Source organism: Podarcis liolepis (genome assembly GCF_965112155.1).
Source record: "Podarcis liolepis genome assembly, chromosome: 3".
NCBI lineage: Eukaryota > Metazoa > Chordata > Lepidosauria > Squamata > Lacertidae > Podarcis > Podarcis liolepis.
The window spans coordinates 56,946,414-57,090,592 of NC_139557.1; the positions used below are offsets into that span (position 1 = coordinate 56,946,414).

Genomic DNA, 144,179 nt, shown 5'->3' on the forward strand with positions numbered 1-144,179 from the left:
TACTGACCTGCCAGATGACTGTGGGAAACCGACAAGCAGGACCTGAATGAAAACAGTGTGGCGATGGAGCTTAATACAAATGCAACTGTCAGAGCCCTTTTGGTTTTGGGTGCTAAATACTAGTAAGTGCTACTGCTACAAATGCTTTTCATTCTGGACCAAAATATCCATTTGTGACATTGCTTTCTTTAAAAAGGTTTTCCTTGGCTCAAGTGTTTGCTGCAGCATGAAGTTAGATTGCAGTTATTACTCCCCATGGCGCTACTGCATCAGAAACTACAGGAGCACACAGCTGAAATATATAGGACGTCGAAGGTGGGTGTCTGATATTATCTGCCTGTTCAGCCCTTCAATCCAAGTAGCAATGACTGCCAAAATGAGAAATGATGGCAAAGATTTTCTCTGTGTTGAAATAAGTGCGTGCGCGCGCGCGCACACACACACACACACACACACACACACACACATATCAACAAACAGAAAGTCTTTTATATCATTTTTCATTTCAGCAGTCATTGCTATTTGCTACACATATAAACAATCCTTATGTTCTTGCACCGCAATTTACGATTTAGCTCAAAAAAGTAAGAGTGCTTGCTTTAGTGGAAATTACAATGCTTGCAATTTGTGCCCTCTAGTTCTCTTCCTGTTATTTTACAGACACTGTACTTGGAGCAGGCTATTCATATCAGAATAGAAGCTGTCAACATGAATATTTATACATTAGAAACAGAGATTGGGGGAGAGAGAAAAGGTTCTTTTCAGATACATAGCTAGATGGACTCGGAAAGGCCACAGTATCTTCTTCTATTCCCAGACTTTCTATTATAAATTATGCTTTTAAAAAGCCACTACAGTGGATGTTCGGGTTGCGAACGTGATCCATGTGGGAGGCACATTCACAACCCGCAGCGCTGCGTCTGCGCACGTCGCGATTTGGTGCTTCTGCCCGTGCGTTAAGTGCGAGCGCCGAAACCTGGAAGTAACCCGTTCCGGTACTTCCGGGTTTGGAGTGGTGCGCAACCCGAAAACACACAACCTGAAGCGTCTGTAACCCGAGGTATGACTGTATTTGTATTTATATTTAGCAACATGTTATACTTTATTTATTTCTTTGGAGGGGGTTGACATTAGCTTATACTGAACAATCTGTGCTGCATTATCTGATCAGCTTAAACATCCAAAGAGAGCATTCCTCAGCTGCATTTTATAAAAGGTAGGCTCTCATTTTCATCTTGAAATTTTTGAAATGCATACTGGATAAAACAGTTCAATTTCCTCCTGTAACTTTACAAGCTTGGCTGTGTGTACTCAGCAATGGATAAAATCCAAATTTGTCAGAGTATGTTCCAAAAACATCTGGCTTTTGAGACCCACATAGTAAGTACCCTTACTATGTAAGACCCACAAGTAAGTACAAGATAAAATATTATGCATGCTTTGCATTATTCATTTTGCTTGTCAGACTATGCTGGACCCTATAGCCCCAACCCCCCTCCCCCGCCCAAGTATTGAACCCCAATAAGGTTTAGTAAGGCCCACCCTGGCACCTGCAATTTCAGCTGGCACTACCCACAGTTTTGTTACAAAGCCCATCTTTGCAGCTCAAAGGGGCAACAAATTGCCCGTTAAAACATGAAAAAGAGCACCATTGGCTTTAGCCCGCTGTGTGTCCTTCTCTGTTCAAAAAGGAGCACAGCATGAATAAAACATGGTGGAATGTGACAACTGGAAATGGATGAGGCTTCTGCCTCTCATTTTCTGTCTTTCTCCTCCTGTACCCAATGAAGTCATCTTGCATCTCTCACTAGGACTGTGCCATTGCATAATTTACTTCGGCCTTGTGGCAATAATTCTTTTGAAAAAAAGTGAACCTGTTCTTGGGCACACCATTTTTAACTTGGAATAAATAAGTGAAAATGGAGCAGGTGAGGATTTCCAACTCCAGCACCCATCAGACTGCATTTGGCAATATAATACTTGTAGCTTTCCTATCATGTATGTATCTTGGGGGGGTGCCTTTAGAGATTTTGTTAAACTTATATTTGCATTAGTTGTTGCAAAATATATGACCAACAAACTCTAGAATTGGGATTCCGACTCAAACCAAATCAGGCAGTTACTTTGGATGGAATAAGGATGTGATGAATTGGCTTTGAACCCAATTTTGTGGTTGGTGTACACTCCTAATATAAACACCAAACTATACCCAAGGCTATAGCTTGATAAGCAAAGCAAGTTAACAATGATACAATTATTTCTCCCAAGACCTTATTTGTTGCCTTTTTATGAAGTTGCACCATAAAGCGTAAGTATATGACGACAAGCACATAAACTGCCCTAATAACTTGGAGGGCCACAGTATAGGCCTTACTAATAAACATATATACAGGTGACTCCCCATTTATGCGGGGGTTATGTTCCCAACCCCCCCATATGCGAAATCACCTAAAATGGGATGTTGCCTGTATCAGCTCAGCTGATGCATGGGTAAGAGCCTCCCTATTCATCAGCTGTGGGAGAACCAAACTGTTCCTCTACTCATGTGCACATTACTCCACTTCTGGTCCACATCATCTGCGTCAGAGATGCATTGTTCCTCTAGCTCGCACATGCAAGCAGAGGGTCAGCTCTGCTCTCTCACAGCTGACAGGTGGGGAAGCAGCTGTTTCCGTGCTACCCTGAAAATCAGCTGTTAGGCAGGAAGGACTCATGCTCACAAGGAGATCCTCCCCAGAGCCTTAAGAGGACATCCTATTCAGGCTCTGGGAAGGGTCTCCTTACAAGCCAGGGCGCCTCTCCAGGGTGTCCCCCATTTCCAGAATCCACTTCTGAGATCCTGGCACCACGTGTGTTTGTGGTCACATGTAAACAGAGCACGTGCAGATGGGGAGTTGTCTGTACTCCAAAAGAAATCACTGAGTTTAAATTCAGCATGCCAGCCAAAACTGTTCACCATTACACAGGAATGTACATTTCAGAATTTTGTGATCATGTCTGGGTAAAATTCAGTCAAATTTAAGCACTTTTAAAGTCCCAGTGATTTCAGTTTTTTGATGTTTAACTTGTTAATTAATACACATACCTAATTTGTGTGCACCATATAAGATGCTCACAAACATGTAATACATTGGAGAAGCCTGCAGATAGTTTAACTCCAGATCAACTAGAAATATTATTAGCAATGCTCATACACACAACCTCAAAACTGACCCTCTCGCTTTCCATTTTGGCATAACAGAGAAGTCACAAAAACACAATAAATACTGCATATTATCATAACAGGAAGTTTAATTTATTCAGCTCATCAAAACGTCAAGGTTTTAGTGTACATTGTTAAAAAAACAACTACAATTCTACTGCAGACTAAGATACTCAGAATGGAGAATCTTCAAGGATGTTCTGTTTCCTGACCTTCAAAGGTCAATCTTGCTACATTCAAGGAAGTAGCTCTGCCTTTATTTATCAATATTAAGTAAGGCTGGGTTTTCAGAATGGGGATTCATATTACTGTATTTTATTGGCAAACTTGTATGCAATTTAAAAATTTAAGGTAGATGTTGAAGAGAAGCAAAGTTTAATAGTATGGAAATCACTCCAAGAAAATATAAGCAGGACATTTAAGTAATTCAAGGGCAGGTTCTGAAGCCAAGTGTAAACAAGGCTATGGTGCATGGCTAGAAAAACACATTATTTTTCAGATGAACCAATTTAGAGGATGTCTTGTGAAAGCGGAAAGCTGAAAAGCCTTATTATTGATTTGGCAGTATGTACATTTAGAATGAATGCATTTTTATAGAGAAGTATATAAAACAAATAATCAGTGTCCTTTTAAGAACGTAACTAAAATTTGAAATGAGAGGCTCATTTGCTTGATCTATGTGTTCTGCACTCTAATGTTCTTCATGTCTCTTAGCAGCACTGGTCTGTAGGTTAGAGCCAAGTTTTCCATGTATTTGAAATAATCACTCACTTGAAATCCATGAAGTGCTTCTTCCTGCACATTGCACAAAAGCAAAGTATTAGCCAGGGGGAAAATGATGGATATTAACATTTGAGGCTTTCCCAAGAGGCAACTTGTTTTATTTTTTCATCCCATTTAGAAATTTGTTCTGTTTCCATTGTAATACACAGATACTGCATTATGACAAAAGTGAAAAATAGACACATCCGTTTCTATACAATGGTGTCTAATGACATATTTACTAACGGAATTAATAAAGCAAAATGAGGATTTCAAACTTTACATATTTCTTAGCTGTATCAGTATACATAATTTGAAGTATAAAATAAGCTACAATTTATCAGTAGCCCTAGTTAAAATAAATTACTGTTTAATGTAAATGAGAAGTGTTATTTCATGCTGCTCCAAACTTCCCAATTTGCTTCAACCTGGTCCTACCGCCGCCACACAGCAAGAAAAGCAGCTATGACACTGGTCTCATCGTTCCTTTGTCTCCAAATAAAGAACAAATGGAAGCCAATGTTTGTTCTTAGTTTACTGCTTATAGTTTGGAAATAAACAAGCCACAAGCCTGATGCAGACAAGGTAACCTGAGATTTGTTTCCTCAGCACAGGAGTAGCATGCTGCTCTATCACACTGAACCATCATTTATTTTAACTATGGTTTACTGTGACGTGCATACTTGGCCAACTAACATTGCCTTGTCCCATACCCTTTGTTTGCAGTTGCATGCCATGTCCTATTTTGTTTCTGACAAATTAAACCAACCATCTTGTTAGAAGGTTAGCACTAGCTGCATTATGAACAGTACATTTTGAATGTCTTTTAAAATAAGATAATTGGGAATTAACCCAAGGACAGACAAGTTTAATTATTATTATTTTAAATTTCTATACAGGGCAGTTTATGATAGAAAAACACAAACATGAATAACATAGTAACAAATAAAAACAATAACACCCCACAACAGAGTTTAAAAGGGCATAGATGGTTTAAGGCCTGGGTGAAGAGGAATGCCTTTGCACTGATTTGCTATTGAGGGATAAGGAACTGCAGACTTTTGTTCCCCCAGCTCCTACCACAATGCTGGCAAGAGCTGGAGAAGGATATTTTCCAAAGCTATCCACTGTTAAAGTAATCTTAGGGACAAGGTAAAACTTTGCAAGGTGCAGAGCATCGATGAAGTCGGTTGTGAATTCCTCTACAAAACAACAGCAAGTGTTGCAGATGTTAATATTTGCATCTCATTTGCAGCAACTGTAGCATTAATGGCTAGTAAACACTGGGGAGAATAAGTAAGTTTTTAGTATACACTGAAATCAATGCTTTGTCAGTGCTTCCCTTAACCTAGAGGCAAGTTTAGTTGTTACTTTGAGTGCTGTGTAAACCACATGGAAAGACAAGATGAGGATTTTACTGCCTTTCCACATTAAGGTTTTGATGGGGGAAAAGTAATTCAGATACTGTTTTGTTTGTCAATAATTGTGTGCATACCTGTCTGATGGTTACTAGATGCTTCAAATCATCTATCTAAAATTGCATATTATATATTATGTCACTGTGCAAAAAAAGTGAAACACTTGGTTGGAGTATTATGGGCCACCAGAAACCTCACATACTGTAATGGAGGATAGTGGTTTTGTTAGAGAATCTGCCACTTTTATCCATATATATTATTATAAAGTAATTACATGACAAAGAGCAGCTGGCTCTTCTTGAAAGTCAGCATCAGAAAAATTGGGATAAGAAAATGCCCACATAGACTTTTGAGGTGTGGGTGGGTAGGAGAGAAGGAGGAAAAGAAGAGGTGACCTGACGGGCCCACAATCCTAGCTACAACTGCCACTTTTATCCATATATATTATTATAAAGTAATTACATGACAAAGAGCAGCTGGCTCTTCTTGAAAGTCAGCATCAGAAAAATTGGGATAAGAAAATGCCCACATAGACTTTTGAGGTGTGGGTGGGTAGGAGAGAAGGAGGAAAAGAAGAGGTGACCTGACGGGCCCACAATCCTAGCTACAACTAAATACTGACTTTTAGTATCAATGGGATGAGTAATTAGAAATTATTTGCTTTATGAAGCAGTTAATAAGGCTTTTATTGGAGAGATTTGCAGTCAATTGTCTCAGCCTACTAGCAAGGGAAATCCATGTGCAGAAAAAACCTACCACGTAATAACCAACATGGATGCAGATATTCGTCTGTATTACAATGCACACCTGAGCTCCATTAAACTGGCTTGTGCATTTGATGTAAATAGGTTTGTACATTCCTATATGTAGCCACAAACTGTTGCACACAGCTTCAAGTAGACAGGGTCCTCTTAATTAGAGTTTCCATTTTAATGATGCACTGCTTTGTGTACTTAGTACTGTGTTTCCTTCAAACAATGTATTGTATTCTAAGGGTGTAATTTACAACCAATTAAGTCCAGAGTATTCTAGTTAAAATTAAACTGGAATCAGATATGGTGGATTTCTTTTCCAAAATCTGCCAAGTCAAGCCTAGTTATTAAAGTCTAGTTAGGACAATTTGACAGAGAGTGTAAATTAAAATCGTTTTCTTTCCTCAAAAAACATTTATTTTTCTCTTTTATAAAAATACAGCAAACCCCATGATTCCTTATAAAATGTGTTCAGCACACTTTTAATGAGAGTTTCATAATTTTTGACCTATTATTTGGCCTCTGTATCTTAAGAACTATTTAATCATGATGGCCTGTCATCAGATGTTAAGATGAATTTTATTACGAGGAAGAATAGCTCTGGTGTGTTGTCTCCTGCTATATAATGAGGACTACAGATCTGTCATGCTATTTTAAAATGAATGTCAAAGATTTTAAATTAAAAGTATATTTTGGGAATCACATTATACAAAATGGCTGTTATAGACAGGCAGCAGCTAATGGCATGTTTAAACAATTAACTTGATATTTCTTATTTTAAAAGTATTATCCAGTCTAGAACGATATATTCAGCTTTGATTCTAAAATTATGTATATCAAACAGGGTTTATTAAATTTAATATATATAATGCCTGAAGCAACTCTTTTCATACAGAGAATTCTACTTTGGAGTTTTCGTTTGTGCATTCTTAGAAAAGGTAAAGACAGATATGAAACTTAAATAGAAAAGCAGCTTTCAGAAAATATTAACTCATTTAACTTTATCTTTAAAATTTATATCCCTACCTCTTTGCCCAAAGACTTAGGGGCAGGGGACAACAATAAATACATAATTAATGTTAAAACAAAACAATAATAGTAGAATAAAAACAGTCTCCCTAGGTGTCAGTCTACATTTAAAGAAGGTCTTTAGCTGAGTCCTAAACCTGAACGACGTCAGCACCTGCCCAATGTCTGGCAGAAGTGCTTTCCGCAATTGGGGTGCTACTACTGAGAAGGCCCTCAGATGGGTTATAAAGTCCCAAACTATTCTCAATGATGGAACCATCAGAAAGCTCTCCCTAACAGATTTCAACTCACAGGCAGGTTGAAATGGGGAGAGGCAATAGGGATAAGGAAAAATATATATTCTGACCACCTAAATTAGTTACCAGAACATGCAAAGCACTGACATAGTTACCTTCTCAATGACCATTCATTCAGCTTTGAATTAACTCAGGTTTGCCAAAATGCTCATTTCTAGTTCTGAAATTCTTCACTGAGTTTTCTGAGTTAATACAGCCGCTACACTTATGAGGAGACAGGACTGTCATGGATACTTTAGCTGAGATTTGTGCATTGCAGGGGGTTAGATTAAATGACCCCTGTGGGCCCTTCCAACTCTACAATCCTGGTTCTAATAAAAGGCAGCTACTGTTTCTGCAGAGTAATGTAAAGCTTAGAAATAAACAAATCTATAGGTTAAAAATGTTAAGAACAGCCCTGCTGGATCAGATAAACAAATCAATCTAGTCCAGCATTCTGTTCCAACAGGGTACAGCCAAATCTCCCTGGAAATATCACAAGCAAAGTATTTTGCTCAAAGTCCATCAAGGATATGGCATTCTGTAAAAGAGAATGACATATCAAGATCAGGCTCATCACCAATTCCCAGTGAACAAACAAGGAAGAATCTATTTCATATACATTTGGCATATGCATTTGTTTTCTTTAAAGGATTACAGAAAGGATATTTTCCTTTGTCACTAAGTAAAGCTACGAAGAAAACAGACTGAAAACAAACACATATTCAAAGAATAATTTGTTAAGTTTTTCTAAAAAATTGACATCAAATCTTCAACACTGTTCTATTATTCTAAGTCATGAAGATAAAGAAGAAATTACTTTAAGAAAAACTTGGAGATCCTGAGTCTGCGTATGCTGAAGAATTTCTTGCTGTAGATGCTTGAATACAGATATACACATATAAATCTGATAATCTGGGCCAAGAAAAATACAAATGGCAATGTAATGGCAGATCTCGCTCCAGTCCAAGTAATTCCAGAAACACTGAGTCAACCATTGTTGACAGATCTAGGAAAAAAACAATAATCCAATTCATCACTTCCAACAGCAACTGTTCCACATAATGCATCCAGCTCTATATACTCCATTCTGAGGTCCCTTGCAATTGTCAGCTACCGTAATTTACAACAGAAATCCACCCCCACTCCCCGCTCTTAGTCATGGGGGGGGGGTAGCACACCCTGTTTTGCCACTGGAAGTGAAATGTTTTTCCCTGGAGGTTCCCAGAGCTCACTGAAAACCTGAATCACTGCCACTAGTAAGGGCTTGTCTGGGAAGGCAGCACTTCCGTTTGTAAAAGCAACTAAAGCTCTAGACCACGTCCCCTATGCTAGGGGGAGGCATCTTTTCTCAAAGAATTTGAACTAAAAAGGAATGAGAGAGGTGTGTCATATCATCATCTCCCAATTAGTCATTTGCACTGCATCTTCTTTCTGGCAATCATGGGCATAAACAAGTTTCCACCTTAGTGTAGCATCATTAAAAACCTGGAAGAAGAACTGCTACATGAAAGAGTTTTCTAGTGAAGAATGTCACAAACAGTAGTACTTTGGTTTTGTTTAATGTGTTTGTATTTAGCAGAAGAGGAGCTCTCCAACTTTTTAATAAATCTGACATTCTGTTATTAAACTGATTATGAAAAACAAAATTAGAATAACTGTTCTTTTTGTTGATCTCTACCACGACAATTTCATTTAGCTGTGAACTTATGAATCTTGTGTTAATCAGCCTGTAAATATTTACAAAAGTAAATCAGGCAAAAGTACTAATTTGATTGCAAAAGATAAGATTTAAAACAGATTTTAGCTTGCTTCATTTGTAATCTAACAGTGACAATGGACTGGAACCAGACTTTTTCTTTTTGTGGACAGCTTTTAATCCAACAGAGAAAACCATTTTTTGTTGAGTCCCCCCTACACTCTATGACTCCAGAAAAACTTACCTAGAGGATTAAGGATCCCTTGGAAGGTAGCACTGGGGATTTTGAGGAATGGAAAAATCACTCCTCCTCTTTCATGGGAGTGTCCTGAGCAGAATTCTGCTTACGGAATCCAGCAGGAGCAAACTCTGAATCTATCCCAATTACTGTTTAGGCAGCAAAATTACTTTTGCTCTTTTCACTTAAAATTATGGTGTAAGAGCTGGCATCTAATACACTGCCCAATTCTATGTATTTTCATTCAGAGGCAAGTCTCATTGTTATTCCTAAGCATTCAAATACTTTCAGCCTTATTGTAGAAACTGTACAATAAATAGTACATATCAGCAAAACAAACTGTTTTTTATTGCAGTAGCAATAATTCATTTTTTTGGTCTCACCTGTATAACTTGATTTCAAGTATGGTTATGAAGAACTACCAGACAAAAGCAATTCAATTTCAAAAAGCTCTCTCTTTCTACAATTCCCAGCTGACTATTCATTAGCAGTAAATATAATTTATAGTTAACTCTGCCCACTGCTGTGCATTTAAGGGTCTGACAAAGCTATTCTTTTTACCACTATGCTTTTTAAGAGAAAAAGAAAAATCTTCCTTCCTGTGAATTTCTTTTCAGAGTTGCTTCAACATGAAATGATTTAGTGGAAGTCCTACCCAGCTGGAATCTTGTCTTAATTTCCCTGTAAGCCTCATTTAACTTAATGAGACTTACTTCTGAGTAAACACCTAAGGGGCTGCACCATAGAAGAGGAAAGTGCTTTGGCTCCAGTTTTGCAGTCTCCTTTTCACTGACAGTCAAGGCAACCATTTTTTAAAAAAACAAATTGGAATATTTTTTATTACCTGTGATGACGTAAAACCAGACATATGGAACGCAGAAAAGACTAGGGGTAACTCAGCCTTCAGCAACATCTCAACATAATGTGCACTGCAAAAATAGATTGGATGGATCCCAGACGCTGCTGTGTCAACGGGCAGGTGAATCTGGTCAATGAAGCAACAATACCCCAAAGGATCCTTATTATACAGCTTTTCAAAGGTCTCCCTTCAAAAAAGATGTCACCTTCCCTCTGCCCATTCATTATCCACATGCAGAATAGAACAGTGATCGCTTTTCCTAATTTATGTCTAGCTGTAGAAAGTTTATTTGCTCCCAACACAACTAGAAAAAAAAATACGGCAAAGTAGCCAGTAACATTTACCATTGCTTTGGGAGCAATGGGAAGAAAGGACTACCTGCTTCCCCCTTCCCTCCACAGTCCCCTGATAATCTGGTCCTGAAGGCTGCCCCCCCCCCCGGGAATATGGGACATAAGTGATGGGAGCTGCAGATGGATGGTGGATCTGGCAAAAACTGCATGTCCCTCTTAAATGAATGGAGAAGCGCCTTAGGATCCAAGTCACAGTCCTTGCCAGGGCCAGACATTTGGCTGTCTTCAAGCAGCTGCATTGCACATTCCAAAATGTGTGTTTCAGAATCCCTTGGAGTGTTGTCGAAGGTGTTGCAGCACACCTCTAATGCTGGACTGCTTCACAGAAACCAAGAGCTGCACACTAGCAAGAGCTGTGGCTCTTCAAGGAATCCTGGCATGCACAGAATTCCTTGGTGCCTAATAGAAGCATTTCGGTTCCAAGTGGACTGCTTGGGGTCTTTCTGCTGACCTACCTTTTGCAAGGAGAGGTTTACTATCTCTAAAAAGTAGTGTACAGGAAAGCCTGTTCTTGCCAGAAACTCCATGAATCGAATGACAGCCTGCTTGCCTTAAACTGCATTTATGACATTTAACCGCTAATTTGAGTGCTTTGTTACCAGTGTTAACAATATGATTTGGCTTGTGGCTTCCCTACTAGATGTGAACCATTGCTTTGACCTCTAATGGCCTTAGAAACAAACGGGCATCAACTGTGCAAGCGTCGAGGAAGTTCCAGAATATGATTTGGAATTGTCACATGTCCATAATGTTCATGAGTAGCACTTCTTGATCATGCCCTACACTATTTCTTAAACTCTTTTTCAAATCTTATAGTAGAGTATCTGAAGAAGTGTGCATGCACACGAAAGCTCATACCAAGAACTAACTTAGTTGGTCTTTAAGGTGCTACTGGAAGGAATTTTTTTATTTCAAATCTTAGTCACTCTTGTCATATGGCTTTATTATTTTGGGGTGCTGACATGTCTCAAGTGGGGAGCCACACTTGCCCTGTTTGCTCAGTTTTCTAGTATGTGGAAGTTTATGTTACTAGGAGAGTAAAAAATTAAACATACAAGTTTTCATTTAATTCTGTGATTATTTATGTTAAAGGAAACTTGTATAAATATCTGAGATGCTAAAATAGTGAGGCTCTGACTAGCAGTGACAATGCAAGCTGGCTTACTTTTTCCCCCTTATCCAAAATTGCTACTTTGTATCATTTAATGATTTTATAATAAAACGAAAGCTACTAATCTAAAGCATGAGGTTGCACATAGCAATAATAATAAAAAGGCCATTCAATAGTTCTATCTGCCTACATACAGAATTTAACACTACTAATAAAGTGAATTTTATGGCTCACTTTAAAATTCAATAACACCACCACTGCTATCTGTCTACCTGTTTTTTTCCCTGGTTCCAGACAACCATTTGAGCAGATGTCAAATCCATATTTTTCTGAGAGAAATTTTGCAGGGCAAACATTTGGTTAAAAAAACCTTTAAGTAACTGCATTGTGTTCTGTTTATAAACAACTTTGGAAATATTAAATTTCATTTAAAATGTTCAGAGCAATCTTGTCAAGATGAAACCTTTTTTGAAGTCTTACAGAACTGTGCAGCCGTGGTATCCAAAGGAATGCTGACACAAGAAGACGGGAAAACTGGTGGAGAAAATTTAATGTTTTTTCCCTGTCTCCCATCATTATTAGAAATACAGAAGATGCAAACCAATCAAAGCCGACGTATCCTCCCTGCAAACCACCTGTAGGAAAACGTTCAGGAAATCCAAGGGTTTGTTGTTAAATGCAGAAAAACCCTGCCATCGAAAACACATCTATTAGTAGACCATTATTAGAAAAGGATCAGGCCTAGATACCAAATCCAGAGACTTAAGGGTATTCACATGCATCATGTACAAAGTACACCCCTTTCACTGCAATTGTGAATGCAAATCTATAACTGTGGGATGTCTGTGGATCTGCTTTCTAAACTGGAGTAAGTGGGGAAACCACTGTAGATTTTTAAAAAACTCTGGGCAGAAATAGAAACTTAGATGGGAGAGCATCTGCTCTGGAAAATATGCCTGTTGAGAAAGGAAAATGTTATGAAGTTCCTGCCTATATGGCACAAATCTTTGTGCCATCTTAAATAATTCAAGAAGGCATCTTAAAAATTATTTTGACAGTTATACCAACAAAAGACTTGGTGATGTTTATATTATGAGAAAGGATACGCAACGTTGTCCTCAGAACTGCCTGTTGTCGTTTCAAAAAAATTTCACAGTGCATTATTACATGGCATAGATCATCTTCGGCATTCTCTCTCAGCAGGTTCAAATGTTTACCATAGCTAAACCAAAAAAAAAAAAAAGGTTAACTTAACTAGAAGCTATACACATTTTCATTTACTTATTTCATTACGGAAAAGAGCACACCAGACATTAATGTGAGTGATTTGTAGCCAATTGGCAGAAGCCTTAATCCACATCATATTTATAGGCAATCTATACTGGGCAAACATGTCTGCAGCTGTTTCTTTCTTTTAAACCTTGCTACTTTATTTAAGATGCATAACATTACACATAAAATAATAATCTGAATACAGAGAGCTCATGGAAGGGCTTGATACAAACCCAACAATATTTGTGACTCCTTCTTCAAACAGCTGAACTCCATCACCACCACCCATGGCACATCATAAACTGCATTTGAAAGTCCCTCATTCCCAGATTAAACAGTTTTCCATGTGGCTTAGATGGCTGGTCTTCAAAAGAAAGCACTCTAAAGGCCCCTTGGGTTCGTGGTACTAGTTTAACGGTTCTTTGAATCCTGGCCTGACCTCTCTCTCCAAATAAAGCACAGTCTGCCACTTAAATGAGACCGCTGGTTAATTTCTGCGTGAAATGTATGATATAATGGATTAAGGCACTGATTTGACAAAATTATGCTCTTTCTGTTAAGGATGCTGCAACTGCATGCAAAAAATGATGTAGTTACTCAGATATTGCTGTTCCACTAATGTAAACAAATAATCCCAAACCTTCCTTATGCCCAGCTCCAACCAAAGTTGTTGGTGGTTTTGCTGGGGACGTAGGAGCTGGGTGTGAAGCCTCAAGCTAGGTACAGGAAAGTACAAAAAAGTATATTAAATACACATTAGATTACATGTTCCCAACCACAACTGGCGCCGTTACAGCAAGACCAGGATGCATAAAAGGAACGTAACGTGCAACATAAAAATGAGTAAAACAGAATTTTTGAACCTGTACCTGGTACTTTCCATGACTATCTATCTGCATCTGCTTGCAAATCTTATTTGCCTTTTTAAAATTGTGTGAGTGTCTTCTCATCAAGGCAAGGTAGCAAATAGAACAGAAATAATGGCACAACAGTATTGTACAAGCATTTGCACATTTAAAATGTTAAAACAAATGGGCTGCCCTACAACTATAATATGTGCCAGCCTAGTGAAAGCATAGGTGTGGCGTGTATTTATATTTTTATATAAAAAATATAGAGCAAGAATGGCTAACCTTTCTGGGCCTGAGGGCTGCAGTTAACCTTGAACAACCCCCTGAAAGCTGCATACCAGCAGTGCATGTGATCAAAAGTGTGTGTAGCCATCTCACTCCCTTGCACATGCACACACATGCATATCCATTGATACTAGACATTTTTAGTATAAAAACTTATTAAATTCTTCCACAAAGCATTCTGCTTTGCTTCAGGCTTCCATTTGCACCCCACTGTTCACAGCTTAAGTCAGCTTTAAAATGCACATTATGTTGATTTAGATTATTATTCATTCTAGGAAGATCAAATAAAGCATATACAATGGAAATATGTTGATAGTTTAAATAAATGAATGAAACATTAGTGGTTCAAGAGCAAGGAAGAAGATTACTAGGTCTCAGTTGAATTAATATGGAATTATTAAAGCATCTGTTAATAGTATTTTGGTAAAATACTATTCAGAGCTTGGTTACTCATAGTAGAACAGCTTACTACAAAAATAATAGTATGTATTATAAAGATGTTTTTAAAATATCTGATACTCCTGTTACTGTACTTCCTATGAGGAATGGCTTGAGGGAAGCAGTGGCTTCCTGTTACCTTACCATGTAAAATTCACACTGTTGTTCATGACTTTAAAAGCCCTAAAGGGCAGAGGCCTGGCTGATTTAATGAATCAAGGTGACCACAGATTCAAAGAACTGTTGTGTTGGAAGGGAACATGAGGGTCATCTAGTCCAATTCCCTGCAATGCAGGAATATTTTGCCCAATGTGGAGCTCAAACCCACGATCTTGAGATTAATAGTCTCATGCTCTACCGAATGAGCTACTCTCACTCCTAAAGCATGGTGTGAACTTATTTATGTCCTGCCCTTCGTCACAACTTATCTTAGGGTGAATTACAAAAAAGTTACAATATGATAAAGCACTAAAATACTGTTAAAATCATCAAAGTAAACCCATATGGTTGCCTATACCTACTCTCTGTAACTGTGTGACTACACAGAGATATTTAGAAAGCATGATGGAAGAGAAAGCAATTCAGCTGGCGCTGAAAATGAATGGCATCAGCTCAGTCTTGGAGAGAGGGACATTCCTTAACTGATGGAACCAGCGCTGAGAAGCCTCTAATTACATTTTTGGTGGTACTGTCAGAAGGACCAACCTAGCTCATTTCAAAGGCTTGGCAGGACAATATAGAGCAGGGTAGGGCCACCCACCTGTCAATCACCTAATGTCATAAAGACGTCACAAGGGTCTTGCAAAGTTCCTAAGCTTATATTGTAAAATAACCAAGAATGTTCTTCTATTTCACTATTGCTCCTACTGTGACCAACAGGGACCTTTAGATAGACCTTCTCAGTAGAAGTCATACAATTATAAAATTCTCACTCCTGAGATGTCTGCTAGTCAGAACCTAATCATCTAGAAGCACTCTCTAGTTTGGGGAGGCCTTTGGTGCACCGGGTTAATTCAAATTGTTAACTGGTTTCAAGACAAAACAAAACATGATTTTTGTATTCAGTTAGGGGGTTTATTTTATCATAGTAGTAATCAAGCACTTTTCTTTTTGTGTAATCTGGTTATATATTTTTTAACCTGCACTAGGCCTCCGGGGTAGAGCAAATAACCAACCTCAAATAAATTACATTCAATGTGTCTGAACACCATTATTAATCCCTTCAGTGGAACAAAAAAGAATAAAAGCAAATTCCTAGTTTTGAAGGACAAGCTAAATGACCTTTATCAAATCTATTCTGAAAACAACAATTATGGTAATTATGTTGAAATATACAATTCAAACTTACTTAAAGGAATGAAAAACATACAAACCATACCAGGAATTATATACTGGTAAGAACATCAGTATTCATTATAAATCTCAGCTATGAAGTCACTGGGGTGACTTAGGCGATCCTTTAACTCTTCACCTCAGCCTGCCCTCCTTTTCAATGGCAATAATGGAATATTTATTTCTTTAAAAATGACTGACAACTTTTCAGGATAAAAAAATGACAAGGTTGTTTACAGATAAATATAGTACAATAAAACATAAAGCAAACGATCTAGAGTTCAGTAAAGCTGGTACTAAGGATTAGAGTCCAGGAACGCCCATATCAAATGAAAAGTTTTTACCAACAGCAGAACATCTGCGCTGTAGGTTCCTGTCATATCTGTAAGGGGCGGTCATTCCAGTGTGGGACACTGGTCTATTTTATACAGGTCGTCTTGTGAGGATTACCAAGAAAATATGAGATAACCGCATTGCACAATATTCACTCTCTGTCCAGTTTACAGCAGGTGCATGGCTTCTGAGCAGGATCCCCAGAGGGGAACTGGATGCAGCCCAAAGAGAAAATGCAAAGCCATCATTTATACAGCACAACTGATCAGTCGGCATAAAAAGGTAAAAATAAAGAAAAAAGGCTAATGAATCCATTCTAAGACGGGTACTACTTAGACCTGAAAGCTTGTTATTGGCACACACAAAAAGAACCAAGTATGCAAACCTCTGGAGTATTCCATTTGCATTGGGGCACTAATTTTAGTACATCTTTGATAATGAGTATTATTTTGTTTTGATAACATGAAAGTATCCTTATACAGAAACTTAACTTGGTCTCGTGTTGTTTCAGCACATTATAGCCTCATCTACCGTATTTCTAAGATGCTTCATGGAGAACACCCAAAGGCAGACAAAGCTGGCTGAGAGGTCACTTAAAGTGATGTAGGTGCTGTTCTGCTGGTGGGGAGAGAAGCCTGCCAGCAAACCAGCCCTTATACTGCTGCAGGTCACCCACAGAAAGCTCCAGACATAGATGTTCTGCTGCCACTGAGGGGTTGCCCAGTGTTTCATGGGCAATGGAGGATCTGATGTACTTCAATCAATCCATTTTTTTGTTTGTTACAATTTCAGATCAGCCACTAGAATATAGTCCAACACATATAATTTTACAGAGATTATAAATTTGGGATTACCAGTACTACCAAAAGCTAGGGTATGTTTGTGTGTTGCCATCCATTCATAATCACACTAGAATGAGTTTTCTGGGTGCTAGTGTGGTTGGTAGAGAGATGTAATCATCTGGTTCCTGGTAATGCAAGCTGATGTGCATAATTTTGCCACATTGATGAGTCTGGTGTAGTTAATTCCCTTCTGTTGACTTCAATGAGGGGTGTGGGGAGAAAATAGTAGAAACAAGTCTATGGACCCCCCACAATGGATGCAGTGAGCCAAGAGGGATTGGGAAGTAGCAATAGCTCTACTGTAGGATCAGTGAGAGGGGGAAGAGCTTGCTTGGCCATTGATTCATGGAACATTACAATATTTTGGTGCTGTACCTGGTCTGGAAGGTGCTGGTAGCAGTGAGAGAAACTGTGTGCAGTTCTGTGGTTCCAAGCCATTCACGTTACAATAATGATTTTCACCATAAAATTGTTCAATTTAAATGTTGTATTATGTCGAATGGATGGTTTCAATAGCATTCAAGTCATAACAAATTAAAAATGAACATTTTATAAATACCTAAGTGAAATGTTTTGACGTAATGTACCTGATTGTCATTTTAATGCCAAGCTGCTGTACAGGTGAAAGAGTTTTGATCTCCACATTTGCATCAGCTGCAAAGAAAAGAAAAAGTCACATAAAAATAAGTTCAGGTAGGTAGCAGTGTTGGTCTGACGCAGTCAAAATAAATAAATGAAAATTAAAATTGTCCAGTAGCACCTTAGAGACCAACTAAGTTTGTTCTGGGTATAAGCTTTCGTGTGGTGTCTGAAGAAGTGTGCATGCACACAAAAGCTTATACCCAGAACAAACTTAGGTGGTCCCTAAGGTGCTACTGGACATTTTTTTTAAAAAAAAAATTATAAAAATAAGTGTTTAACCATTTCAATCTGAATTTCTAAGAACTGTTTAAAAGATGAAGTCTTTTAATAAATACAATCCATAATACAGTGAATTTAGTGAAAGCAATAAATAATAGTTATTATAGTTACAATAAGACAACATTTTGGACTATCTATGGCCTTACTTTTAACAACTGAACTCTACAAGCTTCCATTTTATGACAGATATAAATAACTGTCAGCTTATGGTTCATCACCCCTTACAACTTCATAAAACTGTCAAAGTGGCACCTTGCCTAAATACTGTCTGTAGTACTTCTGCACAATCCTATGGGTGTTGCGATGGAGTTCCAGGAACCATAGGATTTTGCAGATGAATCTCGCCTTCTCCGTGGGCTCTGAAGAAGCTTCATCCAGGTTGCTATGAAAAGATCCATAGCTACTACTTCCCCACAGAGAAGAGGGCAAAAGGGAGCATTTTGCGGGTGGATTTAAGTGGTGTCTTTGGATCTGCTTGAATTCAAAGCCCTTTCACTCTGAAACCGTCGGGAAAGAATGCCGACCCTTTGGCTGGTGTCCTTCTTTTCCCTATTCAAATTCTTGGGGGGGGGGGAACTAAAAGCCAATAGGAGGAGAGAGAAAATGGGGAACAACACCATCACACCACCTTCTGTCCTGAAAGTGCATTCCCAGAGGGCTTTGGATTTTGTGATTTGTCTTCTATAACTACTAACCACTCCCAACACTGTTGCTCTGTCTAAGCACTTATCCCGCAGACAGAACTTGACATCAAGTGCTCTTCTCCAATATTTGACTCAACTCAGCCTTTTGCCAAGTATGGGTAGCATCCAGTAAAAACAATAGCCTAATTCACTATAATCAAAATGAACGAACAGATTATCCTGTTTCACAGTCTCTTATATATATATGTATCTATTCATGACATAAATTAATGTGCAAAATTGTGGCTGGGTTGTCATTATAGCTATGTTTTCCTATTCAGAAGATATTTGTATCAACTCTTTCAGTGCAGATTTTAAAATGGCTTGCAGAACTCTTCACAATTGAAGTACACTTAATATTAACCAATGAGTGAAGCATTGGCCTGGTGCGGTAGTTCTTAGATTTTTCCAGGCTAACAATGTTTTCATCTGCTGTTTATAAAAAAAGTGGGCCTACAAGTCTTTCTTTGTACTTTATTTAATACATTAGGAGCTCAAAATCTCTACAGGGAAGGGGAGGAGGCACGAAAGCTGCAATTGTAATGATGCACAAAATGTACCTTGTTTATTCCAAGATACATTATTTAATTTCCCCCAAAATCAATGTGAAACCCATTTTATTAAAAATGTCTTGAAATAATGTGGCTTTCAGAACAAAAGCATCAAAGGATCAATTTTCTCAATAAGAAAACCATTTTCCCCTTAACAAAAGGCAGAATATCTCTGAACTGTCAATCAGACAAAGAGGTGAAACTGCTATAGTTGTTAAGCAGAATGAATAAAATATGCTATGGCAGCAGCTCCCAAGATGCCAAATTCAGGGAAAAGATTTAAGTACACCTCACAGTTCAAAGAGAAATAAAAATTGCACAGAACATGTGTAATTCATTTTTTAAAGAAATCAAACATTCAATTGGATGTATCACAATTCATATTTAATTTCAATATATGGTGACTGTCAGAATTCCAGATACAGTCATGCTGAGAACTTGTGCTGAAGTAGTTTAACAATATTGACCATTTTTGTTTTTCAAAACACATCCTTAATTCAGAATTCACCGGCTTCTAAGAAGAATAAGGCAGCCTCCCCACCACCATACACCATTTTAAAAATCAGATCTATTGTGTGCAGTTCTTAGGTTTTCTATCAAATTTAGATTCTAAAATAACAATTTAATAGTCTATTAAACAATACCAAAAATCGTTTCTACTAGTTGGATGCCATTAACATTGATAATTACAAGTGTTGGTGTCAATTTTCCCAAAAGGAATGTGACTTCCTCTTCTTAGTGTTAACAGGATGCTATTCTTGACATCCAAGAAGCACAACTTCTTTTTGCATACAATATTAATTGCATTAATCCATAACAAATTCACTATCTTTATAGGGGTTCTTCCAACTCCCAGACTTCCCCCCACTCCTCTCCCCGGTTTCCAATAATTATCTCTTCTCTTTTCTGTGACTAAATACTTTTATCTAATCTATTAAGTCTGCCTTTTCAATACCCTTTATCAAATTATATTACAAGTGCTAATCCAAGCCTGCTAACGTTTTTAAATGTTTGCAATGCTCCTTCATATATTCTATAAAGTTAATCCATTCATTTCTAATTTTTTTTTTTGTCCTCTTGGTGTCTAATCTTCCCATTCCCATTCAATTTCGTCATTTTGGCATAATCCATCCAGCTCTCTTTTTGCATAGAAGGAAGCTGCTTGAGCAACTGCTTCTCTTCCACCTCCATACTGTAGGTACTGAAATAAGAATGACCTGGACAGGCAATGGGTCTCTCTCCCTGAAGCCACTTGGACCCAGAGGCTGTAACCAATCACCCTAATGTACTAGCAGAAGCTAACTTAAGGATTCCTACCAGTGCAATGGGACCTTTCCCCTTCTCATCCCCGTGTTCTCTCCCCCCCCCCCCATATGCTCCAGAGGATTGAGAGAAATCCCAAAACAGTGCATGGTGGAAGTAGAGAGGAGACCTTAACTGCAAGAGTGAGAATACGCAGAACCTATGTTTATCCCATCTTTATGTTTACCCCATCAAGAGGAATCTGGATGGCTCTCATGCTGGCTTACAGAGTATGATAGAAAAAATAAAAAATAAAATCCAACATAAAACTAAAACTCAAAAGAAATATGGTAACAGTGGCTGAAAACAGCAGCTAGAACACAATTCAGTTTAGAAGTTAAATGCCTTTCATAAAGGTCAAGAAAACTAAAAAAAGATAACAATGAATAATCTTCTTTCCTAGAACACAAAATTCCAATCTCTTACAAATCTACACATAATAAAATAATTCTTTGCACTTGCATCCTTAGATACCATCTAGCAGATGAGCAATCCTGTCCTCATGCTAAATTACTACTGGTAAGAATAAAGCAATTTCAAAACATAAAGGTCAATTTTTAAAAGTGCAATCCATGTTCCAGGATTTTCAGCTTTTATTGCTACCTTGAAAGGAGATGCAAAATAATGTGTATGATCTGTCCTAATTCTAATTACATGAGACGTGTTCAGCTCGAAATATATACAGCTACTTATTTCTAAAATGACATTACATTCGCCAGAATTTTAAAGACTCTCTTCAGCTGGAATTGTTTCTCTATTAACAAAGTACTCCTCAGAGTTTTGAAGGGGAAAAAAAATAAAATGTGAGCAGCAGAAGTGCAGTCTTAGTTTTATAGAGCTCAGTAACCCCATGTAATCAAATGGCAAGCATGAAAATAAAAAACCCGTGGAAGACAACAAAGTAAGAAATGTTCTTTTAATAGCCAAATCCCAAATGGGACATGCAGCCCAATTTGTAATGTTTGCTATGCTCTCCAATTAAAAAAGAAGCTTTGTCCACTTTCACTTCATTGCCAAACTATGGGCAAGAACTACATGGAAGGGAGGGATGAGAGGAGATATTTTCCAGAAAAAAGGTCAAAGGTTGCTTTTAATACACACACACACACACACACGAGTGAGGTTATAATGTTTAGTCTTATCTCAGGACAATCTAGCCAAGTAGGGTCAACCATTAATGATGGGCAGGAAATGATTTTCATTGTCCCACTTTTAGAGATCCTTTAATAAGAAATAAGATTTCAAACCTATGCCTGAAAGACATGCCCAACATGTCTGACTATTACTCCATACCAAAACTAATATTTAAAAAACCCAATCCAGAGACATTTAGGATGCCTGTGAGACGGATCCTAAAGTGAGTTTTGTCTTCACCATGCTAATTTTCTGCAGAAAAATATTAAATCTTGCAGAGGGGCCCAAAAAGCACAGCCCAAAAATAGGTTTGCCACTCCAAATGTTATCTTATGAGTAGACTTAAATCTGGGGTTTCACAAATGTAGCTGGAAAATGGCGAGTCTGCTACCTTAGCATCTTAATTTATAGCAGATGATCTGATGCGAACATTGCTGTCAGGACTAGCAAGTACTCCAGTACCACCTCTAGGGCCAGCAGGCTGCCATATGGCGATGGAAAAGAGAAACAAAGAGGAAAGATTTTAAAAATATCTAGTGTCAGTTTTGTTGTGGTAGTTTGAGCTCAGGAGTGATATTTAAAGTTATATATAGCTATATGCATGGATCATATTCATAAGTCATCCATATATTATATGAAAGACAGAGGCTGGATTTCCAGAAGTCTTTTTTCATAGAAGCTTTAACTTTAAGCGCATCTTCCACATAAGCCAACAGACAGGCAATATAGAGTTAAGTGTTGCTATTGTTTATTATAATTTTTTTAAGCCCTGCAACTGTATAAATGTCAATATATTAGCTTATTATTCTCCCTCATCTTTAAAACGCTAACCGAAACTAATTTGATTTTTCCAGATTTGCAAATTTTGTAATGGATTGAAATCCTGAGGGATTTCACAACAGCTGGATGAATTGTGTTATTCTAATTTCAACTACCCAAGGGTTTAGAAAGCTGCTGTAGTTTAAGATAATCAATTTCTCATTTCCAGAAACATGATAACACTGAATATCAATGCATTGTCCTGAAACTACTTTCATATAACACATTGATTCTATTCATTAAAAAGCCAGGCTAAACTATTGTTATACTCCCTGTTGATCAAAGCCTAACCAAGGTGTGTGTGTGTGTGTGTGTGTGTGTGTGTGTGTGTGTGTAGAGGGGCTGCACTAAGTAGTCTGCTGGCTTATTAAAACTCAAATCCATCTGCTCCCTTTACAAATAATTTGGGATACCAAACAACCTTACACCAGATTTCTTATGCTTGATGATTCTCTGTGGTTAATTCCAGTATATGATTCAAGGGCTCAATACAGAGGAGAAGACAAACAGGGAGCCATAGTGTAACAAAAGTGTCAAAGGAATATGTTGAAAAAACAAAATTATATTTAATTTTTAAAACATTTTAATTTCCATTGATAGGTGGAATAAAATGCACTACAGAAGCACCTAATTAAAAAAATCATGTTCCAGCTACTCTTGAACCATAATGAGATGTAAATAGCTATGTGGTATTTCAGAGGGATCCTCCTTATTTTAGTGAAATCGTGTGTGCTTTATGTCAGATTTATGCCTATTGGAAAGGTATAAGAAAACGATTTTTTTTCAAAAATGAGGTGACAGGGTCAAAGTGACTCTGCAAAAGCCAGCTAATGTACCCCAGACACAGAGTGCAAGCGTACAGACCAAAGATCACACACAAAGTCAATGGCTAGGGGAAATACGGCCACAATTTTTTATTGATAATGGAGATTGTTGTGGCATGGCAGCAAGGATCTTGGTATTGGGTGGCCTGACTTCTGCCTGATGTTGTCAGGAATTAGGGAATGGCCCACCTCACTGTGGGTCATCCCAGTGGTTGCTCACCCACATGGCTGCAAAGAGGCCAGCCTCAGTCCCCAGAGCTACAGCCAAGGCCTTAGGGCAGCCCCACCAAGGAACCCTTATGTCTATGAATTCTGTCCTTTGTCCCTCTGCCACCAACTGTATGCTGTGACAAATACTCACTTTACAATAAAATAGTAAACTCAATATTCTACAACCTATGCATGTTGCTATGAGAAAGGTGACAACCTCATCACTACGTCATAAAATGCCAAGATCTGCCATCCTCCTATTATAATGTATTAATTAGAATTATAGACTGCTTTTCTTTTTCAGTCAAAACTGAAGGTCAGCTGGGTCAAACCAGATCAAGAGAAAGGAGCCTGCTATTTCTACCTATTCCACTCAGGGCCACTGAGAGAGGCTCAGAAGCCAGAACTGTGGCAGTTACCTTTCAGTTGACCATTGCAAGCCAGATAAAACAGCATGAGAGAAGAAAATTACCTTCACATTCTCTGCTGGTGAAGTAACATTCTGATGGCGTTTCAGAAAGATGCAAGACAAACATTTCCATTAATTCTGCCAAATCTGAAATAAAACCAAAATGATTAATGCATCAATGCCACAAAATTCCCTTTAAAAAAGAAATCATGTCATGTTTTGTGATTTGCGTGTGCACAATTTTGTAACAATATATATATTTAAAAATGCCACAAAGTAAAATGCAGAACTATATCAACCAATTTCTTTGTTTCCCTTATACCCTGCCTTTCCTCCACAGAACCAAAGGTGGCATATGTAGTTTGCTCCACTCCATTTTATCCTCTCGATCACCCTGCGGGAGAGGATAGGCTGAAAGACAGTGAGTGGCTCAAGGGCACCCAGTGAGCTTTATGGCTGAGTGTGGACTGAATCTTAGTCCCTCTGATATAGGCCAATACTCTGACCACAGCACAACAGTGAGTAGAAAATGAACCAAAATGAAAGCCTACAGGCAGCTAACAGTGCACTCTACTACATATGCAGTTAGAAGAAAGTCTCACTGGGTTCAAAGAAGCTTACCCCCAGGTAAGTGCGTTACAAGATTGCAGCCTAAAGCTGTCTATACGACCGCATGTTTATTCACAAAAGCATGGCAAAAATAATTCAAAACAGGCATTCTGTTTTTGTATTCATAACAACATTCCTGGTTTAAATTAAAATTTTAATGGCTTCTCTGACAATCTATTCAGTGTAAACTGAAAGGGAATCGTTTGTTATCCTTGGATCCTCTGAGGATTACTTCGGAATTTGTTAGACAGTTTCAACATAAAGAAAATTAGCTGTAATTAGATTGCACTGCCTACATTCTTCTATACAGAGGTTCTGAGGAGGGAAGTTTGGCCTTAATCTTGCAGTAAAGGTCAATGCACTTTAAGAGTTTCTGTCCTCCTTTGTGCAAAAGGCGTTCCAACACAGCTACCTGCTTCCTTTTGCATCTCAGCAGGAAACTTTCCAAGCTCTCCATGGAAGTCTTTTGCACTTGTCTTACTCATTTAAATGAGTAAGAAAGCCCTAAAAGGGAGAAGAGTTCTATGTTCTATGCACACAGCATATTTGAGTACGATTGTTTTTCATTCTTTCATGGATAGTTCCCAAAGTGATCTTTGCAAACACAGCTTTGCCTAAAGCAAGCTTTCACCAACATCTGAGTTCACTGATGTTGACGAGCTTATAAAGTTGTCATTGACCCCCCCAACCCAAATTCTTAGGGATGTAAATGAAATGACATCCAGAAATATCAATGTATAATCAACCTTTTAAACCACCAATCACCATTACTAGGAATCATAAAATGGGGAAAAAAATAAGGAATACTGTCACATTGTAAAATCATCTACAGTGGTGCCCCGCAAGACGAATGCCTCGCAAGACGGAAAACCCGCTAGACGAAAGGGTTTTCCGTTTTTGAGCTGCTTCGCAAGACGATTTTCCCTATGGGCTTGCTTTGCAAGACGAAAACATCTTGCAAGTGTTCCGATTTTTTTTCGCTCCCCCCCCTTTTTCTAAGCTGCTAAGCCACTAATAGCCTTTTAGCCACTAATCCGCTAATCCTTTAATAGCCGCTAAGACTTTAATAGCCGCTAAACCGCTAATAGCGCTAATCCGCTAAGCGGGTTGCTTCGCAAGACGAAAAAACCGCTAGACGAAGAGACTCATGGAACGGATTAATTTCGTCTTGCGAGGCACCACTGTATTAAATACAGAGGCTCCTCACTGGCAAGGGAGATGCATTCTGTACATATTAATGTTCTTTATTCCTGAGGCTCGTTGCATTTCCACACTGTCCCTTGTGGCAATCTTTTCCACCCCTAGGCTGTTTCTGACCTACTTTGGAATTCTAGATCTTTTATTCAGCCCCTGCACATTCACATCAATATCAACCACTTTGGGAAACCATTGCCTAAATAATGTATAATTCTGATGTAGTAATTCATTTGGAGTAACTCTCTCAGGGATTCTTAGAGGAATGTTTAGGATATACTGCTATGGATACATGACGTCTCCAGGCACTGCAGTTGTCTGCAAGGGATTCCGGTCTGGCGGAGTTGATGTTGTCAGGCTTCATGTCACATTTGCAGACATCTTTGGAACACAGAGTTGGTCTACCAATGGGCCTGGTGCTGGAAGCCAGCTCCCCACAGAGCAGAGGAAAAATAACCGTGGGAGGAGTGAAGAGAGAAAAAACGCCATGGTGCATCTGCTGCAGCACAACTGGATGCCTTCATCTGCCCCAGATGCAACAAAACATGTCTCTCCCACATCCGTCTCTACAGCCACAGCAAGCGCTACAACCCAGCAACAGTTTGACTTCACCTCAATTGTCGCTTGAGACAGGCATATTCCAACCAATTTGGGACATTTTGTTGTTGTTTAATCATTTAGTCGTGTCCGATTCTTCGTGACCCCATGGACCAGAGCATGCTGGTAGCTTCGAGAACACTATCCAACCATCTCGTCATCTGTTGTCCCCGTCTCCTTGTGCCCTCCATCTTTTCCAACATCAGGGTCTTCTCTTCTCATGAGGTGGCCAAAGTATTGGAGGCTCAGCTTCACGAACTGTCCTTCCAGTGAGCACTCAGGGCTGATTTCCTTAAGAATGGATAGGTTTGATCTTCTTGCAGCCTATGGGACTCTCAAGAGTCTCCTCCAGCACCATAATTTAGGACATAGCAACATATAATACAAACTGGTTTAAATGGCATGTCTTCCCCTTTGACAGTCCTCAATCATACCTCACTATAAAGAATCATCAATATAACGTAGCAAGGATAAGCAGTTTCCCTTTAAAAATAATTATACTTACTGGTTCCACTCATAACAGTAGGTTTGTTTTCCATGATTTCACAAAACTGTCTTTGAATATTTTCAATCAATTCCAGCGGTTTCTCTGGATTATTTAAAGCACATGCAAGCTTGCTAGCATCGCCATCTAAAACGAAGATGAAAATATTGCTATGAAAACTATGGTTTTACTTTTGCCTAAATGACCACAGCAATCAGTGAAGAACTTAGTAAGTCTGCCTCAAACCAATAAAGCTCCTATACAAGGCAATACAAAAAGATGTTCACAGGTCATAAGAGGACTGGACTGTGAAGGTGAGTTGCTTGGCTCAAACAGCAGATGGGGGCTGGGAGGCACTCCTCTCCCACCTGGCTGCTCTGCCTATTTAAACTTCATGCAGTATTAGAATTACTAAATATTACCATAGTAACAGCATTTTCCTGAAATTAAAAGTCCTGCTTTTTACAAACAGGTGCTTAGAAATGGCTCTTTATGAGCCTCCAAGAAGCTTTCAGTGAATTTCTTAATTGTAAATATCAAAGTGATCAAGATAATTTCTCCCTGCTATCATCCTCTACCAAGTTCTTGTTTGTGCAATATCGTACCTGTTTCTAGGCTTTAAAATTGCCTAAATTCATTTTAAGTATACACAATAAAACATTTCTGTAGTCAGACTTTAGAAACTTTGGTTCTTTAAGATACTTATTATTCCTGCTTCATTTCAGCATTTTAGTATCCTAGTTAATATTCAACTTCCTAAATGAAATCATCACTTGCAAATGCCGTTAGCCTTTTTTTATTAAATAGAAAATATTTGCTTTCTGTTTCTTTCACCGCATAAAATGCATTTTAAAATAGTGTTTGGACTTTAATAATTTATACTTAAATTGTTTTCCCATCACTGAAATTCATTTGACCAACCCAGAGTATTTCACAAAGCTGTTTGACTAGTACAATTCTTCCAATCTATTCCATATGCACATTCAAATGCCAAGTAATTACACCAAAAGGCTTCATTTCTCAAAGGCCCTCACTGGCACAAGCCTAATTTAGTTCTTCATCTAATGTTCACTTCATGTAGCCAGGCACAGGGAAAAAGAAGCTTCTTACGCAGATTAGATAGTTGGTGATGATGAAACTCCTCTGGCCCTTTCTCCCTGTAAGATCATGACTTGTTCCCACTGCCAAGGAGGAATAGGTATTCATTTCCTACTTTCAACACCTTTTGTTTATATCTATTTGTAAGTGTAAGGTATTCTATATGTCTTATCATGCTTCTCAGGATCCCACTTTTTGACTCTACATGATTGCCTTTTCCTTTTATGAGAATGAAAGGTGGCAATAATGTAGAAGACTGGAAACTACTTAACAAGAATAACTTAGAAAACTTAAGACTGTGTCTGTTAGGAGAAAGATTCAATTCAGGGCCACACCAAGAAACGTGGCTGCTTAAGCAAAGTATAGGATTATAATCTACTGTCACCTGAGGCAGTTGCCTCATATTGACAGCCCTGATTCAACCCCAGGCAGAAAGTACTAGAGTAGGGAAAGGTTTTCTAGAACAAAACTGAGTTTCCTTTATAGGTATCGGGTGGGAGGGGAAAACTACCGTATTTTTCGCCCCATAGGACGCACCGGCCCATAGGACGCATCAAGTTTTTTGGGGGGGAAATAAAGAAAAAAAATTTTATTTCCCCCCCAGGCGCTTGTGGGGCAGGCAGCGGGGAGAAGCGCTCTTCTCCCCATCTCCCACCTTCAGATCAGGTCCGGGGACAGCCTGGAGACGCGCTGCGCCTCCCTGCTGTCCCCGGAGTGGTGGGGCAGGCAGCGGGGAGAAGCGCTCTTCTCCCCGCCGTCAGCCTCCAAACCACTTCGGGAGACAGCGGGATGGCGGCGTTCCGCCTCCCTCTGTCCCCCGACCTTGTGGGGCTGGCGCTGGGGCTCTCCTGAAGCCTGGAGAGCGAGAGGGGTCGGTGCGCACCAACCCCTCTCGCTCTCCAGGCTTCAGTGAAAGCCTGCATTCGCCCCATAGGACGCACCCACATTTCCCCTTCATTTTTGGAGGGGAAAAAGTGCGTCCTATAGGGCGAAAAATACGGTAATTTGTTCCCATATTCTGTTTTCCCTCGGTTTGATTTTCATACGTAAAGGAATTGAGTCCCAGTATCTGGTTGATTTTATTATAAAAACCCTGCTGTGTTTGTATTAAATTCAAGGAACAAGTGTAGTCATCCTGTGTTCAATTTAACACTTGGTAATATACATGTATATTAACAAAAACGTTAAGCCTAATGGATAATGTGTGCATCTTTGAATTGAAAGGGAAAAGCACAGTAGACACAGATAAACCATGCAATCCCGGCAGGTTTTGAATGCGTAAGACTCTTCTTTGGGGAATAAATGCTGCCTATGGGACATGGGGTACATTCGGTAAAATTCCTTGATTTGTAGAGTTAAGCTCCACGAAGATTTTTATTTTATCCTCTAAAGAGCCTTAAGTGTTTGAAATGCATGCAGTTATTGTACTGTTTGCCTGGACATAAATATCTGCACCTACTGTGTTCTCTCTTTCACAAGGGATTTTGCTTGGAGCTACCCTCTCTGTGACAACACCTTATGATTCAAATGTGAATAAATACAGATCCACATTGCATCTCAATGATAAAATACAAACCAAGCAATGCAAACAGAAAACCAAGAGATACAAATAAGAAAAAAACTATCACAAAGGAATATGGTAAACTCCAGCTGCCATACAGATATGTTCATCTCATATTCTTTACCCTCGTGAGCCTTTCAAAAAGGTTCCTCAAAACAAAACAAGATTTATGCACAGACTAAGACATAACCATAAATTAATCTAAAATACATATTTGTGCTTTTTACATACATCACTCCAGTAAACTAACATATTATACCTTGCCTTGTGTCAGTTTTTCTTGGAAATTCAGCAAGATAGCATGTTGGTAAAGGATATGACGAAAACATGGGCCAAGGATATGGATCATCACCCTAAGGGAGAACCACCAATAATAAAGTGATGTTATAACTTACTGATGGTTTGTCTATTTCATTCTGTCGTTTGAAGACTCTGCACTCTGTACTTACAGGTAATCTTCAGATATTTCATGCATTACCTACATATAAAACACAGTGCACTTGACACTGTACTTTAATGCTATCAGTGTAATGAGTCAGGATGATTACACAGAACAACTCTTTTAAGCCCACTCAAAGGGCAGTAGCCGCAGTTAGTCAGCAGAGGTTCAATGGAAGAATCAGCTCTAAATAAATGGTAGAAATAATAAATAAATCTCAGTCTGCAGCACTTATCTCCAGAGAGGCTAAATGTGAAGAAAACTGAAAAGCCCGTTTACAACCTTATGCAATATTCTTGGAGGCAAGATCCGTTCCGTTGGTCCACCAACATGATTTATTCTAACAAGAATATGGTTTCTCTCTACTGATAGGCCATCAATTATAAAGTCTCTGCAACAAAACAAAATTGAATTGCATGTGGAAATTGCCATGAGTCTCATGATTCTCAAGAGCTAGATTACTGAGAAAGTATTTCAAGCCCGGTTGTTAGCATGGACACTGAATTGCAGTTTTGAACAAGGTAACAAAATCCTGGCACTGGATTCAGGGGAATTCAGAGGTAGAAGGGAATGCACTATGTGTGCTTTGCTTAGTCTTTTCTGACCAGAATATAATACAAACTGCTCTTTTTATGGCATTCAGTATTTATTTATGGTGCACTGACCAGCCCTAATGGTTTTTGAGGTAATATATCAGCACTTCCCAAGATCAAATTACAACACAGAAGCCAAAAATGGGTTGTGGTTAACGAATAGTTACTTCAAAGGAGTAGCAAGCTTACAAATTATTCCCATCCTTGCGAGGTCAATAAAGGTTGTGAATACATCAGGGATGTTCATTCTGCCTCATGTTGGTTGTACCCCTTCATGCATGCTTCCTAGTGGCTGTATGCAGCCAAGTAGTAAAGAACGATATGCAGTCATCAGGCAAAACTTCCAAGAACAGTTCAAGTGGCACAACAATGAGGACAATAAACACAACCCATTTTCATGCTTTCAATACCATAATTTTTGTACCTCCAACAAATGAAAAAAGAGAGTCTCATGCCAAATTCCTTAACTCAATGAAGCCATACATTAATTTTATTATTATTATTATTATTATTATTATTATTATTAGCAGATCTGCCTCCTCCACTGATATTTTTCTTTTGGAGGGTAAGGCTATGGGTTTATGTGAAAAGCTCCAAGTAAAGATTACACAGAACTATAGAGTGGGGTGATACATTTTTTAAATGAATATTCCTTACCTAGAAGTTTCAGAAATGTAGATGGTATTTTCTCTTTGGGCATCTAAGAGCACTTCTGATACCTTATACTGAGATTCTAAAAGTAGAAGTGTATCTAGATCACAGCAGAGCACATTTAATAACCTGCAGGATGTAATATTTTGAAATATCAGAACATTACAAGTTATGGGAAATGCAGAGCAGCACTACACAAGTTTAAATATTTTGGAGTTGAGTGAGTTCTTTTTTTAAAAAAAGAAAAACTGCTGTAATACAAAGCAGAATTAGGAACCTGGGACACAGCATATGGTTTGCATGTAGAATACCACTGACCTATCCTAGAACACCATTTGAAACAACACTGTTATCTACAGTCAAGGTATTTCTATTATATTCTTGCATGTGCACACTGCCTTTTTATTGCTTCTTGTTGAATACTGCTAAACTGACTGTCAATTTCTTATTGCCAGTTTTGTTCCAGGGAGAAGGGGCTTTAATTACCAGTGCTTCCTTTTATTTTTTTCTTCTATTTTTTATACAACAACGTTTTACTATACAAAGCTCCTTTCTGCAATAGTAACAGAAACTGATAGGGAACAATGTAGAAAGGCTTTCTAGAAACAATTTACAGTCATACCTCAGCTTACATGTCCCTCTGGTTACGTAAACTTTGGGATACGTAAGCAGCAAACCCGGAGGTATATTTCTGGGTTTTTGCCAGGCGCACATGTGCAGAAGCGGTCCCTCCGGTTGCGGAAACCTCGGGATCCAACCGGAGCTCCAGAACGGATCCTGTCTGCAACCAGAGGTACCACTGTACAGGCTATACATCAGTGAGCCCACTGCTACACAAAACAGAAAGAAGCAAAACAAAAACCTGAAACTAGGAAGCTTGTATCTAAAAGTACAGGAGTGCTGAATACCCTTTGGGATGTCCACACCAGACAGGCTGTGTCCTCCAGTTGTGTTTTAATTTATATACCAAAAAAATCAGCAGAAATTTTGCCAGAAAAGGGAGCGCACAAAGTAAGGAAGTAACAACATCTCAACAATGCCACCCATTTTCTCTGAAAAAAAGGGAATGAAGCAAGGATGGCAACAATGCAAGCAAGCTAGCATGGAAACCACCTTTGGTCCCTTTATGAAAGAAAATTGCCTTCCCAGTGTTGTGATCCTATACCCATTTACATGGGAGTAGGCGATATGACTTAGTCCTAAGTAGACATGTGCAAAATTGCACTGAATTTTACATGGCTGGTTTGTCCAAATTTATCTCATCCATGCAGTGTAGCCCAGATGTTTCATTTCATGAACAGGTGGAAGAAGAGCCAAATATAATATTGCAGTGGACCCAGCCTTCTTTCTCATTCGGCTGCTGAAAAACAAAGCTACTAGAGGCAATGTAGTAATAACTATTTTTAGTTTCAAAAGCCTATTCATTTGCTTGAATGTTTTATTCATAAAATTATTCTCCATAATCTTCAGGACAAGCATTCATTCGTTAGTATATTTCAAGAAGTGATACAGAGAGATTAATAAAATCAATACTGAGACATTTAATGCTTTCATAAAGATTTATAGGACAAAAGAGAAGCATTCATATTTTCATTACTGATGATCATGTCATTCTAAAACATTTTTAGTATGAAAAGATTATTATGAATTACTTATGAGTAATCAGTGTGGGGAGAAACATTATGATGCATTCAGAAAATCAGTGTGATATCAAAATAATTTTTCATACACAAATGCCCTTTTCTGCATGGCATGTCTTTGACAGTTTAATTTGAATATTACTAGCAAACAAAGGAAACAAAAGCACCCATTGATATTAAAACTAGAATATTTTAACCCACTAATCCAGACCATTTTCCATCCAAGTTACCCACACTAAATGCCTTTGCATTAATTATACTGCACTTTCATGAGGTCGTAACAGATGCACATCTTTTATATAACTTGTGAAACTGGTCACCACTTTATCCCTTGGTCTAGGACTAAAAGCCCTGATTGCTCTTTTGTGCTCATAGCCAATGTTCCCTAGTTGTTTCAAAAGGTATGGAAAACGTGACACTATTCTTTAGCCCTCTGTTCTGCATCTGATATCAGTAATGGCGGTTTCATATTGCAAATCTAATGCAGTTCAAAGGAACTATTTCCATTTACTGTACTTGTTCTGCTAGCCATGCTATTTTAGGTCTTTCCATTTTTTCCCTGTTAACTTCTGTTAATCTTGCTTTTCAAGATTTCAAGTGTTGCTTGAAATTTAAAAACAAATGCAAATTGATGTGCGTATGTACAGATTGTGACATGAATGTTTTATTTAATTATTTGTTTCCTGTACCTGCAGTCAGGTTTTAATACCACTGGAAACAGACCAGATGTGAATATATAACAAAACAGGGATTCCCACCCCCTCATTAATATATGACATGTTAATTTATCCTCCTCCATTGACAATACTCAGATTCTGTAGAACACGGTACATTCGTTTAAAAGATACAGTTCCCTAAAACTATTGTTAAAGATTGTTTACACAACATAATTACAATTCCAGTAGCGAAACTGGAGGAAAATACAATCTGTTTTGTTTTCCAAAACAAAAATTAGAATGACTGCAATACCCTGTATAATTTGCAGTAAATGTTTTTTTTAAAAAAACCTATAGGTAATACACTGATTGAAAATTAACTAAGTTTTGGCTGACAGAAGCATATTCCCAAGCAAAGTTTGTGTGCAAACTAGACAGGGACTACAGCAGCAGGCTCACCTTCCTATCAAACCAGCTTCCCAATTTGGATCAGGGATTCTGTGAGAAAGAACTGGTCTACAAAGACAAATTATATGATAATGCTATAAGTAGTTTGGACCTCAGTCTTCTCAAAATCTAAGAGGAAGTGGTTGTGGTTTGTGAGCCTGATTCTACCCACCCCCCTGTTCTGGATCTGCAAAGAAAGGCGAGTACAGAGCTGCTTCCCTGTGCTTCTCCTGAGAGCATGAGCAACTATGAAACATCTAATACAGGAAATGAACCAAAATAACGTTATTAAAAACTAGAGTTGACAGGTACTAAGATTACTGGAAGAGAATAAAGGTTTTAATCCAGATAATGTATCTTCAAAGTAGAGAATCCAATTTAAACTCTTGATGCACTAATGGAAAATCTTGTGGCACTTCAGGTACAAATAAAAAGCTAAAATTAACCTGAGGCTTCTCATTATATGTTCAGAAAGAAGGACAGGCACATAACCTAATGACAACTGCTTGCACATATTTTCTTGAGAACACGATGAGCTAGTTTCTTTAGGGGAAAGCTACACATTCTCCTGAGTGTTAATTAACTGCAGCTAGGGAGCTTGGGAAACTGCTGCCTTTTAAGCCAAGATCCATTGGGAACTTCATTTCTCAGATTCCCCAGCATACAGGCCTCCCCAACAGACAATGATAAGTTTAGGAGAAAGGGAAGCAAGCAGTGAAGGCTTTCCCCTGGGAAAATTGTTTCTGAGAATTGTTTAAGAAAACTCAAAAGGGTGCCTGCCTTTCACCAGACTTGAGGGATATCAATGTTTTGCAATATCCATCTGATGACTTGGTTGTGGACCACTGAGATTAAGACCATAAGGAATTCTTTCACTTGTATTAATGTGAAACCTATTAAAAAATCCTACTGCAAAAAAAAGAAAAACAAACCACAGGACTGTAAATACTCTCTAATAAGATATAGCAACATTCACTTCCTATTTGAGACAGTTTTATTGTGATAAATATGTTAGAGCAGCTAGACTAGGGACACAGAATCTTTAGCCCTCCAGAAGCTGCTGAACTCCAAATCCCAGCAACCCCAGTCAATATAGCCAATAGTCAGGGATTATAGGACCAGAAGTCCAACAACAGCTGACCATCATTGCAGTGGCCTACTGTCTCTGTTTTTGTGGTGGTTTTATTGCAATTTCATTATGCTTTAAATTGTTTTAAACCCTTTTTGTAAGCTATGATGTTGACAGATGAGGTATAAATTTTAGAACGCAAATTGCAATAATCTATGATAAATGCTTCAGCATATAGTATTGTTCCACTGCTTTAGCATAGTAAATTTCATTGCTATAATGTAGAGAGATGTTAGAACTGACACTGGATTTGGCAGTCTCTTTCCTATAATTATTTTACATAAAATAATTGTGTTAGCATTGTTTTAGACATGGGTTGAGATATGGTGGGAAACAGCTCTAATATGTGGATCTGGCCCTCCAATGAGTCCTCCTCCCTCTGACACGTTGCTGCGTTAGATGTAAACTCACAACTGTCAAACAAGCTCTACCGAAGCTGATCTACTTCAGCAAAGGAAATTTGTCAGGAACAGGGAACAGGGTCTGCCACATACTAACAACACCTTCCAATCTGAGGCAGAAGAAATACAGAGATATTGGGGACAGACGGAGGACCAGAATAGCACAGCACATGGCACCAGTCTAAAATTACAGCAGCTAGGAATCACACTTTCACTTCACACAGAAGTGAAAGAAATTGACCTACAGAAAGTGGTAAAAGCAAGTGAACTGAGCAGGAATAAACTTCTTCATTCTGTGCTAGGAAAAGATAGTAACTCCTGAAGCATCCTTCTGCTGATCAACTTGTTAACATATATAAAGCCCTGAACAACTTGGGACCAGGTTATCTGAAAGATTGCCTGGTCCAATATATTATTATTATTTTATTATTATTATTATTATTATTATTATTATTATTATTATTATTATTATTATTATTATTATTATTATTATTATATCATCATCATCATCATCATCATTATCATCATTGCTATTGTTGTTGTCATTTATTACGCAGCTGGTGTCTGTGAGCCCCCAAAAGGGCCTTTGGTCCACTGGAAACCCCCACTAACTGAAAAGGAGGAGGAACCCATTTTTGCCTATTCCCTCTTCTCCATGCCACATTTCACATTGCTCTGGAGGGGCCCCCAACCCTCTGAAGCCAGTTTTCAGGGTGTGTGCTGGAAGCTGCAATGGAAGGGTGAATAGGGTTGCCATATGTCTGGGAATTCCTGGGCATGTCCTCTTTTCACGGTCCTACTTGCCCTTCCCTTTGCCATACATGAAGCACGCAATCATCAGTTGCTTCAGATGTGAAAACTTCTCTTCCACTAACCTGTAAGACTGGACCCTGTTTTACATGTTTAAATCTTCAGGAATTTTTTTTCTCACTGTTATGCTTTTTTATATTGCTGTTTTACTGGTTTAGGTTGTGCTTTTTGGTTTAATAATCTACTCTTTGTTTGTTACACTATACACTGCTTAGAGATTTTTGTAACGTTAAATGCCGTATTTTTCGCTCTATAGGGCGCACCGGCCCATAGGGTGCACCTACTTTTGGGGGGGGAAATAAAGGGGTGGAAAATATTCCCCCCCCCCCAGCCCAAAGAGCAAAGAAGGCAAGACAGCCAGCGGGATCCATCCCGCTGGCTGTCTTGGCTTCCTCTTTAGCCACGCACAACCTCTCCAGCCGGGAGAGGCTGTGCGCGGCTTCGTTTTTAGCCGCGGGGCTGAGGCGAGGGGAGCCCGAGCTTCCCCCGACCCCAGCCCCCAGAACAGGTCCGGGAGTGGCAGCAAGCGCTGCGAATAACTGCCCGAAGCCCGGGAACTCCCGCCGCGCTCCGAAGGCTTGCGGATAGCTTCCTGAAGCCTGGAGAGCGAGAGGGGTCAGTGCGCACCGACCCCTCTCGTTCTCCAGGCTTCAGCGAAAGCCTGCATTCGCTCCATGGGACGCACACACATTTCCCCTTCATTTTTGGAGGGGGAAAAGTGCGTCCTATAGAGCGAAAAATACGGTAGTATATAAATGCTTTTTAAATAAAATAAAATAAGTAACAGAAAGGTTGTGCTCATCAAACCAGGCACAGGAAACCCCTGACATTCAAAGATCCAAGACTGTATACAGCCAATTAGCTACAAAACATCAGTCAAAACCACTGCAGCTCTTGATTAAAATTTCAGCATCCTATTTCTTTCCTCATCCAACAAGAGACAGCAAGGAGTAACGGTTTAAGTGCCTAAGTTCTTTCTATTGTGTCAGCACAGCAAAAATTGTAGACTGCATCCCAAGAAGCTAAGGGTTCCAACCCCCAAAGCAACCTATGATAAACAATATAATGGGGGGGGGGAACACACCAAAGATTTGCGTTGAGAGGATTTTCTCTAAGCCTCATATGAACTTGGGTACAATACAAGTTGTCTAGGGGAAATACTTCCTTTGTGCATAGTCTAATTTCCCTGACTGTATGTTGGTCTTCATTGCCATACAGCACTCAACCTGTATATTTCACTCACAGATACCTCTACCCTCATATAGGCCAGATTCATAAGCATTTTACCAAGTCAGCACTGCAGAACAGAAGAAACTAGCTGATTATTTTACCTTAAGTGAATCAGAAAATTTAGTATCTTACCTCAGGCCAAAGATATGAGACTGCTCATAATTGAACAATGAATGAATTTTAGCTTCTGTGTTCACAATTATAAGCCTGTCAACGATATCCTGAAATATAAGCATCAATTTTATTAATATGTGACGAGCACTTTGAGCAGACAACATTATTACTCAACCATTTTCATTAAGCCACATTTTTAAAGTATATGGACAAGTATATGATTTGGTTGTTACATTTCCTCACAAATAGCTCTTAAACTGGCAAGAAGCAATTCAGCAAACTGTTCTTGTGTTTAAAAAGTAAGTATTTTCCCCATTTCATTCCAGTCAGTTTCTCTGACTCAAGTGAAAACAGAATCATAAAAATAGTCATTATCAGATACTCTACATGCATTTAATACCCAGTGCATTTATTTTTAAAATCTATGTGTACATCTGGGGAAAACACAGTGAATAAGTATAGAATAGCATTCCTATAAAGGAAAACTGTTCCTAATTGGAAGTTTACTTCCTTAAACAAGTAAATTTATACAACCTTGCTAATGTGAGAGTGTAAGTAATCCGCCAAGAATAGAGATTTGGCAACATCTTTTGATTTGCTCTTACATCCAAAGTACTTTGACACCTCAAACAGCTAACCAACTCCGTCTACACTGAGCAAAAACACTTTTGCCCAGCTGTAGCAGCCAAGAGTAAGGTTTCTAGTTTCTTTCCCAAAACCTCAGAATAAATGTGAATAGCCGAAGGGGATTTGACACTATACTCTTTATTTCAAGTCAGATCATTGGTCCATATAGCTCAGTACTGTCTGCACTGACTAGCAGCAGCTCTCCCGGTTTCAAGCAGGAGTCCTTCCCAGCCCCACATGGAGATACCAGGAATTGAACATGGGGCCTTCCATATGGAAAGCAGATGCAACTGAGCAACAACCCTTCCTTAAATGAGAGGCATAGTGTGCTTGCCATAGTAGCAGGGGAGATCATAGACATTGTGCTACCTGAGACAAAAGACAAGATAGCATATTACATGGTGAGACTGGCAGTAGAATTTTATTTCAACATGATGACAGAGTAATGCCCTTCACTGCACCAGAGAGTAGCAGGCTAGGTTCTGGGCACAGAGCAGGGTTACAAAGCACACATAGCTGTATCTACTTCCTCCCTTACCATCTATGGAGAGCAGGGCAGGTGACTGGCTTTTCACCAGTTAGATTTGTACAGTACATGATTTTTGGTTGTTAAATGTTTATAGTGTTCAGCTGAAGTAAGAATTGAGTGGATGTAGTGGTATAATGTATGCAAAGAAAGTGTGATGGCTGAATGAGCAGTATCCAAGTATGGTTCTTGAATTCCTGATTTGTATTATTCATTATAAGGATACTTTTCTGCAATATTGGTGTGTGTGTGTGCGCGTGTGTGCATTTTAAAGATAATATTGCAATTCTGTTGCATTCTCTTGCTGTATTTTGCTGTTGTATTACATTGATGTATTTTGATGGATTCTTGTTTTGTATAAGATTTGCTTTTGTTTATTATTTTACATTGTTTAGATATTTGTTATGTTACTTAAAACAAATCAGCTATAGTCACATAGAACTGATCTAGTCCTACTACAGAGGGATAGAAGGATAAACTGTCATGAAACAACCCAATGCAACTGGATCAACCAAGATAACTTATCACCAAGATAAGTGTTCCGGTCTAAAGGAAGAGCAACAGAATGAAGAAATCCAAAAAGAACCATTTACACCAAGGTCATCAACAGTGATGGCAACACAAGCAGACATCTGGTTGACCACACAGCCCACAGATGCATCACTGGAAGTGGGAAGAGCCATCCCCAAGATTCAGGAACTGCCCTCAAAAAAGAAAGGTCACAGGTACCTTTATGGTTAAATTACAGTCAGGGATGGCATAAAGCACAGCAACACCAAACACAGTAATGTCTCTACCCTGGATCTCCCAAGTGGGCCATGGGTAAAAGACCAAGAAAAGGAAAATCACATTCCAGTTCAGGGAACTTCAACCTTTTTGAGGCAGTGGTGCATATGCAATTTTGAGGAAGGGCTTGAATGCCAGTCACTAAATGGCTGCCACAAGGGCATGGCATAACACAAAAATGGTTGCCATGTCTAAAAGAGCAGGAAAGTATTCAACCCTTCCTTATCAATGAAGAAAAGGCATGTGCATCAGTCACCACCACACTCAACTCACAAAGGAAAGCTCTTTGCACCTCTCCTCTGCTCAGAGTAGGAGGCTGGGTGTCCAATCCTGGCATCCAATGAAACGTGGGCATGTCTGAGGGGGCATGAGGAAAGGCCGAACCAATGCAAACACAACCGGAACAGGATGAGCAAAGCGTGTCTCGTGCATCGTGGATTTTTGAAGAAATCTTACTGAACCCTTTCTCAAGAACCATAAGAGGTGCTGCTAGGCAGGCTGGCACAGACAGGTGCCAAAATTGTGGCTCTTGTTCTACTTTGACATTGGTTATAATTAAATATATCTATATTTCTTTAGCTATGCAAAAGATTTTTATACATCTACAGATTTTATATGATATAAAGAATAATTTTATTATAATCAAATCCATTGCTTACACTTGAAAGAAGAGATTTGTCTTTAGACAAGAGAAAGCAGCATCTGCAGATTATTATTTAAGTATTACATTTTCCTATGACTGTAGGAAAAATAGATTCACACTGAGGACACTGTGCATATACTGCCCTCATGCTGCATGCAAGAAAGAAATGCTGAAAATGTACTCAGAACCTAAGCAGCAATAGAACACCAAACCCATATGAAGCTTCTTATTTTTATTGAACAGATTTGTAAACCACTCATCATATGTTTGTCAAAAGGAGATACAAAATTATAAAGTTAAAGCAATAAGAAAACATTAAATCCATTTGCAAAAAGAGCTTGTTTCAATCAGAGCAATATAACCATTCAAAAGAGCTTTTCAAAAAGGATTGAAAGCCAAGCTACTTACTATAATATCTGTAGGAACTTCACGGAGAGAATATTCTGGTTTATTAGGTATCGCTTGATCACCTATCAGTTCGTAAACAGCAGGGTAGGATAACAAGTTTATCAGAGCTAGAAAAGACTAAAGCAGGAAATGGTGACACAGTAAACAAAATGATTACTGGCATTTCATTCAAGCAGGCGTTCTAAATGAATTCTGATTTTATAGTTTTAACACATTTTTAGTCTTATTGTATCAAGTCTTCTGTACACTGCTTAGTGGCTACTGTCACTGAGTTATACAAATTGTCAAAATAAATAAATAAATCTAAAGCCTGTTACAAAAGCCGTTAGTATTACTTTGGTTTTCACAAATATGATATATAAAGAGTGACCTTTTATTGGACCAACTCCTATCAGTGTGGGTGTTTTCAAGCTGTAGCGCTGAACAGAATGGAAAGGTAAGTTTGCATCCCAGGCAGAGCAGGGCTATTTAAAGGTAATTAAAGACATTTGCAGAGCGCCTACTGTGGAAAAGAAGGCGGAAAGGAAATCTAATGCAAACAGCTGGAATGAACGCCCACTGCAAATCACAGACATTAAAGCAATACCAGTTGGCTTAGCCTTTATAGGAGCAGGGGTGGGAAAATGGCAGATCAAGCAAGGTTGAATCCAGGTATAAGGAAACAAATAGCATTGAGGGCTGCCACAAATCCAAACACTGCTGCCTTTATCTAGAATCTCCTTCAGTGAAGCCCAGACTACATTTGCACTTTAAACCTGGAGGGCAGACCAAGGTAATACAAGTCTAACTACAGGGACACTACCTTCCAGTACAGTATCTCCTTGTACTGACAAGAGTTAGGATAGCACAGCCGTTATTTTCCAATTAGACCGTTGCAGCAGGCTGGATAATCCCCTGCTTTAGGATAGGCATGGCCATTCATAGACTAGGCTGCTGAGAGCAAATAGGATGAGCTCTATGTATAGCAGTTTCTCCCTCAGCCTGAATAATGTATATTTAAAATATACATGGCTATGCTCAACCGGTAAGATCACTGAAGAGTGATATTGCTGCATTACACAGAGATAGAAAAAAAGATTGTACAATAAAATACAGGCAGTCTAGGGTGCTTCCCAAAGGAACAGCAACTACATTATGAAGTAGGAACAGTCACTTAGTTTTTATTTCTCAAGATACGCTAGTTTAAATTCTACCAAAGAATTATGTTGTGGTGATTATTTGCAAGAAGTGTGGATTGTGACTTTTATATGGGTACTGTTTTATTCTGGATAATTGTCTTTATTTGTAGTTGTTAGTAATTATGTTCTGTATTATGGCCTCTGGCCGAGATAATAAAACTGATTGATTGAAACATATTCACTGAATTCTGATGCGATTATACGTAACTCTTCTCAAACTGATTTTGCTCCTCTTCTTTAAGCTACTAAACTTCCAAAATATTAACACTAAACAAAGTTAGCACTTCTTTTTCTTTTTGAATTGTGGAGTCAGTCTCTATCCTTATTAGCAAGTTTATCAAGAACACATCCTCAATAAAAAACATATCAGAGCATGGTACGGCAATCTCATGCTATTCTTTTATTGTTTCCCCAATACTCTACCTTAGCATAATACATAATTTACAACCTGAAAGCTACAAGCAACTTAAGGAATATCCCAAGGAAAACATTCTGCTTCAGATAAAAACTATATTCACATATTAATGTGCAAAAGAAAATTCAAACCACCTTCTGACAGCTCCGATCAATGGGATCAACTGGTGTTGATCTGGGATGAGTTACTCGGACATCATCTCTTCCACACTCTAGAACACCCCACAATTCGGTAACAAGTGCTTTTATAAATCCTAAGAAGAAAGTATTTTATTCACAAGGACTCTGTCATATTTTATAGCAGAGGTCCTAGCAAACGTTATTAGACAGGAACCACACTGAGAACACTTTCCATAAGGGTTAAGCTGATAATGCTACCGCAGCTCTTCACAAATGAAACTATCCTCTTTCATAACATGCACAATTTCTAATACGATCTCTTAATCTGTACTGTTTCACATCATAATAGGAACAGTTGGTGCAGCCACCTCCACATTTCAGGTGGGGGCTCTGTTTGGTTCCACATGGACTTTGCTCTGGAACACTCAGGGCCTCAGTGGGTGGAATTCCATGTAGCACTGGGGTGTGCACATGGGAAACAAGGCCTGCTCATGCAATGGGACTTTCCCACCTCTCCAACCCCAAAGCCCTCTAAACCTGTTCTGAGGGTTTCCCCAATCCTCCAGGGCAGGTTTAGGAAGCCCCGTTGAAGCCTTAATCCCACATACACAGCAATTTAGTTGAATCCCACATCATGATCTGACATTACATGACCAAGCATGGCAGCATCTTTGGGCTTGCATGCTCCTCTCCCTCCTTCCCTTGTGAAAAATCATGGCTTCTGGAAAACCATGGATTGCCTTTTATCCAGACTAGCAAAGGAGGGAGGCATCTGCAAAGTGGAGGATGGAGAAGAAACAGATTTTCAAATATATAATGCAAAACCATGGTTTGGCATTCTGTCTGAACTGTCCCATACAGAAACATAAAGACAGGATGATAGAATAAAATAAATTATTTGCTCTGATGCTTGCTGACAAAAGTCAAAGCTATAGACACAATTCTAACCATGTCAATAGGAGTTAAGTCCTACTGAATTCAATGGTGCTTGCTCTCCGGGAATTGGGATTAGGATTGCAGCCTTAATTACCAAGATTTATTCATGATAATCTATACAAAAAGTTACCTGAACTCTGTAGAGCTACAGCACCTGCAGCTGTTGCAGCTACTTGCGATACAATTGCTCCATAGCCAAACTTTTCAAATCCACAGACCTAGCACAAACAAATTATAACAAACCATAAATTTCAAGGGCTCAAACACCTTAGATATACAGGAGGATCATGGCTTATACAAGATAAGAATAATGGTGCTTTTTATATATTGTTTGTTTTGGAACAAACAATTAATTCCATAATCAAATGTATCATTAACTAGCATTACCTAATTAACATTCTGATGCTATTATACCGCTTTAACAGAGAAAGGTTATGGCATAGGCAATAAAGACTGCTCAGGCAAACTAAGCGATGAAAATATTGTTTTGTGTGTGTGTGTGTGTGAGTGAGTGATTATACCTACTTGGAGGTTTTTTGTGAACCTGTTGAACATGAAAGTCACACACTCGTTTACTGTTCCTGTATTCTGCAGCAGCAAAAGCCCTTTAGGTGTAGCTGCAAAATTTAGCAAGTCATCCAACAACGTCTCTTCCAGTACAATACTGGAAAAAAGCAAACAGATAAAAACTAAATTAAAGTACCCACAAACCAACCACCACCACCACCAAGTAAGCTCTCTTCCCATGAATAAAGGGATTCTTTTAGTAATGATTTGCATAAAAGGCTCATTTGTTATAGCAAAGACATAGACTGGTCTACCAGTATATAATTTCTGTTAGGAAAAAAAATGTTTCCATTCAATATTGCTTACACTACTCAATTTACCATCTGGGTGCAATTAATCCATTTAGGAAAGCAGCTGTATATCTGTGCTTGTTCTACCTACGCGACAGCTGTCTCCCCCTGAAGGTCTAAAGCCCTTCTCTTGGATCTAATAGGTTTGTCTGTTAACTCTTCTGACACATTTCCCTCCAACAATTATACCCTTTCACCATATACAAAAAAGGCTGAGAGCAAAGCAAGGGTTTAACTCTATTACTCTTTTGATTATTTGCTTAAGTTTCTTCTACCTGACAAAGAGAGAAACAAAATAGGTAGTAAGGCAGCAAAGCATAATGGTGATAATGCCAACTCAGTGAATTGTACATACAAGCAAACTCTTCCCGCAGCAGGCAAGGATCCACAAGTTGCACCTATTGTTACTGACCATAGGATGGTGCTAGCTGTGCTCATGGTACCCAATCCCTAGTTCTTAAGTTGCTTTCCATGTCATATATATGCATGCTTACCTACTGAGAGTTCAACAGAATTTACTCCTAAGCATGCATATAATTGTATTCTAAGGTCCAGTGCCAATGTAATGTGAACCTGCTACAAACTCAGGTCTGCAAATTTGGCAGCCTGAAGAATACCAACTCCCTTCCCACCCCCTTGCTTTCCTTTGTTTGCCTTAATTACATTTTAATATCATTTATTGCTACATTCAGATGATCAAATCTTGAGTAACCTGCAGGCAGGCCCTTTGCTCCCCCTTCATGTGAACATAGAAGCAAGCTAGGAAACAATACTCAACCATAACTTCCATTACTTTCCCATTACTTTCAATAATTAATGGATTCCAAATGAGCCAAAACCTAAAGCTTACTTACACTTGCTTTTCAGAACCTGGCATCTTTAGAAGCCACTAACCAAACTTCCTGATTCTGATGTAAAATGAAGCTCTGTTTAACTACAGCTTCTCAGCTTGTTCATTTACTTCTGCAAAGGAGCAACATGTGGATACATGAAGCTTGTGAACATCTTCACTCGTTAAGCTGTGGTTCGATTATCTGAACGTGGCCAGTTACATAAAATGCATACCTCGTCCTTCAGTATTACAAATCATGTAAAACAATTAAACACAAAAATCACATACAAGGCAACAGAAAGAACGGAACAGTAAAATCATAGAAGTCATATGCCTAACCTGAAATTGTGGGGGTACATTGAGAAGGGCACCTGAAGATGATCCTGGCGTACAAAAAATCTGTGGGAGAAGGCAGTCCTAATATTACACCTGCTCCAACACTAACCCTAGTTAATGCTAACCAGGTTCCTTCTTAATACAGTTTTTAGCAAATCTATGTGATATTCTGGTAAGTCTAGCTAACACTACCCATGATTAGCATTTGTACAGATGTAACAGAAAAATGTTATTAAGGGTGACAAGGAGAGAGAAACAGGTGAGATCGGTGTTGGAGTGGAATGCAGCATGAGAATGCCTGTTCCCAAGGCTGGTTTTTAGTAGGCTAACCATAGTTTGCAGCAAACAAGCATTGCACCAGCAAGGGATCTACTATTAACCCAAACTTTGTTCACTACTCTGAAAGGACTGGAAAGAAGAAAACACTAGAGCAACAGAATCATCCAATAAGAAGAGAACATACAGAGACCCGTCTAGGAATACCCATCTCTAAAACTGAATTATTCACTGGGGGAAAACTCTTATAGAAACTGAAATCTGAACTATAGAGTATCTCTAATATTGATATAGGTATCCAAAAGCTACCTATATTCAGTGAGACACACACACATTTTGAGGCTACTAATGTACCACAAATTTCTTATATATTAGTACAGTCATGGGGAAAAGAATGTGACCCTCTTTGAATTCTGTGGTTTTACATATGAAGACATAACAACAACCATCTGTTCCTTAAAGGTAAAGGGATCCCTGACCATTAGGTCCATTCGCGGACGACTCCGGGGTTGCAGTTCTCATCTCGCTTCATTGGCCGAGGGAGCCAGCGTACAGCTTCCGGGACATGTGGCCAGCATGACTAAGCTGCTTCTGGGGAACCAGAGCAGCGCACAGAAACACCATTTACCTTCCCGCTGGAGCAGTACCTATTTATCTACTTGTACTTTGATGTTCTTTCGAACTGCTAGGTTGGCAGGAGCCGGGACCAAGCAACGGGAGCTCACCCCGTCAAGGGGGTTTGAACCGCCAACCTTCTCATCGGCAAGCCCTCGACTCTGTGGTTTAACCCACAGAGCCACCCACGTTCCTGTTCCCAATCATCTGTTCCTTAGCAGGTCTTAAATTAGGTAAATACAACCTCAGAGGAACAATAACACATGACATATTACACCATGCCAAGATTTATTTAATCAGAAATAACGCCAAAATAGAGAAAATGTGTGAAAAACTAAGTACACCATTACTGCATCCATAGGAATTAAGAGGCCAAGTAGCAGACAGGTGCTGCTAATCAAATGTGCTTGCTTAATTGATCATCAGTAAGTGTGCCCACCTCTATAAAAGCCAAAGTTTTAGCAGCTTTCTGGTCTGGAGCATTCAGGTGTGTTTTAACACAATGCCAAGGAGGAAATATGGCACAGTGCTCTTAGAGAAGCAAGTGCTTAGAGAAGAAGTGTTGCTGCCCATGAAACTGGGAAGGGTTCTAAGGCCATCTCCAACCAATTTTAAGTCCATCATTCTACAGTGAGAAAGATTATTCAAAAGTGGAAAACATAACATTCAAGACAGGTGCAATCTTCTCAGGAGTAGATGTCTTAGTAAATTCACCCCAAGATCAGACCTTGTAGTGCTCAAATTGCAAAAACCCCAAGAATTACATCTCAGGCCCTACAGGCCTCAGCTAGCATGTTAAATGTTAAAGTTCATGACAGTACAATTAGACAAAGACGAAACAAGTATGGTTTGCTGGGAAGGGTTGCCAGGAAAAAGTCTCTTCCCTCTAAAAAGAACATGGCAGAACAGATTAGTTCAGTTGCATCTTAACAAACCACAAGATTTCAGGAACAATGTCCTTTGGACAGACAAGAGCAAAGTGGAGGTGTTTTGCCATAATGCACAGCGCCATGTTTAGCAAAAACCAAACACAGCACAAGCACCTCACACCAACTGTCAAGCACGATATTGGAAGGGTGATGATTTGGGCTTAATTTGCAGCTACAGGACTTGGGAAACTTGTGGCTATTGAGTCAACTATGAACTCCTCTGTATACTAAAGTATTCTACAGTCAAATGTGAGGCCATCTGCCTGACAGCTGAAGCTTGGTTGAAATTGGGTCATGCAACAGACAAGCATTCCAAGCGCACCAGCAAATGTAGTAGTTGTAGAATGGCTGAAAAAGAATAGAATCAATGGCCCAGTCAAAGTCCAGACCTCAATACAATTGAAATGCTGTGCGGGACCTTAAGAGAGCTGTGCATCAACAAATGCCAGCAAGCCTCAATGAACTGAAGCAACGTTGTAGAGAAGAGTGGGCCAAAATTCCTCCACAACGATGCGAGAGACTGATTAAGTCGTACAGAAAATGATTACTTCAAGTTATCGCTGCTAAAGGTGGTTCTATGAACAACTGAATCATAAGGTGTACTTAGTTTTTCACACATAGCTTTTCCATTTTCGTTTTATTTCTGTTAAATAAATCATGACACAGTGTCATATGCCATTTGCTATTGTTCATCTGAGGTTGTATTTACATAATTTTAAGTCCTGCTAAGGAAAAGATGATTGTTATTATGTCTTCATATGTAAAGCCACAGAATTCAAAGAGGGTCACTTTCTTTTTCCCATGACTGTATGTTTTAGGCATGTTAGGTATTAAATTGTCACATGAAAGCTGATATATCAATTACATTTTAATCAAAACTTTAAAAATATCGCTTCAAAAGCTATTAAACGTGCTTTTATATTATACAGTGCTTACTTTTTAAAAATGTATTTATATGCTGCTAGATTTTTCTTCTATGGAATTATCATTGTAAGCAACATATTTTTAAAAATAAAGTGATTGCTGTCTTATAGTCTGACAGTAAAATAACTCACTTCATTTTATAAATAGTCAGTGGATGCTGACATTACAAAAAAGAAAAATGCCTGTTGAAAATGATTTAAACCAATCGTAATTAATATATACCCATAAACTGTGATATCTTCATTGCCTTGGCCAATACATCTTGCATGGAAAAATGACAGCTTATAAAAGCTAAACAAAATTTATAGCCTGTTTCAATTTGCATGTTACATGTCATCATTATGAAAAAATAATATGCCAGATTCCCATTTCTAGGAATATAGACTTGGGGAACTGATGATTGAAAATAAAAAGTATGAAGCACTGTATTGACTCATGAAATTCACAAGTTCTGAAAATGCAGAAACCACATAAATAATAATCTCTATAATAGTAACATTCAGCGGTGAAAGATGATAGCTACACACACCCAAAGAAGAGGAAAGATGTTCATATTCAGGAGAACTACATGCTATGCAGAAGTAGAAAAAGGGGGGGCTAAAAGTGGACATATTTGCACCCCAACCACTGAAACTGCATCTCATGTACCATATGCCTGCCTCACCCAGGTCCTTTTCCAAGTGAGGCTTGCACAACAGATGTCAAAAAGCCACTGTGAAGATTCCTTTCTGAATGTGTTAAGAATCGAAAACAAAGGAGCAAGAAAAGCAACAATAACATTAGTAAACAAAATGGGGATGGGGACAGATGAAAAAGAGGAAGCAGATGTAGCTGACAGGAAGAGTAAGACTGAAAATACAGAGGGCTGATGAAGGCAGAAGTGACAACATACTGGACAGCTGAAAAGCAAATGAGAGGGGAGGGATGGAAATCATAGCAGAAAAAAGGGGAAACTGCAGGACAAGTGACAGAGGAAACAGAAATCAAAGAGGAGAAATGGGAGAAACAATAGGGAGTGAGGAAGACAGAGCAAGCAAAGCGAAAGGAAAGCAAGAGGCTGTGTGAGCCACTAAACTGTATTTTATATTCCCATGCAGAACTTTGCTGTTGCCTCTGCCTGGTAACAGCAATACAGCTTTATCAGAAAGATTTCCCGTTTTTAAATGTTACCTAATCCCCACGTTGCAGTTTTGAGGACTTTTCTCATGTATCTCTGAGCAGGTAACCCAAACTAGTACTTACAAGCTCTGTGATTCTTGACTTGCTGACGATACACAATCTGCCCCCGCAACAGGCGTTGGAATTCTCTCCGAAAGCAAGCTAGTCTGTCAGAAATGAAAAGCAAATCACATAAATTTACTGTTAGCAACAGTAGCAAATCTAAATTATGATCGCTAACAACATAGTACGATAAGGATATTTGATTAAGCATCAGAGACATCTTAAGGGGAGACATATCTGCAAATTGTCGGAGGGCCTGTCTCCGAGTGCCTACCACCATTTCGGATCCCAGCAGTGACAGTACTGCAGTTATCAGTCAACACTGCTTGGCCATTGTTGGTGGGGGTGCTGCAATGGGTGTGGTAATGACAATGCTGTTTCTACTGTCTGATAAACCCACTTGTGTGCAGGGGTGATGGTGGGTGCCTAATTTCCCAGACCATTATAGTGCCACCGCCAGATATGCCTGTTAAAGAAACCTGCCCGCTACCTGCTTCCAAGTGGGCTTTACCCAATTGCAGCAACACTGCAATGCACCAGAGAGCCAAATGGATGCTTGGATCCTTCATCACTTACATTAATAACCTAATAATAAATCCTGATACCACCAGATAAACTAGCTTGCAAATGTGCAAGGTGAGAAGCAACAGCTGCTGCAGCAGCAACCACCCGTGTGATAGTGGGGTGCTGGGCACTGACCAACTTATGGGCATCACGAAGTTACATGGTGAATGTTTCTAATGTAACTCTTGGAACCAAAAGCAATGCATGCAAGAAATGCAGCACTGGACTTTTCATGACTAATGAAGATTAACAAACAGATCTACTTGTCAACGTTAAAAAATATTTCAAGCTCCCAACATCTATTCAAGCCTATTTCACATATAATATAAATTAGAATGTACACATCTGTATACTATACTAGCAATATTTTCCAAAGCCTGAGAGGACAAGACTTGCCTATTTTTTAACTACAGCGGTACCTCGGGTTAAGAACTTAATTCGTTCTGGAGGTCCGTTCTTAACCTGAAACTGTTCTTTACCTGAGGTACCACTTTAGCTAATGGGGCCTCCCGCTGCCGCTGCACGATTTCTGTTCTCATCCTGAAGCAAAGTTCTTAACCCGAGGTAGTATTTCTGGGTTAGCGGAGTCTGTAACCTGAAGTGTATGTAACCTGAAGTGTCTGTAACACGAGGTACCACTGTACACATGCACACTGTTGGGATCCAAGAGAAATTGCTACTCCCCCTCACTCTTTGCTACGCTTGTTACAAAGAGGGGAAAACTAATAATCATCTTTGGGATATTATAATGTTAAGGTTCCACTTCCATGATAAAATCTGTACTACATTACATTTTCAGCATAAAAAGTACCCTTTGGGAACAGATGCACACACAAGCAAACATAAACATCCTTTGCATAACTTCTATACATATACTTTGTATAAACAAGGATAGGACTACCTTTTTCCAAGCCTCAGAAATAGATCCATGTAAATGGTAAGGTAGCAACACCTCTAAGCCTTCGCAAGTACTATACATCTGGTGGCATACAAAGATGAAAGCACCTTTGAGCACTGGCAACATCTCAGACCCAGAAAGAACAGAAATGTCTTCATCAAGAAGCTTCTTTGTAAACTGAACGATAGTATGTGCACCCCTAAGGCTACAAAGAATGAAACATTTCAAAAAACAATGTTTTATTGATTCAGCAGAATTATGATGAAATAAAGCTTTTCAGTTAGTAATTGAAATGTTAATCCTTCTTCTGCTTATACAATATGCTGAGACTTGGCCTAAAGAAAGACTTACTGCCTATCATCTTCCCATGTAAGATGGGAACAAACATGAGCAAAACAAAGTAGGAAGGCTTCTCTCTCCCTTCCACAGAGATCACCTATAAAACTCTTTATTCTTAGTGAAGCTACACATCCACCATGTTTTTGAGCAGCGTGACTTGGCATGACTGTTTCTTAACAAATAAGCAACAGCAAGACCCAATCCATATTAAAACCATATTGTTGGAAGATGCTGTATAACTCTCTACACCACCACCTTCCCACCCAATTCATTTGGATTGTGGCCATCATGCAGATTATGCATTAAACTGCTTTGCCATAGCTGCTCTTTGTTAAGAAAGTGATACAGTGGTGCCTCGCAAGACGAAATTAATTCGTTCCGCAAGTCTCTTCGTCTTGCGATTTTTTTCGTCTTGCGATGCACGGTTTCCCATAGGAATGCATTGAAAATCAATTAATGCGTTCCTAGGGAAACCGCCTTCAGACCAGGTCCAGGGACAGTCTGTCCCCGGACCTCTTCTGAAGGCTGGGGGGGGAGGGATAAGGGATTTTCTTCCCACCCCCAGCATTTTTAAAAACCCCGGGACAGCGGAGGACTTCTCCGCTGTCCGGGCAATCTTAAAATGCTGGCGGGTGGCATTTTAAAATTGCCCCGGGACAGCGGAGGACTTCTCCGCTGTCCGGGGCGATTTAAAAGCCCCTGGGAAGGCAGGCAGGGGGGACAAAGACTTTTGCCCCCCGCCAGCCTTCAGAAGGTGTTCCCGCCCCCCGCCCCGCTTCGGAGCACCGGGAGAAGCGATCTCCCCGCAGCCCCTTGCTTCAAAAGAGGTCCGGGGGCAGCGGGAAGCGCTTCCCGCTGTCCCCGGACCTGGGGCTGCGGGGAGAAGATCGCTTCTCCCCGCCGCCCCTTGCTTCAAAAGAGAAGACCCGCTGTCCCCGGGGCAAGGTTCGTTTTGTGAAGCAAGCCCATAGGGAAATTCGTCTTGCGAGGCAACTCGAAAACGAAAAAAACCTTTCGTTTTGCGAGTTTTTCGTCTCGCGAGGCGTTCGTCTTGCGGGGTACCACTGTATTGCATTTGCAAGTTTTTCCTTTTTCCTTTTTCTTTTTAAGAACTCCATTAGTTTTACATATGATTTATATCAACCCACAGGACGTAATCAATGATACCAGGTGCTAAATAGGTATGATCTCAACTATTTAGAAATGTTTGTGTTCATTTCTAAGACAGAGCAACCTGGCTCAGGGAAGGTGTATGAAGGCATTTATACTGCTGTGAAAATGGTGATGTATTCTGAGAAGCACACAATTTTCATATCTCCACTTTTCCCAGGATAGCAGAAACACATCTTCAATTTAATTGGGAATATGTTCCTTTTACTATTTCCTCCTACATGCCACCTTCTCCAGAATGTTCTGGAGATGGAAACATTCCACTTTGATTGTTGATTAACCACAGTTTATGATACATCCAAATCATAAACTGTAGTTAAGTCTTAGCTACTGCTGCAACAAGCCAATTAATCCAAGGTTTGCCACTGAATTCAGTAAACAGTAAACATTAGTTAATTCTACATTTGTCTGGGTTCAGACACAATGTTTAATTGTGGTTAGTTTAAAACAGAAATGAAACCTTCTCTCGTATGGAGAGAAGGTAGGTGAGAGTACACAAGCCTGAGGTTTGTTGACATAACAAGAAATCATAGTTTATCATTACAACCAAATGCAGTAATACTTTAAGCCAAGAAACAAAAGCATGACTAATGAGAAATAACATGAAAATTACAGTGTACGGACCATTCGGGTATTGCATGCAGACTGTTTTTTTATACCAGTGTGGGAGCTATCTCCTTAGGTACATTTGCATAAACAACAAAACATGCAAGCTGTTCATTTTATAATTCAAATCATGGAAGCTTCTCTCAAGACTTATATACAACTAATTAGATATGAGAGACAAGAACTTATTTCACAACACTGTTTTTGTTCTTTTAAAACACATTCTCTTACCTACCACCCTCCATGGCAGAGGGCTTCTCTCCTCCATAGAGAAGGAGTGAAAGACCATCGTCTGCAGCAGCAATCCTTGCCAAAATATCAGCTATATGTATTAGAGTTGTTTCAGGAGAATTTAGATGCACCTGCACAAACATTTAAAAACTCTGAAGATTAATGTTTTATAGAGACTTTTGTGTAACTAAAGGCAAATTAATGTAACAAGACTGAGGAATTCTTACATTATAATCCATCTTATGTCAATGGAGCTTTGATTTTATTTTTTTTAACAATGCAGTTGTAAATGATACTGCTGATTTGTATTTAGCTAAAAGTAGCTGTGAGGATAAATCTAAATGTTAACTGACAAACAAGAACAGAAGAATCCAAAGTCCTTTCAAAATGAATTAACATTTATTTCAAATATAAAATAGAAACAGATGGGGCTAACTTCCAAAATAGACTAGCATGCCAATTCCACATTCCTTCTCTTACTGAAACAAGGATGGAAACCTATGACTCTCCAGATGTCAATAGACTATAATTCTCAACATACCTTATGATGGAAGTTGGAATCCAACAACTGGAGGGTTATAGGTTAGCTGCCCTTGACTTACATGAAATGCAGCTTTCTTCATAATCTTCCCTGTCTCCTTTCCCCACAAATCCCAAGCTCCATTTTTAACTTTGGCTCTTGTAATTCATTACAGCTTAGCCCAGTCACCAATATGTTTTATTTCACTGTGGTGTGCACAGCTGTATTGAAACAGATACATAGACACAATGTCCCCAATGCAATTCTCACTATTTTGCAATGCACATCTCCATTCACTAGTTATATGCAAGTCCACATTGTGCCTGACAATTAAATGGATCACAGCCATTACATTTTTCTACATTAAGTTTTATTCATGTTTATTTGAAGGAAATACAACCAACCTCTGTTCCATTCAGTAAATAATGTATTGGCTGAAGAAGTGCTTCTATCACTGTATTAGTATATAGACATTCAGTTGCACATTCTTTTCTCTCACAAAGAATTCCGAGCACATCAGTAATAAGGCCTGCTGGAGAATAATTGCCTGACAAATAAAAAGAGACTTGTTTCAAAATAGTAAAGAACAACAGAGTGAGCAACACAATCAGATAAAGGAAAAGAAACAAGCAGTATTTCTTCCCTCTTGCCAAGCCCACCACTTCAAATACCCATCAGATGTGAAGAGTCACTCAGTTTTCACTTTAAATATGAAGTCATGGTGTCTATAGACACAGAAATGATTAAGAAATATGGAAGTGAACAAACCTTTATTCACAAAGAAGAAAATTAAAGAATAACAGAGCAAATATAAAGGGCAATGTTACCTGAATGCACTGTAAGAGTCTTTGGACAATTTGGGGCGCAATAGATAAGACGAGTAAACATTACGACAAGGTCTGTCAAGGTCATCAAATCTACAAAAATGAGAATGGGGAAAATAACTTCATGTTACTTATAATTTAATTAGGAACAACAAACAAATACCTGAATACAAATTTAAGCTAAATTGCTGTAGCTTTTCTTCCATTTCCAACTGTTTCACAGACAGAAACCATTTAATTTAATTTATTACTAGTAGAGCTATTCCAGCAATGTCAAATAAACTGTTGGGTTCATGTTTTCCCTCCTGGAAAATAATGTAATCAAACTTTTTTTGTAACAGCCACAGGCCAAGGAGGACAGATGGAAGAATATTTAGATAATTGTGTAAGATGATAATGTGTACTTCTTCATAGCCATAAACCAACCTGCCTCGGAAAAACCATAAGTCAGCACTGCATGAATAAGTACAAGCGAGCCCCAGGCGCTTGTCCTCACCCTCCTCTTCCAATACAACAGCAGGAGGTGGAAAATAGACAATTGCGGGTTAAACGACCTAGAGTTTTGTTGCATCCCACCTAGGGAAACTGATTAATTTAAACTATGCCATGTTTGGAGAATCATAAACTGTGATTCAATGCTGTCTAATTGCAACTAACTATAGTTTAAACTAACTATAGTTTAAGGGACGCGGGTGGCGCTGTGGGTAAAACCTCAGTGCCTAGGACTTGCCGATCATATGGTCGGCGGTTCGAATCCCCGCGGCGGGGTGAGCTCCCGTCTTTCGGTCCCAGCTCCTGCCCACCTAGCAGTTCGAAAGCACCCCTAAGTGCAAGTAGATAAATAGGTACCGCTTTATAGTGGGAAGGTAAACGGCATTTCCCTGTGCTGGGCTGGTGCCGGCTCGCCAGAGCAGCTTCGTCACGCTGGCCACGTGACCTGGAAGTGTCTCTGGACAGCGCTGGCCCCCGGCCTCTTAAGCGAGATGAGCACGCAACCCCAGAGTAGGACACGACTAGCCCGTATGGGCAGGGGTACCTTTACCTACAGTTTAAACTAACCAGAGTTCCAGTTCCATTGATGTCAGTTCTATTACTGAGCCATGATAACTACCGCAAAGGAAGCAAGGTATTCCAATGAAATACAATTCTGTCTCACGTGCCTGTCATTGTCTCCAGCAAAGAACTCAAAAGCAGTATTCTAATTTCCCCATTTTTCCACAGGTACACGCAATAGATGTGTCCATACAAATTTGTGAACTGGCATACTAGCAGATCTGGTAACTTCCCTTCACTCCCAAGGTTTGGACATAACAATAAACACCAGTTATTTGAAAACAGAAAACACATGCTTCCTTGAATCCTCCTCAGGAAAGATGGGTTGAAGGAAAGAGAATAAAAGTGCAGGAACCGGAGGTTGTTTACACTGCACTATGCACATGGTATAGTTTAGCATTATGTCCAAATCGAGTCACTATGTTAGTTTTGATAAACATCTCAGCTTTACCACTGTTACAGAAAACAACAAAGTTTTGTTATAAATAGGTTTTAAAAAATCCAGATAAAAATAGTGAGACAGGAATTTATGTGTGATTCTTCTATATAGAGCAGCATGGGATAATCCACCAGGCACTCCAATAACTTGTCCTGCTTACGTAATTTACGCCACATAATTTACACCCTGTTGTACAATCTCTTTTGGATACCTATAAGCCCTCTCCCACAAACAACAGAACCAAAGCTGAAAAAGCATTAGAAAAATCGCCCTAACAGAACACACTGTCATGTTTCTATGCTTCTATGTTCTTTAACACGCACTTACCTTTTCTGTTTTTCAGCTGAATAGGAAACAGTCTTCTGCCTTGTTTATATATCAACAATCTTCCTAAGAGGCTCAGGGAATGAACAAAATATATATACTGCAATTCTTTTCCAGTGTAAAAATTCTTCTGTTTATTACCTTGAAAGACAAGACAGTTCATGTCAATAAACCTGTGCTGCCTCTTGCTTCGTTCTTGTATACTAGAGTCCAAGCAATCACTGCTATCATGGGCAATAATGTATTTATAAAGAAAACTGCCAAGATCACAAAAAATGCAACCACCAATAAAAATTGGATTTGCCATTTCTAGGTGGGAGGGAAGTCTCACACAGTTGAAATGTTATTTAGAAATTCTGAGATAGAACATATTCTGAACATTTGTCATAAAAAGCACTACTGGAACACTGCTACATATATTATTAAAATGTAAGCAAAAAAGAAGACTTCAAATAAATATATATTATTCAGAATATGGAAAAATTACTTACCATTATGCAATGTGGAGGAAGAATTAAACCTGCCTGTTTTATCAACCACTGATTCACAAGTTTCAAGATAGGAAACACACTGCTCAACAGATGCAATAATCTGACGAATAAAACGACAAGGTATATCAAAATTCACAGGAAATGCCTATTGCACAATTCCCTCAATTAATGAAGATTCACTTCACTCACATCATTAGCAAATTTGCATTTGACCCTTTTCATATTAATTTTGAGTTGGTAGAAGTATATACAGGCAGTAGTGTAAATTATAAAGTCTCTGCAGAACATTATATTTAGAATGTGAAACTGAACTTCCTAAATGGCCATATTGATAAACAAAAATCAATTAAGGAGTATGTAATATCTTAAGATATGTCTTGGTTCAGTTGTAATTGATATGTACTTTGTTCCTTGTATTGATGAGAAAGGATATTGACTGATGAAAAAACAGACTTACCAAAGATTTGTATTTTTTTTCAAGTAGCCTTAGAACCACTGTTCTGCTATAATATGCATGCTAAAATGACAAAACAGACATACGTTACACTTAAAGCACTGAGTAAAAAAATCAAAATGATTCAATTATTTTTCAACTGATTACAAGATCAAAATTGCACAATAAGTTCTGAAATTAGTCCATGTTAATATATATCGGGTTGGAGACAGGTGTGTAGAGAAGCAAATAAGTGCTTTGTATTTACTGGAAAACGTAGTTCAAATTGTCTGTAAACCTACAGCACTATTTTAATTTCATTTTGACTACTGCCTGTTGACACCAAGGACAATTCTACCCATACTCTACAGAGGAGGTGGATGTTGCTGGATTTCAGTTCTCATTAGCCCCAGCCAGCACGGCCAATGGTCAGGGGTAGTGGAAGTTTCAGTCCAACATATGGAGAGCCCCCAGTTCACCATCCACACTCTACAGCATGGGTAGGCAAACTAAGGCCCGGGAGCCAGAGCCGGCCCAATCACCTTCTAAATCCGGCCTGCGGACAGTCTGGGTATCAGCGTGTTTTTACATGAGTAGAATGTGTCCTTTTATTTAAGATGCATCTCTGGGTTATTTGGGGGGCCTGCCTGGTGTTTTTACATGAGCAGAATGTGTGCTTTTATTTAAAATGTATCTCTGGGTTATTTGTGTGGCATAGGAATTTGTTGTTGTTTCCCCCCAAAATATAGTCCGGCCCCCCACAAGGTCTGAGGAACAGTGGACCTGCCCCTTGCTGAAAAAGTTTGATGACCCTTGCTCTACAGCCTTCTAAAACAAGGGGACGTTCTACATGTGTAATAGATTAAGTCATCTGTTTCTTAAGCACAGTCCAGACATCATGCCTCCAAGATGCATTTCCATTGTAGGGATCATGCAATTAATTTGCTTACGGTGGGATTTAGTGTTACATCCATCATGTGCTAGCAGAGTGCTATAGTATTCCTGCAGTGCGAGTTTTTTGGGGGTTTTTAAAATACAAGTAGTCCTCCTCCTGCCATGTTCTTAACTTGGTTTGGTTTAGTTTGAAATGTTACTGTGGGTTGCATTCTATCCTGGTGAGCCCATATCATTCCCAATAAGCCAGACGAAGGAGAAACCTGCAACCTTCCGTGCAATTCCTCAGAAATTGCAACTTATCTCATCTATTGCATTACACTGACACATTCAATATCAACCTCTTGAAGAAAAGGACTAAGAGGATTGTTAGCTCAAGGCATTATCAACAAAGCAATAACCTTGAAGGACTAACAGAAGAAGCTGCAATCAGCAAAATACATACATTTGCTTACCATCCATTTTTTAAACCAAACAGCCTTGAGATCGACTAGAGCCAAGAAGTACACAGGATCCAAAGAAACAGGGTGGCCTGACTCACGCTTTGCTGACAGAAGTGACAGGGTACTCTCCATTATTTCTTCCATGTACCTAAATATGTTATAAAGAACGAGCTGTTAAATAAAATCCCAATGTTCATACTGATGCCCTTTGTATTTAGACTCTCCATCATTCAAAAAAGGAATTTGAAAAGGGAAAGAAATCAGATGCATTTTAGTATTTTCTACTTTACTGTGAATATGATTTTTTAAAGTCAAGAAATTGTATGTACCATTTTTTTTTGTATACACCAAAAGAAAGTCACCTTCAAAAGGAGATTAAGAAAGTTACAATGAGCAATATTGTGAGTATGTTTACTGGGGTACTGTGAATACATTTTTGAGTTAAACTGCAATAATAATTTAGAGTATGCAGAACACCATTCTCCATGCTTAAATATTGTGAAGACTAGCTGAAAGGGAAAAGTGATTGTGATCCTAAATCACCAAACAGGAAACAGAAGTGTCACCTGTAGAATCCAAATCAGGAAACCAGTAACTGGCATAGATAGATTAAGTAGCACAAAGAGAATAGTTGGTTTGGGGAGTTTTAAGTCAAGGAACTTTGTCCTCATAGACACAGATTGACTTATGACAGCAAGCAATGGAACCAAGAAACTTCACTATCGAAAGACAGATGAGTAGCAGTAGTAATTTCATGTTTCATAAATCACTGATTTTAGCAATTTAGCACAAAGAAATTGCAACAGGCAAATGAAAACTAAGGAAACAATTTGATAATTGTGACATACTTTTCTGGATGACGAATCCAAAAAGATGGTACTTCCCTCTGGTACTCATTTAGCAGACGTATCTATGAATAGAAGAAAAACAGCTTGTTTGCTTTTTTTAAAGACTGGATGGGGAAAATAACTAAATTTGAAAAAGAAATAAGGGAAAACTGATTTGTACCTTTTTAAGTAAACGGATTATATCTGGGTTGCTTATATCAATACCTATTGATATGGTAGGAACATAACTATCTTCAGAAAGGAAGTACATCTCTAAATACTTTGCTGTAAAGAGATAAATAATTGCCAAATAATTTAAGAGGCAAATTTTAAAAATGGTTGCTGGCTACAGAAAGCAAGTAACATTTCTCCATTTGACTTAATGAACTTACCCAAACTTGTATACAGTTCCCTTGTCATATTTAGTGGAGAGGAAGAAAATGTCTTGGCATAGAATTTTAAAACTTTGTCCTGAAACAGTAAAAATGAAAGCTAGTTCATAAAATCTAAACAGAATTTCAATGTTCTGCATCAGCAGCAATGTTATAAAGAATATCTGACTTGTTAATTTATTTCATTTCATTTTTTACCCAGCATTCTTCGAAGGCGTTTCGAACTGTTGTCTTTCTGCCTCACAACAACCCTGTGAGGTAGTTTATGCTGAGAGACGATCAGTAGCCCAAAATTACCTAGTGAACTTCATGAGTGAATGGTGATTTAAATCTGGGTCTCTATAGTCCTAACCTGATACTAACCACTATACCACACTGGCTTCTGTAGCTCTAACATACATCAGATGCACCTATAGACTTTTCATTCTAAATAGAGTATTGTGCAAAAGCTGAAAATTGTTATAATAACATAACTCCCTATATTGACAGCTGAAGCACTTGGGCCTATATATAAACACACAAACAACAGGCTATACAGTGGTACCTCTGGATACGAACGGAATCTGTTCCGTAGCCCCATTCGCATCCTAAGCAAATGCAACCTGCATCCTGAAGCAAATGCAACCTGCATGTCTGCGGGTCACGATTTGTCGCTTTGACCTTCTGCGCATGCGCGAGCGGCGAAACCCGGAAGTAATGCGTTCTGTTACTGTGGAGTGCAACCCAAAGGCGCTCAACCTGAAGCAATTTCAACCCAAGGTATGACTGTATACACAAAACACGTACAGAGGCCATGCCAAAATGTACCTACGGGACCTCTCCCTCAATATCTGGAGTTACCTTGATGGGAGAACACACCACCACTGTATCAAACAATAAGACAGCTTATTGATATATTACTATATTGGAAGGCAGAAGGTTTGCTATAGTCCTGCAGGCTTTCTATTTCAGTGTTTACCTGAAGGAGCAGCTCCACCCCCATCGTTCTGCCTGGACACTGAGGTCCAGCGCCGAGGGCCTTCTGGCGGTTCCCTCACTGCAAGAAGCAAAGTTAAGGGAACCAGGCAGAGGGCCTTCTTGGTAGTGACACCTACCCTGTGGAACACCCTCCCGTCAGATGTCAAAGAAATAAACAACTATCTAACGTTTAGAAGACATCTTAAGGCAGCCCTGTATAGGGAAGTTTTTAATGACTGATGTCTTAATGTATTTTTAATCTCCTGTTGGAAGCCACCCAGAGTGGCTAAGGAAGCACAGCCAGATGGGCGGGGTTAAATAAATAAATAAATAAATAAATAAATGTTATTTTACATTCATTCAAAAAATACACATAGCCCAAAGGCCAACACCACATAGCCCAAAGGCCAAATGAGACCCAGCAGTGCTCTCAATGTGGCCCGTAAGGCTGTTTTCCCCAAACCATGTCATATGTTTATTGTTGTTAGCTGCCCTGAGCCCGGCTTCGGCTGGGGAGGGCGGGATATAAATAAAAATTTATTATTTATTTTATTTATTATGTGGCCACAAGTGTGGAGTAGGTAAGGAAGTACAGTGGTACCTTGGGTTACATACGCTTCAGGTTACAAACTCTGCTAACCCAGAAATAGTACCTCGGGTTAAGAACTTTGCTTCAGGATGAGAACAGAAATCGTGCAGCGGCGGCGCAGCGGCAGCAGGAGGTCCCATTAGCTAAAGTGGTGCTTCAGGTTAAGAACCGTTTCAGGTTAAGAGCTGACCTCCGGAACAAATTAAGTACTTAACCCGAGGTACCACTATACTTACAAAGGAACAATCAGGAGCTTAAAGTGAGCTTGCAATTATTCTTTTGCAAGCAGCGACGCTGTGATCACCCATCAGCACTGACAGTGAGCATGCCTGAAGTTGCCAACTGATGTTGTAATGGTATGAAGTGACTGACAGGTTGACAGCTCTGTTCACCTGTCAAAATGGCTTGTGGGGAAGCTCAGGATTCAGCCTACCAAATAGAAAAGCTTCCCGATCCCTGCGATACAACAGGGACAATTAAAACGCTGCATACATAATTTTATGCATGCTATTCAAGGAAGAAGTAGTAGTAGTTATAAAGAAAGACATACTTGACCTGCTTCATTTAAAATCCCAATGGTCACTTTTCTACATGGAGTTTCTGAGAGGTACGTAAAATCTTTGCATGTGCTTTGATTTTCCACACTATATAAATTATGATCAAGTGATACATTAGGAAAGGCAAAAAAAAAATTCCTTACACTGAAACTGGAATCCGGATCTGAAAGTGCTGTTGCAAGATGTTTACGTAAATTAGCCCAACTCTCACAGTTTAATATATCAGATGGAGGAGCAGAACACAATGTCTGCATAGCTTCCTGACGCACCTGCAACATCAAGGTAAGATGTGGATTTAAAAAATCACAAAGAGTATTATCATAATAAAACAGAAATCTTCAACCAATGTGATGATGCACACACACACACACACACACAAAATAAGGTAAAGGCAAAGGACCCCTGAATGGTTAAGCCCAGTCAAAAGCGACTATGGGGTGCGGCGCTCGTCTTGCTTTCTGGCTGAGGGAGCCAGCATTTGTCCACAGACAGCTTTCCAGGTCATGTGGCCAGTATGACTAAACCATTTCTGGTGTAACAGGTTGTGTGCGTGTATACCTACACACACACAACCAATGGACCACAGAATAGTCTACCCTCCTCTATATGTTGTCCACCTTTAGCTCTCCTGCACAATGCCTCCATACTTCTGCTTTCTAGCTCTCACCTTACTAATAACCAATCGTGCCCCCTCCAAATGAGACTATCCAAGTTCACTCAAGCAACGTGAGCTTAAGATGTGCTAAAATAAAAAGTATTGTCTAAGTGGGTGTGTCCATTTGCCTTTTAGACTCACCTCCTTAGGTTGTACCGGATCAAGCCTTTCTACCAGTAGTTGCAATTGTTCTTGATTCATGAATGTATAACTCTGTAACACATTGCAAAATGCTCATTAAGTAACTCATTAAATTAAAAAGATTAATAACTATAATAATTAGCTATTATTAGTGAAATAAAAATTATCTTTAAGGGATTCACATTATCTTAATGAAATATTAAGGGGGTAATGTTAATTACCAAATATAAGGAAAAAATGTTACCTTTCTATTTTTAATAACCTTTCTATTTTTAATTATACAACATGTGATACATGGTTTACCAACCATAACATTTTGTACAAATAAATGTAAGGCATTTTGGAAAGACCTAAACTTTATAGTGCTGCTCCCAGTAAAAAAAATCACAGAATCACAAAACTGTAGAATTAGAAGGGACCCTAGGATCATCTAGTCTAACCTCTGCAATGGAGGAATCATTGAGAAGGTACATAGTAAACATTTTGAACATTAATTAACTTTTATCTGGGAAGTAAAGTATTGTAATTAGGCTTAGTACTTAAATTGTATGGGGTGCATGTACACCTTTACATGTACCCCACCCTGCACTCTGCTTTAACCTGTGGCTCCAAGAAGCTGTCAGAATGTGACAGCTCTCCAGCTAAACCAAGTGAAGGTAGCCGATGGAATTAGTGTATTAGGCACTTCTGCCTGCATGTGAAGACAGGCTCTGGCGTACTGAGCCCTAAGGCGGTTGTATGCCTCCTTCCAGCAACTCCTGCAGCCAAGCTGGTGGCAAATGTATAGCTCTGCTTTCCGTTGGGCCATAATAGCAAGGCCAAGAGTGGGAGTCTTGTCATCTGAGCAGCCCAGGACCTCCATACACGCTGCCCAGGCTTGCACCTCCGGGAGGTCAGTTCAGTGCTGCTAACACAGCAGTTTGGCTACACCCCTGAAGGAGCACTCCATTGTGTCTCGAGACACAGAGATGCCAACAACTTAAACTGACTTCAATATTGTGGGTACCCTGTACACACAGTGGAGATGTGTAGAACTGCACTGAGGTTGTTGGGAAATCTTAACGATGTGAGAATTCTATGCATGCCCTCAGATAAGGTATTCTAACTTTCAGTGGAGATAATACAACCCCATAAAAACCAATAGGCTTCCAGCCCTCGATCTAAATGGAATGGATTTTATCTATTGATTTTGCAGTAACAATTTAAAGGAAATATAGCCTCAAGTCTGGCAGTGTAAGTCAGAGAAAAGAATTTCTCATTGATTTCATCAGCAACAAACAAGAGGAGGAACATGAAGATGAAATCACAGAAACCAACTAGGGCTCTCCATTAACTCTAATGGGAGTGTATTTAGATATGACAGCTATTTTGGTGGCATAGCTCTATGTCAGCAGGGAAGTAAGGCCCAGCCCAGGGGAGGATAGAATGGCAACTATGGCCAGCTAGTCACTCTTCCATTCCTTACCACACCCCTGCCTTCCCCTTACACCCTTGTTGTTACAACAGCATAAAAGATGGCGGCCCAGCAAGATTATTACATAGACTTGACTATACCTGATTAAATGAAGAATCACTATCAGAGCAATTATCTGTATAGTAACTGTTGTGCTGTTCTGTTTTCACCTTCCTCTGAATTTCCTTATAGCGCATCTGATCTTCTTCAAACTTGTTAATTAAAGATTCAACTACAACCATCATAACATTCTTCAGAGAATGCATCATTTCTCTATACCTTCAGAGCAGAACAAATGTTATAAAAACAAACAGACTAAAGTTGACAAATCTTATTACACACAGGCTGAACTCCTAAGCACGAACATCAATGGGACTTAGTTGTGGATAGGTAAGTACAGTCAATAGGAAGTGATTGGTCTCTTTTTGTGGGGGCTTTGCACTGGTAGCATTGCAGTCAGAACAGAAACTTTTAAGGGGCAGCAATGGTTGGGAAGTTACCTTCAGAGATGTCCAACCATACGAGAGGGAAACCATACAAATGTGAGTACCTATTCACTGAAGGACTTTTACACGATAAACTTGAAAGTGGAGACTTAACTGGAAAATAGAAAAGGTCACAGATTGCCATAGCAAACTGATTTACATTCAGATACAAAGCAACCAGGCCAGTATCGGGACCAAAGAGCAACAGAACAGGAAAATACAGTCTCTGTATTGCTGAACCACAAACCATATCTTTGGGAGACCTAGTCAAGGCTGCCTTGGGTGTTTAGGTTCTATATATTTTCTGACAAGACAAAGGTGCTGTTGTGGGCAGGTGGGGAATAAATCTGTTCTGGATGAAGCCATTATCCCCTGTAGGAGCAGATTCAAAGACTACGCCACTTTTGTTGCTTGAGGCCCAAATAATCTCAGTTCTAGGGTTTAAATTGATGTGCCTTCCTAGATTGCAACAGCTTTGCTGCAGTGGTCCATGCTCTGTTGAACTCTAGATTTGACTATTGTAATGAAATCTACATGGGGCTACCATTGAAGACAGTCTGGAAGTTGTAGCAGAACACTATCATATTATACTTGGTCTTTCAGAGGAAGAGAGGGGAACTAGCCCTGTTGTATATCGGGGGTGTGGGGTGTGGAGAGAGTCTCTTCCTTTAAATTCTGGGGAGTTTATCTTAGTGAAGGCCCCACTTGGAAAAACAATATAACTCAGGTGGTTATAGGAAGGCCAACAGAGACTTCATTTTCTCAGGGTCTTGCGAAAGAACAGTGTTAAACAACAATTGATGACCTCCTTCTACCGGTCCACAATAGAAAGTGTCCTCTCATATTGTATCACAGTGTGGTACGTTGGCTTGACAACCGTGGAGAGAAAGTCTTTACAGAGGGGGGTGAACGCAGCCCATGATATCATGGGCTGTCCCCTGAGCCCAATAGATGACATCGCAAAGGATCGTTGCCTTAAGAGAGTGAGAAAAATTCTCAGGGACGATTCACACCCCGGCCAGCACCTCTTTAATCTTCTACCCTCGGGCAGGAGATATAGAAGTATAATCAGTCATACCAACAGGCTAATAAACAGTTTTTATCTGTGGGCTGTTAGGCTACTAAATGGAAAATAATATAGTGCAACTGACTTTCGGGGTTGGTGTGTTGTGCGACAAGCACACAAGAGTACAATGGGATTGAGTGTTAGGGGGGCGGGGGAGGCTCGGTTAATTTCATTGTACACAGGTTGAACATTGACAATAAAGGTATTATTATTATTATTATTATTATTATTATACCTATCCGTCTGGAATTGCACTAAATTCCGATTTGCTACCAGGCCCAACTCAAGGTGTTAATGTTAGCATGTAAAACCCTAAACAGTTTAGAGCCCAAATGCTGGAAATACTGCCTCTTCCTGTATCTGCCTAGTCAGACACTGTAGTCTGCAGGGTAGGTCCTTAATGTGGTTCTGTCAACAGATGTATCAATGATGCAAGATAGGGCCTTATCCTTGGCAGTGCCCAGGTCATGGAACTCCCTCCCACTAGAGATTCAGTAGTCCGTCCTCCCAGTGAAAAGGGAAAGGGTACTGTGAAGTAAAGGGTATATGGGATATTCATTTGTGCTTTTACACACTGGCTTCCTAATCACTCCCCTTTACAGTCTTAAAAAAGAAACCCATGAAGATTGAGAATCCTAAATAACAATATCTAGCCTTGGGGGGGGGGGTTATAAACAAAGGCTACCCTACAGGAATGAACATAGCCTGGGATTCATCTGTGCTCTCTAAAAATTATTTCTTTGTGCAGTTGGCTCAAAACTGACATGCCATTCCTAAATGTAAATAAATGGCTTATTAAAAATACAGCAGTCCACACATTAATTTATAAAAGCAATTAAGCACTGATTAAGTAACGAAGTTTTTCACAATGACATTTCTAATTTCCTCTCACAGAACAAGGCCATCCACATATCATTGAAATTACTATTAAAATGTTCCTAAGATTGATCTCATCATTAGAGGTTCACTGAACTTTTCTACAAGGGGTCCTCTTTACCCTTGGTACTTTCACATTCGTCTTGCAATCTCCCACTGTCTGAAGGTTATCTGGCTATATTTAAAGTGATCAACACTTCCAGTAATGTTTTGTTTGGTAAAATCTCATAATTAACTGGGCTGACAGAAACATTTAAGTAATTAGTATTTATTGAATGCACTTCTTTCCAGTTGTAAATAATTATAATTGAGTTCTAATTTTGCTACTATTCACAGAAATTGTTGACAATCATATACCCTAATCCAATACCACCTATGAACACAAAAGCACAAGTATACACACAGCAGTGTCATGCTCACACAGGCATCCCCAATTAATGCCAAGGACAGATATGTCCTCACATCCGACAGTACCAATGTAATTACACTGAACAGTGAAAATCCCACTTAACCGAAATCTTTTTACTGGACCACCTGATGGGCTCCAGATTAGATTATAGTTTACAGTCCCTCCCTGAATCCCTTTTTAGAGGTAGGAAAGATGTATAAACATTGTGTGCATACCTCTAGCTTGTTACAGTGAGGTATTCTGCAGCACAGTGCTTTAAAGTAGCAATAAAAAAAAAGATGCAGAAGAAAAAACTACTGCAACAAATACAAAGAAAACCAAAAACACCAGAGTAATTTTTGGTGAAGGCTTGTAGATAATAAATTGGCTGTACTTGTTACATTGCTTCCTTCTAGATACATTTTGTAAAATGTACTGTAAATGCAGTGAAACTTTGAACTCAGGGGGTTGGTTGCATTCTTTGGTAAAGTACTTACTGTAAAGAGCTTATTGTACAAATTCGTCTGAATTAGTTTTAAGCAGGATATATCTTCTCAACATTTCTGGTCAAACTACACTCTACAATTTTGGCTACAATCCTATACACATTTACATGGAAGTAAGACCCACTGAACCCAATTGGCTTACTCCTTGAGTACGCATGTATAGGACTGCGACACCATGCCATTATTCCATGGTACCTAGCTCACTTGTTTGAACAAAGTAGCAGAAACAGTCATTCAGAAAGAACAGGTGTCTCAGGATATGCATGAAATGTGAGGTGCACATTAATACCAAGTCTTCCCATGCTCATACTTATGGAATCAAAATCATACCACTGACACATGAGAGAGGTATAGGCAGACTCAGCATAATTCTGAGGTACATACAAGTACCAAAACTCTGCAGGGTGGAAAGCTAAGGAAGGGAGACACCAATTATTAAAAAAACACCCAGCCCCTGAACTACTCCACAGCACAAACCAAGAAGATTAGAAGAATCTGCTGGATCAGGCCAGTAACCCATCTAGTCCACCATCCTGTTCTCATAGTGGCCAACCAAAACTATTGAGATGCAGAGGAAAAACTAACATGGTTGGGTGGGAGCAGAATAGAGCTACAGGAACAGAAGGAGACACACACAACAGACATATATTCCTGGTTCACACTGAAAAACTAGGTATCTACTGAAAAAATAATAAATGTCGCTGGAATTGGATACCAAGTGCGTCTACCCCACCCTACCCTCAAAAAGATCCAAGAGGAGAGGAAAAAACAACAACCCTAGTGACGACTGGGCATGTTCAGTGGGCCTGGAATGCTGGCTAACGTTCAAGGAGAGGAGAGGAAAACCAGGGGGTGAGGACAGGATAAAATGGCTGGAAACTAATATTCTACACTGCAGTATTTTGTTGCAGGGCCACTTGTTTGAGTTTTAATGCCAGCATAAAATATATTTTTTCTGACTTAAGCAAGGAAATATTACAAACAATGTCAAATCTGAAGCCAATCTTTCAGAAGAGTTACAATAATGAAGGGACACGATTTCAGAAGGACAGTGTCAGGAACCGACATGTACTCACTCTTTTGATTCTCGAGTCTTTTTAGTAACATGCTGTACCAGTGTATCATAGCCAGATCCTTCACCCTGATTTTGTGCAGATGTACATTTATCAGTTTCTTCTTCTATTACGGAGCCCAGCATGCTACTTATATACTGTCTGAGATATTTCACAAATTCATAGCTGTAATAAACACGTAAATTATAACTTACTTTGTGCTGTTGTATTTTCAATGTTATATAAACTGTATTTCATCAGGGTACTTCTAGAATTCTGTACAGCAGGTGTTGGGCTAGGAACTTGTGGTCTTCCAGATGTTACTTCTATCATCTCTGACCACCAGCCACGCTGGCTGGGGCTGATGAGACATCTGGTTGTTAGATTCCACAGGTTCCCCACCTCTGCTGTAGAGGGTCATGAAAGATTAGCAGATTTTTAACAGTAGATTTGCAGAGGTGAAAAGAAACTAGGTATTTAACTCACACCGAGCTTTGAAAAAATTTGTGGTCTATCTGCCAACTGGAAAAAATAAAGTATTTCTCCATAAATACTTAGTGTACATAATCCTATGGCTGCAAAATTATCAAACACACATAAAAAAGGAAAATGTAAAGATATATCTAATGTCTCAAAAACCATAGTTCACAAATGTTTTCAGTTATTATACAATGTGCCACAAAGCAGCCTGCTAGATTTGTACAGATGGCTCAGTATTTTTTTTCCATTCCAAAATATCTTACAATTAACCACTTGCCCACAGACCTGGGGCAAGCAATAATTCTTTCCACATGAGTAGCTTGGTAGAAACACCCTGTGAATGACAGACAAGCATTTAACTAAGTTGGAAATTGTTTCTTAAAGACATCTGCAGGATTGTAACATCTCAATTTCTAAAATCAACTGACTTGAACATTATATGTATGAGTACCCGCAATGTTCTAACAACTCACAATCAAAAACATTGCTCACTGCCAGTCATCAGCTGCAAAACTGCAGCAGCAAGTTTCCCCACATGGATCAGCAGTCACTATTCAGTTCCTTCAATAATGACACAAAAATAAACTTTCAAAAAAATTACTTGTGAAAATTTTCATCTGTTTCCTCCAGATGTAGAAGAATCTCTTCTGCACACTCTACTGATGGCGCTCCTGTGATTTTTTCTTTGACACTTTGCAGTAACTGTCTGAGCATAGACTGCAAAAGAGCTTCATCTTCACTAGAAAAATGAGACATCTAAAGAAATAAGCATAAACATCGTATTTCTGTAATACTCAGTAATACATAACTCACTCTAAGCTTTTACAGATTTAGACTGAAAGGAAATGAAGCCTAATAAGTTCTTAGCAGAAATATGAGATACAGAAAATCTAATTCTAATTTTATATGATTATTATCTGCTGTTGCTGTATTACCTGCATTCCATGGGCCCAAATTTCTGGTTTTTTTCTTTCCTTTACTGCCTTTCTCTCAGGCAGCAGCAACACAGGTAAAAGGAGTGCTATTTTATCTGTCTTTATTAGCATGAATGAGCCTACAGATATGGCTTTGGGCTGACAATGGATGATCAAGGTCATAAAAAGAAAGTGTTAGGTTTTCTTGGCATCCTTAAGTAATTCCTCCATTCTAAGAAATGTGAAATCCATCAAAGTTTGGGGGAGTAAGAACAAGAGGCACTAGGAAATTGATTTTGGGCAGAGGTAGAGACACCTTAATAACTTGTGAGGAACTTAGGGTTGTATCCAACTAAATCTTACTCAAAGAAAACCCATCAAAATGAAGTCAGCTAAGTTAGTCATGCCCATACAAGGGGCACTCTCTGAGTTTTATTAACATTAGAAAAACACCTCAATCTAATGTAGTACTGAAGACAACCCAGTTAATACTTGAACATTTCATGGCAAAGGACTTCAGTGAGACTAAATGAATGCTTTATGTATTTTACCACATCAAAAACAATGGCCATACATATGGAATCATGACTACACCCAAACAAAAGTCAGTTCAGAGAAATAAATGCCTAGGGAGCAATCTATAGGAAGAGCTACCAGGATGTGCAGGGTTAGGATCTAGCAGATCTCTGGCTGAGAGTTGCCAGCACGGCTGGACTACACTGACTTAACTCCTTCCATCCTTGGCTTAGCAGGAGATAAAGGTAAAGGTAAAGGTAAAGGTACCCCTGCCCGTACGGGCCAGTCATGTCCGACTCTAAGGTTGTGCGCTCATCTCACTTAAGAGGCCGGGAGCCAGCGCTGTCCGAAGACACTTCCGGGTCACGTGGCCAGCGTGACAAAGCTGTTCTGGCGAGCCAGCACCAGCGCAGCACACGGAAATGCCGTTTACCTTCCCGCTATAAAGCGGTACCTATTTATCTACTTGCACTTAGGGGTGCTTTCAAACTGCTAGGTGGGCAGGAGCTGGGACCGAAAGACGGGAGCTCACCCCGCTGCGGGGATTCGAACCGCTGACCATACGATCGGCAAGTCCTAGGCACTGATGTTTTACCCACAGCGCCACCCGCGTCCCCTAGCAGGAGATACACCAGCTTATTTCCCCCGCCCCTGCCATGTTCCTGGAACATCTCACCTGATGGTCTTGGCTCAGCTGGGATGGGGGAGATATGCAAAAGGGTGGTGTAACCGTTGTCAAGGTTTGTTTTCTCTCTGCCAGGCTTGGGCCAGCTCAGCCAGTAGCCCCATTAGGCTCTGGTGTATGGTACTTTAAATCAGCTTAACTTGACGCCACTTTACACTAGCTTCTTGTGTATAGGATTGCTCCCCTAATGTCACATTCCTCTGCACCTTGAACTCAGGAATGAATCCTCCTAAACTCCATAAAGATACTTCCAAAGTAAACATATACAGAATTATCAGGGCCGGATTTAGGCTTGATGAGGCCCTAAGCTACTGAAGGTAATGGGGTCCTTTATATGTCCAGCTGTCCTTTGTCAACAACAAATTGTTGCTGTTTTTTGTGTGTTGAATATATGCTATATGGTAATTTATGGACCTAATAGGTACCTAAAGCCATTTGCACATAACAAAATATGCAACCAGTCCATTAAGAATGTAGGCACCCTGTATATAGAAATGAGCAAACCAGTGATATTTTAGGGAACAGGATAGCAGGCCATTACTTACATCTTAGCACCAAACACTGTTGCTGAACGTAGGTTTTATTTTATTTGTTTTTTAATCTTATATTTTGGAACTGTACATCCAGGGGTTTTTTCCTTTAATTTTTGGGGGGCCCCCAGGAGAGTGGGGTCCTAAGCTATAGCTTGTTTAGCTTATATGTAAATCCAGCACTGAGAATTATGCAATTAAGAAGTTTACTGTGTACTTAAGATTCCACCAATTTCAATGGGTTTTAGCTGTGAATTGAAAACCATCAACTACCTGCCCTTACATATTCTATGTTTGGGTGGGGAAACCAAGAGTTGGAAGGTTCCGTAAAGGGGCAGAAAGGCAGGAAGAAAGAGTGCATTGCAAGATGGCAATACAACATGGGTAGCTTTAAACCTGAGCGTTGATTTTTCGAGACAGCAAAGTGGCCAGCTGACATGGGAGAGCCAGTTTCAACAGAAGAGTTTCAACAGCTTTTCACAGCAACTTGGTCCGCAGCAGTTTATCAGGTTCCCTTCCACGGCGTTCAAAGCGTCACCTGCAGCGCAAACTCCTGCTTTGCGCAAATGGCACCGAAATGAGTCGCGGGGAGGCGGACAGAGCATAAGCCGTGGGCGGTGGGAGAAGAGCGAGGAGAGACCAGCGTGGAAAGAGCCCGGTAGGTGTGCCCGCCCGCGCCCCGGCGACCCTGCGCTGCCAATCCCGAGGGAGCTCAACTGCCCAAGAAGCGCGCCACACGGGAGGATGGCAGCCTAAGGCTGCGCGGGATGGGGAGGCGCAGCGAGAGCGCTTACCTTGGGCGAGAGGAGGGCGCTCTCTGCCCTCGGCCGCCGAGGGGCCTAGAAAAGGAACTGGGGCGCTTTCCCGGGAAGGAGCCTCCGGAGCGACGCCCTCCACTCCGGGAGAAAGAGCGAGGGTGGGATTCGCCTTCCAGCTGCTACAGAAACCCTCAACTTCTACCCCGGGCGCGGCCCTTAGCAACCGCCCGCCGCAGCCTCGCTCGCCGCACGGACGTCCCTAGCAACGGCGCCGGGGAGAGATGCGCCGCGCGGAGGTTGCCGGGAAAGGGGCGGGGCGAGCAAGTGAGAATCCCAAGCGCGCGCTTGATTATTCCAATAAGGGGCTCCCCGCCCACAAGGCGGTGTGCAAAGGCTTGAGATCCCGTTTGCATTGGAATCAACGTGGCACAGATCGTATTGCATAGCTGCTCCATATTGTATGTGTATTGACTTGCTGGCTGCATGTTTCCACCGCCCGTTGACAAGCTATCCGGACAGCGTACATTAAATGTTGTTTGTTGAGGCTGCGATCCTATGCTCGCTAGTGCAAGAGTAATCCCCATTAAATTGAATGCATGCGGTCTGGCTTAATAGGATAGGCTAGGTTGGGGGGAAACCCCAGATTGCGTGCCCCTGAACGATTGTTTCAAACCAAAGTCTACCTCCATGTTCCCTAACTTTCAGCCCGCCCCCCCCCCGTTGCATAAAGTCACCCCAAGGGACCCCTGCCCTATACAAAGCTGCATTTAGAACATTAGTTTGCATAACCCGCTGAGGAAAAGGATAACAAATTCAAAACAGTAACAATTCATTCAAAATCCAATTAAAACTAGTTTAATTAATTCAACAAAATTGATGAACTTGAGCCTGTGATAATCATTTACACCTCTAGTGCCCTTCTGCCACCCCCTTGCCTTAGTGCCCCCCTAGGTGATCACACTGCCCCCCAGGGAGTAATACAACACACTTTGGGAAGCAATGGGCTGTCTTATGCCCTGGATGATTAAATCCAGTCAAAGGCAACTATGGGGTGCGGCTCTTATCTTGCTTCAGGTCAAGGGAGCTGGTGTTTGTTCACAGACTGCTTTCCGGGTCATCTGGCCAGCATGACTAAACCACTACTGGTGCACGGATGACCATGACGAGCGCCAGAGCACATGGAAACGTCGTTTACCTTCCCACCGCAGTGGTACCTATTTATCTATTTGCACTGGTATGCTTTTGCCACTGCTAGGTTGGCAGAAGCTGAGACAAAGCAACAGGAGCTCACCCCATCACAGGGACATAGCTGTCAACTTTTCCCTTTTCTTGCGAGGAATCCTATTTGGAATAAGGGAATTTCCCTTTAAGAAAGGGAAACGTTGACAGCTATGCACGGGGATTTGAACCACTGACCTTCCGATCAGCATGCCCAAGAGGCTCAGTGATTTAGACCACAGCGCCACCTGCTCCCACAATTTGTTGTAGAATGCAGCCAGTAGAAGTCTTGCAGATTGCACAGGAGGGTCAGCAATTGCATGGCTAACCAAGCTTCATTTCAGGGACATTTTCCACCATTATCTTTTCATTGAGGCATTCCTGATAAGCTTCCCAGGCATTTCAAGGTCTCCTGGAGCATAGCTTGAAAGTGCTGCTGCTCCATGAGTACAGCTTTCTGTGAACCAGAAGATCACTGCAATTTGTAAAAAGTATTAAAATAATACATTTTTGTGAAAGAGATGCAACATGGTCTCTTGGCTCTGAACGCTGCCTTGAAGAAGAATTCAAGGGGTTTGAATGCTTGCAGACCTTTTATAGAGCTAAAAAGAGAGTGGCTTATCTTGGCCTTGCCTTTTGTGAGACTGAATATACCTATCATCAAAGCAAAAAATGGTGTTGCCCAAGTATGGTACAGTATTAGGAACTAAAGAAATTGAAGGTACCCGGTGACATGAAGTTGAAAGCAGCTTATTTTGCACAAGTTTTCCAAACATGGAAGATAGTTCCAAACACTATCTACTGCAGGAGTAGCTACTGCATAGCTGTCAACTTACAGATTGGAAAATAAGGGACCAGCAGCCTCGAAAGTAAGGGATCAGCAGCCAAAATAAGGGATTTTAGTCAACCAGCAGCCAAACGAAGCCTCAAGCGGTGGTTCCCACAGCGCAGCAACCCGGCAAAGGGGATGCAGCAAGGAAAACCACAGTCACCTCTCCGCTGGGAAGCGCTGAGCAAAGGCGAGTCCCCAGGCAATGCGGCTGATTTGATCGGCACAAAGCATGCAAGCTCCACCCCCCAGTCGTTCTTAGACTCCTTATTGGGTGAGCAACGCAGCCAAGCAACACAGCTGGAGCCTCCCTCCTCCCTGGCCGGCATGGAGGGAGGGAGAGGAGCTGCTTCCTTTGAAATCCAGGAAATTTAAGGGACATCATCAATAAGGGACAGCAACGGGACACGGCGCTGGGATAAGGGACTTTCCTGCCAAATAAGGGATGGTTGACAGCTATGAGCTAATGTACCCTCCTGATGTTTTTTAACTACAATTCCATCACCCCTCTTTACTGGCCATGCTGAATGAGTCTGATGGAAGTTGTAGCCCAACAACATCCGGAGAGTGCCATGTTGGCTACCCTTGACCTATGCTGTCTCAAGCCACTGCAGTTTTGACCCTAGATTCCTGCCAATCCTTCCCTTTATTTGCTGTGCTATTTCTGTGAAAAAACTGTCTCTCTCAATACTGGAGTGGTGAGAGTACAAAGGAGCCTCTTTTATGTGATCTTCTCTGTCTTTAGTTCCAGTTTTCCGGCAAGAAGACAGTAGCAACAAATTCATTGAGCCATATGGATCTCCTGCCTTCCCTTTGCAAACAGGGAAGGGGTCAAGTAGCTTATCCACATCAAGAAAGTAGCTATCTACCAACACAACTAAAAAAAGTGTGAATTTTACCACCACTTGAAAATGCCTGCTGTCAAAAGTTTTTTGATTACTTTTATTTTTAAGTAATCAAAACTTTTTGCAATGAAGACATTTCAGCTGGGTTTTTAAAAACCCTTCAAAGGCACATTTGCAATGCAGTGCAATGATCTTGAAATGTTAAACACACACGCCACAGTTAATCCTGAAGGAGATTCTTTCCTCCTTATAAATGATCGCTAGAAATGTGTCAGAGTAATGCTGCATCATACATATTAATAGATGGAACACTTTTTAGCAGCTGGCTGTTCTAAATAATATAGAGATGCATTACAATTAATACACATCATAGAGAATTATGATGTAGAGCATGTATTATACATAGCTAAGTGTTGTGTAAAGGCTATATCACTTTTAAGAATATTTATAAAGATGTTCTAGTTATTTTGTACCCCAAATAGGCTTAAAGTATTTTCAGTGCTTATCATTGTGGCTGCAACATAGTGGTAATACTGGTATATCCTATTCAAGTGGACTCTTCTGTATGTCAAATCTTTCTGAACATAAAGGTGTATATGAAGCTGAGTTCAACTCTGTCTCCAATATTATTTACTTTGGTGGGCAATAGCTTTCAAGGGCCTCCAAGCAAAGTTTCCCATCACCTGCTACTTAGTCCTTTTTAAAAAAAAATGTCGGGTTGAACCTTGGACCTTCTACATACAAAGGATGTGCTGTACCTTCCATCTGATTGGGGGTGGGGGGAGCACATCTCAAGAATTTGAAGTGCCTTAGCTTTGTGCAGGCCTCAGCAATTCACTTTTTGACGACCGAGGTTCAATATTTTATACCCTCTTCAATGCAGAGTGTACCGACAGATGTGAGCATGACTGAGTATTGTGTCTTTATGGTGATTGCTCAGTTTGTCATCCAAACAGAGGCAAAGAAAAATGATGCCATCCCTGAATAGGTAAACCTTTGCCTGGTTTAAGTGGACTATCATTTTAGCCAGGGGTCAGCAAACTTTTTCAGCAGGGGGCCAGTCCACTATCCCTCAGACCTTGTGGGGGACCGGACTATTTTTTGGGGGGGGGATAAATAATGAATTTCTATGCCCCACAAATAACCCAGAGATGCGTTTTAAATAAAAGGACACATTCTACTCGTGTAAAAACACGCTGATTCCAGTACCATCTGTGGGCTGGATTTAGAAGGCGATGGGGCTGAATCTGGCCCCTGGGCCTTAGTTTGCCTACGCATGGTTTTAGCTATATTGGGAGTTTCCTGGACCTCTTTATTCCACATCTCTAACTTTTAATGAGATGCTGTGTGTGCCTCTTTCATTTTGCAAGTTTCCTACTAAATCATTGAATAATTATATTGCTGCTGTATTTCATTCATTAGTCTTCCATTTATGTACCTTATGGTGTTGTTGGGTATTAGATTGCATATAACTCAGATATTTGATTGCATATAACTCAATATAATACCAAGTCACTGATTTTCATCAACTTAACAGATGTCTACATTGTATGTCAAAAGAGCTATAAACAAAAGGTGGCAAATTGTTGTTTTTCTTTAACATTTACTAAAGGAAGAGCAGAACACAACAAATACTCTCATTACAAAGAAATATATTAACCAAAGATCTAGAGACAATACCATTCTTGAACACCATATCCCATATAGTGTTTTTTCAAATTTGATTTTTAAACAGATGGCTTCATTTTATAACACACCATTTGTCACCATATTCTATATGAAGAGAAATAACATGATTAAGTTTCATAGAATGGTAGAGTTGGGAGGGACTCTGATTATCTGTAGTCCAAACCCCTTCAATGCAGGAATATGCAGCTGTTCCATATGGGTATTGAACCTGCAAGAATCCAACATTGTTGCATAGTGTTATCTTCCATACCACTTTTCCAGGAGGCACTACTGAGCTGAATTTGAAAATGCCCAATAATATGTGTGGACACCATGCAAGGTTTAATTTGCAAGGTTTCGGTTGTGCTACTAAGGGAAGCAAACACTAAAATGAAACGAGCGTTGACTAGCCTGCTTTTGATCATTATTGTTCCCTGTTTGGCCAAGGTAATAAATTGTTTTCTCAGTGCTGCCTTACCCAAATCTTTCTTGAAAACAATAAAAAGAGGGGATATGTTCTATCTGATTCATGGTTGTTATGTGCTGGTGTGGTTGCTCGAGAGCAAACAGGCAAGACTCCAACCTGTCTTTTCCAGGCTTTATTATCTGTACAAAACTATTTACAATGCAGAGCGTCGGAAGTCCATGTCTGCTCAGTCGCTAGCAGAATCTGGGAGTGGGCAGTCCTTATACCTTCCCCAGCATAACAGTCTTTTGACCCCCATCCTTCTCCTCCCCTCTCTGCTCGCAAACCTACTGCGCAGAGAGGGTGCTGGCAAAGGGGGGCTTGCCTCCCCTCCGTTTTGCTCAGGCTCGGTGTTGAGGCTCTCCCTAGCATCTTCTGATCTCTGCATCCCTTCCCCACTGGAGGCGGGGCTTCCCTCCTCACCAGAGGAAGAACTACTTCGCAAGATCTCCGGAGGCTCCCTGTAACACAACTGCCCTTCCACCTCTCGCCTCTGAGCTGATGGCAGTTCCCTGACAATGGTTATTTACAAAATCAGGTTATTTACAAATCTGTGTTAATTTGTGCAATTTCCAATCTATAAAGTGACAAAACACAGTTGCATACATCTGCTTTCCTAGTTTTTGTTTTTTGTTTTAATGGCACACAAGCAAAACCTCGACCACTGCAATGACAAACATTACCATAATAAAAAAAATCCTTCCAGTAGCACCTTAGAGACCAACTAAGTTTGTTATTGGTATGAGCTTTCATGAAGTGCTACTGGAAGGAATTTTTTTTTTGTTTTGACTATGGCAGACCAACACGGCTACCTACCTGTAACTAAGACAGTACCATGTTAGCAAAGCCTCAGAATTGGCCTTTTCACATGGAATATTTTTCCAGGATGCAACTCAGTCAGAGGACTTTCAAGGTACAATGTTAGTAAGACCTGTGAAGCATAATGAGACCTTGACCGTTTATTCTTAAATCTCACTTTTTGGATGATTTATCGTGCTCAGCTATGTTTATGCACTCAAAACTATTGATCTCTGTTTCTTCATAATTGTTGTCAGATTCAATATGCCCAGATAGCAAGACAGAGATAGCAAGACAATATGCCCAGATATTCAGCACAGGGACTAAATTTCCAACTGCCTGGATTATCCCTTTCATGCTGTCCTTCCATGAGAGTACATCCCACTAAGCAAAGTGAGTCTTGCTTCTAAATAAAGTAAACATTCATATGATTGCACTCTATTAAAACCAACTGCCTTGCACTAAATCTGACCACCATAATTCTATATGCATTTTTAAAAGGCCATTTTCATTAGAAGGCAATTAAACTTCCATCTATTTCACAGTGTAAGCGACTACTCTCCAATTCAGGTGATAGTTTGAGGAGAGTTAATGAAGATAGCTTCTTTCTCAAATAAGTTTAAGCACATCTGCTGATTCAATTTTTTTGCAATTAGACTGTTGCCAAATGTATTCCTAAAAGCTGAAATTTAATATGCTATTTCATTGAGAAACAGCAATGGTAATAGAGCTATGGAAATAATATGCTACTGAGTACTTGCTAAAGCAAGAACAACTCTTTTTTTGTTCTTGTATGTAGGGTAGGGTATGTATGTATGTAGGGTAGGGTATGTAGGGTATGTATGTATGTAGGGTATGTATGTATGTAGGGTAGGGTATGTAGGGTAGCCACAAGAAATTGATTGCCAATTCTCTTTCCATGCCTAGGTAATATACCACCTAGGCACACCATTTTTTCTAGCCCTCCAGGTTATGGATAAAAAATCATGTTAAGGGTGCAGTGAATTAAAGTTGTTAGATCTGAAATAGTCTGGTGAACACTAATCTTGCTTCCTCTCCCTACTATCAAACAGGAATTTTACTCATATCAAGTTAGAGTCTATTGTGTCTACAACACAGATAGCCAGTATTGTGCCTTCCAGATGTTGGAGCACAACTCCCATCATCCCTGACCTGAAGCTGCTTGGGAGTGATTAAATTTGGGTTCCAACAACATCTGGAGGGGACCACCTTGGCTACCCCTGGCCTACACTTGAGTAGCAGCAGCTAACCAGGGTGTCAAGAGTTTTGCTCTTGGTACTTTTAACTGGAATTGCCTGGGATTGAACCTGCAACCTTCTGCATGACAAACCATGTGCTCTTCCACTGAGCTACAGTCCCTCTCCAAAGTTTACTAGCATTTCTTACTCTTCAGTTTAGATCCAATCAGTTTTCGTTGTCATACATGCCTATGCAAGCTAATTTTAGACATGGACATTGATAATTGAAATATACCATTATTCTCTTGCTTTTTGTGTTTCCACTGGGTTGTGGGGTTTGTTTGTTTGTTTTTTGTTTTATTTAAAAAAAACATAATCCAAATAATGAAAAAAAGAAAATGCATTTTAATAACAACAACAACAACAACAACAACAATAATAATAATTCATTGAAATTATCATGAGTACAGGCTTACCATACTTTTGAGGTGACCAAGAAGTGTTTGTGAGTGCCCTTTCTTTCATTCTACAAATGATCTCCCCAGTGCTCTGCACTCCTGTGTGCCTGCACTCCATTGAAAGCCCAGGGGGAAAGATTGTGAGGTAATTCCTCCCATGGGGCTTTTTCAGATGAGGAAATACAAGAAGACTGCAGAGTGCGGAATACATTTTTTCTTGGAAGTGCGGGGGGATCACCTTTTGGCCACCTCACGAAAAGGTAAACTGAAAACCCCAAACTCACCAAAATATGGAAGCAACCTGAAAATGAAGCAGAAAACTAGAAGCCTCATTCCCAGAGGAAGGAAAACTTTGACAAACATCCTTAGAAACTTATCCCATTATTCATTGAGGGGCAAATTCCAACCAGATTTTCATAATTGGTTTGTGGTTGCTTTTTTTAGCTTTCACAGTGAGCATTCAAAAAAAAAAAAAAATAAAAAAGCTTGGCTGCCGTCCAAATGTTGGTGCATGCACACCAATGGTGGTTTGAATTTATCATATTGCCTCAGGAATTATACATTGGTTTCACCTGGCCTCATAGCACTAGTCATGGCAGTGAAGAACTCTGCAATATTATTTATTTGTCAGTCTAAAGCTCTTTAGTCAAAACCAGCTCCCAGAATGGATTACAAAGATCAATAATAAGATAGTCCCTGCCACCAGACTTGCAATCTAAAATACACAACACAAAAGTTAAAGCGATTAGAAGGGAGGAGGGAAAATACAAATTCAAGAGCAGTACTTCATAGGATGATTGGCTGGAATGAAAAGAGTTCAAAGAAAGGAGGAGCCAAAAATTCCTGGTCCCAGCAATTGATTGACCTTGCTTCTGAAAGTGGCCTCAGTCTGGTGCAGCCTGATGGAATGGCTGTTGCAAGATGACAACTGAGGGATACGCGAAGCCTGATGGAACTGTGTCACAGGAATAGTCCTTCTTCCGTTTCCCCCCTCCCATGCTGCCTGCTGGAATAGCTATTAATAGAAGGCTGTTGAAGGAGGGTTATTCCAACTCCAAACATTTATATAAACATCTAGCTCATTGTATCTCAAAACCTTGGGATGAACAGCAGCATTTAAACAAAATGAAACCCACAGAATATAATGAGCATTATAGTATAAACCTCCATTTAGCATGTCAGAGTCAATTCACCCCCATTACTGGTTTAACCTTATCCATTAAAATTCAGCCTGAACCAGGTTTATCACACTTTTGTTAGTCTGCAGCTTGGACTTTGGGAAGACTCCAAAAGAAGATCATGCCCACCCATCTGCAGGCTGCCATTAATCCAGTTTTGTTCTGGTTCAATCACAGTCAGTGTGTCTGCATTCTTAGTCCCCCACTGTGAGGGAACCTAATTCAAAAGTCAATGTTTCATTGGGAGTGGAATGTTGTCCTGGGCTCACAGCCAGCTCACATCCTCTTCTGATGTTACTTTTTATTGGCACAGATCTTACATATATGAGCTTTGCTCCCAGACACATTCATGATACGTCTCTGGAGAACAATTTACCTGTAACTTATACCTTTCAAATAATTCTTGGCTGACTTGACTGAAACCCTTTAGGTTTTCCGAAGAGAGTTTTGTCTGCAAACTTGGATAGAGACCTTGCCTAACTTTTTTTGATGGTTCATTCATTTTCTCTCTCAACATCAGATTGTCATCTTTAAAACTGGATTTGGTATGGTCTGTCTCTTAGGATAATATTAGCAAAAAAAGAATGAAAGTTCAGGTTGTAGAGCACTTTAAGTACAGTATAAAACAATGAAAGTTAACTGTGTTAGCTATTTCACAACTGGGACCTTGCAACAAAATGTTGCTGTGTATCTCTGGTGGATGGATACTACCTGTGACTGACAGGGCTGGGGCGGAATGATAGACAGATATCCCGCCTCTAACTTGGGTCTTATTTAGCCCAGGGGAGACAGGTTCAGCAATTGATGGCAGCAGGTGTAAAGAAAGCAAGAGCAAAGTCAGAAAAAAGGGGCTGCATTGTTTGGGTAGTTGGCCGTTACACCTCATAGTCAACTGCTGCATTCCTGACTGGCCAGCCATACCCTCCACAGGAAGTCTGCAAGCAGAACCTAAGTGCCACAGCTTCCTGTCCCTCCCTCTGTAATTTCCAGCGACTGGTATTTAGAGGCAGACTAGTGGACACAGAACACAGCCATCATGGCTAGCATACCTACCCTCCATGAAATTGTCTACTCAACTTTTTAAGCCATCCACACCGGTGGCCATTGCTACCTCTTGTGGGAGCACATTCCACAGCTGAACATTAGCAATAATGTTACTGTGTGAACGTATATCAAAGTCGGGAAGGATGGTAGCTTTTGGCTCATCCTTCATTTGATGGAAGGAAGAGATTGGTGAGCATCCCTTCCGGTTTCTCTGATTCCCAGCTCAGCTTTTCCTTGCTTCTGCTTTCACTGCCTTTTATCCTTTTCCTGCTACCTTACAAGTAGCCACCCCATGTCCCTTTCCCAGTTTTATCCCAAGTAAGTAATCTGGGGACAATGTCCAGGGCACTCATCAACTTTGCCTCAAGCTCTTCTCTCAATGTCACCTTCTGTGTATCTGCTCATGTGACATAGCTAGCTATCCCTTTCCTAATAGGCAGCCAGGGAAGAGCTTTGCCTAGTACTAAGCTCACAGGCCCTCCAAGTGTCCCTATTTTCCAGGGTCTTCCCTGATTTAGACAAGCCATCCTGGTTTCTGATTTGATCCCGGAATGTCCTGCTTTTCCTTAGGATGTCCTTATTTTCACTGTAGAAATGTGGGAAGGTATGGAGTTATCTGACCCCTGAGCCGTCTGAAGGCAATCCTGTATACAGAAGTTCTTTTTAATGTTTTATTGTGTTTTTATATATGTTGCAGCCCAGTAAGATGTGTGGGGTATAAATAGTAGAATTATTATTATGGAATGGGACATCCCTATTTCCATCAGAGAAATATTTCAGGGTATGAGCCCAGGGCATGCAAGCTGCCTGCAAAAGGAATGGCTGAGACAAATGCATGAAAACCAGATGGTGCAGATGCCAAGTCTTAAAGGAAAATGGGTCTGACTGAGTAGTGTAGAAGACGACTCCTTCTATTAATGTCTTTGGATCCTAAGAGCATGGATGTGAACCAGAACGTAGCCCCTTTTCGAGTGTTATTGGAGACAAATTCAACTCTTAGAAGGCAAGAGGAAATCAACTCATAGCACAATGACCTTTTAGATTGAATGCTGCTGTAGAAGTTTGCATGTCCAAGTCAATGGATGTCTTGCTAATGGCTCCATATATATTTCAACCAGGACCACTAAAATACATCTGTACTTTTCATTCAAGCATGAAATACTGCATTGTGAGAGAACAAAGGAGCCACATTGAATCATGTTATTTGGTGGCTTTTAAAAACCGAAAAATAAATGACTGACATTCTCCACATTTGACAGCATGTGTCATGCAGCCTGCAGTGCTTTTTTCGATGAGTGCTTTTAAACAGAAACAGAGGTTTTTAAATCCTGCAAAGGGGGGGGGAGTAATACGAATTACTGAAAATCACAGGAGAGAAAATAAAAAAATGTTCCAACAAGATGTACAGCTAGTGGATGAACATGTAACAAGGTGGCTAAAGGATGCTAATCCTTAGTAAATTATCCTGAATATGCATTCTAGAAATTACTGCCAATCAGAAAGTTTAAATCATATATGGCTAGGCTAGGAATTTTGTTAGTTAGATTAAACAGAGCGGCTAGTAAATCTCACATCATTAGGGGGGTTGTGCATTTATAAGAAGTCCCAGACTCTTTGTTTCTAATCTCCAAAATCTTTACTAAGATTCATGTGTCTAAGAAACATATTTGTGATATTAGTTTTAAATGGCCATTGTTTTGTGTGCATTTATCAGAGGTTGGAATTGATCCATTTACTCTAGAGAGATTCACTGCCTGAACTTAAGAGTTTGACAGCAGACCCATTCTCTCATCCTCAGTACTTTTAAATTATTAAGCTATGCCCATTTCAAAGGACTTAAACAAATTGAATCTGGCAGATGTTTGTTTCCTATTAAATGGGGAGAAAAGCATGGTGGTGGTTGCTGTGAAATAAATCTCATTTTAAATGGGAAAGCAGTCTGTTTACTAATCCAATACTGCAAGTGCTGTTTACTTATAATTTTTTGTTGCCGGGGGGGGGGGGGTGAGACCCAGAGGACAGCAAGAATGCAGAATCCTTGGAATCTGTTTTGAAATTGCTGATCATCCAAGTTCCGTGTTCTGTATTAGACACACAATTACCATTGACTGGCAATAGTGTTTAGCTCAGCCTCGGCGGATAGATCTGTCAAGCTGGTGGAGAAATGCTGAGCCGAGTTTTGGAAACCACATCACAGAGCCATTTCCCAAATGTAACTGTGGTTGTTGCCCAACAGTCTGAAGAAGTGAGAGAGAACAAATGGAAGCATGAAATCAGAGTAACAGATGCGTCCATAAGGCGCAGAATACCAAGAGAAATAGGACAGAGAAACTAAGCAATTGTGAAGTCACGCTTTATTCGTCGTTTCTAACATCTGTTCGTGTAGGCTTGGGAAAACACTGAAGGTAAAGAATGTAAGCTTTCGGTGTCATTTGGACTTGACAATTAAGCACTGAAACTCAGGGAGAGCTAGATGACTATTGCACGACTTTCCATAGTTCTGTATATGCCCTACAGCAGGGGAGGGGAAACCTCAAGCACGGGGACCAAACACAGACCTCCATTTCTCTCAGTCTTGTCACTGGGAGTCTCCCAAGCTTCACCCTCTCCCCAGCCACATTCCCTCTCCTAAGGTTGCATCCCTCACCAGGCCTGCTTTGCACCCTCTTCGGGTTTTCCCTGGGTAGAATGTGTGCTTGAATTCTGATAATGCTTTTTACTTGCCTGGATGCAGAAGGGTGTGCAAATGTCTGTAGAAACAAGTCTAAAATTCACATTGTTGCTTTGCCTTTTACGGCAAGCCCCACCCACCCCTGGCAACTGGCTCCCAGAAGAGTGTGCAGCCTTTGGGCCAAGAATGGTTCCCCAGCCCTGACCTATAGTAGTATATTTCTTATATCCCATTCCTGGTTTCTGCACTATTTTTTAAAAAATGAAAGCAATACCCTACCCATCTGGCTGCGTTTTCCCAGCCACTCCGGGTGGCTTCCAACAAAGTATTAAAATACAGTGGTCTGTTAAACATTAAAAGCTTCCCTAAACAGGGCTGCCTTCAGATGTCTTCTAAAAGTCTGGTAGTTGTTCTTCTCTTTGACATCTGGTGGGAGGGTGTTCCACAGGGCAGGTGCCACTACCGAGAAGGCCCTCTGCCTGGTTCCCTATAACTTGGCTCCTCGCAGTGAGGGAACCGCCAGAAGGCCCTCAGCACTGGACCTCAGTGTCCGGGCAGAATGATGGTGGTGGAAATGCTCCTTCAGGTGGGCCTTGAAGTGTCATTCAACTACACAGTGGCTTTCAGGTTGAAAGCAGGAGGGTTGCATCCAGTGGTGGCTTGCACTAGCAGAACTGCTTCTGCATGCCCATATTCTGGTCCTCCATTTCCACCCATCCCACCACCAGCAATGGCAGCCCCCTCTTCCAGCCTTTCTCAACCTTGTTTCCATCAGCCCTAAGCACCTGTCTGTCATATTCTCTGTGCCTTATTCCATTCTGTTCCAGAGGGTCCCACAACCCTCAGGAGAAGTTCTTGGGAGACACGCTGCATTGGGTAGGTGGGATCAGCAGAAATCAGGTAGTCTAGTTTGCGCAAATGGAAATGCTTCTGTTCGCACAGAGTCATCACTGGATACTGCATAGAAACTTAGAATTGGATTCAGCCTTTTCAGGGGAACAACACATAGTATCTAACCCAGATAAGGATGGGTAACCAGGCCCTTGGCTGAATATACCATATGGCCTTTTAAATGTGTTTGTGGGAGAAGGGTTATTGAGTTTTGCTTTTATTTATTTTCCTGTTACGTATCCCACCCTGCCCAATATTGTATTTTTATGTTGTGAACTGCTCTGTGATCTTCAGATGAAGGGCAGGATAAAATAATAATAATAATAATAATAATAATAATAATAATAATAATAATAATAGTATTTTAGAATGGTTACTGTTCTGAAACTCAGTAGGTATTATGAGTTGAGTCCAGACTTAGTCATGCTTACAACAGACTCGCTCAGATTAGTGCATTGTGTCCAACTAACTTTTATTGAGGCAGACCCAAATAAATTAATGGACTTACAATAGTCATGCCCATTAATTTCAGTACATCTACTTTGAGTAGGACTGAGACTGGATACAACCCAATGGTTTTAACTTAAGTCTTATTGATTTCAGTGCATCTACTGTAAGCATGCCTAAATCTGGATTGAAGCCTTTGCTACCTGACTCCTTGTTTCATGATGATGATGTTCTCAGTTACCTTCTAGATTTCAAAACAAAAAACACATTGTTATCCATCAATGAACACATCTCTCCTTTGTTTACCTATAGGGCAGTATGTGTGCAATAAAATGTAGCATGATGATTTATTGCCACCTCGATCATAATCTCATTGTGAACTTTGATCATCAGTCAACCAACCATTTGTGTATCTCTACACTTTCAAATTAGCCAGATTGATTGCTTGGTTAAAGTTGCAATGTGAAATCATGTAAGATCCTGCCTAAATTCAATTAGATGAAATTGCCTATAAAATAAGTACACAGTTGCCCTTCAGGATCTGTCTCCGCATGTGCAGAAGGGCTAAAGAGATAGGTTTGGCCACTGTCCAGCTCCTGCAGCAATTCTAAAGCCATACAAACCTGAAAATGAAGAAAGCATACTACTGCTGGCTCCATCTTTGCATATACGGGTACACACACACACACACACGTGTTATCATATCTGCATATTATAAATACAGGGGCGCAGGTGGCACTGTGGTTTAAACCACTGAGTCTCTTGGGCTTGCTGATCAGAAGGTCGGCGGTTCATATCTGCGCTATGGTGTGAGCTCCCATTGCTCTGTCCCAGTTTCTGCCAGCCTAGCAGTTCGAAAGCATACCAGCACAAGTAGATAAATAGATACCGCTGCGGCAGGAAGGTAAACTGTGTTTCCTTGCGCTTTGGCTTCTGTCACGGTGTCCCGTTGCACCAGAAGAGGTTTAGTCATGCTGGCCACATGACCCAGAAAGCTGTCTGCGGACAAACGCCAGCTCCCTTGGCCTGAAAAGCGAGGTGAGTGCTGCACCCCATAGTCGCCTTTGACTAGACTTGACTGTCCAGGGATCCTTTACCTTTACTTTTTATGTATTATAATTACATGCTCCAAAATTCTATCCTTTGTAGCTTAGATACATCATATTAAAAGCTTTATCTTCCTAGATATCGTTTTGCACTGATTAGTTTAATGTAAATCACGTAAGTATTTTGAACAAGGCTTTTTTTACATGTTTTACATTTAATAGAATTTAATTTTAAAACGTATTTTATAAGTAAATGCATACTTACTCACTGGAGAATGTACTGCTTTCAAGGCAGCATTCTTTGTTTTTATCAGATAATGTTGTTTCTGTTTTCCTAGCGAAAGTGGATTATTTGAAGTGTAAAAATTGCCAGTAGCTTTAAAAATAACATTTTCTACAATTTATTTCATGATAATAGACATTCACAACCTTTGAAAAAGTTAGAGTCAAAGACTATTTTCCACAGCTTCTATTTAGATACATTTTCAAATAATAATTAATTATTTGCTTTGATTTTTTTAAAAAAACCACAAGCAACAAAAATCCAAAGAACAGAAGATAGAGAAATGCCCTATTGATCACCTTATCTTCACTTTTTTCAACAGAAGTTCGTTTATAGAGTGTGGCTTCAAAAGATTACACTAACTGAAAAAAGAATCTCATGGGATGTTTTGTTTATAAATCCAGGTTCAGAGTTGTTCATGATCCTGTTATCCAACAGGTAATCTGTTGGAGTAATTGTTTACTTTTTATTCTGATCCCCTCAGTAATATATGATGATGTTCTGAGATGCCCAGATAGCAAATGCATCATTCAATTTTCCTTTGAGAAAAGGTCACAGCACTTCGGGCTTTTTATTTTAGAAAAAAGGGGCGGGGGGGGGGCATGATAGATTTGTATAAAATTATGCACAGCGAGGAGAAAGGTAAGTTTTTATCCCTCTCTCATAAAGTTAGAACTTAGGGCCATTCAATGCCAATCTAAATGTTGAACAATTCAGGACAAAGAGATGAAGTGATGGCCACTAAACTGGGTTGCTTTAAAAGAGGATTAGACAAATTCATGGAGGAGAAGGCTTTCAATGGCCACCGGCCACAATGCTTTTCCACTGAGCTTGGAAGTGGTATTGAATTGTGGTGTTCCTCCACCCATCCCTTGCATCCTCCAGCTGTAGAGCTTCCCCTCCTTGCCTGCTGAAATCCATGCTGGCAGCAACCAAAGTCCCAAAACAGGTTGTCCTAGGGCAGGAAGGGTGAGAGACTGAGTCCGCCCAGAATCCCTTGGATCCACATCCCTTGGATCCCCAACTGCCATCACATCTTGAAACTAGGCCTGATCCAAGCCTAATCACTGCACTAGCTACAGGCTGGCACAGTGATTTGCCTCCCCCCATAACCACCACCTCCAAACCTGGCCAGGGATCACAGCAGGGCTGTGAATGTGGCAGTAGTTCCACTGCTCCATTAAGCACCGTCTCTCCCTAGGCAGCAACTAGGGGTTGGATTGCACCCTTAGCCTTGTATTGAAAGCAGCACTAAGCAACTGTTTGACCAGTGCAAGGATCAGTGCCAGATTTACGTATAAGCTAAACAAGCGATAGCTTAGGGCCCCACTCTCTTAGGGCCCCCCAAAAAAATTAAAGGGAAAGAAAACTGGATGTACAGTTCCAAAATATAAGACAAAAAAACAAATAAAACCTACATACAGCAACAGTGTTTTGTGTTGTATAGGCTCCTATGATGTAAGTAATGGGCCCCGCCTGCTAGCCTGCTCCCTAAATTATCACTGGTTTGCTCATTTCTATATATAGGGTGCCTACATTCTGCATGGACTGGTTGCATGACAACGTGTGCAAATGGCTTTAGATACCTATTAGGTCCATAAATTACCATATAGCATATATTCAACACAAGAAACAGCAACAATTTGTTACAATTTGTTGTTGACAAAGGACAGCTGGACATATAAAGGGCCCCATTACCTTCGGTAGCTTAGGGCCTCATCAAACTGAAATTCAGCCCTGGCAAGGATTCCCACTTGCACAACTCCTTTGCCTCTCCTCATCCTCCCCAAATTTGCTTGCGGCGGTGGGGGGGGGGTCGGGGCGGGGGGGAGGTAAAACAGATTGTGGGGGTGGGGGTGGCAGGGAGGAGAGTAGGGAAAATCTTGTTGCACATGCTTAACTCCATGTGCTGACAGGATGGTTAATAAGCATTATTTTGGACACAAGTCTTACTGTATGCTGTTTTGTATGCTAGTCTGATTGTTGATTTGCACACAGACATTTCTGGACTGAACTCATTGTGATCAGGACTGCAAAATCATTATTCATAAGACCAAATGGTGCAGGAAGTAGGTTTTACGGACAGGAATCCCAAATTGTTTCACTGTGTAACTTGATGTTTACAGCAGCCTTTCAAAACGTGCATGTAAGGTAAGCCTGTTTCATTATCCTCAATGTACAAACCAGGCAGTAGCAGAAGTTGAAAACTAAAATAAATGCAGTTTGTGGAGATCACAGCTTACATATATATATAATAATATTATACCAGAATATGAATTGAAATCTCTTTATGTTGCAACTCCCCCTAGTGGGACATAATTTATCATTTTAATATGTATCCACTGCTAACAACATGAATTTTCCTTTTCAATAAAAATGTAATCATCAGTCGTTTTCATATATTTGGGTAATCACGGACACAAACTTCTTCTGAGATTGACATATATTTTTGAAAGCAGAATTAATTTCAGTTGTGTAGCGATTACTGCTGGACTGTTAAATGTATTCAGAAACAATTGTAAACAGGCCTTGAACATTGAAAAGGAGCAATAACATAATACTTAGTAACAAGCTTTTTCTCCCCATATGAATTTGCAGAACATAAAATGTCTACTAATCAGCGGCAGATGATGTGAGAAAGTGGCAGGACTCACCTGACCGCTGATCTGTCATGCTGCGGCTGCTGCTTACCAAGAGGCAAAAGGGGTAGGGCAAGGGCACTGTGGGGCACAAGCACCGTGGGGCTGCCAGATTGGCGCCGCTGGTGCATCTGCCCCATGCTGATCTCCTCTTCCCAGTCAGCAGCAGCAACATGACCAGCTGAAGGTCAGGTGAGCATCACTACCATGCTACACATCCACTACCACTATAAAGGCTTTGCATTCAATATACTATCTAAAGCTGCTTTCACAAGAGACACTTGCATTTTTGTTCATTTCCTACCTCGATGCAATGATGGCCAGCAGTGATAATAGTAAAGTGAAATGGGTTGGATCCAGATGCCTAGAGCATCTTGAAATCAAGTCCTATTTATTTCAGTGGACTTGTGTAGCCTCTTCTGTAATAGAAAACAAAGGGAGTGGAATTTTAGTTTGTAGCAAAGATGGGTTGGATCCAGACTCACACGTGCTTAAAGTACAGTTCATTTCAGTGGGTCTACTCTAAGCATGACCAAGTCTAGAGCCATCCCACTATGAAAGCGCTCTAAAAGTCAAGCCTTTTTTAATTATTATAGTTCAGCATCTCTTCTTTATGTGAACTGGTTCATTTAAATGGCACGCAGGTGTCCTAAACATTGTACAGTTTGTGCAACATATACTGTAGGAAAAAATATTTAGTTTTCAATTCTGAAACATACTTTTAAAGAGCCATCTCACACTTTTTTTTTAAGATGGACTTGTAAAACATGTGCTGCTGCATTTTTATAAATCACTTTTCATCAAAAAAATCAGTGTGCTTTACAGTACCTAATAAAACAATAGCATTGCATTCAACAAAACAATTTGGTTGACTGACATTCAATGCCCTCTTAAAATGTGTTTTGCGGGTGGCTATTGGGTTCTTGTTTTTATTTTGATTACGTATTCTGTGTTTTTATATTGTGATTTTATCCTGTGAACCACCCTGAGACCTGCAGGTATAGGGCATTTTTTAATAATAATAATAATAATAATAATAATAATAATAATGGTACACATTATAGAAACAGTCCAGCAGCAGGTTTCATAATACAATGGTACCTCGAGTTACAAATGTTTCAGGTTACAAACTCCGCTGACCTGGAAGATTTCCCTCGAGTTGAGAACTTTGCCCCCAGGATGAAAAAGGAAATTGTGTGCTGGCGGCACGGCGGCAGCAAGAGGCCCCATTAGCGAAAGCACGCCTCTAGTTAAAAGCAGTTTCAGGTTAAGAACAGACTTCCGGAACGAATTAAGTTCATAACTAGAGGTACCACTGTACAATGCAACCTTGCATAGACACCAGCATGTTCCAAAGACCTGGATAAATAGATGGATCCTTAGCTGATGGTGAGAACTCAGCAGGGAAGAAGGCTGATCCCCTCCCCAAGGGCTGGAAGTTCCACATGGTTCCTTGGTAAGCATATGCTAGTGGTAAACAAGGGTTTGGTGTGCAATGCATCATTGGGAATGCTGTATAAAAAAGACTTTAATTGCATAAACACTAGGTGGCAGAGTAAGTACAGAAAAATCTAAATGTTAGGTGATATTTCTAAACTTTACAGCAATTTGAACAAGTCAATATATTAGGGTACACTTTTTAAATTTGTAGTAATCTCTTTCCCCCTTTGTTTTTCTCTTCCAGAAATGCTCCTGATCAGGTGTGAAACGGCAGGTTTTGTCATTCCTCTCCAAAAAGCAAAACATACGGGACATATTAAAGCTTACAAGGAACGCAGAATAGAATGTCAGAACTGAGTTAGCACAATGCTACTTAAACAACACATTCATATTTACTGTATATGCGGCGTTTAATCCTGTATGCACTTACCCGGGAAAGTCCCATTGAACACAATAAATGTCTGTGGTTCTTTTTCATTTACACCATGGACTGAAATAAACTGATTTGTAGCAATAGGAGGTCTGCCTCAGGAAAAAACCCATATGTTTACTAAGCTTTCGTATATTTGGCGCTAGGTAATTTGAAGGTCCCCCCACATATTTAAGATACTTAATGCCATATGGGAGTGGGCCTCAGCACAGGGTAGGAATGGAGGAGAAATTCAATTCAGTTCACATTTCAAGGCGATCCTACCAAATTTGTACCTTACAAAACCATAGGCAAACAAAAAATTCATCCCTCAACATTCTCCCATCTTTGAATTTTGCAATGCAATCCTCCAGCCAAGTAATATGTCCATAAATGCATAAGCTAGGATTAGTGTGCTTTAAAATGCATTATATTAGGGAAAAATGCTTTGCAAACATGCATGTTAGGCATACCAAAATTTGGAGAAATTCACATTAAAATGATGAATTTTCATGATTTTTATTTTTAAAACAATAACTCGTGAATTGTTGCAGAAAACTGAATTTAAAATTGCAAAAATGAAAAACTAAGAAAACAAAAACTGACAGTTTGATCCATCCCCAACAGTGAGAGAGAGGGAGAGAATAAATACGGTAAGTAAATGATTCCTTTGAATTGGGTAGCCCTGAGGACAAGAGTACAGAAGTCTTCAAGCTGGCTGCATCGGGCAGAGATTGGTATTGTAACATGTGGTGACATAACACATGCACATTCCACCTTAGAATTCATATACAGTCTCATGACTTTACCACCAGTCCTTTCTTTTCTCTTTCTACTCCACATCCCCACCCCCGACTTGCTTTGTCAACGTTCTAGCCTGATGAAGAGTTTTGGAGAACACAAAAACTTGCACACTGATTTGGGAGATGGACTGGAAGAGTAGGATGGAAACGGCAAATCAGGTCCCCAAAGAAGTAAATTCAGCTTGCTGCACCCACATATAAGCCATGCTACCAGCCTTCCTAAAATAGTTGCTTCCAAACTGCATTGCACTTTGTGGCCGTGCTATGTTGGTCATGGGTCCCAAAACAGGATGGGCTGCTATGGACCTACAACCTTAGCTTCTGTGGGCACTATACCAGCCTGCAGTGGTGGTGGCTGGATAGAAGTCTTTCTCCTTCTCTTTGTGTTGTTCATCCTTCACAGATAAAAACATATCTGGGGGAGTGTCTATGTTTGCTTTTGCTTTTTAAAACATGACACTGCCTTGTGGGCTCTTTGTCAAAAAGGCAGGGTTTTAAAACTGTGATATGTAAATAAACACCCAACTCAACAGGGAAGAGACATGCCTAAGGGCTCTTTAGTGGAAAACTGTCTTAAGAAGTTCTTGGGCTGGGGAGGGCTGGACCAGCAAGGGACCGTCCAGCTCTATGGAACCAGCGGACCTCACTTTGCCAGCAGACAGCAGGTGTCTGGATTACAAACAGGCCAGCTATGAAGCAATGGGTTATGGTGACTACTTTCCAAGAACAACAGATTTTCTGCTGTCTTAAGAGCTTTAAGGTCTTAAGAGCTACGAGGAAGACAGATTTCAAAGGCACAGTTCTTCCCTCATGATATTGAAAGAATTGGTGGTGCTGGTGGAGCTTTGCATGCTAAACTTTTCTCCTCTTGGCTTATTACTTTTTGATGCTTTTGACTACTTTTGTATTGTTTGTAGTTATGGAACTTTTTATATGTTGTAAGCCACCTTGAGCAGGGTTTTGACTATGGAAAGGTGGCATACAAATAAAACGATGGATTGATGGGTGCCATGAGTATGCAGATGGTATCCAACTCTGCTTCTCCTTTGCATCTAAATAGGGTGAGGCTCTGGGAGAATGGGACTAGTGCCTTTGAAGACAGCCATTGAAGGTGGTCTGGAAACTGCAGCTGGTTCAGAATAACACAGCCAAAGTTCTAATCAGGGCTGTTTGGGCTCCCTTAGTTTCTGATTCATTTCCAAAACCAATTCAAAGTGCCGGTTTTGAGCTGTAAAGCCCAGCATGGCTGTGGACCTCAGTAGGACCTAAACGAACACCTCTTCTTACCATCCAGTAATTTATCTGATGAAAATAGAGATGTCTCATTGCATAATGATAATTTTACTATTTATACCCCACACATCTTACTAGGTTGCCCCAGCCACTCTGGGCAGCTTCCAACATATATAAAAACATAATAGAACATTAAAAAGAACTTCCATATACAGGATTGCCTTCAGACAGCTCAGGGGTCAGATAACTCCATACCCTCCAACATTTCTCCAATGGAAATAGGGACATCCTAAGGAAAAGTGGGACAACCAGGATCAAATCAGAAACCGGGACGGCTTCTCTAAATCAGGGACATCCCTGGAAAATAGGGACACTTGGAGGGTCTGCCATAGGCACCTACTTGGAAAAGATCAATGGAGGTTCTCTGAGTGCCCCAACAATTTATGGTGGCTGTGATGCAGAGAGTCTTTTCCATCATGCCACCTGGGTTGTAGAATACTCTTTCCAGAGAGAGCCCTAACTGGCACCTACATATTTCCCAAGCACCAGGCAAAGACATTTTTAATATCCCATGCCATTTAACATCTTAGCAATATATTTCAACACATTTAATAACTTTGGGGGTTTATTTTATTTTTAGTGGCTTTTTGCAGGGCCTGTAAGACAGAGTTGTTCCGCCTGGCCTTTGGCATGGAGTCAATTTGATTCCTTCCCCCTCTTTTTTTTCCTCCTTTCTCCTCCTGAGATAATGCTGCATTTTAATGTTTCAATGTTGTATTTTAATCTTGTTTTTAAGTTGTATTTTTTCAACTTGTTTTTATTATTGCTTGTTAGCCGCCCTGAGCCTGGCCTTGGCTGGAGAGGGAGGGGTATAAATAATAATAATAATAATAATAATAATAATAATAATAATAATAATAATAAAAAAGATTGATCTAAAGATAGATGTTACTAGTTTTGACATTGTTCTGTCTTCTTATATATTTTTTAAAAAATCTTAGCCCTTTGAGATTGTTCTTAGCTCCCCCTATGCCCTTTGGCAATCTGAGTATGGTGATATAACATGTTTGTATTCTCTGTGCTGGGTCTGGGCTTTATTGTGACATTTGATTGCTCTACTTGCGTTCTGTCTTGATGTTTGTTTTAGATGCTTCTATTGTACTCTGCTTGGGGGACTTGGTTGGGAAGCAACTAATAGATGTAAACAATAAATAAACATGCTGTCTTGTTTGCTCACACTCCTAAATCCAGAGGCCGAAATGCAGAGTTGGTTTCAATGAAAATCCATGTAAACAGTAATTTGAGATGGAAACCAGGAGGATTTTTCAATGTTATTCCCGGCTGTACCTCACAAGTTTATGTTTTGATCTTGTTAAAATGCTTACTGCCACATTTAAATGCTAGTTCTACAATTTTTCAAAGGCTCACAATAGGCTTTTAAATTAGTGTTCCATATCTGGATTAAAAAGAGCTCTATGAATGTTGAGAGGTATTTTTTTACATTATATCATTTAAACCTGGTAATATTAAAGCCGATTAACAGACATGCTATTTTAAAAAACAAAGGGTATAATCCAACCCAAATTAAGTAAATTTTAAACCCATCAATTAAGTAAATTTTAAACCCATCAATTTCAGATAGAGAGTTCAGCACTTTCCTAAATCTCTGTCATTGAAATCAATGGGATTTAAAGGTACTTAGCTTGTATTTATTTCTCACATAAATAATCAACTTTGGTTAGATTGTGCCCCAAATCTACACATGATGAAATGGCAAGTGCTTGTCTGTCCAATTTTTTTGTACACTTTTGTAACACAATTCTAAGTAGCATGGTATCATTTTATAGGTTAAATATCCATATGTAAGAATGAAAGTAAATTCGCTTCACGTGATTCTGAAGTCCATTTGACCAAGGATCCTTATAAATGGTAGATTTAATAATATAAACCTTGCCAGGGCCTTTTCCCCCTCAGCAGAACTCAGTTCTGGCCCTTCTCAGGTGGGCACCATTGCCATTATAAGAGAACCAGGAGGCATTCATGGCGAGTTCTGGCACCTCCTTTTCTAGAAAGGTAGTGCTGAACCTTGCTGATATGGATCAAAGGCCCAACTATCCCAGCATGCTTCACTGCCATGATAGCAGGGACAGTGCTGGGAGCTTTTCCGCTGCCTCCTGCACCTGGCTTCTAGCACTATGCAGGCACCACTATGCTTGGGAACCAAACTCAGCCATAGTGGCTTCAACTTCTGGATCCTTGACTCATCCTGGGTTCTGAGAAAAGGCCAAAGGCCTTCTTCCAAGTCAGTCATTCCGGGCAGTGAGACCAGACAAGGTTTGTTACGATAGCTAGAAAAGCTTTTTCAACTTAGTTTTCTTTTTTAAGAAAAGCCTTTTTGAAAAAAGAACTTTAAAAAGCCTTTCAAGCCACAGTGGGAAACCACAACAGTGGTGCAGCCATAGCCCTGGCCACTTCTCCCAGAATGCTTCACTCTGAGAAGGAGGACACCTTTAGCCCTTTCTCAGAACCCAGGTGAAACTGGAAGATGGAGGCAGGCAGCAAACCAAGCACCATGGATGGCAGCCAGGCATTTCTGCAGGGCTCTGGGAAGGTATTCTGAACAGTAGGGGATAAGGTGTAAAGCACTTCGAGGGAAGGATAGAATCATCCAAAACCTTTTGTCTAATTTGGGGCAATTTCCAACTTTTCAGAAGCCCCTTGTGCTCCATCTCAGATTGTCCTTATCCTTCAGAGAGACTTTCTGGGAAATGCACTTAAGTGCATAGGAAAGCAGGGATCATGAAACTTTACATCTATGATAACTTAGGTTGGGATCCAATCCATTGAATTTAGCCCATATAAAGTATGGAGAAATTTTGACACTATTCTACCGACTTACTTACTGGTCTAGAACACACTAAACCCCACTGAATTTGATAGGTTTTATTTTTGAGTAGACACGCATAAATTGCACCATAAATGACAGAAAAGAAACAGCCCAAGGTTTCCTAAAACGATATATACACATTTCACAAATATACCACCCCAAAAATTTAAATAACATTCCAGGCAAGGATTTCAACCCTTTGTTTCATTTCTCTTGTGTACAGAAGGGGGAGCCAAATGCAAAAAAATGAAGGCCATGCATAGCCTTTGATTATATGCAGTGTTATTGTATCTGATTTTTTATTTATTTATAGAAGCTTTTTTAAAAAATAAAAGTATCCTACTTTCTAGGAAGTGTACTATGCTTAATCACTTGTAGTGGTAGGCTGAAGGATGCTTTTCATGGAGCAATGTTATAAATGACAACTGAAGGGACTATATTTCTAATTTTTGGCCAGCAGGCAGTAAATCAGGGTTGGTAACTAGGGTATTCCGATACTTTCTGTTTAAAGCAGACAGCACAGAGCATCTGTCAAAGTCAAGTCATGGGGGCAGAGAGCTGTGATATGGCCTTTGGCATCAGGAATATACTACTGAAAGTTAGAACTTGTTGACTTCTCATATTTAAAAACTTTGCTGCAGAAAATGAATCCAGACAAGAGAGACGTTTAGAAAGCAGGAGGATTAGATAATTTGAAGACTTAAAGATTGCTATTAATGATAGTATCACACTCCATTTGGAAAACAGAAGGATAGAGCTCCCCAACTCTGCACTGTTCCTGGAGTCCCCGGTGATAGCAGTGTCCAAGATCCTTTTCACTAGCAGCTTTGCAAGTGGGATCTGCCCCATGCGCTACCAAGAGATCTTGCAATTTGCATCCATGCACCGTATGGATTTAGACTATGGCCTAAATCTGCAAAGAGGATTCTGTGGGACTTCTCTTGAATACAGTTTGTAATCTTCAGGTGGTGCAGAATGCCAAGGCCTGCTTTACGGCATGCACAGACCATGTTTGACAGTCTTCTAATCTGAAAATATAGCACAACTGAAGTTGGGGGGGATAAAAAAACAACAACCCCATTCTACCCATCCATATCCCATCAACCTCCATGCGTTGAAGAAAGACTATCTGAAATGGTGAGTCACCTGCACTCATGGAGGCTGCCTGAGTGATGCAAAATCTTGGAAAAATCAAGGTTCCCCCTGCAGAAACCTCAAATGGTGCATTTCCAGATTAGAAGGATATTGCACTGGTTTCAAGGCACCTCTAATGGCTAACGATGAGATCCAGGTTGAATTCATCATGCTAAATGGGTTGAAGGCTGTTGAAGGGCAAAGAATATTCATCTCAAGCCTGTGGATAGATAGGCTATCTTAGCAGGAAACAAATTTGTAAAGGAATTTATTTTATTTGAGAAATCTTTAAAATATCCATTTAGAGGGGTTTTAGTGACAATAAGAATTGGAAGCTGAATTATAATGTATCTTACTGTTTCTTTTTCAATTGTTATTTTCATGATGGCCAATTAGTTGACATTGCTTTTATTTCCTAAAACAGGCAACATACATTCTATTATAATCAATCTCATTGATTCTAATTTCTCAAGGTAGCATCCCCAAACAGTGGGCTTTAAAATTTCAGGAGTGGCCTGTGAAACACCCAAATTTGGCGTATCTCCCTCCCCCCATCTTGTCTTCCCTTCTTGTGGCCATGCTCCCTGCAGCACCCTCTCAGCTCAGTACCCAATGCGGGCAAACTGGTTGCACTCCCCTAAATCTGTCCTGCCCAAAGTCTCAAATAATATTTTACACTTTCATTTAAAAAAACAGCCAGAGCTCTGCTTCTACTAGTTCGCAGAGCCTGTGTGAATCTTTTTATTACATCTGAGCTGAACTGGGGCCTTAGCTAATCCGTAAGCCTATAACAGTGACTAAGACTGCATATTAGCTGGCATATAATAGTTCATCTGAGGTCATTGTGAGAAGAAATGCCATCCTCCCGATTAGCTGCCTAATTCCCCTGAACAGCGGTTGAGAATATTTGTGCTTTGTGTTCTGGTCATCTGGTCTTCTTGTTAACTGCCTTGCTCCCTCAACTGATTGGAAACAGGCTCCTTGGTTCAGCAGTCAGTACAAAGGAAGATGGCCTCATGCATCATCAAAAAGAAGAAATGGATCATCCAAAAGGACCAAAGAGGACACAGATTTGTAAAATAATAAAATAAAATGAGTGCACATACTTATGTACATGCATAGATGCAAAATTTGCATTGATATGTTGCTGTTTCAAATTCATTTGTATATTTTGCAATGTACTTTTGTGGATTGAGTTGCCTCAAGACTTTTTAGCAGTAGGCATTTAACAGGCGGTGATGATCGCAACATCACCGTTTGGCTTCAATGGTTAATAGCCATTGCTAGACCTTGTAAACAACTGTAACCTTTATTAAGCCCGATGGCTCAGGAAACTGCTCTGCATAACAGCTGCGGCATAAGGTGCAGAAGACAGGCAGGTTTCTCCATCGACTTAGAAATGTTGCAATAACTGGGCCCCATGCTGTCATGTGACAGCATTGAAAGTGGTTCAAAATCTAATGGATCTCCTAATGGATTCCCAGCCAGCTCAGCCCCTGTCCCTTCCTACTCTTGGAATATCACCATTTCAGGACTTTTTGCTGTCTGCTCCGGATGAGAATCTCTGCAACAGCCTCCCAGCTGCCTGCATGGGCAGCGAGCAAAAGGGGTGCTCAGCACCAGAAGGCCAGATCATCCAGGAGAGCTGGGCAGGGGGACACCTCCACAGTTTCCAGTACAACACCGTTTCCATACCCACACACAGTTGAGTAGGTTGCATTGCTCTGCAAACCACATTTCATATTTCTGTGCGCTATATTTGCTAGTTATGCACTTTTATTATTCTCTGTGCTGGAATTTTTTAAGCTGCAAATGGTCATTTTAGGATATCATGTTTTTAATTATTGTTTTATCCAGCAAACCACCTAGAGAACAATGCTACTGGGTGGCTTTCTAAGAGCTGAGTAAATAAAAATGAATAGATAAACATCAGTGTCAGCATCAGCTTATGGGTATTACTTGTCTGTTACAAGCTCTTCTTGCACTTTTTCCTGACGCCACCCTCGGGTGTCTTGCAATTCTGCTAGAGAAATTTCCTCATCCCTGGCAGGGTGTCAACTGCTGCTCTTTAGCCATAGTAGTTTGTGAAGGCCAGTAAACATGTTTAGACACCATTTAACAGATAAAAGCAGCTTTAGTTAACGGATATGTGTGTACATGCAGCTGAGGGGAATCTGCTCAGATATGAGTGACAATGGCCTTTGGACTGCAGGCCATGTGACAACTCCATTTGCCTAATTAGTGAATTCTTTACATACTCTTTATTTTCTCAACTCCACTGTTGGGCAATATCTTTATTAGGACTCACGAAAATGTCACAAAATAGTTTCCAGGCTTTTGAGCTTTCCAGAACTTTGGTTGTGAGCCTACAGAGTCAATGTGGGATGCTGGCTCCAGCAACCTTTCAGGAGAAGAGAGAAGATTTAACTCTTCTTCTGGGCATTTGAAGGGAAATTATTATGATGCTTCTTGCTGTGTCTGCATTCTTACTTTATTTTTGAGGTATTAGGAAAATAAAATAATAATAATAATAATAATAATACACAAATTGGATTGGAGAAATGAGAGTGGAAAGGGGTAAATTATGCTGGATCTTGAATTACTGAAGTTTGCCTTTAGGCACAGTGGGAGGATGGAGATTACAGACTGAATTCTGTCTTCATTGTGTGCCTGCAGGGACTTAACATACGTAGACTAATTCAGAGTAGAATCTCCATCTTCAGACAGAGTCAAAATGCAGACCTCAAAGCATCAAGAACCAGCCTTTTAAAACTAAAGGGGAGTACCCATTGCTCTCCTTCTCCTGCTTTGTGCAACATCTCACCTGATAAAGCGTTCTGGAGAACCCCAAAATCTTGTTGACTAGTTTTGCAAAACATTTGGGAAGTCCCAAAAAAGCTGTTGACCACCTGAGGGGTTGGGGGTTTCCATTACGGACCAACACAGCTGCCTTTGCTCTTTATTTTCCTTCTCTCCCAGTTAATGGAAAATTAGAGTAGACTTGAGTTTCACAACTTAATTTGCATCTTGTGAGCAATTTCTTCAGAAGAAATGTTCACAGTGTGGGCCGAACTAAACCCACTTTCCTTATAGCCCTGGTTAATCTTATCAAAAGCAACTCAGAACAACCAGAATAATCTCTCTTCAGCCAGTAAAATCTTATCTTCAATTAGACTAGAGACAATGGCTTGGATCAGAACTTCCCTTTCTATTGCAGTTCCCTGTGCGCACACACACAAAGAGAGAAAAGTTGATTCTTGAGGCATGGGTTGTGGTGTAGAGGGCTGCAGTCGGAAGAAGGAAGTTGTGGGGGGGAACTGGGGGAGGGCTGCTCATGCAACAGAATGTTTGGATCCAAGCAACTTTTGAACAGAAAAGTCCATCATCTTGTAAGCGAGGGGTTCCTTCCAGATGTTGCTAGCCGACAACTCCCAACATCTGTAATCTTTGGTCAGACTGCTGCTGGAGCTGATGGCAGTTGTAGTTCAAGAGAGCACTATGCTGGCTGCCCCTGCTGTAAGTCCTTTACTAATAAGAGAAACATCTGGTTTCTGCTTTCCTTGGGATTCCTCTCAGACCCGTTTCCATGAATGTGTCTAACCTTTTTTTAAAAGGCCCCTTGCACTAACAGAAATTGCCACAACATGTGGCAATGAGTTCCACAAGTGCCACATACTATGAAGAGGTCCTTTATTTGTTCTGTCCAGAACTTAACCTGTCAAATATTTCATTGTGTGAGCCCAAGTTCAAGGGATATGAGATATTTTTTGGGTTTGTGTTTGATGCTTTGTAGCACAAAGACCATCAGTATCGGTTGGCAGCACTATGTAGCTCTGAAAAATAGTGTTTGTGTTTAGATTAAGAACCAGAAAGTCCCCTATTACAGGTCAGATCTGAACTTTCCACCTACAGTACTTAGCATACTTTACCCTGGCATTTCTGTAATTTCCTGCTGAGCTCAGAAAGAGGAAGCAGGATTCTCAAAAATGATGTTTTGTTATTCAATTAAGGTTTTCCATGGAATCCTGAAATGATGAATCCCAACATTATCTAAACATTATGATACAGAAGGAAGCAGAAGGAAAGAGAAAATCTTTCAGTTCATAAACAACAAACCTCATCAGCAAGTCAGGTGAAATGGCTGAATTTTTATATGCTGAAACCCAGTAGTGAAAAGGCTTTTTGTTAATTAGCTACATTGGAAACCAAATGTTGTTGAAAGACTAGGAGAAAAATATTAGAATAATTAAGCTCAGGCTCAATGTGTTACTTCAGGTAAATATAAATAAAAAGTGATAGTGAATTCATTAGGCTGACAAATTCTTAAGGTCCAATATTATATCTATGTCTGAAAATACTGGGGAAATGGATTAATATAAATGTTATGGCAGCACGCCCACCCAAATAATAATCCATGGCAACATATTCCATCAAATGCCTGGGAGAAGAAGACCATTTTAACCTGGTACCAAAAAGATATTGGTGTTTGTGCCAGCCAGTCTTCTGAGGAGAGCATTCCATATTTATACAGTGGAACCTCCATTTTCGATCGTCTCAGAAGCCGAACATTTCAGAACCCAAACGCTGAAAACCCGGAAGTAATTGCTTCCGTTTTCGAACGCGCCTCAGAAGTCAAATGGCTTCCAAGGCACGTTTCTCAATTTTCTCAATTGAGTTTGCTGACGGCCCATTGCGCCTTGGTTGTCGAATGGGAAGTCGAACGGTCTTTCTGGAATGGATTACGTTCAACAACCAAGGCTCCACTGTAATTATGTGTCTACTTTCTACCATCACTGGAATCCAACGTACCAAACATTGTATCAAACTTTTAGATAGCAGTGTTCGACTGAAAGAAGCAGTTGAGTTTAGATTACCTACAGATAGCTTTTGAAGGGACTGAGAAGCATGCTCTATACTTCTGAGCTCTACTGGTTCCTGTCCTTTCAAATGAGGCAGCAATGCAATCAGTTGACTATATTTCTGACACTATATGGAGGAAAATGTATCTTTGGCTGCAAGCACACCATAAACTTAAAGCACATTTCCACCCCAAAGGATCCTGGGAACTGTGAATTGCAGGTCCGTGAGAGATAAACTCCAGGTCCCAGAATTCGGGCCTGTGTGCCTTAAATGTCTATGTAATGATACTTGCCTTCAACTTTTAATATCATTTGAGACTAGCCAGCTATTTGTATTTATTCTGTTTTATTTGTTTATGATCCGATCAAGATTTATACAGTGGTACCTCGGGTTACATACGCTTCAGGTTACATACACTTCAGGTTACAGACTCCGCTAACCCAGAAATATTACCTCAGGTTAAGAACTTTGCTTCAGGATAAGAACAGAAATTGTGCTCCGGATGCGCGGCGGCAGCAGGAGGCCCCATTAGCTAAAGTGGTGCTTCAGGTTAAGAACAGTTTCAGGTTAAGAACGGACCTCTGGAACGAATTAAGTACTTAACCCGAGGTACCACTGTATTGGAAACATAATACAGTGGATATGGATTTGGATTATATACTGCAGCTGGATAACACAGCATGCATTTAAGGCTTGAGAAACAAGTGGAAATGTGACTGCTTTTCACTTATACACCGACGCCTGTCTGTTATAAAGATTGTGCTATGATATCAAAAGGTTGCTAGCCCAGGACGAGCACCATCCAGGTGAGGGCCTTTGATGAACCTCCCGGAACCCAGCAGTGGAGCAAGAATCCTCAGCTGTCAAAATATAGAAATACAACGGAACAATAGTCTTGCTGAACTATCCAAACAAGATGAGCTGCTGGAATATTTGTTATGCCTTCCAAGGAGTTGCCCGGCACTGAAGGGTAGGAACACAGTAGGAAGGAAGGACAAAAGACACTTCTAATTGGCCACAGCACATAGGACAGTCACGAATCTTCCAGCATTTAACACTTTCCATAGCAGTGTCATCTGTAGGTTGGCCATGTGAAGCCATATCACAGCAAGACGGTTCTGAAGTGTTTTCTAAGGAGGGAATTATTCTACAAGTGTTTATAAGGGACTGGTTCCAGTCCAAAAGCAGTTCTGCTCTAGGACAAAGAGAATTCTTGTTTTGTTTTGTTTCCAAACTGTCCTCAGAAATATGAATGTCCTCCTTTGTGTTTTGTCCCAAGAATTTTTGGTGGAAAACGACACTGCCCTTTCCTTGGACCCCTCACACAGAAAAACACTTCGGATTTCACCTCCTCACATTTTGATGTTGATTATTCACCGCCTTCTTTGAATATTTGCCAAGAAGTCATGCAGTGTTTAACATCTACATCTCAAATGGTGAGCACGATTTGATTTCAACAGGACGTACAATGATTTTTAATCCTTGATGGTTGATGTGCAAAGGTATTTTAATGTCCAAAAGCACTCAGTTTTCAAGTACTGAGATAAAACTGCACATTCAGTGCTCAGATTCCAAATTTTACATTATAAATTTGAATAGCGAAATAGGAAGTGTTGCCAAAATATTTGCAAACATTTCTTTCAGCTTAAGCTGCAAGCCACTGTCCACCATGGCAAGAGTACAAGGTGTTTTTTCCTGCTGTAACTGACAATGAGAAGACCTATTCTTCCCATGCAAGACTATGGGACTGAAAGTGATATGCACATCACCTCAGTCATATTGACAGGCCAGTGGTAGCAGGCCCCAAACTGTGTTCTGGTTAATGTGAATGAGAAGGAAAGCAAATGAGAGTGTGATAACCAAATAAACAAATGTTTGTACTCAAGACTGTCAGCGACCCCCTTCTCAGAAGATTTTATCTGGAAAATGGACAATGAGTGAGGATTAAAGGTGATTAGGTCATGTGGACCGCTCTGCAAGTGAAAGACCCTGACCAACTGGCTAAATTTACACATTTTTTAAGGCAGACTTTAATTAAAAACTGAGCAAGAAGACTGAACATTTAAACTGAACAAAGGTGTGGTTTGTTTGCCTGCTTGTTTGGATTTTTTTGCATTTATACCCTACCTTTCCTCTAAGGAGCCCAAGATGGTGTACATAGCTTTCTTCCTCCCCAGCTTATCCTCACAACAACCTTGTGAGGTTGGTTAAGCTGAGAGGCAGTGACTGGGCCAAGGTCAACCACTGAGCTTCAGGTCCTTGTCTGACACTAACCACTACATGATCCTATAAATGTCTATGTAGAAGTCATACACTCCAACACCTGGAAGCAAAAAACTGGGGTACCATCTTCCGGGATGCCATCTTCCTGTTTTTCCTTGCAAGAGAACAGTTGCCATTTGGGTGCCATGATCTCATGTGATTTTGCACTGCAGTCCCCCCTCCCCCCCCCAAAAAAGCATGCACATTTTGGGACACCTTGTGAAATCACAGCCCCAAAATAGTGCTCTTTTAAGAAGAAAATCAGGGTGCAAAATTGTGGAAGGGTCCAAAATGGTCAACATTCTCTCATGAGAAAAAACAGGATGCCCCATTTTTTCCAGGAAACTTGTGGGGTATGAGAAATCTAGGGTCTCCATATTTCAAAAACTAAAAACCAGGACACCTCAAAAGTTGTTGAGCTTCTTTTATGAAGACCCCAAACAATTGTTGAGCTTTTTTAAAAAAACAGACGCATTTTTTCGATTAACTTGCCAAACATCCAGGACAAAGTGCCACATTGCGGAAATTCATTTCTGCCTTTGAAATTCCAGTAATGTCTAGACGTATGGCAGCGTTATGAGAAGTTCGTTTAACTGAGTTAAACGAAGCTTCCTTTCAGAAAAGTGTGTATATGATTGCCAACTCAAAACTTAAACAGGACTTGGACTGAAGGGGAAATCTACATTTTTATTTTTAACTCACACAAAGGCTATACCGTGGCCAGACTTATATAACCTATATACAAAATTTTACCCCTTTCAAAATTAGCTTTAGTCTAGGTTTCTACTGCAGTCAGGCAAAATCTCTGCTGTAGGGGAATTAGCTTGTGGCCTTGCAAATGTTGTTGAACTTCAACTCCCATCAGTCCCAGCCAGCATGACCAACAGTCAGCAATGATGGGAGCTGGAGTCTAGCAGCATCAGGGCCAGCTCTGCCATTAGGCAGCATGAATCAGGTGCCTCAGCAAGGGGCAGGTCTGCAAGGGTGAGGTACTGGCAGACAGGGCTGTGTGTGCTACCTGGCCTGACCTGCGTCTCCCAAATTAGCCTGCTGTTCTGTTTCCAATGTTGAAGTAAGATTTCACAGCCTGGCTAGTCAGCTTTTTTATATGAATTAGGAGAGGGCACTCTCTTTTCTTCTGAGGTGTTCTGAGGGCAGGCCGGAGCTAGCTCAAGACCTACTGGATCCCAATCCAGTGTCACTACCATCAGACAATGGCATCAGGCCCAAAACATGAAGCATAACGATATCAATGGCTACCAGCCATGATTGCTGAATGTAACATCTGAATGCTGCTTGTGGGCTTCCCAAAGGCACCTTGTTTGGGTCACTGTGAGAGTCAGGATACAGTACTTAATAGTACTGATCCCTGACCCAGCAGGGTTCTTTTTCTTCTTCGAAGCTGTTTTGTTCAATTTGTTTTTGTCCACCCATACCAATTTCCAGAGTCGAAAGGAAGATGAAAAGGCCATATTTAAACAAGACCAATCTGCTGCTCTGCACTTTAAAAAAAAACAAAAAACCCAGGCAAATGGGTTGTGTTAACTGCTGTGGTGAATTTCTTCTTTGGGCTTGCCTCCCCTTTCTCAGTGTTTCCACATGGTGCTTTTTTAGCATGGCTGTGGAATTGTGTGAGGAACCCCTTGCCTCGTTCACAGAGCAGCCGGCTGCCCTGTGCCAAGATGCCTATTTCCAACACTTTGCTGGTATTCCCTTTTTTTCCCCCTCGCTCCGTTGGCAGAAGGTTTGTTTGTGCCACCCTGGAGTACTCTCTATGTACTGTATGCGAAGTTCACCGGACAATCCAGCAGAAAGGAGGCGAGAAGGAGACACAAAACTACAAGCTCTGACAGAATATGAGAGTTGGCACAGGGGGTGGATAGAAGCCCATCTCTTTCTCCACACTTTGACTCCTTAAGAGCTGTGTGGGGAGTGCGCACCTCCGTCTGATTGACCTGAAACGGTGCCAGTGCAGTTTAGGGAGGCACTGCTTCTGCTACTAACACCCAGGCAGCTATCGGAAATTCCTGTAGGCCAGCTGCTGAAGGAATCCACTTCAACTCATCGTCACTGGTCTGCAGCAAATTCATGATGTAGACAAACCACGCACCTTGGGAGAGTTGTATTTCATACCGTAAATTAAACTGTGTCACTTCCCTACAGCAAGACGGCTCTGGATACCGTCCCAGTTCGGTCTCTTTCATGTATCCCACCCCCCTTTCTTTGCAAGTTTGTGCTTACTCAGCCACTTTGATGCTCTCTCCTTTTCCCTCTCTCTCCCCACTTTGCCCCCACCCCATACTGTCTACAGCTTCTGTGCCTTCTCTCCTCCTTTCCTCCTCCCCATTCCTTGGCAGCCCCACCTCTTATGCTTTCACCCCTCCTTTTCTCCTCCTCCCTCACAGTTAGTGGCTTGAAAACTTTTTAAAAGCTCTTGCAGCGCTTCAAGTTAGGATGAAAAAGGGGTTTTTGTTTTGCTCTGTTTTTTAAATGAGTTCTCAGCACTTTTCTTTCAGGAAAGGGGGAAGGAAAGGACGACACAAGACAAAAGAGCAGGGGACTTTTAAAGTTTAAATAGGCAGGTTGGGTGCCTGAAGAAGTTTCTGCGTTTTGAGTTTTAACCCTCTGAGGAACTTTGTTTGACTTTCTTCACTGCTGACAAGCAAGGTAAGGATGGAAAAGGGTTTGGGTTTGAGCGGGGTTTTTTAACTTCAAGTTAGTTCCAAGCAAATCTTTTCAGAGGACTGTGAATACCTCAGACTTTAAAGAAATGAATATTTTCAGTGCAAGAGTTTTATTACTGTTCTTAAAAAAAAAATCAATCCTGTTACAGCTGCAAGGACTCCTCTGGGTGTCCCTCTTTGGGAGCACATTTTAAATGTACCTGAATTTTATCAGAGAAATGTATTTGGGGGAGAGATATCATTTATTTCAGTTGATTTAGGTGCTTCATTTTCACACTGTAACATTCTATTTGCCAGGTTTTTCCATCTCGTTTACCAAGGGAGCCTGTTTTATTGTACCTCACCCCATATAACAAAAGAAATTCTTTCACACTGTAACATTCTATTTGCCAGGTTTTTCCATCTCGTTTACCAAGGGAGCCTGTTTTATTGTACCTCACCCCATATAACAAAAGAAATTCTTTCTCTGGAGAGAGCATCCAACTTTGGGGCACAGTAATCACACCACAACAGTGTTGTGATCTCTCAGTTGCTTTGAAAGGGTCACCAAGTTAAAGCAGTTAGATCCTACCTCAAGTATTTCCAAATACCCCCTCTCAGCACACGCGTACACACATTTCACTTTCATATGGAAATCATGGCTTGTCTTTAATAGTTCATACAATGCAAGGTCCTTAATTAGGGGCTTTGTTCAACTGCTGCATGGGCTTCTGTTAACTCGTAACGGGATGTCTTTCAGGCGGCCTTTGCTTATTTCCTCCTTATTTGCTATTTTGAACAATTGAGCTAAAAATTGATGGGGATTTCAAGGGAATCTGTACAGTTAGTGTTCAACCCCAGATACGGACTGTGTGGAAGGGATCTTGTATCACCGCAGGCTGGCAATGTTTGCGAAACCTTTTGGTTACTCTAGACTGAAATTGCGTATTACCAAAGTCTTTCAGAGAATATTGTCTCTGTCTGCATCAAGCTACATTCCTGTAACCTCTGATGAAAACCATAGTGTAGGATTGGAAAGGAAAGAGTCTTGGCATCTACCCTGAAGCTGGTTTTTTTCCTTTTGAAGGTATAGCAGGGAGGATCTCCGAGTTCCTGCTATGAGTAAGCTTCTTGTCAGGAAGGGAAGAACTAATTCAAGGCAACAAAAGTGGATTTTTAACATCACTTCCCCCCCCTTTCAACTTTCACACACTTTTATGCCCAGTTTCACCTCTCCGATCAGGTTCTGCTGTAGTATACATCGCTAGTCCTTCAATCTAGTGCATTGTGTTTTAGAAGCAGAAGAATGTTCACAGAAAGATTTGTTAACGCCAACAAGGTCAGCCAACAGAGGAGCATGTCTCTGTGATTTCAGAAATCTGTTTGTTTCTCAGGGAGGAAGGAGCTGGGGGGGGGGGGGCGGGAGAGAGAAGGAGCTGACCTGCCTTGAGCTTCCATTCAGCCATATTAACATCTGGAGTTTTGAAGCCTCCAGACTTTGAAACTGTTTACCGTAATGTTTGCTGGAGGTTGGGGGGGGGGCGGTTGGCCGTGTTCAAAGCTAAACATTGGCGCTGAGCCATGATACCTAACTAGAATACAAATGGGAGAAGGATGAACAGGCGGAATTTGAAAGGGTCAAGGGGAGATGATGGGGGGAAATCTGAGATTTTAAGAATAATGCACTCTGTACCAACCATGATAAAGCAGCAATCATTAGCAATTATTGTTCATCACTTTTAAGCGTGCAAAAGCACTGTACTGTTCATCCTTTCAGAGAAGCTCTATGAAGTGGGACGCTTCCCATTTTATATGAGGGGGTGGAAAGTGAGCCTTAAGGAAAAGCAATCTTAGAGAGTGGTTAACTGAGCAAAGAAGCAAAGGGGCCTATGTATCTTTGCTCAGAATTTATTTCAGGGAGATGTGCAGCACAATCCTCCTGTATTTAATGGGTCTTCCTTGGCGAGTGTCTTGCTGCTATAACTTTGCAGTAGAAATGAGCTCAGAATTGCAGTCTGACTCCCCATATCCTACACAGTCAGTCCCACAGAGTCAAGTGGTTTACTCAGAGTTACTACTGCTTAAAGATGCACGGACTCAAACAGATGCCAATCAAGTAAACACAGAGCTCCATCCAGCAGGCAATGGCTTTCCTATCTGGCCTGAAAAACAAGCTGTTTTTGAAGGAAATGCTCCTTGGGGTTGAGTAGAAAGGCACTTGCATGGATGACATCTGTTCACCACCAAGTAATATTTCTGAGTAAACAAATAATCTCCTCGAATCATGCATAGATTGGGCTATCTGATATGTTGTTTGCAGGCCTTTTTATGAATGATTACAGGGCTTCCTTAGCTGTTGACCTCAGTACCACAGTTGAAACTCCTCATGCTGCTTTTCCTCCTTGCATTTGACTCTCCCTGCATCTAACAAAGGAGCTTGGCGCCTTATGCCTTAATCTTCAAGGTGTTAGCTGGACTCCCTGTTGATCTCATGCTTTGGTAAAAGTGTGGGGGGGGGGGAAACCTCGCTCTCAGTTATTGGACAGACCTTGGAGATTCAATTTTGGGACTAAAGAAGGGGAAGAGCCTTATTGTCCCATTTCTCTGCATACTGACTTTGGTCCCAAATGTAGTCCCTTTAGTGATTGGTTGCATTTCTTTTTATCTCGCCTTGATCCAAAGAGATCAGGAGGTATGCAAGGTTCCTTATCTCCCATTGAATATTCACAACAACCTTGATGGGTAGTTCAGGCTGTCAGAAGGTGACTGGCCCAAGGACACCCAGTGTTCTTTGTAGTTCAAATGGGATTTGAACCTGAGTCTCTGCAGCCCAAGCCCACTGCTGTAACCACTGCAGCCCACTGCCTCTGTAGTGAAATCCTACACATTTAAGACCTTTAGTGTCTCAGCTGGATCTGGGTTTGTAGCCTTGTTGGACAGTAGGAAAGGCATTTTGGGTCCTTAGATATTTTTTTTAAAAAACCCAACAACTGTAGATCTAGGCAAAATGTCTTTTCCGGCTTGCATGTGAAATTTTCTGTTATTTTTCTCTGCTCACCAGATCTCATTTTCCATATCCAGCCTGGTCCTCATTACCCATATCTTTTCTTAAGAAGTTCTCATGCAATTTCTGACCCTCTCTTTATTGTGTCCTGGTTCCTCTTTGGAAATGCCTACATCTCACATGCTTGTACTCTGTTAGAATTCCAACAGGTAGCTGGCTGAAAGCACAAGTAGTCCCAGTTTTTTCTGTAGGATTTTATGTGAACCAAAGAACTAGCCAGCCAACTGCAATATGCGCACATGCTCCCCACCACAATCCCTCAGGACCATGACAAATCCTTCCTTCTGACCTTCTGACATTATGCTCAGTCATCATCCTAGAACACTGAAAATGTCTTGTGTGCCCTGGAAAACATGAGCCATAAGTTATGGCACACGGCACAGCTTCACTTTCCCAATTGTGGTTTGCAGATCAAATTTTTCCTGCATATGGTCACTTAAACGCTAACCAAGTAGTACTGCCATTATTTTATTTCTATGACATGCTTTTTTTCTGAAAAGACACTAAGGACAAGCCCCTTTTAAGATTGGATCTACTGTTCTGGCACCTCTGATCGCTACTCGTTATTTGTATGGATTGCTTCAGACGTGATGGTCCCACACAGCCAGCAGAATGTACAGTTCTTTCCCTGTTTGGCTGGTGGAACAACATCAGTGCCTCTAAAGGAGGAAAATAAGCAGAGATGTTGCACAAGCAGTGGATACACATCCACAGCGTGTGCATAACTTCCCTCCATGAGTTCCCCAGGGGATGCAATAATCCTGCGCCACCAGCCAAGTGAAGTGGCTGCACGTTCAGCTGGTTGTTCGGGATCACCCCATGCAAAGCTTGCCTTGAGCTGGTCTCCGGAAGTCTCTGTGTGCCTGACAGGGAGCGATGCAGAGCTAGTGCTGACTGTGTGGAACTCACATCTGGTCTGGCGGAGCGAGAGCCGGATTGCGGCACAGGGAAAGGCACCTTGCATTTTCCAGATACTTACCAAGGACTGAGCCAGCAGCGCAGCAGCCTTCTGTATGCAGAAATAGAATGCAGTAGAAATCCGGCCGAAATCATCTTTTCATCACTGGGCACAACACTGCAAACCACTGCAGACAAAACTGGGATTCCACCTGCCCAAACTATACGTTGCCAAATCATTAGTTGGTTTTTCAGCGATTGGTTCCTGAATTGTAGCCACATTTATTTGGAAATATCGAAGTTCAATTGGTTATTCTGCTAACTTTTCCCAATCAAATGACTTCAAAAGATCAATAATCCTGTTAATGTTTACAGTGGTACCTCAGGTTAAGAACTTAATTCGTTCTGGAGGTCTGTTCTTAGCCTGAAACTGTTCTTAACCTGAAGCACCACTTTGGCTTATGGGGCCTCCTGCTGCCGCTGCACCGCCGGAGCACGATTTCTGTTCTCATCCTGAAGCAAAGTTCTTAACCTGAGGTAATATTTTTGGGTTAGCAGAGTCTGTAACCTGAAGCGTATGTAACCCGAGGTACCACTGTACTGAGAAGTCCCATTCAGTTCAATGCTGCTTATGCCCTAGTAAGTGTGTATAGGACTTGGAGATCTATCCTGAATTGATGGAGACTAAATTGGATTTTCTACTTCTCCTAGACCTGCCCTACCATTAGGCAGAATGAGGTAGCTGTCATAGGCAGTTGATTTTGGTGTCCTGAAAAGACAGCAATTTGATAGTTACTGAGGGTTGTGCTCAACTAACTTTTACTCAGAGTAGAACCATTGACATTAATAAACCAAAGTTAGCTATGGTCATTAAGTTTTACTCTGGGTAAAAGTTCCTAAAATATAACCCCAGATTTATTGTTACTGTATTTTTACTGACATGGAGGAGGAAAGGTGCTTGTGGGATTTTCTGACTGTGATCTCAGACTAATTTTTATGTACTTCAACTTGAGCCAGAAGGAAAGAGCACCATTTGATGCTCTGACTCAGGCAGCAGAATGTCTTGGGCTGGCCCTGCAAGTCTGCCATGCAAATATAAAACCTTCATGGGCTAGGGAGTGTTGGCTTTCTTCCACTTTCAATCCTGCATTGTTAATATTTGAACATGGAACAAGTGACTTGCAAGAAATTAAGATGCTTTTGAAAGTCATGCTTAAAAACCATTTATGCTGCAGTGTGTTGCTACATAAGTGATTAAGTCAGGGTGTGACAAGTATAAAGCATGATTTTATGCCAGCACTGCAGGAACAGCATGTTAGGAACATAGCTAACATCATAGGTGGGCCAACCTAAACATTTAGGATCAGGGTTTGATATTTATTTACATTCAGTCCTCAGTGGGGATTATAATATGAAAGCTAAGGTGGATATTATTCCAAGAGTTACTTCCATGGTGTATTCACCATGGCCTTTCCTCACAATGATCACATGCCATCTGCAGGATCAAAGGCAGCGTTGCTCCCACGTCCCACTTGTGGAGCTTCCTAGAGGCATCTGGTTGGCCACTTTGGGGAACAGGATGCTGGCCTTTGATCTGATCCAGCAGAGTTCTTCTTGTGTTACCCAGGACTTGTGCTCAGGATCAAACCATTCAATGCAAACCATTCAATCCCATGCATGTTGACTGAAAAATGCCACCCTGTGTTCAACAGAGCACATTTCCCAACAAGTATGCTGTGAATTGCAGAGTTCGTTCATTAGTTGCTAAATCAAAATAGTGTCACTCAAAAATTAATAAAACTAAAGACCTACACTAATGCCATGGCTTTTCACTGTGCAGTGCAACTTCTGAGTCGCCTCCTCTCCACATATGTACCCCACGCCCTCCTAAAGCTGCCCAGGAGAGTTGAGGGAAACCCCAGAGCAGATCTAGGAGGTGTAGAGGGAGAGGAGAGGGTGGGGAAGTCATATTGTGCAGCTAAAAGTTGTTGCGTTAGAGTAACTGTTTAGTTGTTGGATACCATTCTAATTTCCCCCAAAGGGGGATAGGATTCCTTGTATCTTTAAAACTGTATCTCTTTAGAAACTTCTGATGAGCTACTAGCAGAGCTTTAGGGATATTTGCAGTGAATAGTTTTGTTGAAAAATATTTGTGTTTTTAGTAATTCACCCAAGGAATGCTTCCTCCTGAAGTAAATACAGTATAGCCTAGAGAAAAAAATCAAACTTCATTTTGACTACTAAAACAAACTTTAAAATTATTGATAATTTGAAAAGAAATATTGCTGACATAGAGTTAAACAGCTAAGACTTGGAATATATCTTCCCATATTAATTGGCCACAGAGGAATGTAATTAAAAACAAATAATCCAAAACTTTCTAGCAATAATGCTTCTTTTGTTTTCAGTCATACTTTCAATCTGAAATAACACTATGCTGTGAAAAAAACAAAACACCATTAAGCCTGGAGGGAAGTCTGATAATGGCATATTTTAACATCGGCACCAAGCTGGTTAATGAAATCAAGAAGTTATTACTTGACAGTGTAATGGCTCTCTCTCGGATAGAATGAAGAAAAAGGAAGCCTTTCAAAGACAAGCTTCATAACTTTCTATTTAAACACTTGTGGCTTGCAAATCTACTTTGCATTCATAGTCACCCCACGCAACCAGGATGACCTACATGCTAAAGCTCCCGCAAATGGTTTCTGCCTCTTGATGAAACCCTTCATGCACAAAACAATGCTACGCAGGGGCAAAATTCCAACATTCACCACAATGTAATGTCACCAATCACTTGTTGTGGGGAATAATATCATGCACCTTGTCTCTCCCTCTCTTCATGAGTTATGAACACTGTCAAGCTGACAGCACCAGCCACCTGTCCCAGCAGAGAAATCAGTGTGGAATTATGTCCACAAATCCCACTGTTGTATGTTAGGTGCTCAGGACAGGGGCTACAGTCTTAATGACCCACAAACATCTGTTGGGTGCATGATCAGTCTTTGGGATGGTAAACTTAGTGGTGAAGCACATGCATGGTATGCAGAAGGTCACAGATCCCATCTCTTTCTTGATCTCTAGTATGAAAAGAAATAAACTACATAAACAAATGTGAAATTGCTGAGACCCAGTTAAGAATGCTCAGAACTAGAATTATGGGCACTTAGAACTAGACTCATATTTATGAAAGTGGTAGATTTTCTAGTCTGTGTTTTAGCTCTACTTGCTACCATATCTCTTGCAATCCATGATTCAGGTGTGACAACTCATGCATCTCCCTTTAAGTGCACACTATTTTGACTGTACAGCACGCAATACTTGAGCAATTTTTGTTGTTTCTCTGTAGGTAGCAGGCAGTGAAGATGGGTGACTGGAGTGCTCTGGGAAGGCTCCTTGACAAAGTCCAAGCCTATTCCACCGCAGGAGGAAAGGTGTGGCTTTCTGTCCTTTTCATTTTCCGAATCTTGCTGCTGGGGACAGCTGTGGAGTCTGCTTGGGGAGACGAGCAGTCAGCATTCCGGTGCAACACCCAGCAGCCTGGTTGCGAAAACGTCTGCTACGACAAGTCGTTTCCCATCTCCCATGTGCGCTTCTGGGTCCTGCAGTTCATTTTTGTGTCCGTGCCAACCCTCATGTACTTGGCACACGTATTTTACGTGATGCGGAAGGAAGAGAAGCTCAACAGGAGAGAAGAAGAGCTCAAGGTGGTTCAAAGCGAAGGGGTCAACGTAGACCTCCACCTCAAACAAATAGAAATCAAGAAATTCAAGTATGGGATTGAAGAGCATGGCAAAGTCAAGATGCGCGGGGGGCTGCTTCGCACCTACATCATCAGCATCATCTTCAAATCTTTCTTTGAGGTCGCATTCGTGGTCATACAGTGGTACATCTATGGGTTCACCCTGCACGCCATCTACACATGTGAGAGATATCCATGCCCACACAAGGTGGATTGCTTCCTCTCCCGACCCACGGAGAAAACCATCTTCATCATCTTCATGCTGGTGGTGTCTATCGTCTCCCTTAGCTTGAACATCATTGAGATTTTCTACGTCACCCTCAAGAGCATCAAGGATCGCATGAAGACAAAAAGCAACCCTTTCTCTCCCAACAGTGGCATGAGCCCCTCCAAGGAATGTGGATCCCCAAAATACGCCTACTTCAATGGCTGCTCCTCTCCAACTGCCCCCTTGTCGCCCATGTCTCCGCCAGGATACAAGCTGGTTACTGGAGACAGGAACAATTCGTCCTCCTGCCGTAACTACAATAAGCAAGCCAGCGAACAGAACTGGGCAAATTACAGCGCTGAGCAGAACAGGATCGGACAGGCTGGGAGCACTATTTCCAATTCACATGCCCAGCCCTTTGAATTCCCTGATGATCCTGAGAACACGAAAAAAATGGGCTCTGGGCATGAGCTACAACCTCTCAAGGTGGTAGACCAACGGCCTCCAAGCAGAGCTAGCAGTCGAGCCAGCAGCAGACCTCGACCTGATGATCTGGAGATCTAACCCTCTGTAGCAACAGTAATACTTAACACAACTATGATATGAAATGCATTTGAAGATGCACATGTGGTGTTCCTGCAGTTCCATTGGAGGTGGTACTTTAACAATCTCAGCCTGGAGATTTTAACAAACAAAAAACATTGGGATTTTTTTTTAAGTGGGAAGCTGGGGTGATTTGGAGACATACAGCACATGTTGGTATTTAAAGTAGTCAGTTTTTAAAATTTAAAATGCTAATTTTAATTTTTTTAAAACTTAGTCAACATTACAGTAGCTGGGTTTGGGTTTGTTTTGTTTTGTTTTGTTTTGTTTTGTTTTAGAAAATGTTATAAAATGCCTGGATATGTGTGTGTATAATATGCTGATTTTTCTAAAGAGTTTTGTTTTTGTTATACTAAAAACAAAAGTTAAATCTGAGAAAATTCTTTTGGTCAGGATGAAATGGAGATGGTATTCTTTTATTGAATAACTGGCAGTCTTAAGTCAGATTTTGATCATTTTCCTATAAAGAACATTCCATTGTTAATGTGCACTTTGAAGGAAAATTCCTGGTATAAACTTGTCTGTGTCTATACATTCAATCATTTAATTCCTTGGAATCAATCCATCAATCAATCTACATTTCAGTTTAGGCCCACCCACTATGCTTTGCCCAGTTGTTCCCAGGGTTTCAGACAGAACAATCTAATTGATAGTGTAGGTTGGAAGCCCTGTTCTGCACCATCATTGCTTGTTATCTTACAATCACAAGCACCTGCCACCCATTCCCAGGTGTGAAATGTAAAGCTCGACACTGAAGCCATTTTTATTTGTTTAATTTGTGTTTGTTTAATGCTGTCTGCTGTCAGCAAACCAATTTATGACAGAATTCTATTAACGTAAATGAGATGTGAATGGTGAAGATGGAATCCCAGCAACTAGACTGTGGTTAAAATTGATGGGAACACTTCCACTAAGTTCAACAGCATTTGGGGTTAGGTCTAGTCACTGCCCCACCAACCCTTTCCAGAGCCCTGATATGCACATATCCAGTTAAATTACAACTGCTATTTAATAGAGAGATCTGTGCATACATCGGAACCCTTATATCTGTGTTTACTTCTGTGTTGTTTTTAAAGACAACGGTGCCGGGAGTCGATGAACTCTCAAACTAATATGCACACAAAAATTCTTAAGCATTTTGGGATATTATGGGTCACTATGATGTTTACATTAAATACCGTAATTTCAGCAGTTCAAACAAGTCAAATGTTAGTTTTACAAATCTTAATATTATTCCCATGTATCCTGTAGTGGATAATTTACCATTTTTACAAAATACGAATGCCATCTTAAGAACCAAGCCCTGACAACCTTTGAAAAACTTCCACTTGCATTCCAAATAGAAGCATTGCTTGAATTGTGAGTAGAACACCGAAAGTCACATGCTTCAGAAGTTCTCGATTATTTTGCTTCATAAAAGAAATTAAGGAAGAAGAAACCTGCTAGGTTACTGAGTCCATTTCTCTGACTTGTTTTAACTTATGCTTGAATAACAGAGATGATAGTACTGGGGGTGGGGAGGGGGAGGGGGAGTGTTAGCCTGCCAATAATGTGAGAGACTTGGGTACAATTTACACATCCATGTAAATCACACAGTAACTGCAGTTACCACATGATAGTTTAGGGTTACGCATCATACATCCCATCATTGATGGAACAAAGGAATGTGAAAGAAAGCACTTGATAACTGCAACCTCAGTGGATTGTGTGAATGGACCCTTATACAAACGGCTTTGAGCTGTACTAATAATATGATGCCTACATCTGTTTTTATAGAAACAAGCATATCTTGCTTGTCATTCACTTACAAATCAGTTCAACTATAACATGGTTCAGTTCAATTTTGATAGTTCATTCCTTCTCAGTGACAGCTTTGATATTTGCACATAATTTTTTTTTGTTTGGGGTGTAAGTGAGGCTGAAAGAGTACAATTCTAATTTATTTGAAATATATGCTAAGGAAATATATCAGTTTTTATTTTCTTTTTCAACCGCAGTGCCTTATACTTCAACACAGTTCCACAAGGAACATAGCCTTGGTTTCATTGTGTACCATTACAGAGTTTGGGGTTAATATGCTAGGTTTTTACTAAGTTGTGTGACATTCCATGTTAAAACCATTGCCAAGCTCATTGATTGCATGTATGCCGCCATAGTTCATCAAATCACCTTGTCTGGAGAGCAAACCTTAGTCAATAAAGTTTAATTTAGTATAAATAAAATTGCCAATAGTCATTTTTGTGTGTGTGTGTGTGTGTGTGTGTGTGTATAACTTGAAATTAGGTATTAAAAAGGCAGCATAGCCTGCAGTTTTCATCACAGAGGTATCTCCCATGCTGTAGAGGCAGGGGAGAAAACACACTTGCTGCTCAGTTACACTAAAAGCCAATGCCTTTTGAAACAGGCAGAAATTCATAGTCCTGGTTTGCTTCTCTACAGTTAGGGAAGGGGAGCTGGTTGCTGAAGCAGGTAGAGACCAGCAAGCAAGGAGCATTGGTAAGACGTTGGCAAACAGAGCTATGTGAACCACATGGCCTGTCCCGCATCCCCTAAGACAGTCTGCTGATCTGCAGCATAGGATACTGTCCTGCCACAAGCCTTGAAGTAAGTTTCCCCTGCCAATCCCATCTGCTTCTGCATGTGGAACGGGAGGGGGTGGCATCAGACTGGGCATCAGTGGCTGTTCAGGTTGGGCACTGGCAGAGGGCCCCATGGGCTCCAAGCTGCCCCTCACTGGCCTGACACGGCTGTGTTGCCACTTAGCAACCTCCGGGTGACCATTTCAGCAGTGGGTGGACAGAGCTGCTGCTTTTGAATGGGAACTAAGGTTGGCTGCTGTCTGCAGTGGTTGTCTACCAACTTAATTTACCCAAAATGCACAAGCTCAGCTGCTGCTGCATAGCAACAGAACCATACCTCATTGAGAGAGTGGGTATATGGGTGTTGGGGGGGCAGGATCAGTAGCTTCAGGCCAAAGGGGGCCCCTGATGCCTGGCTTTGGATGCCATCTGATTCTTCACTTCAGGCAGCAAATGGTCTTGGGCCAGTCCAAGCTGTTGATATCAGCTTCATGGCAATTCATAGAGCTCTATGTACCAACTTGGACCTTAGGTTCTGCATTCTGCCAATTCCCTTTCATCCTCATGTGTGGATGAACAGTGTCCCCTGCCCAGCACAGCCAAGCCTCACAGGATTTGGGGAGAAGCCTTCAGTTACTGATGGGCACATTCTTTTATTCCCATTCCAGGAAAAGTTTGGTGGAGCAAGCTTTTCTATTCAGGTGTCCACTACCAAACATTCTGCTTTTGAAATCCATTTTGGATTATAAAACGCCCAGCTCCTCCTTGAAGCTTATCATACACCTTCAGGTTCAAGTCTGGCAATTCCAGAAGTTTCTCCCATGCACAGGTCTCCTCTGTGATCAGTCACCACACAGCACAGGACACCTCTGTACATGTCAGGTTGTGTCTACTGTGATGAAGAAGTTTCTAGAACTGAAAGAGAACTGTGAAGTTCCAGGCTGTTCTCTTGTCTGTTTTTAGTATGGTTCCACCTGACAAAAATGACAAATTCACCTGTGGCAAAATTTCAACACTTTTCTAATGTAGGTTGATCTTACCTTGTGTAGCGCTCCTAGGGATTAGATTTGAATGAATGTGTGAGAGAGTAAGTTATGAAACACAAAACAAAAGCAAGCTAAGAGTCTGGTGCATCATTTAAAAATTGCCCCTTTATGCCAAGAACTCAGGATTCTAGTCAGCTTCAGAATTTATACTTTGTTAAGATTAATGTGTGTCTTTACTGTTCCTTCTGCCACTCCTGCGTTCCACACATCAGAATATGCTTGGAGTCTTCCTGACATATTGCAAAATGTTTCACCTGAAGGGAAAGGCACTGATTTTTTTGGCTCTTCAGAACACTTCAGAGCAATGATAATTATTGTGTCATGCAAAAATAATTGCATCCTATGATGTATTTTTATCATTTCAACTTTAGCCAGATACATATGTGCAATCTAAAATCCTCACTCAGGGACAACTTGTATTTCAGGAGTAGGGAGTTGTTGTTTTTTTGTAAGACTTTTCTACGTTTGAAAAATAATGTGGGCATGAACCGTCCTTTAAAGTGCAGATTGTGCCCACTGCCTGAAGAAAACAAAAGAGAGTAAAAGGGAAGGAGAATCAACAGTAGAAAGCCATGGTGAGCAGTTGCCCAAGCAGACCACATAAGAACCTAACAAGAAGCCTTGCAGCATCAGGCCAAAGGTGTATCTGGTCTAGCATCCTCTTCTCACAGTGGCCAACCAGATGCCTATGGGAAGCCTGCAAGCTGCTCCCAAGTAAAACAGCACTCTCCTCTCTTTCTGGTTCCAGCAAACTGGTATTCAGAGGCGTACAACCTCTGACAGTGGAAGTGGAACATAGCCATCAAGGTTTATAGCAATGGATAGCCTTATCATCCATGAATGTATCTAATCCTCCTTTAAAGCCATCCAAACTGGTGGCCATCACTATATCTTGAAGGAGCAAATTCTGTAGCTTAACAATGGCCAGCTGAAAGGTCTCTCTTGCCTTTTGTCTGATGTAGAGTGGCTGTTGGCTAATGCTGGAGTCCAAGACAGAAAGGACTTGATGGTTCTTGGGCCAGGCAGGCTATGGGAAAGCTTGTTTTTGGTCTAGCTTCCTCTGCTAAGCCACATAATTGACTATTGCACAGAGGCTTAATTTGCAAATTGTCATTGACAATAGGGTTATGGGTTTTTTTTGGGGGGGTGACGTGGTGTTATTTACTGGATTTCCCCCTGAAAGGATAAATCTGGATTAAATGGGGTGGGGAATATGGACTGTAATTGCGATGCCATCATCATTACATGATGCACAAAATTTGCAAGCATGAAGAGTACTAATCCCACAACAATACTCTCCTAGAAGCACCCACAATCTGAGAGGGAAGGGACCAGTGGAGGCTGGCCTTTCTCCTTCCTTCTCCTCAACTGCAAAATAACTTCATGTGTGTAAACTCCATTTACACACAGAGGGCTCTGGAGCCTTTCTCAGACACAGAAATAATTATCCTGCCTGGGAAACAAAATGTTTCATGTCGCCATGGGCTGATCTCACTTTACCTTTTGTTTCTGACAGATGCTCAGATACTGAATGCTTATTAAATTGCAGTGAAGAGAATGTGGCTGTCCCTTTAAAAATGCTCAAACCTGGGACTCGGCTACCTTCCTTACTGCCGTTTCTGAGGCTTTTTAAAGGAGCACACAGCAGATTACGCTTGTTTTTTCCATGTTCATAAAACACAGTGAGGTGCCTCTATAGTACGAAAGGTAAATTGACCCTATTTGTTAGGAAAGAGAACCTCTTTTTGACATTATTGCCTCACTTGTGCTGGCAGGACCAGAAGAAAGGAGCCCTGTGTGCGAAATCCTTGCTCTTGGAATGATGCCACAGCCTATATAAGCTGCCCTAACTTGCCTGCAGATTAGCCTTCTTTGCTGCAGTCTCCAGATCAGGGGACTGCAAGGTTAAGTTCTGAACAACTGTTCTATTGCCCTTATGATCCACTTTTCTGCTTAATAGCCAACGCAATAGCTTACTATGCTTTTTCATGCCTAGTTTCTGTTTCCCTTGACAGCTGGTGAAAATTCTTTTCTCTGGTGAATTTCTGAAAGGATCTGCCATAAAGTTTGTAACCTGAACGAAAACGACACTTTTGAGTGCTGTTTATCTCCTAGTTCCTCATGAAATGCATTGACAAAGATGACAGGCACATCAGGTCTTAGTAAGTAGAGCTTTAAATATATTATTTGCCTCGCACACAGTGGTTTAAGCAGACACTGTTCTGAAAAAACATGGAACCCACCTTCCTTACTTGGAATCAGCAAGTAAACCAAACAAAATATGTTATTTTGCACGCAACAAAAATATGTTATAACTACAATCCTGTTCATACATACCTGAGAGTAAGCCTCACTGAAGTGAAAGTGGCTTCCTTCTGAGTAGACATGCATAAGACTGCATTAGGCATTATAGCCTCAGGAATAATGATAGCCATCACTTTAATTGTCATAATTTATTCCTTTACCTTTCTATTAAAATGCTTGAGGCGCTTAGAATAATTAAAGTGAGAACATTGTGAGATAAAACCACAAGATAAAAGATAAAGAGAGAAGAGCAAGTGTTTAAAGAAAACCTCCAATAAACAGAGGTTTAAAAAAAAGTTTGGCAAGAGAAAGGTCTGCTGGAAAAGAAAAGCCTTTGCAAAGTGGTGTGGTGGGAAGCCATCAGGAAGGGCTCAGGGCTGAGGCTCCCTCAGAGTTCCACAATTTTGGGCCTGGCTACTAAGAAGGCCACCACCTTTATCTCAACCAGATCTCATTAGTAAAGATTGAAGGGGAGCCTCACTGTCAAATCTTACTATGTAGGCTGGATCATATGTAAGAAGATATCCTGGTCCTAACCTAAGCACTTGGAATTGGACCCAGAAAGGAACGGGAATCCAGTGAAGCTATTTCAGAAAAGGAGTCACCTATGTGAGAAAGTGTGGATTAGGTACCAGGTTAGTATATCCACAAACGGAAGCCTGAAGACAATCTACAGAAACGTATTCAATCTATGAAACATATCCAAAATAAAAGTACTTGCTTACATTTTTTAAAACAAGTCTTAGGCCCCATCTGAACATACACAATTTATGCATATTTAACTTGTGTGCATATGTGCTTGGCAATTTTTAAAAAAACAATTTAAAAGGGGTGGAAAGCTAGTGGTTGTCTGGGGAAAGACTTTGGCATTCCCACCTACTATTGCACCCAATGTGTTTTGACGATATGTGATTTTGGCTTTATGTACTGTCCCCCAGAATGTAACCCTTGGGTAAACCGAGAGTCACCTGCATACATTTCTCAGAGCGGTTTAATAACCAATTCCTCTTCCTAGGGAACTCTGGGAACTGTAGCTCTGTGTGGGGAGCAGTGGTCTGATAAAAACTCTCAGCCTTAAAAACTACACTTCCCATGATTCATTGGGACAGCACAGTTTTCTGTGGTTTGTTTCAGGGGTGTGGAAGCGTCAGGGACACCCGCACTTCCAAGCAAGATAACTTATAGACTTACTAGCTTAACATAAGTAATGTTCTTCTGTTAACTCTGTTCAGTCCTGCTGTGGCCCATTACAGAAGCTACATTATATGGCTCCCTCTCCTCCTACCCCCACTTCTCTTCCTCTTCAGTGTATGGAAAAGGAAGAAAGAAAATACTGTCCGTGGTTATTAGAAAAATAACAATTCAGGGCCCCTACAAAATGCCAGGCCTAGCTGAAACAATAATTTTCAGTTTCTGCTTTAGCCTGAACCACAGAGTTTGCTTTATTCTAAAGACTAGTTCAATTCAGAGCTGAAGCGGCTCTGGAATCACTCAGTCCAGCTGTTTAAATAACAACACCATTTACTATGGCTGTTCACAAATAATTGCTGCAGTCAATAAGCACAACAGTTTCATCTGTTGGTGATACAATGCCAGGTTTCAGCACTCGTTTCCCCAGTTTTAGTTTGTGCATTATAGACTCTCAACCCTGTTTCCACATTTATGGTTGCCCAAAGAAATCCAGTTCTCTACAAGCGTCATGTGCTTTGAAGAATTTCCTCACAGCTGTCTGAATCTCAGCTAAGAATCAAGTAGCAATTTGCTTAATATGTATGAGTAGAAACATGTTTCTTTAGCTCCTGTAAATTATAGGGTCTGTTTCCAATGTAATCATTCCCCATTGACTTTAGTCTTTTTCTCCCCAATGCTTCATTCTGGAAATGTGCCCCACAATCCTTTACATCAGCATATTTGAACAGCACAATCCTATGCATTTTTTACCCTAAAGTAAGTTCTACTGTCTCAGTGGGGCTTACTCTCCAGTCTCCTCCTCACAAAAACCTCCCTGAACCCAGAAGTGTTAGGCAACTATTGCCCAGTGGCAAATATCCCCTTTCTGGGCATGGGGCTTGAAAGGGTGCTGGCAGTCCAGCTTTAGGGAAGCCTGGATAAGACTCAGTTTCTGGATCCATTTCAGTTTGGTTTCAGGCCTGGTAATGGCACTGAAACTGCCTTGGTCATACTGGTTGATGACATTCTCCTGACAAATGAGGGAATGCAACCTTGCTCTTTCTTTTTGCATCAGAAATACACCCTTCCGAACCCAAGGGGCAAAGGGAAGGAGGGATTGATAGACTTGAGAGAAAAAATACTAGAAGGATTAGAACTGCCTGAACTTCCAGAATGACATTGAAAGATGGCACTGGATATGGTGCTGTTTGGAAACAGATTGATTCACAGACTGGCTCTTGCATCTCTGCAGTGCAAGACTTACATGCTTGATATTGGCAGTTAAATTTGCAGCAAAAGTCAACTTGGAGGGAAAATCAGAATAGCAATAAATGCAGTAGGACAATCATGTTAGCCTTGTGTGGGTGGGGTGGGGGAAAGACAAAAAGAGCCAACTTTGAATGCAAAGATGAAAAGTATCCCACAGAGTCAGCCCAGTTTAGGAATTTCTTTAAAATACAAGAATGCACACCTTAAATATCACTCGCTGAACAACTTGACTGAGCTGAGAACAAATAATTTGAGCTGCTGTGAGGCCTGCAGCTTGTGGAAACCAGTCCATTCTTATCACAGCACCTAAAGAAAGAGGGAGAGATGAGAATGGAGAAGATTCTCCATTCTCACTTCCTCCTTCTCACTTCCTATTCAAACAAGCCAAGTGTCAGGTGGCCATTTCTAGCTCTGCCAAGGGGAAGAATAAGACTGGAGCAAGTAGAGGTGACTGAGGGCAGATGGTCTGAAATGTGTTGCAGAGAGCTGTATAGGAGAAAAAGCTTGCAGATGTACAAATACATGGAGGAAGGCAGTTCTTTGAAAGCCATAGCAGAGATCATAATCTCTGTTAAAATAAAAAAAATCCTTCCAGTAGCACCTTAAAGACCAACTAAGTTAGTTCTTGGTATGAGCTTTCGTGTGCATGCACACTTCTTCAGATACACGTGTATCTGAAGAAGTGTGCATGCACACGAAAGCTCATACCAAGAACTCTTAGTTGGTCTTTAAGGTGCTACTGGAAGGAATTTTTTTATTTTGACTATGTCAGACCAACACGGCTACCTATCTGTAACTGGAACCATAATCTCTGTTGTAATACTTCACTAGAAATAATATTTCATTGGAGATATCAGGCCTTCTACGTCAAGAAGAAAGGTCCTCTGCTGGGAGGTGACTGGGAATCTTCCTGAGAACTATAAACTCATTTGTCAGCAATAGTTCAATCCAAAGTGAACAAGGGCACATAAGCCTCCTTAAATCAAGGTCATCAGCTTTGGTGATAGGGCATTGAAGGGGAGAAACTGTTTGGACTCCTCACATGTAATGAGACAAAATAAGGATGGCTTTAGGCAGTGTTTACATTTGTCCACAAAAATCAAGGACAGGAAATGAAAGCAAAACAATGAATTGTACAAGTGCCCAGTGATTCTAAGATACCCAGAGAATTATGCCAGGGGAGCACAGAGCATGTGAAAACATCGTCCTGCACTGAGATTAGAGACACAAATGGAGTTTGTCAGGCCCATAAAATGCTGACTGAGACTGTTGGTAAGCAGTGTAGCATCCCTGGTGTTTTTAATGCTATCGGGATGCTGGAGGCGAGGGAGTGGTGAGACACAAGCTGCAATCCTATTCACAGCTACCTGGGAGTAAATCCCATTGAGCAAGGCATACATTATTGATTCCTTGCTTTTTGCTCCATTTAGAATTAAAATACTGTAGGTGAGGCTTGTAATGATCCTGCTCAGCGTTCCAGCCAGGATACTCTATTACTTTATAACTTTCCCTGCTAAGTTTTCCCTTTCTTTACCTCCCTCAGCAATCAGTCAGCATGCTGTGCCCTCTGAGGATCCTCACTCTTCGTTGGGCTGTTTTGAGGTTGTTGTTTTGCTTCCAAAGATTTTTTTGTACTTCTGAAAACCTTGGTGTTCCTCCAGGCCTGCTGATCCCTCCTTGATGTGTTTGGATGGTGTTGTTTTGACTTCATGTGGATCTGCTGTCATCTCTAAAGTTCGGAAATAGAAAGATGCAGGACCACCATTCAGCTGGCCCTGCCTGGTCAAGTTCTGTTCACATTTCAAGGGGCAAGGGGAGACTTTAAACTCTTCAGCAGGAATCTTCACAATACACACACAAATTGCTTAGTCCCCCATCCTCTTTTTTCCACAAGACAGAGCCCTATTCTTGTTCCTACATATAATGCACACAGGGATTCTCCTTCCCCCAACCATATTGAAGCAAAGCTAGCTTTCAAACTTTAGGATCCCCTATGCAAAATGGGGAGACCGGGGATTATTGACTGGGTGACCAGAAACACCAAATAAGCAGCCCTCTGCCGTTCCTCGGAGTCTGTGCTAGCATTCATTTTTTGTTTGCAGTTTGGGAGAAAGAGATGTGTTTTCTTACTGGATTGTATTGTCAGGGCAGTATTTAAATATTTTTGAACATCCTGTTCTATGGAACATTCTTTTCAGCAGCAAGCTAGTACTTAAGGCTTTCTCCAGCTGCACAGCTCAGGATGAAGCCTGCAGGTGTTACTCATTGTAATTAAATAGTTTGGGGGCCGAATAGCTGGAGAAGCCATTTTATCTCTCCCTTGACAGTTGCACAAACTTGCCTGGGCTTTTCGTTTCTGCGGCACATTATAATTAAGGCAGACCGAAGTGGCACTCAAGGTGCTAGTTATCTGGATCTCCCAGTTCCTAGGCTGCAGTAAGAGAAGCGCGGACAGTGTTACAAAGCAATGAATTCATCCAAACCTTCCTTTTCATGTGCATCCCAACAGGGCTTATGAGCAAGGTTTCCATCAATGACTCCTTATATGCTACATAAATAACAACCCATTTAAACAAGGTCTTTTTATCTTCAAAGTGCTTTGCAGCCATTACATATTTAATGTGGTGCCAAGTCATCGCATATGATAATTTCAGATGGTCCTGATGATCTATGGTGAGAACAAAGAAGAGATTCTTCAGCCACATGAAACAAAGGGAAATCACCAGGCACCATCACTTTTTAATAATATTTCATAGAGAGAGCAGAACAGGGGCCTTTCAGTTCTTAATAGATGTATGATGTATGGCTGAGAAAAGAAAAAGCCAACGTTAGCATATTAACAACGCAAAAATTGAAAGCCTCTTTTTGTGTCTAATAGGCCACAGAACGTCCAGAATTATTTTCCAGGTCTATAGATTTGTCACGGGGATTCTCAGTTTTCTTTAGCCCTTTTTGCTTTGGATATCTAAGGAAGAAATTAATGAGGATTTTTTTCTTTCGTGTGAAAGCAGGCTTTTTAATGAGGGCTTCTGTCCATGTGTTTTCTTACGCTAAAGCAGTAAACTAAAATTTGGTGAGTACTCTTATGCTCCAACTTGGTACTTACCAGACACTTTGGACCACAATTCCTATCATCCTTGGGCTCTGCTGGTTTTGTCTGATAGCAGCTGAAGTCCAAAATATGTGGGCGCCAGGTTGGGAGAAGACAGCCCTAAAGGATAATTAAGGTGGAGAAAGAAAGATGCACATTGTTAGGGCCAATGACTACTTTCTGTGTATGATAGTTCATATGCTTTCCTTTTAGCGGAGAAAAATGTTATCCTTACTTATCAGGTTTCAAATTCCAAATATCCCTCTGCTAGTACCTTGCATTTTCATGGTTATCTTACCTGATGTGTCTGGACTAACAGATTTCCCTCAGCAGAATGCTGGATTTAGTTGGCTATTATTTTATTTTTATATTGTTTCAGTGCATGCATCACCTTGTGGCCATATCTTGCTTTTTTGTTGCAAATGTTTTCAAAGCTCAAATAAATAAATATACCAACAACAGAAAAAGCAAAACCTGCAGCTGGAGAGTTGATAGTTGAGAAGAGACAGCCTAATGTAGCCCCAAAGCCAGCTGGATAAAGAGTGGTGTGTTCCATTGCCATAAGGCATTGAAAATTATACAGCCCCTCCTTGGGAAGATGTAAACCTTGATCAGTACTAATTTTATGAAAAGGTCTGAAGAGTTATATGGGCTTAGTAAATACCACTTCTTACACTTCTTACATTATTAGAGGGAGTGGCTGCATTCAGATGATCATATCTAGGCTTATTAAAGCCAGAAGTTCCCTTTTGTTTGTTTTTTGCGCACGCACACACACACACACACACACACACACACACACACACACACACACACACATCCCTTTTTCAGTGAACTGAGATTGAACCAAGAAGTCTCTAACTAACCGAACAGACAAACTATGGTTTCCTGCTTCAGGGAAAAAGCTAGGATTTTGAACCATAATTTGAAGATAGTTTAAGCAGCTGCTTGTTCCAAAGCTGCTAACCATAGTTTCATGGTTTTGACAAAGGGGGATTCAAGTAGAGGATTTTCACAGCACTGCCTACCTGAGAAACTCACACTGGGGATATACCAAGGATTAAATCTGGAACCTTCTACATCAAAAGCATGTGTGACATATGAGTCTCTTCTGGCACTGTGTCTCGATTCCCATTTGTCTCTCTCCCATTTGTTGCCTGGAAAGGAAGCAACATATATAAGCAGTTAGCTGTCTGAGGCAACTTACATGCTTGTACATGTGACATCAAGTTTGGGGGAGCAGAAAAGGAGAGAGGAAATCCTAGAAAGAAATATAATCAACTCAGAAAGAATTTACAGAAAGAATTAGAAGTGAGAATGACAACCTAAAAATGTTGGAGTCTTACGGCTGGGCAATCCTGCAGTTTTCACTTGCTCAGTCTTTCCGATGATACTAACGTAATAAATGATTCTTCCCCAAGAATGTTGCTTTTAGGAAAGAGCTTTATTCCAAATAGCATTCATTTGCTTCATGAAAGCTGAATGTGTGGTGTGGTTCAGAAGCAGTGTTTCTTAACAGGCTCTGACATCACTGAAAAGGCTACTAGCGACTGTCTCATGTCAAACAGTGTTTAAAAGGAGCGACTGCCCCATAGTAACTGTGTGGCTCATACTGTGTCTGGAAACAAGCACAGGATTAGCCTCACGTACACTCTATTTTAAGGATCAGTCATTTCAGAAACTTTATCCTCTTCCTGCTAACCAAAAGTATTACACAAAACCATAAACGCAGCAATATATCTCAGGTTCTGCCACCGAGAAACTGTTTGTGCTCAGCTTCCTTGGCTTATTTTTACCTCAGAGTCCCACTTTTGGTCGGTGAAGAGTATTTCCTCTGCAACCTTACCCCAGAATGAACTCATTACAGTAAGGTCAACAGATGATCTACGCAGCTATCTGGCATAGTAAAGAATATGGGAAAAGATCTGCTGGATCAGGCCAAAGGCCCATCTAAGACAACATCTTGTTCTCACAATGGACAACCAGATGCCCATGGGAAGCCCACAAGGATGACTTGAACACAACAGTGCTTTCCCCACTTATCCCTGCTGTCCACAATACAGGTAAAAACCTATAAGCTCTGCAATCCTCTGAGTCCAATTTTAGAGCTATCGCTATTAGAACTCTGCCTGCCTGCCTGCCTGTCTGTCTGTCCCTGCTCTACTCCAGCTATAGTATGGAAGTAAGAGCTGGACCATAAAGAAGGCTGATCGCCAAAGAATTGATGCTTTTGAATTATGGTGCTGGAGGAGACTCTTGAGAGTCCCATGGACTGCAAGAAGATCAAACCTATCCATTCTTGATTACATCAGCCCTAAGTGCTCACTGGAAGGACAGATCCTGAAGCTGTGGCTCCAATACTTTGGCCACCTCATGAGAAGAGAAGACTCCCTGGAAAAGACCCTGATGTTGGGAAAGATTGAGGGCACAAGGAGAAGGTAACAACTGAGGATGAGATGGTTGGACAGTGTTCTCAAAGCTACCAACATGAGTTTGACCAAACTGCAGGAGGCAGTGGAAGACAGGAGTGCCTGGCGTGCTCTGGTCCATGGGGTCACGAAGAGTCGGACACGACTAAACGACCAAACAACAACAACAACAAAGGCAAGGGAGAGATTTCCAGGCTATAAAGGACCATTAAAATGGTTCCTTACATATTTATTGTAAGCTACCTAAAGAAATATATGCAATGAGGTGACATGTAAATGGCGTAAACAAACAAATAAACAAAGATCTTTAATCAACTTCCCTATACAGCAGACACACAAGCAGAGCAACAGGCCCATTTGTGTTAGGCAAGGTAGTCCAGACTTGTGACACTATTAATGCAAGAGGTTGGAAGGTAACTTTAATGTGCCACGTGATCTAACTACTAGTCAATGTTATCACCTGTGTTCTGTATACAGTATTCAGAGTTCATCTCCCCATGTCTATTTTACTCTCACAATAACCCTGTGACTCATGGGCCATGATTTAGGTTAGACTGACAGTCAAAAATCCAAGGTCATTTAGTCCTGTCTCAAATCCCAATCCTAGTCCTACACCCTGACCACTGTAGCTCTCGGGAACCATGCAGTAGCAAGAGGAGGAACGTATCTTTGGAGAGTTTGCATTATACAAAGAGGACCACGCTTTCCAAATCACCCTCTTTAGGTTTAGTCTGCGGTGTTGTTGCTTAGCTTTATATCCCACTTTGCAATTTGGCTCAGAGTGGCTTGCGGATAATACACAACCATGGGGGGGGGGGGGGAGACCTACAAACCTATGCAGCTGCCAGATGAAACGATTTCAAAATAATCTCAGTAGCCCTAGATTGAAACAGTCAAAGAATGAACACAGGCAAGGTGACGTCAAAGTGTCTCTTTTATTCAGGAGGGTGATGACACGACTGTATTAAAAGACCTAATGAAGAAGGAAAACCACAAAGCAGGCAGGATGCCTTTGATTGTGTTTATAAGAAAAGAAAAATAATTTAGATTTGATGTTGGCTGAATCATGGGCCTTACCTCAGCCCATTACACTATTAGCAAATATTTATATCACAAGCGTGCTTTAAACATATTTCCTGGGCAGAAACATTAACAGTTTCCAAGCAGCTTGTATCTGAGACAGTGAGACACTATCATAAAAGGTATAAAGGAAGTTGGAGAGCTACTGGATAGGATGTCCCAGGAACGTCTTCTGTTGACTCCTCTGAAATGAATGGCGACTGTGTAAGAGCACTGCTTCTTTCTTACTGGACTCAGGCACAGTCAAAATAAATATATCATTGCACAAGAACACAGCTGTGTCCTTCTTAGTCACCTCCCATCCATCTCAGTTTTCAGGAGGGCTAACGTAAGATATGTTCCCAATGGACTGCTTGCTCTTACGTCTTAACCTGCTGTGCTTCTCTTTGCTTTTTTTTTTTAAAAAAATAATAATATTTCCCCTGATTGCTTTGCCTTTTGAGAACTTTTTGAATATCTGTTTCTTGCTAACCAACTATTGGTGACTTTACCATGAAAATATTTTGCAGTCACTACAAGTCTCTAGGTGTTAATCTATTTTTGCATGGCGTAGTCATTTCAAACTTGCAAATCCTTGCCAAACGACAAAAGCGCTCCAAGCATAGCTTTCCAAATACTTCTCTCTTTTTTTTAAAGCATAACTTTAGTTGCAAATGATTACTCTGGGTTTTTGCACCCAGAATTCTTGCCGCCAAAGTCCTAGAGAATCAACAGCAGGTACTGAAATAAGAAAAGGGAGATGTGGCGATAGCAGCAACAGCACCTGTAGGAGAGCTTTAATAACAGTGCATCTGGAGTCTAATTATACTATATGTGCATACTGTAGAGAGCTGCTTATGCTGCACAAAAAATAGCATTTATTTGCCATGGATGACAGTGACTCACAGAACAATAATGCAAAAATAGACAAGCCAGCACAACACGAATGATTCCTCGCATGTTGCATGAACACACATGCCTTGTTTGCATCAGGGCCGCTCCCGTGATCCTCACATCTTGCGAGCCATAAAACACACACAGGCAGATGTAAACCTGATGGGGCTTTTGCAGCAATGTGCTGCTGTGCATGCACATAATTTTAGAAGAGGCAAGCACCCACCTTGGGAAAAATTGACCCTAAAATATAAATAAATAAATGTCACAAACATAGGCATTCCCTGCACATTCCATTATTTCAAGGCCCTGTCTATCTGGGAACATAAGAAGCTGCCATATAGCAAGACAGACCATTGATCAATCTAGCCTAGTATTATCTACACTGACTGGCAACAGCACTGCAGGCTATCAGACAGAGGCCTTTCTCAGTCCTCCCTTGTGATTCCAGGGATTGACCTTGGAACCTTCTTCAGGCAAAGCAGATGCTGCACCACTGAGCTATGCCCTCCCTTTTTACTCCAGTATATATGTAATTTGCAAATCCTGACGTATTTGTATATTAACTCATCATAGCACATACCTCCTTCATGAAATCCAATTCCTGCTGACACTACAATTCAGAGCAAAAACAAAGAAAGCATTGATTACATAATCTCTGTATTGAAGGAAGGCTGAGCTCGAAACAACAACAACAACACGATTTAGAAATTTGGGAGAACACAACTCTAAAGCAAGGTCTCTTGGATTGTTTGATGCACAGCTAACTATTTTGCACTCAGGAACATTCTGTAAAGGAAGTTGCTACCATTCCAGTTCAAGGAACGCTACCTGCTTCCCACTATATGAATATAAAGGCTCCAGTATACATTGCAAATAAATACTGGTCCCAACAGCCCTTATCTCCTTTTATTCCTCTTCAAACCTCATCCTCAGTGACTTAAGAAAGGAGAGATGCTGTACTGGCCAAGGGGACAAGGCAGCAGGAGGGATGATCTCCCAATGTTGTTTTAAGGTAGAAGGTGCAATGGAAGACAGCGCACCTGTGTTTTTAAGAGTAGCACAGGTGAGGGAACTGTGTAGGTGTCTTTTCCTCATTGTATAATGCTGCAGAGTTGAGAAAAAGCTGGTATCTGATGAAATGTCATAATCTATACAGCCATAAGTGAGATAAACAAGTTCTTATCTTCTGTGGTGTCTTATCACCTCAACAGCGGCAATGCAAAGTGTCAGACTAGGCCAGGGATTGTTTCAAACAGTGGTTCCAAAGTGGGAGGAGCTGTTCCTTGGGGTGGGGGGCAATGGGATTACCTAAGGGGGTGCTAAGATGCAAGGGAGAGGTAGGGAAGCGCTGGAAATGTAAACAAATATGAAAAGCTGGTATCACGGGACCAAGTTCATCAGCTTTGCTGAATTAAGTGAATCAAAAGTTTTTATTGGATTTTGAAGAAATCTGCCATTAATTGCTACTGTTTTGAATTTTATTGCACTGTTATCTTCCTTTGTGGGTCTTGCCTTATTCTGATTAATGCTTTTCTAGGGTAGGAGGCACTGGAGATGAGTTTATGGGGGAACAAGGCCCCAGAAAAGTTTGGGAACCAACCACTAGTTTAGAAGCTCCTTTCTCTCCCCAGCCCTGGCCCCATGTATTACAAACCAAAATGAGGAATAGACTGCCTACACATTATACTGGTACAGTGGTACCTCGGGTTAAGTACTTAATTCTTTCTGGAGGTCTGTTCTTAGCCTGAAACTGTTCTTAACCTGAATCACCACTTTAGCTAATGGGGCCTCCTGCTGCTGTTGCGCCGCCGGAGCACGATTTTTGTTTTCATCCTGAAGCAAAGTTCTTAACCTGAGGTACTATTTCTGGGTTAGCAGAGTCTGTAACCTGAAGCGTATGTAACCTGAAGCGGATGTAACCCAAGGTACCACTGTATTCTAAAACACGGCACCACAAAGAACCATGCAATTGTCTAGTGGAAATATTCTACTACATTTGTCTCACTTCAGAGCCTAATTGAGCTGTGCACGAGTCCTGCACCTTTGCTTAGTAGAGGAGACATGTTTAATTTACCATAACATTTGTGAGTTTAAAATAATAATAATAAGGATCTCTCTCTCTCTTTCTCTTTCTCTCTCTCTCTCTCTTTCTCTCTCTCTCTCTCACACACACATGTATCCAGATTCCTGACAGCACTTATGGAACCAAGCAGTGCACTGAACACCGTGTTAAATGATATATGACATCTCCTGTAGGGGGGAAAAAACGTCAGAATGTTCCGCCAATTGAGCCATCTGATTAGCTTCAGGTGTTTTAGAAAAGAAGTGGTATGCACATATCTCCAAAAGTACTGAGGCAGGCCTCGCAGAGTGTAACTAAGCTGCTCTGACCATAATCTCTGTGTTCCCAGTGGATGTCACTGTGACGAGGGGAAACAATCAAAGCTCTGTCATAAAACAGGCCAGTGCATTTGATAGCAGCATGGACTTCTCGGGACAGAGGGCTTTTGGCACTACTGCCTGATGTTATTGACTAGGGAGCATGCTACTTCAGTTCAGCTTCGTTAACCATTTTCAAGTGGTAAAGAGAAAATGCTTGCTAATAAGCTAATTTCAAGAAATGTTTCGCTTTCCCTACTCAGCCCATCTTTCTCTATCCATTTTTTGGTGTGTGTGGCGGGGGGGGGGGAAATCCCCTTAATATATCAATTAAAAGGTCTATATCTGTACAGTATTGCTATTCTATGCAGAATATGATTCATTGTTATTGCTTTTTATAAATCTAGTTTATTTTTTTTTTTGGTGTGTATAATGATGAGGAAATGTCACCCAATCAGCAGCATGTGTAGGAGGGACTGTGTCTAGGGCCAGGCTAGCCAATGAGGTGTCCTCCAGATGTTGTGGACCAATACCCATCAGCCAGCAGGCAGCAGGTCCAATGGTCAGGAGTGGTGGGAGTTGTAGTCCACAGTGTTTGGAGGCACCACATTGGCATAGGGGCAGCCATCCCTCCAACAGTTTAATGTGCAAAGTTGTTAATTTCTGGTAATACACCAAGAGAGATCCCCTAGACTAGAGATTCAGCTGCTCGTTCAAAGCAGTCTTTGTATCTGCCTGAAATGACCCTCTCACCCTTATGTGCATAATAGAAAGTAATGTCGCTAAGAAAGAGAATGGCAAAACCCAGAAAAAGACAAACCCACCATTGTCTTCCACATCATCTGGGGTAAATGAATTGTGGCCTGCAACCAACAATGGATAGCTGCATCAGCTGGACTGGTAGAGCCCAAGAAAACAATGAAAAATATTGGTCAGCAACTTGGACACTGACCTCTATACTTAAATCACCTAATGCTGTACACGTAATAGTTGTATAGAAGCCACTAAAAATCTAAATTGGAATATGTGTCATAGTTTTGAAATGCTAAGAAATAAGTATTGGGAGTTTGAAGGCAGCCTTTGTTCACCTCTGTTTTTCAACCACAAAATAGTATTCTTCTGTTTTGAAAGACACACCCACAGCTATCTGATGGCACTGTTGTAATTTCCTTTACATCATTGCATTGCTTCTTCCACCCCCCCCCCAAAAAAAAGACAGCAAGCATCCATTTGGGACTGCCTGTTCTCAAAGGAGGAACTGAAGATCATAATATCTGTATGCCTGTAGTAAATGTACCCCAAAAGGAAAGTATATCTTTTAGAATTAAATTTATACACAGTAGTAAAATACACTGGAGGGCAAAATTCTCAGCAAGATTGAAAAGCCTTCTCTTTATTTAAGATTACATTGAATGAAATCACTGTATTTTTGAGAGTATTTCTAACGGTTAAGTTGTTCTGTAATCCACCTAAGTCCTTTTTTAAAGCAAAGTAATCTGCACCTTGCCAACAAAGGTCTGTATAGTTAAAGCCATGGTTTTCCCAATAGTGATGTATGGAAGTGAGAGCTGGACCATAAAGAAGGCTGATTGCCGAAGAATTGATGCTTTTGAATTATGGTGCTGGAGGAGACTCTTGAGAGTCCCATGGACTGCAAGAAGATCAAACCTATCCATTCTGAAGGAAATCAGCCCTGAGTGCTCACTGGAAGGACAGATCGTGAAGCTGAGGCTCCAATTCTTTGGCCACCTCATGAGAAGAGAAGACTCCCTGGAAAAGACCCTGATGTTGGGAAAGATGGAGGGCACAAGGAGAAGGGGACGACAGAGGACGAGATGGTTGGACAGTGTTCTCGAAGCTACCAGCATGAGTTTGACCAAACTGCGAGAGGCAGTGGAAGACAGAAGTGCCTGGTGTGCTCTGGTCCATGGGGTCACGAAGATTCGGACACGACTAAACAACAACAATCTGCACATTTAACATGCATGTGCCCATTTGAATTATCTTATTAATTTAAAAATAATTGTATACCACATTTCATTTAAAAGAAAATTTCAAGGAGTGATAGAATGTTAACAAAGAAAAATTCAATATAATTACAGAATAAAGTAGGCCAAGAAATAGCTGGAAAACGTCAGGGCGAATAAATACATCTGAATAGATGGTGAGAGCACACTACTGTAGATGCCTGTTGCATGTGAGAGGGAGACCATAAAATAGGTATCACCACCTGGGTCATGTCAGGATGGATTAGTTCTGGTCATGGCATCCTCCAAATATAGCATGTTCACACAAGAGACAAAGTTCTTTCACATAACCAGCTCCCAAGTTATTTGGAGCCTTATAGGCCAATAGAAGAATCTTAAAGTTGGCTCTGTAACAAATTGGCAAACAGCACAGTTCCTTCAAAAAGGTTTTATATGATTGTGGTAAGAAGATCTAGTTGGCAACCTAGCCACTATATTTGGCACCAGTGTCAATTTCCCAACAAACTCTAAGGGCAGTGACACACAAGAGTGTTTTACAGTAGCCCAGTCTTGAGTTTACCAATGCATGGACCACTGTGGCAATGCTATCCTTATCTATGAACTGCTTTGGCTGGTGTAAAGCAGGGGTGGGCAACCTAAGGTCCGTGGGCCAGATGTGGCCCAATCGCCCTCTCAATCTGGTCCGTGGATGGTCTGGGAATCAGCATGTTTTTACATGAGTGGAATGTGTCATTTTATTTAAAATGCATCTCTGGGTTATTTGTGGGGCATAGGAATTCGTTCAGCCCCCCCACATGGTCTGAGGAACAGTGGACTGGCCCACGGCTGAAAAAGGTTGCTGACCCCTGGTGTAAAGGTAAAAGGTGCTCTAGGCACCACAGCTGCTTGAGCCTCTGGTAACAATGATGAATCAAGGAGCAACCCCCCCCCCACCATAAAAATCCTGGTGGGGTGCCATCGTGGCCATGCCACTGTGGGCAGCGTGCCACACCCCTAGGACGTGTGCCAGCCCCGCCCCCACCTGCTCTCCCCCCCCCTGGTGCCAGAGCATGAAGCTCCGCCACTGCTTAATGACAACATCATATAGCCATTGGTTCTCTGTGTTAGGGGAGAATGAGACAGTCACCCAACAATTATCATTGAGGATATATAACCAGCGAGCTGACTCATGAGAAATAATTTTGGCAAGGGAGGTGTTTATTTTGGGGAGGTCTCTCCCCTAACTGTTGTAGTATTTCCTTCAAAACTGGAAGCTTCTGCAGAATAGCAAGTCTTGGCAATTTCCAGGAAATGATTCTTCGTAGTTGTTTTGTTAATGCAAGTTTGTTTGTTAGTAGCATAGTGGAGCAAATAGTTTTCCAGCCCCTGCTGATTTGGTATGTATTAGCAATATCAGTTGGAAAAGAGAACTCTTGCTGAGACTTGCCCAGATGTTCACTGAGTCAGTTTGTGAAAATGTTCACAGCTGTTATGGGATGCGTTCCTACCAATTCCTTCCCTTCATCAGCATACTGTGGATCTCTGTAAAATAAAGATGAATGAGGGGTGTGTGTGTGTATGAGAAAAAGAGCAGCTCAGCCAAAAAATGCAAGGATCCTTCATGGAATTTTTCCCCACTTCCATCTCCATTCCAGACTTCCTGCCAAAATGGAAACAGGTCAAAAAAAGCCTTCAGACTGCAATCCTGACCTAGTTTTTCACCTACAAAATGCACTGATTTCAGTGTAACTTGCACATGCATTGCAACATCCACAATTGCCACCCTAATAATTAAGAACCTTTAATAACAGGCTTTACAGTTTAAGAAGCTTTAAAATTTTGCACAGTCAGTGCAGGTGTACTTCATGATTTTGCCAGGAAGCTATTGAAGGTGAAGGAGCATCCTTTGTGTTTAGCTATTGGCACCTGCACTTAAGAAGATCCTTCTTGTTCTAAGAGGGCAGGGAACAAAAGAGCTCAGCCCTAACTCAGTTATTTCCTCAGTTATTTATCCCCTAGAAGTCTAGAGAGATGACATTCTGTATTCAACCCTCTTAAGAGTGCTCACACATTCAGATGAATGTGTGGAGGCAGAAGTTGATGACAATTCATTTCCGCCCTCCAACTTCAATGCATGGAGGTAAGGGGTTGGGACCAACAAATTTTGCATTCTCCCACTCTGTATGTTCACCAGCATGTAAACAAAGTCTTTTATTTCTTAGTTGTAACCTGAAAAGATTCCTTCATTAGGATATCTATAGCAGGTTTAGGTAGCAAAACCTTATCAGTTCTGTCTTTTCACTGCACATGTTGGGTTTTGCTCGTATTTTGTTGGTGTTTTATGATTTCTCACTGCAGGCCAATGTCCAGTATGCTCAGAAACCATTCTTCCCCATAGCCTCTTGCATGCCTTTGGCCTTTGAAAATCTGTCAACTCCCTTTCCTATAATCGTTTTTCAACCACATACTTCCCTCCTCCCTTATAATGCTCAGCTGACGCACTAATTTCAAGCTGTCCGAAATGGAGAAGGCCTGCAGACTGAATCATCAACCTTGTGTATTAGAGCACCTGGACTTTCATTTGAGGCTTCCCCATTCAAACACTTTGCTGAACAGGCCTGGCCTTGTTTACTTTATGTGCCCTGGCACCATCACAACCCAAGGTGATATGGCTTCTGGCCAAGGGTACAAAGCACTTGGGTCTCGAGCGTATGGAGGCACTTATTCCGCACACAAACACAAAACCTTTAAACGATATTGTTCCCCTGTCGCTCACCGAATCTCATATACCCATCTGTCTAAGGAATGCTTTCAAATCAAATGGAGAGCTTATTGTACAAATGTCTGTTTAATTTTAAGGCTGGCTTTTGTGAGTGTGCAGAACAATAAAGGAATGTGAAATGGAAGGCCTGTGGATCAAAGGGGAATTCGATGCCATGCTTATCACGTAATAGAGCTGCTAAACATACTGGCAGAGGGAGCTCTTGTATCTGATTGCATGGCAAACGTCTTAACTTTGCAAAGAGGTGCTTGCAAAACACACACACACACACAGACCTTTTTTAAAAAAAGAAGGGTTGAACTAATAGTGCTCTCACAATAGGCACAATTCACCATACAAGTCTACTGAAACAGAAATGAGATTTATGCCAAGATACAGGCAGGTATGTTCCGGTAAAGAATTCATTCAATGGGCCTTGTGAAAGAGTACTTCCTGGCGAGTGTGCACTTACGTTTCCCAAGAGATGTGCGGGTGCTGCATCTCCCTTAGCAGTTGATGCAAGCATAACAAAAAGACGCAAAACAAAGAGTGATCCATTATATGAGGAGTACAGTACTAGCAGTGCTGCTCGCACCCCTAGGCTGTGTACACATTATGTCCTTAAAGCACATTCAAAGCACCTTCTTTTCCTCAAAGAATTCTGGGCGCTGTGGTTTACCCCTCACAGAGTTTATTTATTTAATAAATTTGTATTATTAGTTCCCAGCACCCTTAACAAACCATGGTTCCCAGGATTTCTTGGGGGAAATAACAATAATAAAATGTATGTTATGGTGTGTATGGTATGTACATTATTTAAATGCATGGTATGTACAGCAAAGACTCTCCTCCTGCAAGAGAGGGGAGTGGTTGTGGTCGGGAGCCGGACTCCGCCTCAAGCAGGGGGCGTCAGCCCCCGCCTCCCACTCACCTGGCTGGCCTACGCCCACGGGCAGGCACCCAACCAGGTGCCTGCGAGGGGGCGTGTTTAGCAGCCCAAATTGCTGCGGCACCAGCCTTCCGGCCTCACTTTTCGTCGTCCCATCGCAAGTCACCCACCCTCCACTCCCTTAGAGGTCAGGGTCTCAGTTTTCTTTTGGCCTTGCTATGGACCTTAGGTTGGTCGCCCTGGTTGTCCGGGGGGCCTGGTAGGAATTTTTCCATTTGGCATTAGGCTTTTGGTTTTTTCGCCTACCTCGTAGCAATCGTCACAACTTTCGTGGTATTGGTGGGTAGGTTAGGCATTGGAATAATGTGTTGTGGTGTGTCGAAGGGCTAGGTGTGGCCATTGCCTATGCCTTCAATTTTTGGGTATTCCGTTAAAGGAATCTGGCGGTCGTGTATTCTGTCCGATGCCTGCTTGGCGGGAGGCCATGGCACGACCCTTGGTGACATCAGGGGAGAGCTTTATAGTTGGATTAGCATCAACAGGCTCCACCTACTGGTGAATAAACCCCCCTGTTTTAGACTCACCCCTCTCTGAGGGGGTGGAGTCAGCTGACGTAATCCAATGCCTAACCCAATACCTTTTCACTTGCTGTAATCAATAAAGTTGTGGCCTTTTCTTGCCCATTAACCTTATATCACGTGTCCTCGTGTTTTCATTCCACTACACGGGGATCGGGTCCTCGAACCACAAATACAATAAGCTCATTAAAACAGCAGCAGAGGGACAAAAAAACAAGGGTTTTGTTTTATGGTTCACAGAGTTACAATTCCCAGAAACCCTTAATGAACTACAGTGCCCAGAATACTTCGAGGGAAAGAAGATGTTTTAAAAGTATGCTTTAAGGTTTTGGTGAACATTATAATGCAGATGAGAATATTTGTCCTCTTGTGCATGTGCATTAGCTGTCTGTGCAAAAACATCCTTGCACACAATGACCTCCCTTACTTGGGGCATAACAGTGCACTCCTGCACATGCCTATTCAAAAGTAAGCTTTGTTGAATTAAATGAGACTTATCCCCAAGCAAGTGCATATAGGGCTGCAGTGTGAGCACCCAGCCACTGATGTCATTTTGGGCAATACTTTTTCCTAATCGTTCCCTTGCAAGCAATGTAAGTCTAGTGTCACACTCATCTGTTATTTTTCTATGCAGCTGTCCTGCCTGTTTGTCCACACTGATTTCTATAGAATTACTAATCATGTAGAATCTGAGCATTCTTAATTCCTATAAAAATGCTCAGAAATTTTCACTCCATTTGACTGGAAGAAGCAGTCCTTGAATAAGATAACTGAAATGTAATCAGTGGAGTTGTCTCCAAAGTGTAAATGTAAAGATGAGGTGAAGCAATGGGGGTGAGCTCTGTCCCAGCTTCTGCCAACTTAGTTCAAAAGCACACCAGTGCAAGTAGATAAAAAGGTACTGCTGCAGCAGGAAGGTAAACAGCATTTCCATGCACTCTGGGTTCCATCACAGTGTACCGTTGTACCAGAGGCGGTTTAGCCATGTTGGCCACATAACTCGGAAAGCTGTCTGTGGACAAACAGCAGCTCCCTCGGCCTGAAAGCGAGATGAGCGCCGCAGCCCCATAGTCACCTTTCACTGGACATAACTGTCCAGGGGTCCTTTACCTTTTTAACCTAAAAGAAAAGAAGTACTTTGCTATTCAGTTTGATTTCATTAGATGTAGCTTTTATCGCTACTTGTTCCTGGCAATAATGACCCGAATTCAGCCCATAGTGTAAAAGCCTAAATACTAAAGGTAATGACATAAATAATTTAAAAACCATATTGTCAGGAAAGCATTGTTTAATGTTTGGATAAGATATAAGGTCCTACTGGAAAACAAAACCCCAAGGTGGCTGTCACCGATGGAAGCAAAAGCTCAGAAAAAGCTCAATATGGAGGTCAAATGGCCGAAATATTGGGAAATTTTGGAACAAGAGGGAGATAGACTGAAATTGCAGAGTTTTGAGAAATTAAAAAACAAAGTGCGAGACTGGCTTCATTATTATCAGATAATGGAGGCATACAATTTGGACAAGAAAATTGGCTTCCAGGTGGAAAAATCAAAATTAGAAACAGAACTGCTAGAACCCAAAACTAAGATTTTGTCAAAGATGTATAACTTGCTGTTGAAATGGAATACACAGGATGAAACAGTCAAATCTGTTATGATTAAATGGGCACAAGATGTTGGACATAACATAATGATGGCTGACTGGGAACAGTTATGGACCACAGGTATGAAGTTTACGGCATGTAATGCCTTAAGAGAGAATATTATGAAAATGATATACAGGTGGTACATGACACCAGTCAAGCTTGCAAAAATCTATCATTTGCCCGATAATAAATGTTGGAAATGTAAAGAAACTGAAGGTACATTCTTTCACCTTTGGTGGACGTGCCCAAGGATTAAGGCTTTCTGGGAGATGATTTATAATGAAATGAAAAGGGTATTTAAATATACCTTTCTGAAGAAACCAGAGGCCTTTCTCCTGGGCATGGTCGGCCAAATGGTGCCAAAGAAGGACAGAACTTTTTTTATGTATGCCACAACAGCAGCAAGAATACTTATTGCAAAGTATTGGAAGACACAAGATCTACCCACTCTGGAAGAATGGCAGATGAAGGTGATGGACTACATGGAATTGGCGGAAATGACTGGCAGAATCCGAGACCAGGGAGAAGAGTCGGTGGAAGAAGATTGGAAGAAATTTAAAGACTATTTACAGAAATATTGCAAAATTAATGAATGTTAGAATGATGTCAGAATGAAGTTAAGCGGTTTAAGCAGCAATGTTATAAAGGTGTAAGTAAAAATGGATTGTAAACAGGTGAGAATCCAAAGTTATAATATATTATGTTAAAGGACTAAGATAAAAACAAAGAGGGAAAGAAATTGCTGAATTACCGTATTTTTTGCACCATAACACTCACTTTTTTCCTCCTCGAAAGTAAGGGGAAATGTCTGTGCGTGTTATGGAGGAAATGCCTACGGGTGGCATGCCTACAGATTTTCCTCCTCTAAAAACTACGTGTGTGTTATGGTTGGGTGCGTGTTATAGAGCGAAAAATACGGTAACTAACTGAATTGGAATACAAAAAAGGGAGGCATGAGGAGGTCAGGGAAACAAGGAAATGAATGTAAGGTATGGAAAGACTGATGTATTTTTTAAGTGTTTTTTATCTTTTTTGTACTTTGTATTTTTTCTTCTATTTTTATTTTTGTCTTTCTTTTTCTTCTTTTTTTAATTCATGTAATTCTTTTCTTTGAAACTTTAATAAATATCATTAAAAAAAATACTAAAGGTAATGATTGAAAGCAAAGGACTTGAAAAAGCTAAGATTTGAGCTCATGTGTGAGACATTTTCTTGTGTACTTTGACTAAGATTGCAGCAGCACTTCAGGTTTCTCTTTTTCTTTCTCCTGGGAGACAAAAACAAACAACAGTGAGGAAGGAAGACATTTAAGGATAACCAAACATTTTGTTCTTCAAATTTCAGTGCTCATAAAACAAACTTCTCATACAAACTTTTCATGCAAAGTCTTATTTCAAAATGCCTTTATGAGATTTCCAGATTTATGTGAACTTTTTTATTAAAACATTTAACGTGTAGTTTTGAATTATAGCTTGAAAACCATGCTCTATCAAGTACTCCCCTCCATGCCTCACCAACAAATAAATAAATACTGGAAACAATTGCATCACAAAGTATAAGTAGCTGATTTGGTTAGATTTTCCAAATATAAAGGTGAGGAAGGTAATGCGAACATGAAGTGAGGGGGAGGCGGGAGGAATTGCTGACTTAGGTCCTACAATTTGGATGAGTCTACTCTATGTTAAACATAATTGGATACAGCCCATAAACTCTGGGGAGGACTCCTGTCCTTCCATGATCCATACTCATGCTTAAGAATCCATTTAAATTTAATTCATACAATCCTTTGTTTTTCCTCAAATATCATTCCATATCATGGATGACTTCTAAACAGTACTGCAATTTTAAAGCAACATTTGGTCATTTAATTCTGCGAAGGTAGGAAGGCAGTAAACATCTTTATGGTATTATTGGATTCAGAAATCATTAAGCCCAGCAGGAAGAAAAGCACTTCAGAGCTTTCAAAAAGATAACAAGCCTTGAAGTGCTA

At 40.6% G+C, this 144,179-nt stretch overlaps 2 protein-coding genes and 1 long non-coding RNA gene across 9 annotated transcripts; 2 read left to right on the plus strand and 1 right to left on the minus strand.

Annotated features, from left to right (window-relative positions):
• Positions 1–3,273: 3,273 nt before the first annotated feature.
• TBC1D32 (TBC1 domain family member 32) lies at positions 3,274–72,540 on the minus strand. Of its 6 annotated transcripts, none has more exons than XR_014524760.1 (35): positions 72,278–72,540; positions 69,440–69,594; positions 68,383–68,544; positions 64,087–64,264; positions 62,533–62,604; positions 61,880–62,005; positions 59,634–59,712; positions 59,423–59,526; positions 59,263–59,324; positions 58,427–58,562; positions 57,102–57,161; positions 56,645–56,744; positions 56,157–56,294; positions 54,341–54,430; positions 53,918–54,060; positions 52,994–53,124; positions 50,651–50,852; positions 49,207–49,289; positions 45,224–45,283; positions 43,721–43,859; positions 43,326–43,413; positions 42,275–42,393; positions 40,548–40,664; positions 37,576–37,664; positions 31,137–31,259; positions 30,169–30,277; positions 29,707–29,800; positions 26,810–26,935; positions 23,968–24,051; positions 17,639–17,705; positions 12,805–12,920; positions 12,162–12,333; positions 10,220–10,360; positions 8,259–8,447; positions 3,274–3,997 (listed from the first exon to the last, which is right to left on the minus strand). XR_014524760.1 is itself a non-coding variant. In XM_083497746.1 (35 exons), the coding sequence occupies exons 2-35, from the start codon at positions 69,592–69,594 to the stop codon at positions 3,878–3,880; spliced, it is 3,957 nt and encodes a 1,318-aa protein (XP_083353872.1). In that variant the 5' UTR covers positions 72,278–72,540; the 3' UTR covers positions 3,274–3,877. The 6 variants fall into 6 exon arrangements, 4 of the variants coding, with proteins under 4 accessions (XP_083353872.1, XP_083353873.1, XP_083353874.1 ...); XM_083497746.1 differs by having other exon boundaries at positions 12,179–12,333; XR_014524759.1 differs by lacking the exon at positions 45,224–45,283 and having other exon boundaries at positions 3,274–5,777; positions 5,966–8,447.
• On the plus strand, positions 71,692–92,174 carry LOC310704474. 2 transcript variants are annotated; one of them, XR_014524799.1, is made up of 5 exons: positions 71,692–72,141; positions 87,605–87,720; positions 89,281–89,433; positions 89,881–90,113; positions 91,606–92,174. It is a non-coding gene; the product is annotated as an uncharacterized lncRNA (long non-coding RNA). The 2 variants fall into 2 exon arrangements; XR_014524800.1 differs by lacking the exon at positions 87,605–87,720.
• A 15,146-nt stretch (positions 92,175–107,320) lies between these two features.
• Positions 107,321–118,348, plus strand: GJA1 (gap junction protein alpha 1). Its single transcript, XM_083495010.1, has 2 exons — positions 107,321–107,616; positions 114,923–118,348. The coding sequence occupies exon 2, from the start codon at positions 114,939–114,941 to the stop codon at positions 116,085–116,087; it is 1,149 nt and encodes a 382-aa protein (XP_083351136.1). The 5' UTR covers positions 107,321–107,616; positions 114,923–114,938; the 3' UTR covers positions 116,088–118,348.
• Positions 118,349–144,179: the final 25,831 nt, after the last annotated feature.

Bases quoted from the DNA above. Each gene is read 5' to 3' on its own strand.
- TBC1D32 (XM_083497746.1), bottom strand. From the start codon at position 69,594: ATGTCTCATTTTTCTAGTGAAGATGAAGCTCTTTTGCAGTCTATGCTC. The intron at 58,563-59,262 runs GTATGTCACAAT...TAACATATTTAG, and splicing joins TGGATTCGTCATCCAGAAAA to GTACATGGAAGAAATAATGG. The intron at 40,665-42,274 runs GTGGTTTGAATT...TTCCTGCTTTAG, and splicing joins TTGATCGGAGCTGTCAGAAG to TCTTTTCTAGCTCTGATAAA.
- GJA1 (XM_083495010.1), top strand. From the start codon at position 114,939: ATGGGTGACTGGAGTGCTCTGGGAAGGCTCCTTGACAAAGTCCAAGCC.